The sequence below is a fragment of the Mugil cephalus genome, chromosome 16 (assembly GCF_022458985.1).
Source record: "Mugil cephalus isolate CIBA_MC_2020 chromosome 16, CIBA_Mcephalus_1.1, whole genome shotgun sequence".
Lineage (NCBI taxonomy): Eukaryota > Metazoa > Chordata > Actinopteri > Mugiliformes > Mugilidae > Mugil > Mugil cephalus.
This window is the reverse complement of record NC_061785.1, coordinates 14,903,581-15,047,759: the sequence shown is the minus strand read 5'-3', so window position 1 is coordinate 15,047,759 and position 144,179 is coordinate 14,903,581. Positions and strand designations below refer to the sequence as shown.

The window sequence follows — 144,179 nt, the reverse complement described above, 5'->3', positions numbered from 1 at the left end:
CCATGAATCTTTCAATGCTTTTAATCCTTATTAAATGAAATGCAAATATTTGATAGTGTAACGAGTTTGGACACACCTTCTCTTTGAACTGAATTAGAAGGTGTGTCCAAACGCTTGACTGGCGTATGACTGTGTACGGCAGAAAACAGCGAAATGTGTGAAACGTTGCCTTTTAAATGAACTAACAGAGGATAATGGCGAAAGTCGGAAAGAGCAAGGATCTTCACTGACTGGGGAGTGCATTGCATTGCACAACAGATATTCATATATGTCATTTCATCTCTGCTCCCTCGGATATGTGACGATATTTAGCATATGGTATCAAATACTGTGAAGTGTCAATATAAGTTAAAAAAAAAAAAAAAGCACAAGCTAAGCTGAAACCCGTTTGCAGTATATACAGCACGTGCCAGTTAGTCCAGGGAATGTGAAGTGTACTGCAACACACATGCTTAGTGATTAAGTTGGCTCATTGTGCATGTGTGCGTATGTGAGACTGATTAATGTAATGAGGATTAATTTCAGGCCCTCTCAGCGGACCACCCTGAGAGATACAAGACCTGGCACCACCTGGTTAGCTTTCACTCTCGCACATGCAGCAACACATTGTTCACGATGCCGGAATTTGCTTATAAACAAAAATGCAATTTAAAAAAAAAAAAAAAAAATTATTATTACTACGCCTTCTCTGCAGCGTGCCTGTATGTGTGTGTACTTGTTCCGTTCCCAAACACTCTATATTCATATTCCAGCTCAGCACAACTGACAACACAAACATCTGTCGTTACGTGCTAATACATGCACGAAAGCGCACATGCCATATCCCCTGTTGCATTTTCTCACTGTCAAGATATATATGTTTTTTTTAACATCTGTTCAGCCGCTCACACACACACACACACACGCACACACACACGCTGAGAAACCCCATCAAGCAGCATGAATCTATAGGGGCGGCGTGGAAAGAGAGAGGCTGCTGGGGAGAAATCCAAGAGAAGTGATTTCCATCCGGAAACGGTTCGCTGGTGCCCAACTGCTCTCTGATCCCCTGGCGGTAACAATATTCAGCTGACATTTCACTGGAGAAACCTAATCCGGCCGCCCCTTGCCAGCAATACCTTATTGCAGGGCTGGCATCCACAAACACACACACACACACACACACACTCACACACACATCTCAATGTAAACCACCCCCACATGCATGTACACAACTGGAAAAACACGACCAAGGGGCTGAGTCTCTTCCAAATCCTGCCCTCTGACCGCTAATATTTTCCTCCTCATATATGCCATGCATGTTCCTCAGGTCTTTTATTATGGACTTGAATGACACACGAGTGTACCATGTTGCAAATGTTGGGGAAACCATTCACTTGCATAAGTGCTGCGCACAGAAAGGTGGTACAAGCAAATGCAAAACGTTTCACGCAGATTATTTTATGAAAGGAATGTCAGTGCAACACCAAACGGATAATGAACTAAATCCATTAGACTTGCAGTCAGTGCAAGACAGAAATGATTGCACCATTGCTAAATAAACATTCTCACGCCGAAAGCTGTGGATAGCAATGCAAGGCACACCTATCAGCCACAACATTAGAACCACTGGCAGGAGAAGTAAATCGCTTTGACCATTCGTTGTTCTGCTGGGAAAACTGTGTGGTAGCTGCTTAGACGTGTACCACCCACCTAGACACCTAGATGTCTTGGAACATCTCATAAAACATGTAAAACAGCAGAAAGTGTTGACCTCTCCTCCAAATTCAGTAGATGTCAAAGTGAGCAAGTATCTGTGGGATGAACTGGAACAAGCCTGATCCAGAGAGGCGCCTCACCACAGACCCCCCACTAACAACATTCTGTTCCCAGACACCACGGGACACCCTCAGAAGGCTTTATGATGAGTCAGGAGGCACAGGGGGAGACTTACACAATATCGGTCATAATGTTATGCCTGATCACTGTACATACCCTGAATATTACAACAGCCCTATGACGTACCGTGACAGACTGGCGATCTGTCCAGGGTGTTCCCCGTCTCTCGCCCTACAACAGCTGGAATTCGCTCTGGCCTCCCACAACCTTCTGAGGATAAGTGATTATAAGTAATAATGGATAACGGATGTATTGATGGATTTTGCAACTCTATTTTTGTTTATTTTATTTCATTTTTCTTCATCATCATCAAAAAAAAAAAAGGTAGATTTCTAGTTCAGTACATTGAGAAAATCTCCTCAAGGAAAAAAACAAAACTAAAAGCGAATAAATGTGTATTTCCGTCCACCACTGTTATTGTTGGGCCCAACGGGATAAACAGTTGGCCGCGCTGATTTTCCAGTCTGCTGCCATTAAAATCATTGCGGAACAAGAGGGTGTGATGATATCGTCAGAACAGTGCCAGTCCTCAAATGGATGTAGCAAACATGATGGGACTTCTCACTTGTATTGGCTCGAGCAACGTTTGTCATCACAAATCACATGTATGTTCCAGTTTATTTACTAAGACTGCTTCGATTGCACTTCACAACTGCAGTTTGTGGATCTTTTTTTTTCCTGACATTTTGTCTTTTGGTTCTTTTATCTCATCAATTCGAGAGCAACTTTGAGCAGATTATCTGCTGCCTGCAGCTCTTCATCTAACAGCTCCATGTTGCTGCTCTCACATATTCCATTACTCCCTGAAAGAGTTGAATCAGTCAGAAACAATGGCTTTCATCTTGTTTTGAGGATGCATTTTTGGTGAACAACAATGGTACGTGCTCACTGACAAACACATCTCACGTGGCTACTTGAAAACAAACGTCCCCGGTGCCAGTAAAACTCTTTTAAATTGCACCACAAGAAAATGGTTTGTATTAACAGCAACTTCTTGAACCCATTTGCCATCATCTGATTATGATTTATCATTCAGCGTTCACATCCAGATCTTTGTTTGTAAGGATTACTTTTGCAGGAACTTAATTGCAGCAATTGTTGATGGCGCCACACAACCACTCTGTTACATTTCAATGCTCATCAGTTGGTCTGAACCTCAGTGTCCAATGTGTTACCTCATTTTGCAATGGATAGCGACTTAAAACCAGCATGTAACCTTCATTCCTCATTCCCTTTTTATACCTTCACGCAAGGGTGCATTCGCAGCTAACCTCCTCGGCATGGTTTAAGCTAATTGCATCGCCCATTTAGCTCAGCTCCTTCAGGCTGGCTCGAAAACTCTTGTTCGAGCTATTAGGCAGGATGGAGGTAATTTGTCCAGGCGGGCTTTGATGTGTTTGTAATGCAGACAGACCACAGAGCTGTGTGATAGTAGAGGTCCTTTACGCCATCCGACACCAGACTTGCAGAGGTAGCAGATCTAGCTCAAAAACCGTGACCGCCGCGAGTCACTTAAGGTGTTGCGTTGCCGGTGGCGACAGCCAGGTCGCCTGCATCGGGGCCTGACCGGCTCCACCGCTTGATCCAACGTGCACAGTCAACCGTCCCCCAGATAAATGAAGGTTACAGGGAAAAATAAAATAAAAATAAAACAGATTTTTAGTGCTGATATTTGGGGTGCCTGATGTGAGTCTGGCATTTTAGCATTTTCCGATGTTTTCCGGAGAGGGAAACACTGGTGAACATGTTCCAATGCTGATGAATATGTTCCAATGTGAGGAATTGGGAATATTTAACAAGTCGGGTTGTAAAGGCAACTGCCACCTTAATATGGATTTTTGGGGGGATTTTGTCAGGTTGTATGTAATTTACCACCTGGTCCTGTGATTGCTAAAGGACTCCCAGGCCTGGAGTTGGGTGTCACTTTCACATCCTACTGTTTACATTGGAGGGCGGACTCGGCCGTGTGGGCTCCGCTGCCACTGTTATAGAAGAAGCAGTAAAAGAATGGAAAATGTTTAACACAAGTGCACGGAAAAGCAGGGGTTTGCGCATGGTTAAATATAAGGGCGCTCGTGTACGTCGGCAATGCGCAGCTCACGTGTGCGCAACAGCGTGTGCGCACGGGCACGTGCGTGCACGTGTGTGTGCGTAGGCGTTCGGCATGCCTGCCAGTCTGGGGTTCTCCTGGCAGAGAAGGCTTCCCACTGCAGCATCAGAGGTGACGAGGTGCGAGGGCGTATGCACACGCACACACAGACACACACCGAGGGTTTTCCTCAATTCCATGCCAAAGCAGAGAGAGGAAAAGACCAGTGTGAGGTGCTGGGAAATAGGCAGCATTAAAATAGTGAGGCCTTTTTCCACTGGCACATTCCAACATGCAGCAAATACACAGAAGTGACAGGTGACTAGGCCTGGCTTGACTTTTGTCTACACACACACACACACACACACGTGATTCTCATACATGTACATAGAGTAGAAAAACAAACACAAGCATACATAGCAGCCCTGCAAAAAAGGTTGATCACATTCCACTAAATTAATCATTAACACAGTTAAGTCCGCTATTAACTAACTTTATTTTGGCTTGTGCTACCATGAACATGATTTATTAATTTGGTCAAGGGACCTCCTGGATCATGTTGTCTTTTTTTTTTTTTTTACGGCTTTCTCTCTGCGTCTATTTTACATTTCTGCACGGTTCCGGTAAGCAATAACTGGCCATCGCGCTGTTATTGCTCCCCAGTGCACGGCAAGCTCTCATAACTTGGCAGTTATGGGGGAATTAGTCACACGCACACACACACGCACAAACACAAATCTCCGCACATATACACTTACGGGCGCATTGCACTCGTAAAACACACAAACTTGTGCATACAGATACTCAAAGATACAGATTTGCTGACGTGCGTCACTGAGCAAACAGATTTGCTTTGGCTAAAACTATAGGAAAAACCAAAGAGTTTTTTGTTTTTTTTTTCACTGAAAACAGCTTAAGCTAAAAATGATGTTGATGAGAGTGAAGAGACTGAAGCAAAAGCATCTGCAGGGGATAATAACAATAACCTGGAAGATGCTAAAATGGTTTGCGATTTTCAGTTTGACATTTCAAATTTTCTCAAGACGTACATCTGAGCAAGTGTTGACTGAGCCTATGTGGAGAGCTGCTTGGATTGTCCACCAGGGACCAACTGTCATGTACAAAGCAATGAAATGTTATTTTTATGCTCAAGGACACTTGGACGTGTGGCACGTTCCAGGGATTGAACCACTAATCAAATGATCTTAATGCCATTTTCTCAAATGTGGTGATCCGAGGATACTTGATCCAAGCATGAATGACAAAACAAGCCCATCAACTATATGTAAATTTGGACGTGGCCTCTGTGGCGACAGGGATACGTTTCCTGAAGAGCTGTTTTGAAGCCCAGTGTGGTGGTTTTGCCTTTCGCCATCTTGGCAGTGCCTAACTTTACCTGACTCGCGGCTAATTCACAACTGGACCAAGAGGTGAAGGGTAACCACAGCTGGGACACAGCCCACAACTTGAGGTGACACCCACCTGTCACTCAAAGCAGCATCACTGAATTATGTCTTAGTAAGTTTAAACCAGCAAAACTAGCTATAGAGACCACACATTTTTAGAGAAAGCCTCAAGTAGCCATTTTTAGGAACAGCAGCTTGGCTACATTTTTCATCCCTGGAGTTTAGAGTTCAAACAAGCATTTATTTTCATTTTTTTCTAATCCCTTAATTGCAAAACAATCTGCAGATTAGTCAGATTTGTTGAAGTCCAGATACAACTGTTAAAAATGATCCTCTAGCCGTTGGGTGGAACGGGGGTCCTGTCATTGCTGAGCCCGTGCAGTCTTCAAAATGCATGCGTACATCCCTGGATGGTCGCTTGTGTTCAGTTCTTCCCATTACCTTACCAAGTTTGTGCCTTAGCAAAACACTATGACTCTTGTGACACGGTCCATTAAGGACTGACTCAAGCAGTGTTCACTCAAGTGACTTAATTTTTGCCTGCAGTTAACGTCTGTCCATAAATCCACCATATTCAACCCATACACGCGGTGAGAACATTTTGTCCTGATGTGGACAGTTGAGAGCTTTGAAAACACACACACACACACACACACACACACATAAAAATTTTTTAAAAAAAGGCAACAGAGCACTGGCGTCATGTCTTAAAGCTCCGTCCATCACCAAGACTGCACAAATGGGTTATCAGGCCGGGACACCATAAAGCCCGGGCACTCGCTCCGATGACTGTGTCAGCGTATACTTGAGCGTTTCTAATTCGCATCCTACCGTCCTGAGAGTGAGACAACAAGATGGGCGGACAAAGTGACGCACGATATACCAGCTTCAGCTTACCATGAAAGACACTGCAACCTGCCATCAGTTTCCATACATTACGGAGAGGTAGACGGTGCATGAGAAAGAAAAAAAAAAAAGACACACAAGGAAAAGGCGTGGAAAGGGACACGGAGAACCGTGAGAGCGAAAGCTTTATTGCACAGGCAGACAGGCAAGATGAGGAAAAATTCTGCAGATGGTAATGAAAGCAGAAGCAATGGCGTGGCCTTTGAATAATGGTGTTGTGGAGGTAAACCTAGAAGAATGCATCAGCCAGGCTCATTTGGCTTGTCTGTCTGTGAATGAAAAATGAATGCAAGTCATATTTATTGTGTAATTTAAAGTATAACTTAATGTAATATTTAACAGTTGTACAGCTCTACATTGGTCTAATGCAATCAATACTTAACGCCCCAACCCACTTCCTACAGTACATACAGTAAGCTTAATGCTCGACCAATTGTTAACCTGAACATAAATAGTGATGTGTCACCGCTGCATATGAGCCTCAGCTGTGCTCTCTTGACCCTCTTATCTCTGTTGTTATTGACCCAAGCCAGACATTTCCTCCATTTGAGACCTTGGCAGATCTAAAAACATGCCAATTAACTACCCCACGTGGCCGAGAAGAATGCAAACAGACAGAAGGCTCATGACCCAGCCAGTGATTCAGAGGTGGCAGGAATTTCCCACAAGTTTAAAGTTAACTGGAGTGACAGCGGGGGGTAGGAAGGAAGTGGCGGGCACGAAATGATAAGAAGACGTGATTTCTGAAAACAAAATATAACCATGGCTGTTAAGTAGTGCATATTGTGGAATGGGTTACAGATTACTTCAACTGAGAAGGGGGTTTTTAAATGATGTAACTAAATGAAAGTTACTAATCATTTTGTTATGTCTACGTTTTTGTTACCTGTGCTGGGGCTAGCTGTTTGCTTTCACAACCACAAGGGACCAGCTTGTAGCACCTGTGTTCACACCTGGCATTAAAATGCATCTCCGCATAAGTCCCCAGCCAACGCTTGCAATCCGATCTCAGTCTCATCATCACAACAAGTGTGACTGGCATGATGGAAGAACAGATGAGCAAAGATAGTCGCCACTACAGCTCCAAGAAACAAAGACTTTTACATTTAAACCTGATGGAAATCATTGCAATGAAAATTTCCCGCAGTTCCATCATTAGGACCAGCTGCGTCCACATTGGTTCTAGTTTGAAGTGGCTATCAGTAGGTATTTTATCTTGACTGATAGCCCATTTCAAACCATGCAACTTATTTCGTAGTCAACACACTTCGTTCAAACCCGCACTACAAAACGCTTTAGCTTTGCGTTCACCTAATACCCCAATATAAACATCATTGGCGGTGCGTGCAGGGCGAGCTGAGGGCCTGTGGGATCCTTCAGAAGCGAAGAGAATGATTGCTGCGTGATGCAAAGCGGTGAGGGCGATAGAGCGGTGAATATGAGTCACGCTGGTTTCCCACTCAGTCATTATTCTGTCATTGAAATTTCACTCGAAACCCGTGCGTGGTCCCGAAACAATCCAGACACTCTTTCACATACAAGTTAATACGCTACTAATTACGGTCTACGCCCACTGTACGGTCAGCTTAAGTCACAGACGGGCCCTGAACGCAGCGTCACGTCCAGGAGCAGGCATTGTAGTCCTGTTTTACACATGTATCCTGCATCTGTGGAATTTCAAAGTAGACTAATTTCTTGAGCCTGAAGCCTACTGCCTCATTACTGACTTAAACTTGCAGATGAAGAGCATTTCTTGCTGATGTTTAATTTTCTTTTGCCAAAGTATCGGGTTATTTTTTGTATTTCTGACAATGCTTGGCAGGACAGAAGGTCCTCCGAAACTGCACTTATATGATTACACACTAAAATCCCCACTTATGTGACAATAATAATATATTTATTTATAACAATAGCCTTCTATGCTTTTGAGGAAAATGCCACATCAGAGTCAATTTGTGTTTCTCCAGGAAAAGCTGTCAGCTCGCCGCCAGCGAAAAAGACCTCATGAAGTTGTTTTTACCTTACTGTACTCTCCTCCGACTGTAGACAAAATGCAAACAGCAAGACCTGTTGTTTGACTTGGGATTTATATGGTGTTTGATATTTTTTTGTAGTCCATAGGAAGCACATGTCAAGATCACTCAACACGATATTGAAAATCCAAACATCCTATATTCCGCAGTAGGAATTTTAGGAATTAAAATTTCCCCTGCACGCTTTAGCAGGAAGCTGCGGCCTCACCTCTGGGGGGTTGCAGAGAGGAGTTTGCGGCTTCAACTGTGACCTCTGCTGATAGCATGACAAGCTGTCAGTCTGTCATGAAATCATGCTGATGAGTGCCGAAGTGCTTTTTTTTTTCTTTTTTTTTTTGAGCGTACACAAGCACACACATTTCACAGCCCGCTGAAAATGATGAATGAAAGGCTGTATGGAAAACCGACCAAGACTGATAATAATTAAAGTAAAATCGATGGGAGGAACCCGTGCGAGCGAGAAGCAGAGAGAGTGACATCGGGGGGCATTTTCCCTTCAGATTGATTGACGAGACTTTTCTTGGAGGACTCTCAGAAAAAGCCTCGTTCTTTTTCCTGTGAGAACCTCTCGCTAACTCCCCGTTGTTTGCTTAAAGAAGTGATCCGCCAAAATGCTTCATTGCAGCAAGAACAGAATTACAGCTGACGTCAACGAGAACTGCATTTGAAGTGTGAGTTATTTGGGGTGTCGAAAGATTCAATTCTTCAAATGCAGTTTTGGGTTGTTGTTTTTTTGTTTTTTTTAAAAGAAGACATAAAACCAGCTGGAAATACAAACAGAAGGGGAGGCAGTTATTTCCGAGCAAATCCATTCATTACTTCAAGCTCTGTGACTTTTATTTCTCTCACTTAGCGCTAAGGCTAACTTCAACAATTCACGGTTTTGACGAGGTTCCGGATTTCCGGAGGGGGGAGGCACTGATGCCTAACAGCACAAAGAAGGTTCTGGGTTCACACCAGTTGGCTGAGGCCTTTCTGTACGGAGGTTACGTATTGATCCTGTACCTGCACGGCTTCTCTCCGGATGCTCTAGCTTACTCCCACAGTCCATAGACATGTTATGATGGGCTTCCACTGGGAATTGCCTGATAAGTCACGAGCTAAGTCTCTAAAATTTTTATTCCTCTTGCCGCCTACATTTTGCATGCAGAAGAGATCCTGTGCTTGGAACCCTGTAGCTGTTTGATCCAGCACCATATTACAGCACGGCCTTGGAATGCCCGTCATATCACCCAGTGATAAAAATGCCAGACGTCTCGCTGAAGAATCGGTCCAGCGCCATGGCAGACACGGTAAGGACATCAGCCATATGGTGGTAATATCACTGAGGGGGTGGTCATGATAAGATAATACACTAACAAAATCTGCTCTGTGTGTCCATGCAAGCTAAAAAATTGACACCACGAGGATTGCATTCGTCTTGATTTCATCTGGTATTATGTGTCTCAACTCTCTCAGCACCTACAATATGGATTTAAACATGGTGCCAATGAGTCCTAGATTAAGCATCTTGGGCATTTCCCTGATTCATCTATAAGGTATGTAGTTTTGGGTGAAATATCTCCATAACTATTTAGAACAAATATCCTGTTGACGTGCTAAGCCGACGGTGAATGTGGTAAATGTTCTACCAGCTGAATAACACCACATTAGCATGCAGCATTTAGTGCAAACCGTCACCGTTTAATCTCAAGATTCTCAAGGCCAGCTCATGGTCTCTCAGGACAGAGGTAGACTTTGAACCATGATGGAAGACACACGCACTTTTGCTCATATTAAGCAGAAGCATGAAGCATTGCAACTAGTTACAGAGTAGACCGTAGCACTCTGCGATTTTGTGCCAAGTGCCATTGAATAACATGCACAGTGGGCAAACATTGGAATGATTTCTTGCCAGGAGTTTAACGTCATTGTACTCTGTGTCCTTGTACTCTTTTAATGATGAAATACAGAGGTGTGTATAATCCTGATTCTCCCCACACAGCCTTTCCTCAAAACAAAATGTTTTCCTGGCGCATGGGCCATTAGCGTGCTTGCAGTGTGCATGGTCTGCAAAGGGCCTAATTTTGGGTGGGACGTCGATGTCTTTAGGTATCCAAGCAGTCCCCCACGGACTTTGATGATGGTGTTAATGTTCTGTTGACCCTTGTGGACATGCATTCTCTCTGATCTGCCCCTTACTGCATCCCTTAATCCACTAACACCTTCATCCACCCAGTCTTTTCTCATTCCCCTTTCTTCTCCATCTGCTTTGTCCCAATTAGCGTTCCCAGTTTTTTTGGCCATCTCAGCGGTAATAATCGCCGAGCCAAAAAGCACAAGTTTATGAGCTGTGACTGTCCTTCTCCATCTCCAAGCTTATTTAAACTGTGATCAATGAGTACATGCAAATGATGATGCAAGGGCCACTTAACAAACTCTTTATGTTGGAGAGCAGTGGTCGGAACATGGTGGAAACTGGTGTCCAGTTTTGACTTCCTTTGGGCTGCCAGGAAAAATCCTGAACAATTTGATGGCCTGCACTTTCTTCAGCTTCTGTTACAGCAGAAAGAAGCAGTGTTGTAAAGTTTGACGCCTGAAAGTGGGTCCAGTAACGTCAGAAAGATTTTTTTTTTTCACTCTAAATGTGACTTGACTGTGTGAGACGACAGAAATCAATATTTATTTCTCTGGAGACAATCACCCACCCCACGCAAAGTCCTCAGTGATGTCTTCAGAAAAACAAGTTTTTCCAAACTCAAAACAGTAATAAATCTTGGTCAAATACCAACTGACAGATGACTTTGAGAACTGACAACAACAGGCATGACATCACCCCCGGAAGCTCAGTGACGCAACAACATGCTTAGTGACAGATTGGCGTAAAGAGCCTAGAACTGAAATACCTTTCTGATGGCACCTGTCACACACCTGGAGGGGCAGAAGACTGACAAAAATGGAAATGAGGGGGGCGAGGAAAGGGCCGCGAGTGCGACGGAGGGAGGAAGGACTTAGGAGAAAACATGACGAGCTTTCAGAGGAACAGTGGTGACGGATCAGGCCTCCTGCTGACAGCTTAAATATCGGGCCTCCTCATGATTGTCAGGGGTGTGAGGTGATGGAGAAAACAAACACATTCAGGTAAATACTCAAAAGTAGAAGAATAAGCAAAGACTGTTTTTTTTATTTGACTGACAGATTTCTCATGCCATAACCACCTTATCAAAATAAATGGATTTTAAAGGTGTTGCTGGGTTCCAGCTACTGTATGATTATATCAGCGTAAGCCAAATTAGCTGTTTATGGTAACTCCTACTGAGACACTTTTTGTTGCGCTTACATGGAGGTCGTTTCCATTAAAAATCCTGCCAAGCTTTTCCATACTGTGGTCTCATTAGAAAAAAACAAAAAAAAACACTGTTGACTCATCTATGATGTGCACAAGCAATACAATAAAACAAACTGCAAGGTGAAACTAAATGGGAGACACTGATATTTTTAGAGTGCGGTGAACGTGTTTGCGGGGCACAGATTGTGTTCCCCTTTGGATCTCCAGATGCAGCTGAGTCAAGGGTAATAACGCTGATAAATGTGTGTGCATGTGTGTTGTGTGTGTGTTTCCATTTGCATCCAGATGCAGCTGAACGAACAGGAAATGTGGTGTTAACTGGAGTCTCACTGCAGCGGCGTACAGGTTAAATGGTGTCACGCTCAAAGGAAAGGGTTAAATGGAACCACATGGATACACACTCGCACACACATAAACAGACACAAACAGATGTACATACGGACGCACAGAAAAGCAAGAGAATGTACAGGTTGCCTCAGTTTTGTAACATACTGTGCACACACACGTGCGGCTTGTGCATGTGTTGAAATGCCGGTACACTCCCCACTAACGCACACACACACATACATACCGCGTTCCATCGTTAAATTCTGTCACTCTCTGTCTTTCGGCATTGTCTGTTTGACAGGCTGGCTCAGGAGAGTGTTGGTTTTGTGCGTGTGTGCGCAAGCAAGGGCGTGTGTGTGTTTTTGTGTGTTTGTGTGTGCGTATGTGTGCATACAGCAGCCCCGGCAGCCGAGAAACCTCTTCTGCTATATATTAGCGGTTTTGTCATCGCTGTGTGTTTGGCCCTGTTGCCACAGCGACAGACCCTGCAGGCAAGCTTCAGGGCTACTCTGTTAGCATTAGCGCTGTTTATGATGGCACTGAACAGAAGAGAGGGAGGGAACCAGAGGGGAAAAAAAGAGACGGCGAGTAAGATACCGAGAGATAGACAGGGAATGTCAGACATGGATTTCATTAGTCACTACTTATTTTGGCATCATTATGTTCATATGTGTTTTTTTTCCTCTTCAGTGTATATGCTGTACTTGAAACATCTAATGACAACTATTACACTTCTTGTTTGTGTCGTGCTTGATTCCGTCTTTGTTTTCTCTCAGAAGTGCAAAGCAGGAGCATGTTGTTGAAAAGATCATTCAAAGTTATGTTGTTTGCTGCAGTGGGGGTTTTTAATGGTGTAGTGGAGGACCAAGGGGTAGTGATCACACCGTGAGTCATCCCCTGAGGAGGGGTTGACTAAGAAACTCAGACGTCGGTGATCAATGTTCCAGCTTATATGCATGTAAATATATGTTAAAATTCCATTTGTGATATTTATGATGTCTTAGCTAGTGTTGTGTAATGAAGAATACATAAAATAAATTAGGGCTGCGATTAATTAATTAATACCACTTGATATTTCGATTAATCACATGTTTGCCATAATATCACTCGATATATCTATTAATAGCAATTTAAATCTGTAGTTTTGTATGTTATTGCAACCCCAAGTCCAGTCCACAATATTCTCTGAAGTAACCAAGTGTCTTGCACACTCAGTGATATCCTAAATGCTAAATGGTCTTGTTTTTTAAGTGCTTTACAGTCATAGTGCGATACACCAGTGGCAATCACTGGAAGCAACTGGGGAATTGGTTACTTGCTCAAGGACTTCTGCTTGTGGCATATTCCGGGGATTGAACAACCAACTGTGGACAACCAACTCAACCTACCAAGCCACAGCCGCCCCAGGAGTTTTGTCTGTATGAGGCATATTAGTGCCCTCAGCAGCGTAAAATGGTTTACCATAACTGCACTTTCGATTCCTCTTGCTTTCCATAGCGTTGTCCGCTTCTTTGATCAGTTCTTGATTTGCCCAAACTATGGGGTGGCCCGAGGTCATACCAATACAAGGCGCATTCATTAAACGTGCGTTACAACAATTGTGCAGTTAAAAGGAATTTGCGTTAACACTTTATTAACTTTGACAGCCCTCAAATAAATATGGGGGCCAAATCTTTTACACTACTAAAAAATCATTGTGTAATAAATATGTCTTAAAGGGCCGTTTTATCGATTTCACATGTGGAAAACAGTTGCGGTTGGAGAAAACAGAGATTTGTCAGTATTTGAGAGAATAATCCCTTATGCTCGGGTTTAGAAATGGAAAACACTGTGACTAAGTGGGAGAATCGAGTTTGAAAGATGAAGCTATTCACAATAACCTTTACAATTAAGGAACATTTTTTAGGAAACCATGCTTTTGACAATCATTTTGCAAACTTTACAGACAACTAATAGTTCAGTCTGATAAAGTCAGACCTATTACAGCTCTTCTTCTTTGCCCTCATCTGTTAGTTGCATCACTTGTCAACCCCACCATGCACAAACACACACAGATTCCACTGAGGAGTGTGCGTTCTTTGTCGACAGTGGTTTCCGCTTATTTAAAAACAGGCATTAAAAAAGTCAACATGAGGAGATTTAACTTGCTAAGTCATTCATCACAGTAAAAAAAAAAAAAAAAAAAGTAGCGGCCTTTAGCTTTTAGTTGAGTTCCATGTAATGCACTGGATGTTGCTGGGGTAACTGTCCGTACTGGTGCATTTAAGGACCAGCTGGCTACTGAAAAAACACTTACATATACAGTATGAGCTGTTGGTGAAAAGAAAAACAAACAACAACAGTATGGAGAGACAAATGTTATGAGAAGGATGGTGTCAGTTTGACAGCTATAATCTCATGCAACAGCGACGTAAACCCCAACAGCCAAGATAGCGTAGCAAAAAATAATGAATGGTTTTGCAGAGTACGTTCTTCACATGAGCATTTCCATATTCTGCTTTATTTAACTTAAACGCCGCAACATTTTAGATGGAAATAATCTGCATTTATAAGGCAGCTATATATATTGTAAATAGGCTGGCTTTGTTTGGGTTGTCACTGCATATGCAACAAGTTGCACGGTCATTGTAATGGATGGCAACAGGGCCAAGAGGAGGTTGCTAGGCAACATCTTGCTCAACAGCAAGAGGTTCTCAAGGCTCGACCAGGAGTTTCAGAATACTGACAACTATTTACCCAAGAGAAAGAGTTTTTCATTGATTGTTGTTGGTTGTTCTTCTGAAACCCCCAACATAGATTGTGTTACATTATTGTGTTAGATTATGTCACTCTTCATATTTCTTCATTTTCTGTCCACGTATTTCACACGAGCAACCTTCCCACTGATTTAACTTCATTAAATGCACTCTCCGACAATTGTAGTCAATCCCTGCTGGCCCTTCCTCTTTCCAAGATAATGCAGCTGCAGCCTCAACTTATCTTCACTGTACAAAACGTCTATCTTGGTTATGAGTCTGAGACAGATAATAAATTGTAAAATTATCATATTCCACAACACCTACTGAACATACGTCATTGGTGCCAGGTTAAGTTCTGTGGTAAACTAAAAGTTATGTTGTGTCTCTCAACCACTCAAAATACAGAGTTTTCAGTGACTTTAGTGTTCACAACTGGTTTATGCTACTGAGCTACTATCAACCTACATAGAGTTATAATAATAATTACACTAATAATCTTTATTTCTGTAGTATTACAATGTGCTTAACAAAGACTTAAAAAAACAAAATAATAAAACAGACCAAAAAATAAATAAAAGCAATTCAAATTTAATTAAAACCAGGAAAAAAGTTATGTTTTGAGTAGAGATTTAAGGGGGCTCACAGAGTCAGCTGACCCAATTTTCTCAGGCGAATCATTCCACAGGCGTGGGGCTGCCAATGCCCCTGTCCCCTTTTGTTTTCCGCCGGGCCCCTAGAACAGACAATAGACCACTGCCAGAGGTAATTATACTCAGTACAATTTGTAAAACAATTTTGAGTCTCAAATTCATCCCGTTGTAATGCATCAGAAATCATAAAAGAAACTAGCTTTTAAGAATCGTTTGTAGTGGAGCTATGTTTCCACAAGTTATCAACCTCGTGGACTGCAGTCATTTTATAACCACACCCATTCTTTTATACGCAGCTTGTGGTACATGTTTGGTTAGAAAAGCATTGCCACAGTTTCAGCTGCATTTTAACGATTTCCCAAAGGAAATACTGATCATGAAATATTTTTATGGGCATAATAATTGCAAAAAGCATATCACTGAACGATATGCAGCACAGTTTTCATACGCCTATGCATTTTTTTATGTTGTTATGTTTTCACAAGTTGTTGCTTCCTGTCTGTTGTGGGAGGCTTTCGTGATATGTAGTTCAGGATATGCTAACAGGTGAAATGTCCTTTGCTGGAGGTTTGCTGAGATAAATTAGACTCCTAGGAAGTTGGGAGTTGTGGGAAAAAGTCTTATCTGACAAGAACGGGAGATCGTGATGGGGGAGAAAAACCAGAACTCTAACCCACACATATAAAATGCAGGAACATACGTGGACATTACACATACAGGGAACTTAACACGTAAAACTTTCTATAGACACACATTGTGGGATCGCAGTTGCGCATATTCAAAACACTAACCACACTGTTTACCCACCTACGCTCAACTGTAGCTTGTTTCCACGACAACGCCAGCATCCATAAATCCCTGTATTGACTGAAACGATCATTAATCTTTTCAAGTTTCTCCCAATGGACCAGTAATGATACGTTAGTATTCCAAACTCCCAGCGCCACAACGTTGGTGGACTATCACCGACCAAATGAAAATATGAGGCAACACTAACGTATGTTGGAGACACGGAGAAAGGAGCTTGTGACCAGAGGGTTGCCAGTTTGAATCCCAGAAAGGCAGGGAAAGTCTGAGTGGGGGTGGAGGACGCATAAAGCCCTTTATTCTGTCAACGAGACTTAATGGGAGGGAGTGGAAATACATGGTGAGTCTGCACCAATGGCCACTAAATTGACCACTGGTGATGAGAGAAAGTATGCCCTAATTAATCCTATGAATATTACTGTTCTTGGTATCAGAGCAGCTGCTCTTAAGCTTGATCTCCACTTTCAAAATGAACTCAAACACAAAGATTAACTTTACGCAAATTAATGTGAATCATTCCTTTGTACTGACTTGGCACATATCTGTAACTGCAGTCACTGCAACATAGATCATGCTAGCTAGCTTAGTTCATTCAGCAGTTAGCAAAAATGTCAAAGGTTCTGGCCTCAGTGCACCTTTTAGAAGACAAGAAGTGGATATTTAGCGTTACGATGAAGTTCTGTTATGTTATAATTTGGAGTAAGGCAAATATTTGCATTGTTTGAATTCAAGAATGTATTCATGGTAGCAGAGGCACTAAATATGCATCGGAATAACTAGTCATTGAAGGCCCTGACGTCCAAACTGTTGGAGAAACTTGTGTTTAATTCTGGTGTTTAATTTAAGGCTCATCGACATGTATGTCCCTAATGAGGGCCACGAGCTGGAACACATCAGTTTAATAAAGTTGTCCAACATACTACATGTGCTGCTGGAGTCCCGAACGTCCGCCAGTTTCTTTTCCTTCTTCATGTACCTTGGTAGCAGGTAGTCTCTCTAATACAACTTTTTCTGCAAATGCATTGACGTCGCTGCCACACGGGGTCACGCCCACTGAGTGCCAAAAAAATAAATAATTATTCATGACCCTGGCCCGGGCCATAGTTTGGGAAATCAGAAAGTGATGAAAGCAGCAGCAATGCTGGGGAAAGCAATGAGATACTGATTAGAAGCAAATAATTCTACCTTCCGGATACTTCTCAGTAGTATGCTCTGTAGCATCAACACTGAAATAAATGTGTAGAAATTGACAACAAAATGATCAAATCATGTGTTTATTTTCATTTACTGACAGGCCTTGTTAAATTTTATTCTAAGAATTACCAGCAAGTACAAGGGTGAAAACATACTTGGAAATTATACTATTTTGAAACTCACTTTCTGAGGCTACAAGCCTTAAGCCCAATAGTATCTGAAACTTTGTACTGCTTAAGTACAGATACAGGTAGTAATTAGCAGTACCACACTGGACCAGCTGAAAACGTGATATCCCATGTAAACGAATCCGGTTTTATGGAGTTGCTCAGGAATCCCTCAAGTCATCTCTGGCGAACTTCCCTCTCAGTTCTTAATTTCACAGCCTCGAGCTTGCAGCTCAAAACAAACCACTCATGGCATATTCAGCATACCCGAGGCCTCATTCTCCATTCTCTTGCACCGCCTGATTGACCACAGTGGCGTGTTTGTTTTGCTTAAACGCTAGGCAAAGGCTAAGATAAACATACAGCATTGGGAAAGCTACATGTGATGGGTTATTAATGCGGCATTTTATGATGGACAAATATGTCTTGTTGCAGGGCGGGTGTGACAGAGGTTGGGATGGGTTGTGTAATAAGCACATTTTCATTTGACCATAGTGACTGTGGACTGATTGAGAGGAGAGGAGAGGAGAGGAGAGGAGAGGAGAGGAGAGGAGAGGAGAGGAGAGGAGAGGAAAAGGGCAGGCCCTCCATCTCAGTTCCAGGTCTTAGGGAGTAAATCAAACTGTTACATGTTTATCTAAGAGCTCAGGGTTTACACACAGGGTGACGGAGGTGCATTAGATTGCATTGGCCAATGTGGAGAATTCACCAAAGGCAGTTTCTTTTTATATGCTGCATCTCTGCAACTCCCCCTTCTTCTTTTTCCTTTTTGGCCTTTTTCAGGCACACAACAGTGTGCAATCATGAAATCCTCAACTCAAACTGTGTGTGATATTAGCTATTATCCTATGGGGGCCTGTAATCTCAGCGTCCATATGACTTCACAGGCTAGGAACTTGACTCATGCAGTCTTCACAGGGTCTATGTAAACAATGAGAGGATAAAAGAGTGCCTACGTGTTTGTGGACTCTTATGTGGCCATGTACCAGTATTTGGTGTGTGCACATGTGGCTTGTGTACATACGGCCTACCCGTGCAGTGGATAGGTCAATATGCCAGATTTCTTTTTATTTTTTAACTCTCTTTTATCGTATATCTGATATGAAAACCATGCATTTCTATCTCATTATTGTGGTGGATTTTCCGCTGCTACTTTTTTTTCCATTTTTTTTTTTTTTTTGAAACACTTTGTAGTGCGTTCAAGAAAATATCACAAAAATAAAACTCATTACCATTGTTATTATATGCAGACATGCAGTGCTTTCATCTGGCTGGTGTCTTGTAACAATAAGGGATACTGTATCGGCTCAGCTGCTGCTGTGCACAGTCACTGACAGATAAATAGCGGCCTAGTCTTAACTACTGTCCTTGACAACTATCTGTAGGAGGGGAGTCTAATAACTTGAACTGAATATGTGTGTGTGTGTGTTCTTGTTTTCGTTACGTTGTGGGGACCAAACACTGGCGGAATACTGATGCTGTGGGACGTCCTTCCTTGTGGGGCCATTTTTCTGCGATGCGTAACTTTTTCACGTTAAAACTTGTTTTAAGTTTTAAAGGTTACAGTCAGGTTATAGCTATGGCCGGGGCTAAGCGTTGACTAGGGTTAGGGTAAGGGGCTAGGGAATGCATTGTGTCTTTGAAAGTCTTTTCAAAGATAGAAAAATTAGTTTGTGTGTGTGTGTGTGAGAGAGACAGAGAGAGGGAGCAACAGGGAGGTCCAACATAAAAGGCTGGATATACTAGAGATGCACACTCTCAAACATCAAAGAATTCATGTAAATCTATACCTGCACACACACTTTTGACACTCGCACTCACCGCTTTGATAACTATGTGTCAAAGTCAAGACAATGGGAAGGAAGAGACGCGCTGGGTGAGGCGGTATCTCTTTCCACTCTGTCATCATTTTCTGCATTAGAACTAAATCCCACGGAAATTTTCTGGCCCGTCCGCCCTCGCCACCCCCCCCCCCTCCCTCCCTCTCCCTCTGACGTCAAACACCAAGGCAGCGGAACGTGCTGCCTGGACATGGCAGCCTCACAATACTTAATAACACATGTCAAGAGTCCCCTACCCATAACCAGTTGCGTAACACCGGTGGATCACATTATGTTTCTATTTTTGCACCGCTTTGGCTGCGGTCAGCCTATTACACAATAAAACCCACCCTTGTTTTCATTTCAAGTTTTACCTCTCGAAGACGCCATTTCCTGAACATTACCCCGGTTTGCACGTCTGGAGTCAGCTTTTTTTAGTATGAGAAGTGCACAAGTTAAATATAGTACTGGAAGCTGTCCACTGATTGGAAATTACATCAAATGCGTTGTACCAATACGCATGATTTAAACAAGCAAAAAAGAAAAGTAGTTTTTCAAGTTCCTTTCAAATCTGTTGTTCCTTTGTAAAGACATTAACCTCAATCTACTGTATTGTGCATGTATTAACCGTATCAATACTCCTTACATTTATAGATGCATTCACATTAGCTGAAACTTCACACCTGAAACTAAACGCTGTCCCTGTGCCTAGAGAAATTAGAGGCCTCCAATTACACAACGTTCAACTGACTAACCCAGAATTTCCTTCCAGAGTTAAACTGGCTCTGTGAGATTGAGTCTACATGGCGACAACTGCGTGAAATGGACAATGTAAATGTATTAAATGACTGATGTCCATCAGCCATTAGAACCATTAGCATTTATGCATGAATGCACGAGTGCTTGGCTGACCTTAAAAACATGATAAACTTTTTATTTTTGTCTAGACGGTGACCGCTCATGGTTAGTTACTTTGGATGTGAGATAAGATAAAATGTACCTTTATGGAGCCCTCACAGGATTTATGAAATTAGCCCAAGGCGTTGAGCTGGCCTCCAAATTCGATCAAGTATCCAGTGGCATGCACTGGAACAAGTCCACAGAGGCCCCTTCTTTCAATCCACAGGACCCAAAGGCCACGACTAACAGCATCTGCCATAACCAATAATAAAGAACCATGTCTGTGAAGGTTCTCAATCTTCCAAAAAAGAAAGAAAGAAAAAAAAAAGCTGTGGCCATTCATTTGTTTCTAGTAAAAAGTCCAATATTGGTTCCTTTTTGCTCCATATTGGTTTTCGGTGCGTCGTCTCCATTAGCTGATAAATGCTACACTTGGCTCACCACCCATTTCTTGATGAGTTGGATAATACTTAATCCAATCATTAAAGTTGTGCTCCATAAACTAAAAACTCCATAACATTAACACAATAAGTCTGAAAAAAAAAAACTAGGTCATAAGGTCATAGAAATATTTCAACAACTTTCAGCATCACATGTGTCTATTATTTGTAGAGAAACTATGTAACAATAAACTTCCTCATTCAGTTATCTCATTACACTGAGGAAGGGTGACTAGATAAAAGCTTGCCATATTTATGTTTGCTTTGCTGCGGAGATGAAAGGACTGATTGACCGGCATTTTTACACCGAATTTAATTTCAGTGCCTCTTCAACCTGCCACACACTGTAGACAGGAAGTGAGCACTTCAAAGAACTGCAAGGAGGAGCATTTCCCGAGTATTCCTCGATGCTCGCCGGGTGAGGGGTCTTTCCTTTTTATCCCAGGAATAGATGAGATAGTCGCTGTGTGCCAAAGGAAGCTTTGAGGGTCTTGCCAAGGCGCATGGAAATTCAGGAAGAGATGAGACTCGGGTCAGAGGAAAGAGAATGGAGCCTCCATGGTGGGATATGACCTGAACCTCCTCAATGAGTAATGTAGTTTCTTGCGAAACAAAAAAGTGCCCCTGCAGCAGATGGCTTCTTTTACAAAAAGCTAAGCTGCATTCAACACCGCATTATTGCTATTTTTACATTTTAAAGATTGTCTATCGGATGTTTGATTGTTTTTTTTTTTGTTAGTTTTTTTCATAATTTATGTCTTTATTCAAATTTAATTGCCTTGAAAAAATCTTTCCAAGTCATTTGGAACTGGTGGTTAACCAAGATAAACAGAACTGTTTCTTTTAGCCTAGCCAACAAAAATACAGTTGCAATAAAAGGTCACGCCGCATTGTTCAGCTTCAACTACGTGTGAATTTAAAACAAAACATACAACTATAGAAGACAGTACACTCACAAGTCCTAGGAATGATCGTCGGTTTTTAGGTCAGCAAAGGAAATGCTAAATCCATTAGCCTTGAGGTACACTGAGAAAAGTCGCCATAAACACAAAAGAATGAGTTAATTTGACAACTTTGTTCCTAACCGATATAAGGAGTGGTTAGTCATTGTTGATTAAAACTAAATCTTTGAAGTCAAAATTCATGGATGTGGAAGCTAGTTTCCCAGAGCTAAGACACCGGTGCAGTGATAGTTATGCACAAATCTCCTGCTGCTGGTTGGCTGGTATAGTGTTATGCGGATCACTCTGAGCCACTTCGTCCCCTCCCCACAGACATTGTTGTTCCCCCAATTTGGCGAGGGGTCTTGGAGTAGAGTTGAATTGCTGAGGGAATTATACATGCAGTGTGTGAATCGTACTGCTCCTCCCGTCAGGGTTTTAACGTGGATGTAACTCATGTATCTGAGATTCTGCATGAGCTACACTTCCCATGGTAGGATATTATTATGTCCATAATCCAGCTAAACTGCTAAAAAAAAAAAAAAAAACTCTAAAAGTTGCTCTAAGAAATAGCGAGTTAAAAAAAATAAAAATTTGTTCACTCATGCATGGCCTCACCGAAAACATGCTGCTAACAGTTCATTTAGCATACCTATAATGCTAGACTTTTTGCCAAAATGAAGCTGTGTGCAGCATGGAAGACCAGTTCCCACACGTTCCCTCTCTATCCCTTCACGGTTAATTTGGGCTGTTTCTGCCGCTCCATTCTCTTCGTCACTTCCACTTTCCCACGCTGTCAAAATCACTTAATTCTCAATTTCACGGCCACCACTCTTATCCAATGACCTGCTTGCCTGCGTTCCCCGAGCCAATCGGCCCCCAAAATCCCGGCTCTTTAAATTCACTGCAGTTCTGTCACTCCGCATTTCAGACGGTCTGTCATGCGGCCCCTCCTCCCTATCTCCACCTCATCCGGCTTTTCCAGCACGTCTCAGCTGAAGTCTCCATCAGTCTATCTGCTCCACCTCCACCACCACCACCACCACCGCCACCACCAGCAGCGTCTAGACTGCGGGCGGTCCCGTCCCTATCTACTTTCATCTGAGTCCAACCGCCACAACATTTTATCTCGCAAGTTCTTGCTACTTCAATAGATTTTTGCTCTTTACTTCCAAGTGATCTCTGCTTGGGAAACAAACAACAGACAAATCATAAAATTACACAGTCACGGTTTTTCTCCCATGGTGCCCGTGTCCTACTTTGACGGCTCTGAAATCACTTGAAGCTGACAAACCTACACGATCAGCTGAGTTCATGAAGACTATTTAATTCGGTTTTCCCTGCAAAGTTACACATTTCAAACAATACGCTGGCGCCTGTTGCTTTTGCAGCCGTGTTACTCAATATGGCGCATTGTGGAATACAAGTTGCTTTGGCATCTTCTCCGGTTTGCTTCTGGAAAGAAACATTATCATCTCAGTTTACAATACTGTCTCACTGGATATCACTTTGTCTGTCTCTCTGTCGCGCACACGCGCACACACACGCACGCACGCACGCACGCACACACTGCAAACTTGCAGGTCAAAGCTATTATATTTGTGCAGGTGGCGGAGCTGCATTGTGCACGTATGTAGGCGCTGCATACCTAGACACATATACTGTAAGCGAAGAGAGTGAGTCATGCCGTAGATTGGATAAGGTTGTGATTTGTACAGACAAGCTCAGATCATCCCCTCTAGTCACCTCGTGTTTATATAAGCTCTTCCTGTGCTGCCAGTTAATGGCAGGCTGTACACACACACATAAATTATGGTTGTTGAGCAATGAGTGCGTTGGCAGGCAGCTGCGCCTAAAATGCATTACAAGCAACTTCAGGGGTTCGTATTTAGAAATTAATTACTAGTTCCAATAAACTTAGGATGACTGTCTGCCATGTTCAGTCTCACCGTTTCTGTGGGGCGTACGTGTTCCCATGAACAAATACTTCAACCCTAGATAAGCATCGGTCGGAACTGTGGTTTGCCCTCGGTTTATTGTGTTACACCTGGCTGCGTAAGAATGAGGAACTGCCACCAATCATCTGTTTCTTACAGTCCATCTAAAAAAAAAATATACATATATTTTAAGCTTTCGTTGTTGTTGAACTGGTCTTTGTTCAGGTCGACTTATAGCTTTGCAATTATTTACAGATGATAAGTCAAATCCCATCACACGCCTCTGAGCAAACATAATTGCAAAAACAACACTGAGGAAGAGACATGAATCAGACTATTAGGAATGTTCCCAGCTTACTGGGGTCAATCATATTTGACAGTTGGAGACGTAGCCAGATGAACCTGTTCTGTGGCTGGGATGAATGCAAATAGGTTCGGGCCAGAGTCTTTGTGTGTCAATAAGTTTCCGGTGACCACCATCGCTTTTATCGAGTATTTTGTTTGTGCTTTATTTTCCTAATGCACAGCTGATAACTTGTGAGGCTTCTCTAACTTATAAGGACAAAACAGAAAAACAAGCAAACAAAACAGAAGCAAAACAATCAAAGTTTGCAGATCCCAAGGTTCCCACGTACACCATACTGTGGGTGGACAAACATTATTTTTGTGGACTTTCTGCTCGACGGCATTCTGAGAAAGCGGCATTTGGCATGTGCCCTAACCATTTGGCCCCACGGTCACCGTGGAGGTCTGTGAAATTTATTTTAGGCGGAACTTGATATCAATGAACTTCCCTTCCATTCATGCCCTTGCCAAACAAACTTGCGCAACGCAGATTAGGCTAATCAGCACCAGGTAAATCTCTGTGTAAACAACTGTTTTAAGTCCCTGTGGTGCTATCCTCACGCTGGTGACAAAGAGTTTTCCATCCGACGCCACTGAGTTGCCGGAGCTGAACGCTGGAGCAGCCGTGGCGACAGAGACGGAGCAGGTTGCACCAACTAGGAGTATGTAAGGTGGAGGAACGAGGGTCATGAATGCAGCCTAGGTTCTAAGAGTGGATTTGCGCACATGTAAAAAAACCCATGTTTGTCAGGCTCCAGACACACAGGATCAGAAATAGGATCACAATCTAAAAAGGAAAGAAAACAAAAAGGAAAAACAATGTTTATCTGTAGACACATGCCATACACTACTCACTGCCACAAAAACGCAGAATATTACGTCTAATTTCAAAAGGGGCAACATGTCTGACAGCAAAATTAAGAGAATCAAAAGGCAAAAATGTGGCGCACGTTAAGGCAGACCAATGTTTTGTGGCAGAAGAAGGTTATGTTTGAGTATTTATTTCAGTTCATTCATCAAGAGACTTGAGGCCTGCAACGTGCTGCGTAGCAAACGATAGTTAGCGACACAATGGTTTAAAAAAGAAAATGAAAGAGGATTTAAGTTACAAAACACTTCTAACACAATTCTTCCTCCTTCTCCTGACAACCAGGCTAGGCGAGAGCGGGGTTGTTTGATTTAGTGCTCAGGTTGGCAGGAGAGAGTTAACCCACAACTCAGGCGCAGGAACGTCTCTCTCTAAGCAGTCCAAACTCTGACTTATCGCACTCCAACGACTAACAATGCAGGAAACAAGCCCAAGCCGGATCCAGCTGCCTCTGTGGCATTAGCCACTTATGCCATGGACTCTAATCCCACTGTGTGTGTGTGTGTGTGGTGTGTGTGTATGTGAGTGTGTGTGTGTGTGCCATAGAAGGGATTTGAGAGTGGGGTTTTAGAAACCTAAATCTCTTATTGCTCTTATGACCAAGCTATGCTTTGTGCTATTTACTTGCCACACGCATTGACACAGGTCTCCCTCACACAAACGCACACAGCAACTTCTGCACACAATGTACATGCACTGCGCACTACTGCATGTTTGAGTTGGCTTCGGGACAGAAAGGCCTGAGCAACACGTTGCAGGGCTGTTGAAACAGCCCGACATTTCTGTCAGGGATCCTCTGAGAAGGATAGATGAGTGCGTTTCAAGTGTGGCGACATTAACCATTATTAATAACTGTTATTAAGAATATAAACTATTTCTTCCAGTCCTACTAATGGTGCACCTCACATTTTTGTGCGCCATAAAAAATAGAAAATATGGCACTTTTATTAGCGATCGGCTCTAATAAAACCATATAAATCACACCATGCGCATGAAATTCCAATTCATGTGTCCCCCGTACATCATTAGCTCTGATGCGCCATGCTAACACTTTCCAATAAACTGTAATATATTGGACAGATTTAAGTTGAACAAACCAACCTGCCAGTGCCCAAATACTTTTAACTTGCAATAAGTAATTATTTGGCCACATGTTGTCAGAAAAAAAGTGCTTCTAATACAGAACTAAGAATATATCACCTCAAAATGTTGATATGAAACAATATTCATTTGCAGTCACATTTCTTTCACTCTGTAAAAACTGGAGTTTTGGTTAATTAGTTTTAGGCACAGTTACATGCATATATCAAACAACATACGGATTGTTATTTGGTGGCTGTGTGGGTGTGTGCATGCACATGCTTTTTACAAATTCTGCAAATTTTCGTTGGTAATCCTTCCATCCAGCGCCATCCACACACTCTTCAGGTGTTTCAATCTTATGGTGGTCCAATCTGCACAGCATCGCACACTTACGTGAAAGTTTAGCAGGGCCTGACATAGGGACCTCCAGCCTGGTGCAGCCACACCCAGTTCTTATCAGAATGTGAGTCTGGTAATGCACCATTAGGATTTCATTAAAAATTAAAAAATTCATTAAAAAAATGACTTTGCATGCAGTTGGACAGTCCAATAATACAGATTATGTTACTGTCACATATAGGCGGTTTATCATGGTGACAGAGCTTATGCAGACCCCAACACCGTAACTGATGCGCACCACCCCAGAAATGTAACTAGGCGCCACGGTGACGTAGACCACAAGAGCTGCGATTGGTCCTCTTGGTAATAACGTGTTTCTGCTTTCGTATTTCCAGCTGGTTCTCCACCTCTGCAAGCGCTCAATAAAGAAGGGGGACACATCAAGGAGAGGTTAACTGAGGAGGTTTAGAAATATGACTCATCTTCGGCAAAATTTCGGCGAAAGTTTCAGTCGCCATGGTTGTGCGCCAGTTACGGCATCTACGTCACACCCTGTACCCTTAACTTGTTTATACATCAAGCACCTTCAAATGATTTGATTGACCCCACAGATCTTCCCAACGGAGCAACTCCAGACCAATGTTCTTCCACAAAAAAAAACTTGTGGACTGGCACATGGAATTGGTGGGGATGTTGTGTTGATCCCTACCAATTCCTGAGCAACTAACTTTTAGAGCAGGGGTCTTCAACGTATTTCAGGCCAAGGACCCCAAACTGACGAAGAGATTAAGTAGTGTCTGCTAAATATGTTCTATATTAAACTCGTCATAGCTATGTATAAATATACATTATTATTATAATTTTGCATTGAATATTAAACTTATCCCTTTACTAAAATATATTGGATTCAGGTTAATACATACTTAACTAAGTTTTAATTAGTGGGGGAAATTTTAAAAAAATAAAAAATACAAAAATTGTCTAATCAACCAAAGATTTTGCGACCCCCCTGTAGTACCTCAGCGAACCCCTATTGAAGATGTTTTAGAGGACATTTGGTAGCTAGTCGCTAACTGTTCATCTGCTGTAGTCATAAACTCTCAACCAAAACAGCAAACTTTAAAGTTTAAGGTAAAGAATGTAGTAAAAAAAATAAAAAATAAAAATACTCCAGCACTTAGGATAACTCCTACAACCGTTATACAAAAGCCTTTGATTTATTGTTAACGTCAAATAATAAAACACAGAGTGGGGCACCTTTAACTGCTCAAGTTTATGGGCCTTTATCATAGACACAGTAAAAGGCAAATCCCTGCCCAACTTCTCCTGTCATGTAACATGTTATAGGCCCTTCTGGATAAATTATTGGACATACTGAATAGATTAAATGCTTGTTATACAGCCTGCAAACCCGTAACAAAACCCTAGGCCAAACCCCCCAAAATGTTGCTTCTTTCTAACATCTTTCTAACAATCAGTGACATTTGTGTAAATATTCTCCTCCGATAAACTGTTGCTTTTATTTGCTTTTTCTCTACTCTACAATTAAAAGCATTTGTGCAATACATTGCTGTTTGATAATCTAAATCCAGTACTTACAAAACTTTTGTTAAGTTAAATATGTTAACCAGTAAATATAAATACGCTCTACCTCTGTAAAGGTCTCAGTGTTTGAGTAAAGGGAATAAAACAACGCAACACCGATGACAAAATATAAGAAATACAGACCTAGTTTCTTACGACCTTGGTATGTTTTCAATCCCAACACTTGTTACAGTTTCCATTGCCATGTCATCTAATGTTCTAGAGGATTTTGCCACGAGGGTAATCCCAGTCGGCGAAAAACCGAGGCAACTCAGAAGTCCAGAGATTTCTCATTTACACTAAACAAGCACAAAAATGGCATTACTAGAACTCTCTGTGCTTGCGGTTTGGCGCCGCGTACGCCATATTCCACCGAAGCGAACGTCTCGACGCAAAGCGTGTGACGGATATTGTTTTAAAAAGAAAAGAGTCAACATAAACACTTTAATGGTGACCAAATGGCAACACATCAGCGCAATGTCCCCTTGGGCGGGGGGGAGATCGGGGGGGGGGGCTTCGTGATCGTTGTCACAGCTTCGTCGGGCCCAAAGGCAAGATCGGCGGTGAGGATCGGCGGCGGGAGGAGGGGGCGCCGTTAACGAGGCGACGTGGGAGGAGACGAGCAGATGGGGGAAGGCAAAGACGGATCAGGTCCGGGTTTCACAGAGGGAGGTGGTTACTGTTAAGACGCCGGTCGTCCCCTGGGAACCCATGATGTCTTTGAAAGTGACATAAAACACAAGTTTGGCAACTAAAGGTCCACCTTCTAAACATCTACGTCATAGCAGTCTTGTGTAATGTCCCTCTGAATGTGTGTGTGTGTGTGTGTGTGTGTGAAATAAGCAAGCAGTTGAGTAGTGCAGCACTTTGTAATGTTTGTTATTGTAACACATTGTGCATTTCGCCTCTCCCCTTCTTCCATCTCTGTTCTCACTCCGTCTTGATGCTACATAATGAAATCCATCCATCCCAATTAGGAGGTGTCGCGGCCTGTTGTGGTCCTGGTGGGGGGGGGCCTTCGCAGAATGAGGATGTGTGTGTGTGTGTGTGTATGCGCGCGGGGGCGGGCGTTTGTCTTTTAAATTGGGGCTTTACAAATGACAAACAACTGTATTAATTGCGTGCACAAAATCCGTTCGCGTCGGGACAAAAAAGCCTTGCGCACATGCGTGTGCGCATCATGCATGTGCACATTTCTGCCCACGCATGCTAGCATTCTCACACACACACACCCAGATCAATCACCCCCACACATGTTGCAGGAGAGTGTTTTTGTTTTGAGAGGAAGAGGGGTTAATTACTTACATTCTTCAATCGGAAACATCTTTCCACCTACCCCCTCTCCTGCTCTAAAGCTTCTTTTTCACCCTGCACTCTAAAAACATAGGGTTGCACACGTGGAAAAGCGACGCCTGAGAACACTTTCTGTAAAATAAAAGCTGCTCGGGGGAGTTTCCCTGCCCAAAATGAACTAAAAATTCTAAATCAGGAGCTTCCAAAGATTAGAACGTTTCCATTTGGTCCGTGGACTCATCTTGTACCCAACCCAACTGTCCTTTGTGGAACAAGCCTAGAGAATTATTTTGTTACTATGCAAAGAGCCAAATAGCTCCCTGGCTCTTTTTTTTTTGACTTTTTAGAGTGCAGGCTAACAGTGGGGAGGAGAACAAGGGGCATGGAGAGGAGATGAGGGGGTTAACGTCCCAGAGAAGCTCAATGGGGACCAGCTGTAGGGTACTGGGCAAAGGCCAGGGAACGTTCCGGATGGATAGAAAGAGGACGATATACCCCCAGGAGAGGAGAGGAGAGCAGAGGAGAAAAGATTGGAGATTAGATTAAAATAGGACAGAAGGGGGGAAAAACACACGGAGACATACTCAATAAATACAAAAAAAAAAAAAAAGGACAGAGAAAAACATTAGCGGCAGGGGAAGTAAAAGTGGCAAGGAAAAAGCGGCTAATCCTAGATTTGTGGTTTCCAGTCTCACAGGTTTCTACGCTGCGAGATACAATCCACGGGCGTTCTGACAACCTGTTGTTCTGGTCCAAGCACACGTCTATCCTGGGCAATCGAAACATGCTGAATCTGTATTTTGTTTGAGTCGAAGTGAAACGTCGAAAAAGTGCCGTTCCACCAGAATAAGGGAAATACCCTCGGTTGCATTTTACAACTGCTAAAAGTGATGAGTTATTGCCGCGTTTGCCGTGCAGAAGCGGCGTTCGTGTTGCGGAGGAATCTAGCATGAGTGTGTCCGTGCGTTTCTCTGCCATGCTGGATGATGTAGTTCAACTTTCTTTTCTCTCCGTCGCCGCTTGACAAGCCTTTGTGCTCTCCATGCAGAACTAGTCGCTGGGCTGAAAGCAGCCTTACAGGAAGGAGTGAATGACAAACGCCGTCCCTTACTGTTAAGCCTTTGAGTAGAGCCACAGGAAGGCCACTGTTGCTTTAGGCTCTACTGGTCTGTGCGGTGACTTGCACACATTTTTCTTTGCACGTGGGTTAGCAACAAGTGCAAATTACCATTTAGAAAGTGCACACGCTGACTTCAAACTTTGATTGGAGCTGCTCTGACCTCCGCGGGTGCGGCCGATCGCCTTCGACCACCGCTTGTATCGGAAGGCGCAGATGAAGACGCTTGCTTCGTAAAATACCAGTAACCAGTTCGCCAAAAAGTTAGTATCTGCTAGCATCATTAACAGCACGTTGAGAACACAGGCCTGGCAAAACTTTTCATAAAAGTACTAAACCTGCATCGTTTACATCCCTGCGCACACAGTTGGCGGGATACACAATCCTAACAATGGCGTCGCACTCTACCAAACCACCAACAGGCTGTGGTAATCCACCGAAGACCAGCACTGTGCCAGCAAAGGTGCACATAAGCATGCATGCAAATTAAGTTCAAACCAAGGAACAATTCTGCCTCATGTTGTTTTAGCTATTTGTGACACACAGTGCGTTTTGGTGAGTAACCCTGATAGTTTTTTTTTTTTTTTTTTTTACAAGACTTCACAGGGCAGCTTCAACTTTAAACTTCCGGGAAGAAAAAGACTGCAGCTTTACCCTGAGCATTCCACAGAGGGCTGACAGCTTGCTAAAGAAGACAAAGATAGATTCTGTGTCAACAATAACTGAGCAAAGACGGCTCACCGTTCATTATATAAGAACAGCCGCAAAAACAGCAAACACCTAAGCCCGAGTTGAGCCTCCGAATTCTTCCCTCTAACCTGTGGCAACATGTCCCGCGCATAAGAAACATAAACACCTTTCAAGTTGATTTATCCAGGACAGATTTGTGCTCTGGGTGCTTAATTTGTGGTCTGTTTGGCAGTGGGTGGTGACGGAACGACAGTTCATCAACAGCCACACCTTCATCAACAGACGAACTTTCTCACAAAAAAAAAATCCAAACTAAATGAAAAGTAGATTTAAATGCAAATCCAAGTTTTCTGTTTAATAGAGGGTAATAACGTGAGTCACGAGTTTCCATCGGAGGCACGGTGACGTGGGAGAAGTACGGCTATAGTCTTCTTTACAGCACATTAAGCAGCCCTGTTAGTGAGTGGGTCGTTGCCAGCTCAGAGATAAGCCATCGGAGGGCTCGGGAGCCAGGAGTGTTGATGAAAACCAGTTTTCACAGTGGAGCTCTGCTGCCACCACATGTTTGGTAGGACTTACTGACGGCTTTTATTTAAACAGTTCCCCGTGGAACAGGCAGTCACCCGTGCGGGGTGATATTAAAAAACACCCAATAATAGAATTCAGATATTCGTTTTATGTATTAAATAGTAGATCAGCATTGACTGTAACCACACGCAGAGAAGTAACCAAACACAGTGCATGGGCATATACTTGGAATATCAAGACAGTATTAGTTATATAAGCCTACTATTTCCTGTTTCCGTAAGTAGATAAACTGAACAGCTGTTGGCCCTTATTTGAAATAATGACTTTCTGATATACACTGATCAGTAATAACATTATGACCGCCTTTTAAATATTGTGTAGGTCTCCCTTGTGTCTCCAAAACAGTTGTGATTCATCAGAGAATGGACACAGGTCTTCTGTTAGTGGGGGTGTTTGGGTCCTAAGGGTTGAGGGGAAGGGCCTCTGTAGATCATCCAACAGACACTTGATAAGTTTGGGATCTCGTAAATTTGCAGGCCAGGTCAAAACCTTGTTTTTTGCCTTTCCTGACTTGGTCTGGTTTGATTCTTTATAAAGGTTAAATTATTACTCAAATCGGTGTTTGTTTGTTTTTTTTGTGTCTTTTTTGGATATTAGTTCTATTTACTTACCCTCTGTCACAATTTCAACACTCTTCAACATATGTCAAGTTTTATTTTAAGTAAGAATTAGTATGATCAATGTATTATTTCTGTATTATCACAGACTGGCATATCTTACGTATTAACCAGGATATTCACAGTTCAAAACCGATGCAGCTTAATTCATGAATAAAACTCCGCAAAACGATTTTATGTACCCACATCAGTGTACGTTCATTCCATTATTTCCAAAGATGAACACGTTCAACTGTAGTGACAGTCCAGCAGAGGGTGCTGCAGAAGTAGAGAGTTTGCCTCCTACGGAACAAACGCAGCAAAGCTCGCAGAGACCTTCACGCACGAACACCCCGCTGTTATTTGATGAGATCACTTCTCTTGCATGCTCTTTTAGAAACAACTGTCTCTTGTGGCTCTTCTGCTGGCTCGATCTCCCAGTACAGCACAAACAAGAAATAGACAGGCAGGGTGTTGAAGCATGGGCCAACACGTAGGCCATTCCTTTTCTGGTGTATGTATACTAGTACCCAGCTGCAAATAGCGTTCAGAAATCTTTCCAAAGTTATCAGCCTCACTTTGTTTTTGTATTTGTGCTGCCCGATGAAGAGTTCTCATCAGAAGCAGGTTTCTACTTCTTACAATAGCACAAAAATGTATATTTCCTTTGATAGGAACTGAGGCCCATCTCTTACTACCGGCACTACAGAGTGAATACCAGGTTTATTTCATATTTCCAGCACAGTCAGCTTTGTCTTCTGCTGCGTCTGACATACGATTTGAAGAAGTGTTCCCATGCAACAGATTGTCCCGGGAGACTTTCCTTAAGTTTTTTTTTTTTTCCTGGCTGATTGAAGGCACTGAATCAGACCAAGCTTTGTGTCAATTTTATTTGCTTTATTGAGTGGGAAGTGCTCGTTCAAGGCACCTCAGCCATGAACACAGTGGGGATGCAACAGAAGCGGACATATTGTTGGACACCTGAGGCTTTCACTGGGGACATGCATCATCTCTCTGGAAGGTACAATGACTTGAGAAAATTTCCTGGAAAGCATATTCGACCTACCTTAATCCTACTGTATGCGTGCATGTTACATAAAAACCACAGCTTTCTCTTATTTTCTCCTACAGGATGTAACTATTGTGCAAAGCAATGATGGACATCAGAAGTTTCTGGAAACTCTGCCCTTCAACCCTGAAACTCAAAAAGGACCAGCGGTGACATCTAGTGTCTGCTTTCTGCATCACATCTGCTCTATAAGGATTTTTACAGGAGAACCCAAACGCCAACATACTATATTATCAGGGAATTTTTGGACAAAAATGTGAGATTGAGCCTGGAGCTGGTGCGCTGTGGCGAGCAGAGAAGAAGACAGAGGACGGATTTGACGCAGAAAGCAGTTTCAATACAGGCCGACAACAAGAACAGGAACTTGTTTAAGTGCTGAGCGGTTTTCCGCCACTGATGGCGAAACCTCCTGCTGAACGGTGTTGAAAGAACCACGGTTTAAGTACTAGGGCTGATGAGTTGATGAGGCACAGTTGTGGAGCAGGAAGAAAGCCACTCCCACGGACGCTAAATCACTGGGGGGAAGCCATGAGGGACGGCCAATGTGGAGTGTTTATCATGCTGTCGTCCTTTACACAGTATATCTCTGTTTTCTGAGGCAGCACATTGGGAAATATGCCAGTTCTTTGTCAGATAAGATGAGTCAAAATGTCTAAAGAGGTCTACAGGCTGTTTTACTTGGGTTGGTTTTTGGAATCAGTTTGGAAAATCGATGCCGAAGAGAAAGGATGAGAAATCAGTGTCTTTATTAAGGAAACGTTGCAAGCCACCTCCCTGAAAAGTAAAAATAACTCAGTGACATAGGGTTCAGATAAAAAGCCAGCACAATTATTGACATACCACTATAAATCATAAATTGGCGGGCTCAGCTGAGTGCAATGTTTAACCAGCTCAATATGCAACTAATGGACAACCCACACCATCTTCATCACTTTCGCAGCCTGTTGCTATTTCAGAGAGTAGTTACTTATATCACCAGCTGAGACGAGACCCGATTTGTGAGTGCGCGCCCACCAGAAACCTACTCGCACGCTGGGCATTGACGAAGGAAGGAGTGCACCGGCTACTGCCAAGACGCAACTACTGTATTTTTGAGAAAGAAACAGGAAGGGATGCAGTCACAATGGGATAAATAGGTTTAATGTCATTGAGAAACACTCTGAATTTCTCGTATTCATTTGTAATCAAATGCAATTTGGGCTTCCCCTGAGATCAGGCTGGAGCTGTGGTGGTAGAGTCAAACATGTCAAATTTGTGAAAAAGGCGAGGCTGGAGACGGAGCTCTAACCAACCAGGGGAAGCTTTTTAAGGTTTTTATTGTTTGATGATCGCCATTGACCAGCAGCCAAGAGCAGTTCCTCACTGGTACGTAGCGCCGTAAACATTTAAAAATTGAAGAAGTTCAGGTAGAGTTCAATTTTTCAACAAAGAACAGCATTGCAGCCAAAACCGCTGGCTAATCTATTAAGCTGAAAAACCTTATGCGTGTCAAAACAAGCACATGCTTTACCATTCATTTCTGCATTTGTTGACTATCCAGAGGGATACGGAATCTCTGTGCTCACATTGAGAAACAGTCCAGCGTTGTGTTTGTTTATTGGTTTAATAGTCATACGTGACTATACATGAAATTTCTTTTAATGTGTTTATTTTGCTTTTTCATTAGCCTCACATTATCTGTGCCAAAGAAATGGAAAACAGGGTGATTGCATGGTGAACTGAGCTAACGTTTTTCAATCAGGAGAGACTTTGTTCCGAGATTTGATTTGATGCACAATAGAAAATGCGAAACACTCCAGCAATTACACCCAATAGAGATGTCATAGATCATGAGGGGTATAAGAATGATAAAGCACAACACAGAAATGGCAGAACGGAAAATCCAACAATTATATCAAGAAAAGGGAGCAGGTGAGATGATCACGGCAGGCTGGAGCCTGACCCAAAAAAAAAAGAAAAAGAAAAAACACCAGCAACGTCTAACGTGAGGGGAAAATGGCATTCAGGGGATTACCAGAATGAATAAATGATGATTCTGTGCAAATCCCAAGAACAATCATTAATCATTAATTTCTTCAGTCCGACTGTTTATACAGTGAAATGATGAATGTTGCGATGTAAATTCACATTTTATTAACTGAAAATGTCGCGTATTCATCACATCAGCTGTGAACTATGAGAGCTGACGCACAGAAAGTTCATCTGTTCCCATCAGAGAGCAAAATTTCTACTAAGTTACGCGTGTTCTTAAATGTTTTGCCTAATCCAACAATTATAGTAAGTGATACCACACTCAAGAATAAAGGCTGTCTTATAGTACACCAGGACATGGACGCCATAACTTACGCAAGCAGCCTGTGCCGGTGCGAGCCAGTCTAAAGAAACGTACCAACATGAAACCTGAGGTCTGAAAGATTTAAAATGTAGCACATGAAGGAATGTGTTCTGTATTTCTCACAGCAGCTTATGAACGAGGGACCATGTGACCGATGGAGAGCATTTGGTTCACAAAGGGGAAGTTTGAAACCCTGAAAGAAACTATAAATGAAAATGTGAAATGAATCAGAGAGGAAGCAACAAGACGCATGTACAGAGCAGGTGGGACAAAAACGCAAGTATGGAACTTTCCAGGACGAATGGTAGCAGAATGGATGTAGACTTCTCTGGACGACACGCCAATTCATTACTTACAGTTTGTCCTCACTGAGTAAAGAAAAAACGAAAGCTGAAATTCTTTCTGTCAATGGATCAATTTTTCAGGCCACATGTTGGATGTTCCTTCAGACCATTTGGCTAAAATTGACCCTCGAAAGGGTCCAATCTAGCCTGTGGGATAATTTTGCAGCAAGAAGTGCATTTATTTTTCTTGAGAAGTTTCAGGTTGTTCACAAAATGGTTTGTAAAAGGATAGTTTATAAAATGCATGAACATTTATATTTTCATAATGTACCAGTTCTTCTATGCACTAAAACAAAGGGATATTTTTGAACTAAAAGGACACCAGTGCTTCAGACCATCAGTCATCAAATGGACGTGATCCATAGGTCTTCAACAGGGGGTCCGCGACCCCTAGGGCAGAGGTCCTCCACGTTTTTCAGGCCAAGGACCCCAAACTGATGAAGAGATTAAGTAAGGACCCCTTACCTACATAATAATAATGTATGTTTATAGTAGCACTAGGCCAAGTTTAATATAGAACACATATAGTAGGTTGGGGTTCCCTACTTAATCTCTCCATCAGTTTGGGGCCTGAAAAACGTTGGAGATCCCTGTCGTAATCTAAAGCAACCCAAATGAAAACGGGGGAACTGGTGAGACCTGCCACTTGCTTCCATCTAGCTGTGCTCAATATTCTTATGTTAACAGTGGATCAAATTGTTTCTTGTGGTGAAGAAGACAAAGCAAGTCATCAACAGCGACAACCCTAACTGACAGTTCAACATTGATTGGCAGCTCAACTTTGAGAACTAGTGCACAAGAAGAGACACGGAACAAATTAGACTTGAACATTGTTTTGGTTTTCAGCTTCGGTTTCCAGTACACAGTAAAAATACACAGTAGTAAACCTGCTCTACCTGCCTTGCACAAAATGGATGAACTCAACGATCCAGTGTGATAAAATTAGCATATAGCTTGATAACTAAGTGGAGTATATAGCTCCTCAAGAGCCCTACAAACATTGGCTTATGCACAATGTGAGCGAAACTACACATAAAAGGAGAGTGGATATTGAATATATTAGCGAATACTCTAGATTCATTGGGTTAACAGAATAAATGTATTTCATAACATGATCAATGGACTGTTCAAGTGCCATTTGTCCCCATCACATTGACACTTCCCACAGTCTTTTCTAAGTAATTCTCGCAGCTAATTCTTTCCAAAAACACCCTTAACAAAAGACAATAAAGTCTTGACCATAAAGTTGGCAGCATGTCGTTGGCACGGCTGTGAGGCTTCAAGTGTGATTCATGGAGCATAGCAACACTCAACATGATTAAATTACCATAAATAAGAAAAAAAAACTGATCCAAGCCAATGGAGGCTTTTTGTTTGCTGAGATGGATTATGTCTTTCAGTTCAAGCTGTTTTTCACACTCTGCGGGAATAAACAGCAGAAACGGGCTTGAGAAAAACAAAGAAAAACAGGACCGTTCTCACTTCAACAGCTGACTTGATGTAGGAGGAGGAAAGGCAAGACAATTGCACCGCACAAAGGCAAATCATCTCTGGCAAATATTTAACTTTGTCCTAAGTCGTAATTAAAAAGGAGCGGTGATGCGGGTGCTGCGTACACAGAGACTTCGCACATGTTAATTGCAGATGACACGGACCGTCATCACATCACAGCAACGGTAAGTATTAATTGTGCCTTTGTGTGGCAAAGTGTGCAGATCAGCTAGAAGACTCTGTCAGATGAAATGACGGCTATATAAATCCGAAGTCAAGAAGGTGTTGCTATGCCAGAGTCAGTGAGGTATTAAAGCTAGAGGGTGGCGCGTTTACATAACATTGAATATCATTTAGATCCAAGCCATTGTCAAGTTCACATATTGCTAGTTAAGGTAATCAACTGCAGCAAACTAACACGCGGCAACATAGAAGGACTCTGATGTTTCCTGACTTAACCTGTGTCAAAAAGTTGGCGTTTAGCCTTAAAATGACTACCAGCAGATGGCAGTAGTCTGAACCTGTTTCTAAAGTGGAAACCTGTAGATCTAGGACAAAGACGGAAGCTGGATAAAAGCAACACATTATATAGCTCGCCTCTCCTCAGTCATGCTAATCAATTGATATTCAGGTCACACGTACGAAAACGATCCGTTTCCTTGGCGTCGTGTCGAGTATTTCTCCGCAAATGTTGATCCATTGATTAACCGCATCTAGTTGTAAAAAGGCCGTGGTACATATCCCAGACCTATGTGTGGCACTGGTTCTGCTGGAGACCTCAGCCAAAAAAAGAGGAAGAAGAGGCGGAGCATGCGCGATTCGTGTGAACGTGGCCTCAGTGTTCATCCTCTGTGTCCTTTGGCTTTGCTAAACGAACAGTTGTATCGGACTCTCTCACGGATGGGTCCCATTGCGAATTAAACATACTGAAATGGCTAAAGAAACGCAAAGTTGTCCAACTACTGGCGGACGCACTACAAAAGCTAGGACAGGTAGACAAAACAGACGCTAACTGCTAACAGCTGCCCGTCGGCTTGGTGCAACATGGCCCTTATGCAAGTCAGCAATGGTTGATTGCCAGTGCTGAAGAATGGAGCACTGCCTGGAGCTAGAGAACAACAATAAAGGGGAAGGAATATTTAATTTCTAAATAGCAAAATGAAAATGTTCTCAGGACATTCCGGAATTAGTAGACGTTGCATTATATGTGCTCATCAGTGATGTTCATGTTCCTCCTGTCACTGCCGGAAGTTGGGGTACAATGCTCTCAACATGCAAGTGTGACAATAAGTAGATATGTATAATGTGGTTTGTTTTTTTCCAAGTCAAATTGATCTAACAAGATGTGCAGTGTGTGAAATCAGTCTGTCAGTTGTAATATCTATGCAGCATCAACACGACTGTTAATGAAAATGGGGACGACAGGCTGACACTACTTCTACACACAAGCACACACTTAATCATATTTTTAAACAACATACACTATTTTCTTGCAGATCAGTTTACCCTCATCCATTTCAATATCTATGTTGCTGATACAGTTTTATGCCAATTCTGGATTAAGCACAGATGTGTTCTGGCTCGGTATCACTCTCAGATTTGGTTAAGTTTTAAGGTGTTTTTGGTTCAATTAGCATCATCTGAGCTAGCCTGGAGCAGTTGATTTGAACCAGCATATTAAGGCACAGTTTTCTTCTTTCTTTTTTTCAACCTGTAATGAGGCATGTCCACTCAAGATAAACAGCACCATCAGCCCCAAAACCACACATTTTTCTCAAGTTTCTTCAAGCTAGGATTTTGGGCCCTGAGAAGCAAATTCCCAAACAATGTCAGAGATAGTGTGCAATGGAACCAGACTGCCAAGAGACCAAATTGGAACGGTTCATCATCGGTGTCAGAATGTGGAACTGTGACATATCGAGCACAAATGATTGCTTTGGGCTGGTTGTAGACCCCGAGGCTGGTTGAAATTTCCCTTGGATAATTGGCCATGGTCCCCACACCGAGCTCCTATGTCTCTACCGCAAGCACAGCGCATTACTATTTTGGTTGGTTGGTTTGGATCAATCAGGTTGCTCTCTCTTTAAGCATGTAGAAGGGACCTTTACCCACTGTGTCAAATTTTAAAACTTTTCATTTTTATAAGAGTAATGTCTAGTAGTGTGCCAAGGCACTTTAAAATGATGGCACCTACTTAGATATGTGATGGAAAGGAAGACAGTTACAAATGATGAAAAAGAAAATGGGACTTTATACTTGATTTCTTTGACAATTGTTTTTAGGCAAGATGTGGAGGTTTGCTGTGCCACATCACCACAGTAAGACTCGTAAGACTCTCAAAAATAGTGTTCGGCCATTTGACCAGTTGCATAGCAATAGCAGCATCGTGTTGAACGGCATCTCCTTGTACTTGTGAGGGAGTGACGTTAATTCAAATGGAGTATGTCTGCCCGTAAAGTCTGAATCTGGGCACAGATGTACTGTGGTCATATGAACCAGATCTGCAAAGCATTTCTTATGACAGACTCCCTGTGGGTCCCATCAAGCAAAGACCTCACGATCCCCTTGAGGACAAACGGCACCACCGACCCGAGCTTGGCATCCCCAGGACTTCTTCAGAGGTTTAGCGGAAATCTCAGCCTGGCATCCAAAGCACTTCGACCTCACTCCAGCATTTTTCAAAAGAAAAAAAAAAACAAAGCTAGCCCTGTGATAAGGTGGTGACCTGTCCAGTGTGTGCCCATGGAATATACCATGCAGAAGTGCAAAAAATTGCAGTTCATCAAGTGGCCACTTGAGGCCCCACAGACCCCCGTGGTAAAAAGAACAACTTTACAGCATTAATAAAATATGTTCACAGCCTGGTACAGAAAAACAATTTTGGTCTCAATAGTTTATATCACTATTCATGAAAACTGTACAGGGGTAAAATTAATTTGTTTATATTTTATTAAGGTTTGAGTGACAGGCCTCAAAGGTGTCAACGTCCGCGCTGCTTTAGCTAACATGATGGCCATGTCCATATTTAGAGTATCCAAGTGTGGGTGGAGTAAAGCTCATCCAACATGGTGACCGTGGGCTCCACCCACTTTGGTGTTTTTGAGGTTCAGAGACCAATGGATGACATCACAATGGGTTTGTCCATAGTATATACAGTCAATCTATAGGCCCTCCCCTCCTGGGGTTAATGGGGAAAAGATAATAAATGAATTTAAAACTATACTCACCATATATGTAGTAAAGCGTTGCCAACCAGCTCCAATATGTAATGTCCCTACAGCAAAATTAAGTGCTCTGTGTTTTTTAACTTTTGTATTTCACATGACCTCTGCCCAGATAGGAGTTTTGATTTTAATTGCATAAAAGATGCCCAGAGGCACCCACGGTGATTAGATAATTAGATCTGCTGCCACTTCTCGTTGCTCTGTATGCTACAGTAGTTTCTTCGTCATAAAAGCCAGTCATTATATTTAGCAGCGTTGCTTTTTCAGACCTTTAAAGAGCAGCGAGAGGCTTGCCCGGTAATCATCACACTATCATTTTTCTTTTATACCTATGCCTTATTCGCCGAGTATTTTGGCCACACTGTGTGTAAAGAAATAGTACAAATGGAGCTATTCACCCCGACTGTGGGTAGACCTCTCTCAGAGAGTGTGACTCATCATCCGACCTGCAGGCACTCGCTCTCTCCTGCTTCATCAGATTATTATCAGTAATGATAACCTGCTGTCACTCTCTTCCTCAGCCACTGTGTTTTGGAGGGTTTTCATTTAGGCAGATGGATCAGCTCCCTGTGGCTCTCTGCTTCTTTTTTGTTTTTTTGTTTTTTCAGATACGTAAAATCACAAATGTGCAAGTATTGGCAGGTGATTCAGGGAAAATCCACTGAAACATATTGTATGTTTAAACAATTTTCTTATCGTTCTTACTTTTCAAATGTTTCCCACCTGGTGGAAAAGCATAGTTTTTGGTCCCATAATGATCCCCTGTCCTTAAAGTGTATCCCATTCAGCATAAACCCTAATCCTAACCACTTCAGTTTTCTCTCTCTACTTTTACTTTTACCGATCTTTGGTATGATGACAGCCTTTTCTTTTCAAGCTCATGCTGCTCTCGGGAAAATCTTTTCAAAAAGACTAAAAATAAACCTTGAGAATCTTGAGATCCATTTTATACTGCAGCTGTTATGAAAATTAATGCCTCTTCACCTACAAAGGTTCAGATGTGCAGAGGGACATTTTGAGTGCAAACAGAGGATCCAAGATGAAGACAAAACATCCACTAATTGCGTCTGCATGACTACCCATGCCCTCTGTCTGCACTCTTACCACCCAGATTCCATTTTTTTTTTTTTTTTTTTTTGCTCTTACTAACAGTAAGTGGTACAGTTCTCTTTCCATCTCTCCTGACAGTATGCTTCATATTTATATCATATCCAGGAATAACTGTTGAGCTCATGAGATTAGTACTGTAAGTGCAGTTGCTGCTGAACATATCTCCTCATTCACAAAGTCGATGAATTCTGAAGTCTCTCGCTGCTGTCTCAGAATAACAAAGGGGAGATTATGTCAAATGTGTGGCATCACGAGTGGGCGTGCCCTTTCTTTGCAATGTGCTATTCTCAACTTGGCTGTGACATCATGGCCAGTGTGTAGTTGCCCACAGCTGGAAACTTGAAAGGCCAAAATGAGCAGACTCGGCCTCCATCCGTCTCTAGATTCGTCAAATAACAGAAAAGCCGAGCAACAGGGCACAAGTCACTTTCAAAAGCCGACAATAAGAAGCTACAAACTGACGTCTCACACTTGTCGCAGTGTGTCGGGGGTGACGCTCCACGAACCAAGTGCCGCAGTGACGTGCCGCGGTGACGCGTCAACCACTTGTTTGTGTTTGCCTCAGCAGCGGTTGAATTTTAAATGAATGACAGCATCAAATGTCAACAAGTGCTTGAGTGACACTTGTGCAGAGACTGTGCTACAACGTGCGCTTGCCGAGGTAAGAGAGTAAATACCAGCCTATCCACAGTTGTATTACGCTGCCTGTACCTCTCTTCAGTGAATATGCCACCCTTGTAATGGGTCCTCGTCCAGTGACTGCCGGGATTGAAGAGGTTGAGAACAATAAATAGTCAAAATATGAATCCAATCTCCACGGAACATCATCATCATCCATCTCTTATTCCTTACAGTAACCAGGTGGAAGAGGTGCCCAGGCTTCCTAAGACCTTAGCTTCGTCCTCTCAGTCAACCCAGTTCATCCACCCCCGTGACTCTCATCCCTCTATCTAGTTCCATCAGCTCTTCTCAACCAGTGAACGTCCATGCATCAAACAAATTTGCGAGTGAAATAACCATTAATAAAATAAATAGCACTTACATGTGACATTCTAGTATTTTGTACATATTTGTAAGGCTGCTAACTCTACTCATGAACTCAAGAAACGTCACCTTTAGACCAGACAAAGGCTTAATTCGCGTTTCGCACATAACTCCACATGTGATTTTAGTTTATTTACTGAATCCAAGAGGCAAATATTTCCTTCATGGCAGGAGTCTTCAACGTTTTTTCAGGCCAAGGACCCCAAACTGATGGAGAGATTAAGTAGGGACCCCTTACCTACTATATGCGTACTATATTAAACTCGGCCTAGTGCTGTTTCTAAATACATAATCATTATCGTGTTGCATTCAATATTAAGCTATTCAAATAATACACAGGTTCACATAATAGTGTCCTTATCTTCAACATGTGCAACAGTAAGATGGATGTGCAGCTGCCATAAACATAAACATAACAATAAAGAAAATAATGGAAAAACTGTGTCGGAAAATAAAAAATACATATAAAATGTCTAATCAACCAAAGATTTAGCAAACCCCACCTGCAGCACCCCCTTGTTGAAGACCTATGCTTTACACCTTGGTTGAAAAAAAAAAAACAAAGCAAAAAGAAAACAGAGTAATGAATTTACTCCGTGTTTGTCACACGGATGTGAAGTCGCTTTCAACCGAGACTATGCAGTTGTTATGTTTCCAGATTTCACTGCACCCAAAGTGACTACAGCGTTCTGCAGCTACTTTTCTGAAGCCCAGTCTTATTAGCAAAATGGTCTGCAGGCCCCTTAGAAAAGGTCACACGTTACTATCACTGTGCAGCTTTCTATTTGCAGAGGGATGAGTCAATAAAAACTGCTGTATCCAAGGATAATTTAATGACTGGACCACGCGCGAGGCCAGTCTCTGCCCCTGCGAAGGTTTTGTTTGTCGTAAGGAGTGGGGAGTGCAGTTCAGAGGTCTAATGAGAAGGCTAACCGGTATATTACCCAGGTGCTGTGGCTCTGACACGCCCCGGTATGGGCTGCATGCAATTTTTAAAACTGAGCTAACGGCTCAAAATAACAGCCAATTAGTCCACGGCACTTAAGACACCCACATATTCTCTTGGTTTAAACCGTGATCATTGGTCTGTTTAGAATTTAGAGTATTGCATGAGTCATAGGGAGTAGCTGGTGACAGGAGGGAAGCGGAGACTGATTTCACGGGCGCCGCGACTGTGTGAGTGTGTGTAATATTTGTGCTCTTTGTTTATTCCGTATCCACTCATTCTCTTTCCCCGAGTCCACAAGATTACAAATAAAAGAACGGTGAGTAAGGCTTTAATCAAAGGAGGGCAGCAAGACCAGTCCATAATTGCCTTCCGGCTTGGACTCTGAATACAGATGAAAATTATGTGCCCATTCTTACCCCACAGTGAAATTATATTCGATATTATCCCGAGAGAATTGACCTTTTAGACTGGCGCTAACTTGACAGGGGTCTCTGAAGGTCTTGTACATTCATACCTTTAAAATGCCATCATTGTATCAAAGCCCGTTTTTTTTTTTTTTTTTTTTTTTGCAATTCCTTTTGTGTTTTATCTCTAAATGTAGCTTGTATATTACTCCACTCCGTCATATAAAAACTGCTACAGGCTCGTTTCTGTGCAATGTCATCACGTCAGACTGGAGAGAAGAAAGCAAAACTCCTCACAGCAGCAGCATCCAAGCATAGATTACAAAGATCGATGGAAATTTTGTGTGATCTGGACCAGCACTGGGTTCTAGTCATTTCTCACCATTACTGAGACCCCTAAATTGGTGCACCCTAACCTAGCCAGACTTCAAGTATAAATCGGTGTCTCATGTCTGATACACCGTCTACAGCAGCTGCCAATGACCACCATCAGAGCGAAAGGAGGCCAGAGTGATTTTCCGCTAGACATGATTGTCGAGCTCTGAAATTGTGTATTACTGTTAAGTCACAAAGAATTCTAGACAATGTAAAACTGGCTTAACCACAACAGTGAACTACAGACAGATACTCCTACGACTGGTCGATTATTTAAGGGGGTCAAAACATCCTATGATAACCTATGTCATAGGTCTTCAACAGGGGGTCGGCAACCCCTAGAGGGTCCTCATAGTGGTAGCCAAGAAATGTATGTGTGGGGCTATGCAGGTTAGGGTTAGCTCCTGCCCGTTCATTTTTGCTGCTTATTTTCAACAAATTCAAGTTCTTCCTGGGGGAGGCATTCCCAGGCCTGATAAGATATACTAGAATTCCTTCAGCGAATTCTGGGTCTACCCAGGGGTCTCCTCCCAGCTTGCCGTGTCCGGTAAAACTGAAAAAGGGAGGTGGAACGTAAATCAACTGGTAAATCAAAAGCTTTGCCTTACAGCTCAGGGACACACACCAACCCAATGAACAGCACAAAACTGAAACTGAATAAATAATGTGAAAGAATGTAAGACAAAAGGATATAAAGGTGTTGGGGGAAAAAAAAGATTGTTTCTCAGATAAACTCAGGCAATTTAATTTGATCTGGTCAAAACCATATTATAGTGATCCATTTTTAGAACGCATCATTTCTTTGTTGTTTCAGGTTAGTTGTTGCTATAGCACTGGAGAGGAATATTCACCCTGTGATGCAAATAAGTGATGCAGATCCTTGACTGTGTGGGCTGTCTGTGCCTACGCATATATGTAATGTCATCATGGAGCACGGATGTTCCCCTAAGTCAATACGAACGAGTGAAGTTGAGAGTTCTTTGAGAGTTGTTTCTTTATCACTCCGCTTGTGCTGATAATGAATGCCTTCTTTGAATGAGGTTCGAGCATTCTGTTTTATCCCCGCAGAAGGTCACTTAAAATGAGATCAGTAAAAAGCGAGATTCAAGTGGAAAAACAAAGTAAGTCCACGAAAAAACCTCACAGTGTTTGTATTGGTTGATGTCAGATCCCCTGAACGCAACCAACAATGATTTGATTCTTAAAGCGGGTATTTCTTTGAAGGGTCAAAATCGGATATGAGGTTTTCTCTTTGTTGTAAACCTATAGGTGTCACACTGTTTCTTCAAAGTTTCTTCAAGTTCTGTAAGGAAGTTCTGCTCAAGTTTTGGTTTGTGATACCAGGAGCCAATCTTTATCCTGCACTGGATTATACAAACACTGAAACATGGTTTTCCAATGAAGTAGTACAACTTTTGTAACAATTTCCATATTTTCTTTGTTAGGGAGGAGGTATCCCAATCACCTACTGGTCCCTACTCGGCACTTCCTTTCAGTGGAGAAGAGAAACCACACCATCCAGCCATGTGAAGAACACTCTCCAGGATGTAGGCATACCTGTATTCAGTCTAACATAAGGAAAAGACTTCCCAAGATCAAGTACAATCTGAGTTTCCCATGTGCAGGAGCAGGATTGGAACATGATCCATAGCAAATATTATCTGTAGAACATGTCCACCCAGTGTGATGTCTGTGAACATGTATTGCTTCCAGTGTAACTGGTTCATTTATTGGTTTCATCATCAGCTTTGTCTTTCAGATGTTCCAGAAGATTCAAATGAACACATCTACCAGCTACTACTCACTACACTGGTAACTTAGAGACCATTTTCTATTTCATAACAATGAGTCCTGATTAATGAAGGTATTCCATCACTGACCATATTTTGCATTAACCTTCACATCTTGCATAAGAACAATAAAGCTACAGGCAGAGTTGTAAAAATCAAATTTCTGCATCCTCCTGAACTTAGACATTCATTAAAATAATTACGATATGGCATCTGGGAAATCAGGGATTATGAAACGCATGACAAGGGAGGCACAAAATCCAATTCTTCCAAGTTTGTGAACGACCAATTTGTAATTTCTAACCTCTAAGAGAAACATTTGTGGAAATGTTTTTTTTAATGAGAAGGGCAATGCGTTCTCCAAAATTTGAGAGGACATCATTTGTGTTTTGCGGGAGAGATCATGAGCTCTGGTAAATGAGGTTTTCAAGCAGTTGCTTTTTATCTTCTTACATGTCAGAAGGGGAAGTCTTGGTGTTGTTGCCACTTACATTCAGTATACTGTCACATCTATGAGGTCACCTGACTCTGAAGGAACGTATTCCACTCAAGCCGCTGGTGATACCATGGCTCTAAACTGCTTCACGTGTAGACGTGAATGTAGATTTAATCTATAGATTTTTTTCCTTAGTAACACACCACCCACAAACGCCCACACATGGTTGTCATTCAGTTTTTTCTTTCAGCTCTCTTGACAGAAACACCTTGGGATCTGAACATTCTCTCCATCAACAGCATCCCGGTTAACATTCATCTTCTTTGTATCAGGGTTATTCAATGTCAAGTTTTGCTTTAATTCATTCATCTACATTTAGATTTCTTCTCTTCTCTGGGCAGTGTTACAATCTTCCCGCTGTGCCAACTTCATCTATGTCTAATTATTTTATTTTTTTATTATTATTGTTGTGACTCTTTTTATGAGCCTCCCGGGGTTTCTTTACCTCCACCACGCAGGTTGAGTTTCCTGAATTTAATAATTTGTCTTTCACAAGTACAACATTCAGAGTTATTGATGTGCTTTGCGTAGGTGGAGAGAATCACAACCTTATAAATGGAAGGTGGAGAACTTGAAAGAACCATTGTTCCCCTGGGTATGCAGGTGGGTGACGAGAGGGGGCGGGTTCAGATAAAAGTTTAAAGAGGTAATCCGCAGCCACTTTATGTTTTGCCTTCTTTGGTGCCATTGTCTTTGCTGCATTTCACACGTATTAAACTGCGTGGGCTTTACTGTGATGCTCTCATTATTTTATACAAAAGTGAAGATTCAGTTGCAGCCTATTCTGTGGATTATTCTCCTAACAAGTCATTATAAAGTATCAGCTTGATTAAAAAAAAAAAAAAAACTAACAAACAAACATATAAATAACATATAACATATAAAAAATGTCTAATCAACTAAACTTTTTCCACCACCCCCTGCAGTACCTCTGGAGATCCCCTGGGGTCATGGACCCCCTGTTGAAGACCTAAGGCTTATTGCATTGAGATTCACTGTCAACAATGTCTGCACCAATTTTCTCAATTATGTTTCCGTGGAAGCACTAGCTGGATCAGAGTATGAGTATTTTCTTTAGACAAAACAAAACAAAAGTGTCATCAAAGTAGGCAGGAGGAGGCTGGGGTGGATGGTGGGTGTAGAAAGCTTCTCACTTTCATCCTTGGGGCTCTGTGGGTATGTTTAGGCAAAGGAATCACATTAAAGGTAAAGGTGATTTCCAAAGTCAATGTGGATATTATTCAAGCAGACCACAGTCTCTCCCTAGGCCTGAAGTTATACAGAATTTGGGACATGGCCACTACATGCTGTCATGTCGCTAACTATCTACCTTTTGGGACAGATATTGGGCAGAGTCAAGATATCTGCCAAGATAATGACGGTTATAGGTCGGAGACACCACACTAAGCTTGAATACACTTTTCAGCCAGCTATAGCTTAATGTTTATAAAGGTAAGGGACACAGTCCATGTTCAAGAATTTGGGTAAACTGACCCAGTCAGGGTAAAAAGAGCTTATTCCCATTTTCTGTAAGCATTATCAAGAAACTTCACCTTTAACCATGAGCCCCAGAGATGACAACATCCTGTTATTGCTGAAAAAGGTACAAGGGAAGAAGGAGAGAAGGGGAGTGTTCATGAGAACGTGGGTGGGTTTGGATCATGAGTGAGGCTGACAGGCCACAATTTGGCACCAGTCGCCGCCAGATGGGCTTGACAGCATGAACCTCAAGGCAATAGTCAACCTGCCAAGGCCTATCCCAGCACCACACCAATTTCCTGTCTTTTCAACAAACATCCTGGGAGTCTCTGAGCCCTGCCGAAAGTGTGGAAAAATAAAAAAAATATATTGTATTGTTTTGGTGGTGATTTTGTTGTTTGGAGTAGCAACAAGCCAAGGGAAACAGCAAATGAACAAGCACATGGACACACACTGGATGCACATATTGTGTGTAACATATACATTGTAACACCTGCATGCATCCACAGTTAATATGTTACCATCCTTTAATCCTCTTCTAATGCTAACAACTATTATAAATGGTAGCATCTTCCTATACCTTTTGGGGTTTGTAGACACTAGTCACTGATCATGTGACAATAACAACATGGACGCCTCTGAGAAGACAAGTGAGGAGTCTAGTGGATTGGTGCAGCAAACTGGCAGCGGTTCATCAAGGGTGTGGGAATACTTCACTAAAGATAAAACTTATAGACCCCTTCACAGTTTGTAAACAGTGTGTTTTGAGGGGCGGGGCTTAGCTGGAGGCAAAAGAGCTCGAACACTGTAGCTTGTAAACAGCGGTTAGCATATTTCAGTGGACTGTTTTTTGGAAAGAATGGATGAGGAAAATGCACATTTTAGAAAATATGCATATACACTCACTCCTTTGAGTGTTATTTTAAAAAGTTGATTCTGACAGATGGGACTACATTCAGTGACCCCTACACTCTCACTCACTGGATGGATGATTTGACCAAAGGAGGACACAGAGGGGACGAAGTCTGTTCTCTCTTTATCAAGTGAAACCTCTCCAACAAAGATATTACAAGAAGTAAGTGGAACCACTGTGGAGGGTAACGTAATAAAGGCAACTTCTGCTTGGACACCCCTGAAACATACAACTAACATTGCGTTAGCTCACGGTTAGCATAAGCATGTATCAATAATACTTAATTACTACTTAATTTAACTTTATTTCAGTCACAATTTAGTTTAACCCATAACGTTATACAGATTGAAAATGATTATGTATTAGATATTAATCTTAGCTGATATCAAAAGTGCGCTGCAAACAGAGAGTTGTTGATGGTTAAGCTTTCAACAAGTGTTTTTTCTTTTTCCGTTTGGGCCCCCAAAAAGATGTAAATTTTTTTGACAGTGACGTATTTTCCTCCCTCTGTTTTGTCCCTAGCTCATACTGTGACACACAGTGATGTAGGCCATGACATAGGCCATGAAGGGGTCTATACTACAGCGACATGCAAAATACTGTATATAGTAAGTCAGTTCTGAAATACAACAAAAGTACAACTGCAGTGCACACTCATATCAAAAGGCATCAAAGCTAACAGAAGAACGGTCGAAATCCTCTGGACACCAGTCAGTTAACAACTTCACCCAACACCCTGCGGCAACATAGAAAATGAGGCTACAAAGTTATTAGCCCTTTCACTGAAGAACATGGAGAAGGCTTCAGAGAAATATCCTCTCTTACAACACAGTGTGAAATGCTATTGAATTGGGGCCTGTTTTTATACAGGCTATACATATCTGCAGAGCACAGTATGTAGAGCGTGAGCTGTCTGTTCTCAACATATGTGTTAAGGTCAAGTATAGATTGAATATAAATCTTATGATTACATCTGCCCTTCACTCTCTACCTCAACGTGGACACATTAAAAATGAGTTTCACGCTTTATATATACACAATATTAAGCCATATTTGAAACGACAGGCATTCAGCTGTGATGGTGGATGCAAACGTACAGATTAATTAATACTGTCCTTCTCGCTAAAGAAGTTCAACAGAAAAAATGACCAGTAATAATACTGCTCACTCTTGCTGTCAGCCATGCAAGTCTCCAGCTCACACATACCCCCACGTTTAAACCACTTCCTGCACCAGTCTCTTTGTTCGCCCTGCTCCTGATAAACAATCACAATCAGATCCACTGACCCACGAGGAATCGCCGTTTACGCGTGTGGTGGGTGGTTTTTATGTGTATGTGTGTGGGTTTGTGTGCCTGTGCGTGCCTATAATGAGAACAAAGCTCCCCATTGTTGCACAGTGTGAACGGGTGACGGCAGCACGGCGGACAGTAGCGTGTAAGATCTTTCTAAAGCGCTCATCCTTTCGTCCCCCACCTCTGCCTCCCACCCTTTACTATTTTTTGCCCGCGTGTGTTGAAACGCTCTCACTATCCATTATTGGAAGGATCGTGATGCAAGGACAACCTGCAGCGCACAAGTAAGACCTGAGCTATGCCGAGGCAACAGTGCAATATCACCTTCAAGGCGGGCGCGTTTCAAAGGTGATTGTGTCTTCAGATTGAGGGGATTATCTGCAGCATGTAGAGGCTCCTCTGACACTGTTTATATATATACTGTATATATATGTGTGTGTGTGTATGTGTGTGTAGGTTGGTCCAGTGAGACAAACACACAACTCTATATTGTAGACGAAATGAAACTAGCTGCACTCTCAAGTTAAAAATCCACAGAGAGAGACGAGGACACAATTGCCAAAGAAAGAGAGAAATAAACAGGAAATAGAGTAAAAGCGAAGGCTCATTTTTACCCCATTTTTACCAATAGGCCCCCCCACTGGCCTCTAGATGGGCTATCGTGTCCCACATAAACTGAGGCTACAGCCCTCATCGCAGTGGTGTGGGTCTGAAACAGTTCAATCTCCGCTGTCACGACAAAAGTCACAAACGGCTTTTAAGAAAAGTTGCAAAAGAACAAAGACCAGGACTGCACTATAAATAGAGGTGGAAAAAAATAATAGGATCCCTGAAGGCTGAGGTTAACCCACAGATACAGGCAGGCTTGCATCTTATAAGCTACATCCATGCACAGGCACAGCTGATCTTACCTTCAGAGCACTAAGGCTTAGACAGTCAATGTATATGTATATGGAATGTGTATGGATACATGGTTGCATGTATTATACGGTACAGCCAGGTTCAGATGAGAGAGTCATGTAGCAACGATGAAACACGATTGGCACAATGCAAATATGCGTCAATTTATAGCTATAATAAGATAATAAATATTCTTTGTTGTCATGATGACCTTTTGGCTGACAGCACAAAGAGGGAAGGAGGGGAAACGACAGGGAGCGAAATGAGAGAGAATGTGAATCAGCTCATCAAGACCACATAGTTACAGATGTGCAAATGTGCCGAAAACTGCACGTCCTCAGATGGCTCTGGGTCTATCTCTGCATTAAAAATGCGTGATTTTTCCAGTAAAAATAAAAATGTTAACAGCCCTGGTAGAGAAAAACAGTTTGGGTCCCTAATGCTGATTTCCTCAGGAGGCGGGGGGGGGGTGCCGTCAGAGCCTCGCGTCTCTTTCAGTCAGGCACTTCCAAGATGGTGACGGCCAGATCCAGCACACTTCAGAACTGCTCTTCAGGAGCAGCCTGGAGGTCCGACAAACGTGCAAGATGGTGCGGGAGCCCTCCATTGGGAACTGATTATGCTCTGGAAAGGATCCAAACAAGCCAGTCAAATCGTTTGGCTCCAGATATGAATGGCTGTGGAACTATCCAGTTTTATATGCCTTCTTATTTTTTCTGTATCAGTTGAAACGTGCCCCCCGTACAAATCCAAATTACCAAGAATTTTACTATTAAGAAATTAAGTTTTCATTCATTTTCCAGTTGAAACCACTTGTGATTATCGGTAAAAGGAGCATTTAATTTGCTTGGAAATGAAAAAATACTTGTAATTCATTAAAATGATTGTGTTTAATGCAATATTACATAGAGAAACATTTATTTATTCATTTTTATCCAGTAAAATTACAGTATTTAGAAGGGGCGTTTGAACATTTTCTAGTCACTGCATGCGTGTTACCTTCTAATAAAGATCTGGTCGTAAAATTGCCCCTGATAATACGTCATTCTCAGCAGGAAATCAAGTAAAGAACAAATTATATTCAAAATTGGACAACGACACCTGCATAAACCCTACAATACGTTCCCCCTTGCAGCTTTTCTCGCAGCATCGCTGCAAGGTTATTGGAGCCGGACTGGTCCTGCTGGGCCTTCTCCGCTGCAAACGAATTAGCAAATCATAGCAGAGGAGGCACAGGTGCAAGTGATTGTGCAACATTTATGATTGCGCTGCGTTTCACCGCCACGCCGCTCTCGTGCTTGTCTTACAGAAGAGATGTACCGAGGCAATTTGTACCGCTGTTCGTTCCTGCTACGATAACTCAAAATGTCTGCTGTGAAAAGGGCTTTGCTGATTGGCAACAGATGTGAAGCTAAAAAGGTCTCCTTCTTACAAGCGCCTCTGGTTGATGTGAGGAGCAACAGTCCCCTCTTCTGTTCCCATTTCCTGAGGCTACCCAAAGTAAATAGCTCCCATTTAACAGATTGTGTGTTATTTCCCACCAAATTGTGCCATTATTGCCATTTTGGTTTTCTTGTTGGTAATCAAACGGTTGTTGCTCGCAGCCTACAATACAACTCGGTGACATCAATAAAGTGGCTAGTCTGGTGGAAATAACAGAGCTCACTGAATATGCTGCATAGTAGACATCTTCCACTTTGGATTCAGCTCTTAGTCGGGATGGTCTCAGCCTCCTCTTTTTTTTTTCTTTTTTTTTTTTCAGTGGACCTCAGTAGAGAGAAACTTGCAGAGCAGCTGCGTCTGAAAGATATGTGCCAAAATCACACGTGGGTTTAATTACACATGAGGGAATTTCATTGCCTTGAGAGAGGAATAAATGTATGGTTAATACCGATATTGACACCAACGCACGTGCGTGCACACACACACACACACACACACACACACACACGATAATAGAAAGTAAGCTCTAGCAACAGTGATACGAGCCGTCTCTAGGGAAGGTTGGCTCATGTGTCCCAATGTCATTGTCTGGAGAGCACAACGGCAGCCTGAACAGCAATCGGTGTACCGGAGAAGTGTGGCAAAGACAGCGACCGTGACAAGGAGGACCATTGTGCGTTTGTGCAGGGGTACAAAGACGACAGATAGGATGAGGTAGAAAGGGAGGACAGAATGTTAAGGGACGGGGGGGAGAGCCTTGTTTTGTGTGTCACGTAGACATTTTCACTCGAATCCTTGATTGCACATCCGAAAACCCCTTCACTTTGTCGATGCCTTGCTTCTCCGTGAATCTTGACAATGTGTCAAGGCTCACAGGACAACAGCGGGATCTGTTGCATCTCATTACCTCTGTGCTGAAGCAACAGGAAGGCTTTTCATTTCGAAAAGGTGATACGAGGATTCAGCCTAAAAGTAATACTCTTTATCACCCCAGTAAATGGAAATCTCGCACATGGAGATATTGGATTTTTTTTTTTTTTTTTCACACAAAGAATATTGCTTTGTGTGCATGTCCAAACAAAGCAGGGAGAGAAGCAAAGCAATGATGCCATTATAAAATAATAAAAACAGCAGCGCCTTTAGTAATGTTGCCATTCTGCGGACGGAGAACGCGGCACTACCTAAGCGCCGTCTCAGATTCCTCATCGCACTAAATAATGAATTAATATCAGTGAATGAGACCACTGAGCGGTTATCCTCCTCCTCCCTGCCATCACTCTGCCGATGGAGCCAATCGGACGGCGCATCCCGTCTACCTCTTCCCCTAGGCTCCTCCTCCTCCCCTCTGCGATTATATAGCCCGTGAACATCGACACTGGAACACACACGCATCGTGCTGCCGCTGCTGCTGCGAGCAGCTCAGGAGACGAGGCTGCACCGATAAGCGTCTCTCCATTGATGGGAAAAGCGAGGTGAGTGCTCTCTCTCTGTGTTGCAGAACCGCGGCCCTTCAGCTTTTTCACTTGGACGTTTCGTGCGTGAATGTTTCACCACGCAGCCCAGACAAAGTGTTTGAGCAGTAGTTGTGTTTTCCTGTCTCACTTTTCTCCCCCCGTCTCCTCCTGCCCGTTTCCGTCTCCTCTCTCCAGTTGGGGAGGCACATGCTGGCGGGCTCGATATTGACAGCAACAATAAAGTGTCAGCGTTAGAAGCAGCTTTTTGAGAAACCCCCTGTGGCGTCATAAGCGCCGGCAGCAATCATCAGGCGCTCGCTGAGAGGACCGCCGCCGCCGCCGCCAGGAACGACAGGCAGCCTTTCCTGCTTCGTTACCCTAAGGACGGCCGCTCTGAGATGGGCTGCTCGTCGGGCCGCCAGCCCCCAGCCCCGGTCTTCCACCCGGACCTGGACTGCGGCAACAGCAGCGAGACCAACACCTTGCCCCAGGACTGTGACAACCAGAACCAGGGTTTGAACGGCTGCGGGGAAGGAGGGGAAGGGGAAGGGAGCCTCGAAAGGTGCCAGGCCAAACCCCCCGAGACCCTCCCCACTCTGGAGAGGCTCGCCCAGGCCACGGGCGGGACAGAGAAGTCCTGGTACCGCTGCGTGTTCCCGTTTGGCGTGATATCCCTGGTGATCGGCATGGCGGGCACCGGGGTCACGTTCACCTTTGACACGCTCCTCCAGACCAAGGTGGTGTCGGTGGCTCTTTTGTGCGTCGGTGTGCTGATGCTGCTCGTGGCAGCCGTTTGCTGGAGGGCCCACAGACTGAGGAGGAGAAAAAAGAAGGAGGGTGGATTCTTCACGGCTGATCAGGGCACTTTGTGATGGAGTGCGGACTTCAAAGTCAGATCCTTTTTAGTCCGGAGACAGAGCTTGTCTCGAGCCGGACTTCATGAACGAGAAGGACAATTGACTAAAGGAGGCAGAGACTTTTTATCAGATTGCGCCAGAGCAGACTGATAAAAAGTTTCCCTGGCACAGTGATGCTGCCAGGATCCTACTTTTATCCTACTTTTAGATCTCTGACAGACACATATCCAGAAAATGACACTTAGGCAGAGGAACCATGCTTAGCAGACACACAGGGTAAAATGAGTGTGATACAACAACCACCTGCCTCTGCTTTTCTCTCCCTTATAGATTTGCCGGAAGATCCCCGGGGGCGCAGAGCTAAGAGCACATTATAGATCATTGCTCCAGGGCTGGCCACTTCGTGTTAGGACAATAGATGGGACCTAGCCACCTCAGGAATAGTTATTTAATACCTCCTAATTCTTACCCTGCAGTTTAACGGATGAACCCGAGAACAGTAGTTATCGAGTCGGACAGGAGAGTTACCTGTTAATTACTTTGCCTGTTAGGAACATCTGGATTAGTTTATGACTGAAATTACCAGAGCTTGAGCCGCGAGCAAAGCTGTCAAGACATTTGCGTGCCTGGCAGTTTAAGTGTGCGATTGGACCACGGAGTTTCAATCAGAAGTGCGTTGAAAGAGGAGCTCGTGCCAGCGATTGCTCTGACTTGGAGAGCTAATTTAAACATGATTTCCATAGCTCAGCCTCCGACGGCTCCAGAGCGCGGCTCATTAGGTGAAACAGTGAGGGGCTTTATCTGAAAAAGAAGCGTGGAAAAAAGTAGATAGCGGGATAGGATACTTCAGCTATGTTCCCCAGAGTTAAAACCCTTTGACACCTTTCCTTCCTGGCACCAAGTTTTTGCGTTGGGTAACTACAATCCAGCTGCGCCAGATCAGTAGGAACCGCCACTCTCTGCGGAGGATTAATCAATTCTGGACGTAATAGACTAGCTTTCTATTGAGATGAAATTGAGTTCCCAGGCTTTCTTCAGAGTCGGGTGCTTGCTTACCCACCCGACCTCTCTGATCCTCACCTCCTGCTGGACCAAATAGAGACGACGCAACATGAGGTTCAGCGAGGGAAAAAAATCAATCCACCCTCCCTTCTCCTGCTCTCCAAGGAATGGCTTACACTATTGTTTATATAGGAGCGATAGGAAGAAATGGACATTAAGTTAACTCTTCCCTGGGGCGCAGGTGTAACTAGATTAAACTTGTTAAAGCTCATTGATCGGGTTAGCGTCGTAGAGTGGTGGCTTTTGTGAAACCCTCGTCAAGGTGAAATGTATTTATTACTTCATCAGCCATGTACTAAAACTAGTACGCGTTCGTTTGAAATCAGAGCAAAATCCGTGGAGCCAAAATGTAGCAGTACGTTAACCAGAATAGCTAATAATTGTAAATGGTCCTTAGCAGCACGTGATGTGGTTTTAAGGAGGACCCAGGAGCATCTTGTCAGCTGTAGCGTCATTTATTGTAATTGACTGATGATGTTGTTGTTATTATTATTCCTGATAAAAAAATGTCAATGAAATGTTTACTGGGCATCACGTATGGTCCCACAATCTGCATACAGTTATGAACATCAGCTGTAGAAATGTGTGTGTGTGTGTGTGTGCGTGCGTGTTTGTGTGTGCACACCAAAGCCACACTTAATCTGTTTCCCACCGCATCCTCCTCCGTGTGGATTATCCGGTTTCTTTCGCGGGTTTTCCTCATAAAACCAGAGATAATCTGCGATAATCCCCTCTGAGTGGCGACGTGTTCATTTGTGTGCACGCATGTTCGTTCCGATACACTGAGTACTCTCTTAAACGACATATCATAAATGCTGTAGGTACTGTGTCTAAAACTGAGAGCGTAGCCACATTTCCGAATGTATCTCTAACTGTGAGTGTCTTACGAGCATCCTTGTACAGAGTGTAAAGACTATTTATGTATCCTCTATTTTGAGTAGACAGAGATTTAAACACGCAGCACGGTGTGTATCTATTTGAGGCGATTGTCTAAACCCCTGTCTGGTTGCGATGATTTAAAGTGGGTCGAGTGTAAATCGCAATAATTTCATTCCAAAACGAGGCCATCTGCAATTTCAATTAACAGTCACAGACGACATGATCGTTTTCATTAAACCGATGCGCATAATTAGTTACAATTAGAGTTATCTTTTTAAGGAGGAGCCCACGTTTGGTTTTCAACACAGCGGTTTTTGGAATGAAACTATTCACTCGCTTTAGTGGTAGTGGTCAATTTGCTTTGAGTTTATCAGTGTGGTCAAGCTTTTCTCTGAGTGCCTTTTACTTGCTACATTCATATTTCTACATGAGGTGCAGTTAATGTGAGCAGCGCAGGTCTATTGGTGCCAACAACAGACGAGCCTACAGGGAAGCCAGAAATGTTGCATTTTCATTTCAGTCCAGTTCGGTCTGTTCGAGTGCCGACTCTATGTCACACTTTGATACGTTCCTTTAGCGAAATCGACCCGGGAATACCAAATATATTTCTGAAGAAGTTTATTTTTTGTCTCTCTGAAATGTGTGTGAGGTTGTACATTTTTCTTGTTTATTGTTAAGCTTCTGCAGCACCGAATTAAATGAAAAAGTCGATTTTGGAAACAAGCTCTGTGATTGTCAGACTGGTCCTTTTCACCCTGCTGGGAAATTGCTGCGGAACTGCCACTTAGAGTCATTACGGATGTCTTTCACACAGAGGGGTTGGAGGGCTCTTAGTTGTCATTTCCACCTAACTGACCTTTGTACTCTTAGATCTGGATATAATGAAACAGTTTGTGCAGGTTAAAAAAGTCTCACTTTTGAGTCCATTCTCGAATATTTCACTGGAAAACCAGGGAGTCAATAGGGGATAATGAATATACCAAATTTCGTATTAATCTATAAACACTAATTTTTGTGATATAAATAATAAAAAAATGAGGACTGACTACAACTTACACCCAACAGACCTGCTCTAAATTGTCTGCCGATATATTGAAAAGGAAAAGTGTGCCCAGTTGTAGACTACTCCCTAAAGGAGACATAATTTATGCTGTCACTCAGTGCAAATGATTCAACTCTCACTTTTCCTGTCAGTGCACCGCACGAGCTCATGCACACCAGCACATGCACATCAGCATGTCCCACGTAGCTTCTCATCAGTATGCTCCCCCTATTAGTCACGTCATTCATGCAAAACCCTCAGCCGAGGAGCCCTCATTTGATTTCCGTCAGAGAATTCGTGCTCATCGCCGTCTCAGCACCTTTGTGAGCACATCTGTTTCCTATGAATATGCAAATGAGAATGAATGCGCCCACGCTTTCTCCACTTCCTCCTCCTCCTCCTCTTCCTCCTCCCCATCTTCTTCTCATCTACCCGTCTATAAGGGATTGTGTCATTGTGTCTCCCTCTCCCCTCTCCCGTCTCCCCCCCCCCAGGACGAAGCTAAAAATAGCCCGGGCTGATGTCGAAAGCAATGGAAACAGGGAGCGAGCGGGGTGGGCAGCTGGCTTAGAGATGAACGTGTGAGAATGAAAGTGGGGAAGCAGTGTAATTACTTTACCCAATTTTCACTAGAGCTAACACCCAATAGACGGACACAGACCATTTTTAGACCAAGTGAAGATGTCGATACAGAACCACATGAAACTCCACGTTCAAGAGAATGAATCATTATGACTAGATGTCAATTGATATTGACTTCCTGTGGTTATACTTTAATTAAACCTTCATCTTAATTTGAATTTGCCCTTGAACGAGATTTAATCAATATTTTTCTCTTCACATTCAAACCTGTTTGGTTCGGGTTCTTACCAACAATTCTTTCTTTTTTCCCTGGTAAGCACTCTACTACTCATAATCATCATGAGTAGTAATTGAGTTTTCCCTATAGCATTTATGCTATGCATGAATGTGATGACTTAAAAGGAAAATTCATAGCAATGCACTCAAAATACGTCCATTAATTATTCTGATAAAGGAAGCAGGAAGCCCTCACTCTCGGGATACACAGTGCATAGACACAGGAAAAAAATGTATTTGATGGATAATTTTGAATTTAGGCCAAGTCTCATCAACTAAGAAGGAGGGGATGACATATACTGTGACCAGCCACCAGGGGGTGCTCTACGTGCTTTGGCTCTTATAGTCTGTATATAAATATGGACAATGCATCCCCACTTCCTTGACTCACTCCCCTTTTTTGTTCAATCAATACTACGTTCTGCTCAACCTCCACCAGTAACAAAGAAATATTGGATTATACAGTGTACCTATTTTTGTATTTTCTCTCAAGGTCCTACAGGACTGCCTCATGGAGCAGTTGGCATGGCAACTTGTACTTATCGTGTATTTTGATGTTGTAGTTTGGCCTACGTCCCATCCGCTAACATGGAGGGGGTGGAGATTATGACCTATACTGCAGCCAGTTGCCAGTGCTAGTTCTACTTGCTTTGAGTTATCATGTCATCCACTTTTCTTACAGTTTATAGAAACAAGATAAGTAGCTAGCCTGACTTCATCCAAAGTGAAGAATATGCACACAAACTAAACTGTCATTAGATTGACAGAAGATTGATAGCTAACTGAGATAATTTTTGCAGACTGGCAAATATCATTCAGTTATTATATATTGTTATTTAGTAGTGATTTGCAAACTGTCCACAGACACCATCGTTAATTCCTGGTTCGATCAGCACCAGACATAAAAATTAACATTCCGATTAACAGGGAATGGGCACATGAATAAATTCACTAAATTAGCCAATTACAGTTGTAGTCCTTGTTATTTTAGCAAGTATGAATTAACAAACCAAAAATGAAGAACTTCTACAACTTCAGACAACTTCAGACCCACTATCATTACACTGGCAATGCAGGTATCCGGAAGAAAAAGTAGTAATGTGCAATAATTTCTCAAAATCTGGGAAACCATTGTCTGATTTTAGTGCGCGTGGGGATTTTGTCAATAACTATTATTATTCTGCCTTTAGTGCTAGCACTAGACAATGAGAAATGATACACTGCCATTACAGAAGATCTTCACAGTTTGTTCAGCAGCGTTTACTTAAATCATTCCTCTACTCACGCACGATTCCCACCTGTGCACCACCGGATTGAAGCTTCAGCAAATTAGCTCTAATCACCTTTAAATATCACTCTCCGTGCCTCCATGCTGATTGCGTCTCGCCGCCTCTCTTCCACTACTCTTTCGCGAGCTTCCCCGTTGTCATTTTCCCTTCTGTGGTTAAAGCCAATCTGGACAAATCATCTCATTAGCACGTGCTGTTAATTAGCCTGACGAAGATTTCTTCTGCTATGAGTCTTTGGCATGGCCAGCGTCAAAGGTTGGTGATGATCTCTCTTTCATTCTATCTACAAATCCCCTTCTTTCTTTTCAGCACTTTTTTCACTTTTTTTTAAAGAAAATTACATGAAAATAGCAGGTGTCATCATAAAAGGGTGAGCGCTGTCTCTTTTTTCAAGTCAAGCACTTGGAAAGGAAATGATGATTATACAAACACACGCCGAATAACACTACAGTACATGCACTACCAGCTCAACTCTAAAAGATGGGACTGCATGAAAGTCTCTACAATTATATGGCTGTGAACACCTGCTTGTCCTCAGATCAGGCTACTTTTATTTGTTGTAGATCTGTCCTTGAAGCAGGTACATAAAGCCAAAGGCAAACATAGGACTGCATGAGGTTGAACGTGCACACTCACAAGCCACATTTAACGGGAAATCAGGCAGCTCTAGGGGTGGCCAAGTACTTCAGAAGAAAGAAAATTTAAAAATGGAAAAATATTTAAAGAAGCCACCTGGTCAGTAAATCATCTCATGAATTTCCTTCTCATTAGTCGGGCATCATTGACAACTACTGTGGACTGCCATGCCAGACTTGAGCAGTGACAGGAAATCCAATTATTCAAATTGCCATGGCATCCTCTGCCCAGTTTCCAAACATGTCTGTTAGTCTTATTAACAACCGATATAGACGTATAATAGCTTCTCAGCGTATCCTAAACCCCTAGCTAGCTTTAAGGTTCCGTGCACTGGTCAATGTTGCCCTAGACAACTGATGGTTTCCACCACAAAGTACACACAAACCACAGCCAAAATATCTGATATAAAGATATAAAGGGAAATATTTTGTTTAGTACCACCCAGATTGCTTCTTTAGACCATCGTAAAAACCAATTCAGTCAAAACATCCAAACATCCAGAAGCAGCCAACCACCACAAACATCATGTCGTCCTCTGAGAGACAGATGGAGCACTAGGTTTCCAAAAACAAAGCTACAAACAAAAGGAGCACTTACCTACTTGACACCTAGTGCCCCCTGGGTAATTTCTGTGTCACAAAGAATAGACAGAAGTGGGTGCAGACTGCTAATGGGAACTCCCGGTACATAGATGCACACGACGGGACGACTCCTGGTTTCAAAATTAGCATTTAAAAAAGAATTTTGAAAAATCTGAACCAGACCGAACTTGCAAAATAAAACTCAAAAGCATCCAGTTGGGTGTGAAACCGTCTGATCTGGTAGCACTGCTGCTGGTCTGCAACTGGCAAAATGTAGTCATGAGGGAGGGACAAAAGTAACATTGGAGTGTCTGCAGATTCAAATTAAAATCTTACTCAGGATGAGTCATCAAGAACTTTTTATATAATTTTCCATGGAATAACAATGTATTCATCATGACACAGGATAAGATGTGAGGCAAAATACATTCAGAAGCCAAGTCCGACTGAAAAAAAATGTCCAGCAGGCTAGCAGTCTACTAGCAGTACTGGCTAGCCACCAAACAAGAAGACAGCAGCTAACTAGCCTAGCTAACAGCAGTAGCCAGTATCAGCAACGCTGATACGAGACAATTTGTATAAAAAACACACATTCATTCATTTTGATTTCCTCCTTTAATAAACACAGGAAGAAAAATATGGTTCCAGCCGACAATGTAATGACCACATGAGGTTATGTCAAAGCCCTCAGCTTTAATTATTTATTATTTGGCATGGCAGATGGACCGCATGAGTCATTTGCATAGAGCAGAGACCAGTATGGAGTGCAAAGCAGCATGGTAGCAGTCTGTTTGGTATTGGTATTTCAGTCTTCACGTCCTTTTTTTTTTTTTGTTTTTTTGTTTCACGAAAATGCAATGGTTATTTGACTTTATAGAAAAACAAAATACACTGAAATTGCATCTGTCAGTATATGAGGATTTGGCCACCGTGTCACATTGTATACAATGCTGGTAATGCAATGCGCAAATGGCCTGATTAAACAGTGGTGCATTCAGTACTGGTCAGTCTCTTTTATAATTTGTCTTTGTCAGGTTTATCACACCTGATTTTCTCCGGTTAGTCATGTAAAACTATCCATAAAATGAGTTGAGCTTATACTTCTGAAACCAAAAATACCTCCTCTCGTTTAGTACGTCTATGCCTGTCAGTGCAGAAATTAGTGGCCATCATTGTTCTCATTACAGTACATCCAGGCACAGATCCGGCTTTAACACGAGGTGCATGTAGAGTCAGTGCTTCTCCCGTACAGCCATTACACCTTGCGCTCTTCCCTTAACTTTTCATGTCTCAGTTACTATCAGCGCTGACAGAAAGTGACCACATACCGCTGCGGCTACCTTTGCTAGCTGTCAAAGTCACGAGGTCGGTGTCTCTACATGACTCAATTTTAACAGCGCGTAAAGAAAAAAGTCTGATCGTCTCACCCTGTTGGATCTCATAAATCTGGAAAAGCCACGGTGCTCCAGGTGTTACTTTATGATTAAATGTTGTAAATGACCTTTGCTTGTACCAGTTTCCTCCTCTATTATGCTTCCCACGGCGCTTTAATTATTCAAACTGCATAAAAAGAATAGAGTTGGAAGCGGAATTATTTATGACACCACCATAATATGCAACATGTGATGGCACAAGCGGAAAACTAAAGTTGGTGTGTTAATAGAATCATAAGACCAGGCTTCAGGAAGAGCTTTAAATAAATTTTTTTTTAAAAATTAAAAAAAAAAACAGTCATGTTTTGTGGCTCACGCTGAACAGCAATCACGAATGTGCTGCTGCAAAAAAGCATGTTTTAATGCCTCATCTTTTCATGCATGATCAAATAAGTGAAGTGTTGGAGTCTTTGTTTTTTATGATTCATTCATCACCCAGTATCCACTTGCTGCTTGGGTACAAAAGGAAGGATAATTAGCTGAATGCAAAGAAGGTTCTTGGTGCATGCTGTGGGAAACTCAAAAGGTTACAGGGTTTAAAGTGTAAAATCAGAACGCTATGTAACTCCCAAGGGATGATCGTGGTTGTCTCTGCTAGAGTTCAAATTACGTGTCTGACTGGAGCCCCTGCTAATTTGTTCCTGCTAGACTCAGACTGGTGTGTTTTCTTAGTTTTGGTTTCGGATGAGAGTCTGTTACAGCGCAAGTGATCTCCTTTCATTTTGCTAAAGAGTATAACTGATATTAAGCAAATGGATAAAGACTAGAAGAGTTTTGTGGACTCCTAATTAAATTCTTCCACCCAGCTTCCGGTAAATGCCATCCAAGCTGCGCGTAAGAGTAATAATAATAATGACATGCACCGGGTGTATGCGTGTGCACATATTGACTGGGAACACTTGACATTTGGTTTTGAGTGGTGGCCAGTGCTCGTCTCTGGCTTCATAACAGAGTGAGCCTCTTATATTTGGGCCCATCTATTCTAATCTAAAATGTCACCCTTTCATAGATGTTTCGGGTGGAAAGATGATTATGATGCAACAAATCGAGTCAGTAGTTATGTCACTGTGCAGACCCCATAAGTGACAGGTGTAAGCTGGCGGATGAAACGTTGTTCCACATGTTTTGGTTATGTCCTAGCTTGGAAGGATTTTGAAGGGGTATTTTTGAAGCCCCTCCATTGTATTAGAGTATTGACATCAGGGGACAATTTTATTTTCTGAGTCTTACCTGAAGGGTTACAGGGTTACCTGCTGGCAGGCATAAGATAGTCACTTTAACTACACTGTTTTAGGAATAACAAAAACTAATATTGTGGCTGATCCGTGTATATGATGAGCTTCGGGAGGCACAGAAACATAGAGGTCGCTAAAGAATAAAATAAGAAAGTGTTTGAGGAGGTGTCTAAAAAAAAGGTTCTGTTGCATTTCAGGCAGATGATGATGCGATGAAGGCAACTTTAAAATATGCAAATGTATTATCTGGCAAGTTCACATGGCCATTGTACAAGGGCAGGAGTGTCCTCTCTGTCACAAACAAACACACAAGCCAACATAAATGCCACAATCATGGCTGTGCATGCTGCTTCCAGCTGTCTAAATATATTCCACTCAGCCACAAAAATTAGCCTCCTGAGACCTGAGCTCTTGTTTGCTATGCATTTTTAATTTCTGTCTTGATTCGGGATTAGCTACTATAAAAACTAAGCAACGTCTTTGAACAGGAAGTAGTTTTTGGAAAATAATATGTCCTCATGTGTGGACACCGGGATTATTTCATATAATAATATTAATATAAATATTATATCAATATTATAATAAAGTCACCAATATATAATAAAATATAAAACTGCAAAAGCAGAATTGCAAACAATGACGTCCCAATGTCCTCATTCGAGTACTTGCTAATTAGCCAAGTTATAGCTCATTACTAGTGATAGAATTTGTGTGTCATGTTAAACTAGGAAAGTTAACAAGCATAAGCATAATTCAACTGCAAAATTAGAGGGGGTTTTGCACTTTGTCCACTTTTGTGATGTGGCTGCTATCATGTTTTTACACCAACTTGTATCTATAGCATCTATTTTATGAGGGTAAAAGGTTTAAATGAAGGAAAATTATCTGTCACAAACCCCGAACCTTAACGTCCCCATATGAGGACGCAGGGTCTCAGCAGGTTAGAAATATACACCAATTCATTAGGTGGTGAAAAGAAGAAAAAAGAAAAACCCTGGAACAACAGCCCACAACGTTTATAGAAAACAAAAAAAAAACAAACAAAAAACAAAAGACCAGTTTCCTGTCTTTTGTACCCTGTCAATTGCCTTTGTGTCCAATCAAGGAGGCTCTCTGGTCTTAATGCCTCCTTGACCCAGATGGCAAAATGAAAAGGGACGTTAACTGTGCTGCTCAGGGCTCTGGACACTTGACACACAATCCTCTGGTGCATCTTCTGTCCATTGAATATTGAGAGGTATAGTTTGCTGCCTGGTACAAGCCAGCAATGTTTCAGTGTCGCGACACACACCGCTTACAGCCTTATTTATTATAGTGTACCCACCCTGTGAACAAGCAATGTTTTCATCTGAATTTAATTAAACTGAGGGTCTCTTCCTCAGTCGCTGTAAAATGTGAGATCGCATCATGTTGCCGGCAGCTCCGCTCCTGACTGGCGTGTCCGTTGGCTGTGTGCGCCGTTAATCGTATCTATTACAAGAGGACAAGCCCGTGGTTAGAAAATTAAACCATTAAGACTTAAATTGGATACATATCTGCACCTGCTACGTATTTATCCACCCACCGCATTCTCCGGCTGCCCTTTGGCATTGGCCTGCTCTTTCATAGCAGAACAGGCGGTTGTTAAAAGAACATTCTACTTGTTGAAGGTGTATTTGAGAGACTGGAGAGGAGGAGGCAGTTAGCCTCTTCAGCACATTAGCCATCTTCATCCATTTATGTTTTGTACACCTCTCCCTCTCTCACTGCGACATGTCACAACGTCCTCCGTGATGAAAGGCGGCTATCATGTTGTTCTGTGGAGTTCTGTGCTCTCGTTTTCCTTTTGTGAAGTTCTTTTTTTTTTTTTACCCTTTTGTCGTTATGGTTGCAAAACTGCTGCCGCTTTTGCCGATTACTATAGGCACTCAAAAGTACCATGAAGGTATGTGGCCACAGGTAATACTATCTCTTTGATACATTTTTTCTTTTTCTGCTGTGTGAAGTGGTCTAACGTTTTTTTTTCTTTTTTTGAGAGCCCTCTCCAATGTTTTCAATCTTTCTTCTCCTTAATCTTCTGCTATCACATACCATGAACAAGCCAAGTGCACTTGCTCCCATCTCAGCCGAGCCCGCAGTGACTGACAGGACAACAAATGAGATCTCCTGTCTCCTTCTTTTTCTTTTATGGGCATGCGTGCATTTGATTTGTGTAGGGAAAGGCTAATAAAAGCCTGACCGCGCCCCAAGAGAATGTCTGACACACTAATCGATGAACATTCCAGCAGATTGCTTTGGATATTTCAATCACGCCCACACACTGTACATATACCCCCAAAATACACACTACCAAATAGGGGCCATTCAATTATATACGGAGACACACACACACACTGGACAGTTCAATTACAGGGCGGCTTTGGCTTGTCACTGCCTACAACTCATGCTATATCTCCTCTGGCTGCTGGTGCACACCAGCACAGGGCAGATGGCCGCACAGACGCATACAAGTTTAGGCACAGATGGAAACAGCGTTATGTATCATGACCCTTTGGCTTATAAGGGGCTAATTTTGTTCATGGCAGTGGTTATTTTTAGTGAGTTTCATTTTAATGCTTTGCTGCGCACTTTGTCCCGTGGGGTCAATGGATCTGTGGTTGTACAGAATGGAGAGGTTTTTACTGCCACTGGCGAATTGGTGAATGAGAAACACTGCAAGACGCTTCAAGATATGAAAGCAATCAGTACAGTCAGTCCAATCCATCTGTCTCTGCTAAATTAGGACACGGAGATATTTCAAGGAGATAGAGCTGAGCTTCCTTCACTGTGTGTTTCGTGCTCTGTTGGATCTAAATTTCTCAAAGTATGTGTGCGGTTTTTTGTTGTTCTTTTAAAAAACACATTCACACGGAAAGCTTGACACTCGTAAGTTAGTTTTCAGAGCAACTTACTGGAAAAACACAGTTTGCAAAGACGACAGCAACATGTGATCTAGTTATTAATGGCTGTGCATTTAAACATCCAGAAGAGCAACTCCTAAGATTGGATCTGTCGTGTTTCCAACCAGCTTGTGAATTCAATGTTAACCATAACTTTTTGCTTTATTTTGGTCTCCACCAATCCCATGTAGTCATTACCTGTAGTCTGAAACATACTGTCACATGTGTATTGTCTGCTTTGTTAGCAAATAATTATCTATTAAAAAATCTGCTTAAATACAGTTTTTGACCAGCTTGTGGACTCAGTTTTAACCTTATTTATTTATTGCTTTACTTTGGTCTCCACCAACCCCAGGTAGCCACTAACTGTAGTTTGCCACTTTGGACTTACTAAATACACAACACCTAAAAAAAAAAGTTGGCAGCACAAAATGAAAAGATAACACCATATTATTGAGTTATGCTAGCATGTTAGCACGTTTAAAACATCTGATGACCAGCTTGTTAATTCATTTTTGTCATTGCTTTATTTTGGCCTCCACCAACTCCCGGTGGTCACCGACTGTAGTCGGATTACCATTTTGAAAGAGCATTTGACTGGACACAGCCAAGTATATTGCGATGCTTTAAGCAAATGTGTGAAGGTGGTGAGAGTGAAGAAAAACTGTAAAGCTTCCAGCAGGAAAACTACAACAATGGGCCTCATGCCTCCAAAACATTTTCGCATTCGTATCCTTAATTTCTTTTACCTTTTTTCTTATGTTGCATTCGTACGAACGTCAGATTCAGCTAACAATTCCGAAAAGTGTGTAACTGAAACGTATGTAACCCAGTTAAAAATATAAATAAATAAATAATGGGTAAAGAAAAGCACTAATTTATTACCTTTTGTGTATCTCTTTTGTTTTATTATTTCCTGTGATAAATACAAATTTTTTGGTAAAAGTATGTTAAAGTGTTATTTAAATGTAAAAATATACATTAGTTCACGTTTTACTTACCTGTTGGAGAACCGATCCGTGATCAGAGTGAGAGTTCGGCTGGAACCGGAAGAGGGGTGACAGAGAAGCGCGAGGGAGAAGACGGAGAAAATGGCGGCGGCGGAAATATTACGGCAAAGCAAAAGACTTTGAGGAGTTAACACGCTGGTAGAGGAACGTACATCGAGACAAACGGACAATGAATCTCCGAGTGACTGTTCAGTCAACGCAGCACCGTGTTTGAGTCTAGAGGAAGAGCAGTCTAGAAAAGAGTGTTCGAGAGAAGCGCAGCTAAAAGCTAATGTAGCTCACGTTAGCTTACCTGACTGGCGAAGGTGAAGCCTGTTAGCCTGCTGTGTAAACGACCTGCGTGAGAGGATCTGCGGTGAGTGTCTTCCGCGGACGCTAGCGAGGGAACGGACGGGAGGAATTCTCTACGGCCCAGGCTGCAGCAACCCGCCGTACCGCGGAACGGTCAAGGACGAGGACGCCATTACTGCCGTGAGTTTGCCATTGTTTCTTTAGCGCTGTGGCGCGAAGCAGCCATTGTTGTTTTCGGGCTCCTACGAACGCAAGCACCGACCTGCATCACTCCACTGACACATTGGGTACCCATTATATTACATTACATCATATTTCATTTTATTTTTATTTAGCAAATGAAAGTTCCGGAAACTGGTTCTTTCAGTTTATTGATTGGTCTCGTGATTTAAAGGGACAAATAAGTTGAATATTACTTTTTTTCCCCTATTATTTAAATATACGTGTTTAATATCTACAAAGGTAAATTGTTAAAACTTAACTGTATCTATTTTTATGGTATTTTATAAATAGTATTGTTTATGTGTATGTAGACATTCTAGTGAGTATGTGGGTGCTTCAGAGGGAGGCAAAAAGAAAAAGTAATTTCATTAGTATTTCATTTATGTATAGTAGTGATTAAAAAAAAAAACCTAAAGACAATATTAAAAACACAGGTGGTTAAAAAGTAGCTTTAATGATAGAGTTCATACATAATTGTTCATTAAGGTATACTTATCTATTAGCACTAGTTACCCATAAAGAAAGTGATTTCTTGCACTAAACGAACCTGCGGACCGCACCTCAGTAAAATAGGCCTGACGTCTAGAGGGCGTTACACGTAGAAACACGATGAATGCCACCTGGGCGTACTTGAGTGCATGAGGATAGCATATTTGCATAATAAACACCCCAAGAATACCATTAAAAAAAAAAAGTGTTCTTTCAAAAAAAAAAAAGGCGTCTAAGAGTAAAATGAAGAACTCTAGTAACTCAGAGATTGAAGTCCTGCTGTCAGAAACACGGAAAAGAAAATCTGTAATTTTCTGCAGCATCATGAGTAGAATTACAGACCTGCTACAGGCAAGGAACGGGGAAAAAATTACAAGTTCTGTTAATGCTGTTTCATCTGTTGGTCACACTGTCAAGGAAAAAAAGATTTGATATGAAAATGACTTCAAAAAACGCTCCGCCACGACCTGAGTGTGAAGATATGGCCAATACACCCGACAGCATTGGTATGCTGTCAAATAGTTTCAGATGTTTTTTAATAAATGGACCTGCATCAGCTGGCAAAAAACAGGAAAGTAGAAATATTAAAACATCTCCTAACTATGTGTGGCACCATCACTGATGTAATTAAAAAAAACACATGCCAATAACATGTAGGCCTAGAACTACAATAAATAAACCCATCAACTCGTAACTCATTGAATTATTCTCAGTCACAGCATGATGACCTACCCTAAAGCCGCGCAAGTAGTTGTTGTCTGGACATGATGGCATTTAACTGGTGAGCCCCACATGCAGGGTCTTCTGGCATGTTTTCTGCTGGTGCTAGGTCAGGGAGAAGAAACGCCTTCCTTCACTGCAATACTGTGAAGAACACAGCGGGCTAAAATATTCTGACATGTGTTGTCAGGGGTATAGAGCAGCTTCGCACCAGCTGTGTCGAGGCACATCCACCTGGCCTTGAGGACACCAATTGTGAGTTCAATCGCAGCACGAGAGCGCTTGTGACGCTCGCTGTGGGGGTGCTCCTGTCTTGTTCGAGGATTTACCAGATACGTCGTAAGCCAAGGGGCGAACACATAACTTCGATCACCTGGAGAAGACGTGTTAAGAAAATGGCGACAACAATTAACAAGTCACTTACCAGTCACCATGTGCGCTTTGCGCAAGACGTGTGCCAACTGCACTGATTTGCTGCACTTAGGAGCACTTTCATTCGTAAGACCGTTTCTTGGAAGGGGCCTATGAGCTGAGGGGAAACTATAGAGGTACTTTGTTTCTACATCACTTTCACGTTTTACATTTGATCATGTGTTAAAATAAAACGAACGCCTGTGCATCTTTGAAATGTCATGTGTTTGTTTTGTTTGGCTGTAAGATTAAATGCATATTGCGAAGAGAGTGGAACAGAATTACACAATCCAAATGTCATCAGCGCAATGTTACTTGTTACTTTTTGGAATTAAAGTGTCAAAACATTGACATTTCTGTTATAAACCGAAGCGTTCGGAAAATTCTTCTCTTTTCGTTTAAAGCGTTATTTAATGTGCAAATTGCAAAGTTCATTTGAAGGCAGATGAGCTTTATTTAATCACTTCCAGCTGCAGCATCGAGCTGAAAATCATTACACGAGTAAGTGCCATGAGTAAAAAAAGAAAACGCACAAAAGTAAAGCAAAGAAGCTTTAGATGTGTTTTCCTTTCTACATTATATCCTAAGTTTAAGACATGATATCTGCTGGGAAGAATATTCTGTTCAGAGGATTTTTCAGGGACATAACACACATGTACTAGATGTTCTTTGTCAAAATGGAAAGCATTCTCCAAAAGTCAGTGGTGCCCATCTTCTAAGCACCATAATTACACTTAATAATTGATACTTTGTCCTGATAGCTGTCTGAAACGTGAACGATCACACATCACTCCGTTTCATGTGCCCCAGAACAAGATGCACTTTACTTGTCACGAACGCGCACATTGCTTTTTGTGCTCTTGTCTGGAAAAATTCATAGCTTATTATAGTGCAAGGTAATTATCGCAAAAGGGAAAAAAAAAAAAAGAATGATGGGGAGAGTGAAAAGCCGGCGCCATCTGCTGTTATTACAGATTTGTCTTCCCTTTCAGGAGAGAACGCAGTCATCTCATCTGTCACTGTTGGGTGGCGTTAGCCTGCTTTATAAGCCAATAAGCTCTATTTTTTTTTTCTTTTATACACAGTTTCTTGTTATATGTGATTTGTCTCTCTTGTTTGGAGTAAGATGCTTTATATCCCCTCTCTGAGCACGGCCTCTCCCGCACATCTCGTGATCCTTCCCTCTCGTGCATTTGTGAGAAAACAAAGTGAGGCCTAAAACTAAAGTCTCATTATGCAAAATGTGTGCAATTTCCATTAGGTGCACGGGGTTAAACCTTGACATGCGCTCATTCTGTGGCCACACATGGATTTAAAAATGAAAACTTATATTGCAAGGAGACTTGCGTTCAGAGCAAGTGTTTTCTGACAAGTAAATCTGAACCACTTTTCCACACACGTTCATCTTTGCCGGATTACAATTTAGTAACAGACCATCGCTGCGTTTCCATTACCCCTAGAAATGCGCCAAACCTAAATATTGCAACTTAAAGCTGGTAATGTAATCGAAAAACCTCTGAAATATTGCTAAAACACATTTATGCTCTCATGACGTGGTTTTCAGATGTATCGATATGAAAGTTTATCGCAGATGTGGAATGGAAACACTTTTCTCGCAATTCACTGTCACCGGCATCACCAGAGATGACGCAGGGGGTCATGTGACCAGTTAGTTTGAAGTCCATCTTCCTCATGTGATGAGAATTTAAGAGAATGAAACGAGACTTTATGCGTGTTACAGCTCATTTGCAAAACTCCTTTCAATGGAAATATGTACAAAGCGCGATTAGTACTTAGTTACTAAGCTTGTGAAGAAAATTGTTATCTTGCCGGTGTGTTCTCGCACTTAGAACTGGGAGAACAACACAACATCATTTTGTTCTTCCAGCCCTCATTCGGGAGTTCTTGCAGTTTGTTCTCAGCACATCAACCGGGCAGAACTTTTCTTCTCGTGTGGTGCCCAGCAACTTTTCTGCGATTGGTCGGAAATTGAAAGTGGGCGCGGTTAATGCGAAAAATCAGACATGCTAGTGGCCATTCTGTGAGCTCCCAGACGCTAATATACGCAATGTGACTAGCTGGCTCTGCATGCTGTGTGTGCACGCTGAGTGAACGGCGTGATCCAACGGTCACATATCCTTTGGATGGGCAGGAAAGCAAAGTAGTCATACGCGTAAGTCTATCCCATTGCGTTCTGAGTTTTTTTGATTGTAAAACCCAGAAACATTTTATCAGATTTTCCACGAAGTCCACAGTACGAACACGCCGCCTCAATGGTCCATTTGGTACCATTTTTTTCTATAATCAATGGTGTATAACCCAGTACAAACAGTAAAACTACATCATGATGTATGAAATTAACCTCACTGTGTTTATTTACTTCTTTAAATAAACTGCACAGAGGTTCAGTTTACCAAAGTGCTATCTGCAAACCTAAGAAACAAGTGGATTTGGGGATTTAACTCAACATCCGCCTATAGCCTTGGCTCTACCTTGTGATGACAGTGTTGGTGACATGACATATACTATCACCACTGGGAGAAATTAAGAAATAAAACCGAGTGCTTGTGTCAAACAAATATTCATACTATACAGATCATCTACCGCGTTTCCATTTGAAGAGTTATTCAAAAGCCTGAAGTGGGATGGTTCCCATGGATGCCAGCTGAAGATATTGTCTGTTTATGTTTCTCGCCCACTTGTTCCCCATTTAAATGCTTCTCAAAAACTCATCTCCTCCATCCGGCTGGGAGTCCTGGCCTCTCCGTTTTCGGTCCCTTCCTCTTCCCTCTCAACCCCATGTTTCGGATACACTCTTCTTTTCTGTGCCCTTCCTCTGACAACGAATTCCACCTCCCGCCCCGGAGATGACAGCTTACCGAAGAAGAGGCCAGCCGGGTCAGTGCCTTTTGTCTGGCAGTGGTATGACACACACACACACACACACACAGATCTTGGCATATGGCAAACCATGGTTTTGACAGTGTATGTGGCCTGTTAGGCTGGCCTCCAAAGTGCAGAAATAACACACCAGATGCATCCAGAACTTTTAGTTAAGAGTCACAATTTTATAAGCATGTAGTGGTTATGGAAAATAAATAAAGAACTCCCCATGTCACTTTTGGTGCCTCATGAAAGACAGCCATATGAATGCCCCCATCTTGTGCAATTCACAACATAGATGAAATCCATAGGAATCCAGAAGAGCAGTTCTGAAGCTCAGTGTGGTGGCGTCAGTCTTCTTTATGCAGTGGATACACGCTCAGTTCCACAAACAATCTATGGGAACACAAGCAGGCTACTAGTTAAGCTAACTAGCTTAAAATTTTAGAGTGGACACAAACTCGTTAGCACAAATGCTGAATGTTGAAAGTACACGGAGTACACGGATGTCTTAAATGAGTATTAGTACCAACCCAATGCTATGTGCGAGTGACAACATGCTATGTAATGGTTAAGTCAGTGGGGAAAAGGGATTCTTCTCTATATTTCTCTCATTGCACAAGAAGTGTTGAGAGCTCGACATTGTGTTTGGCTGTAGGAACTGTCAAATGAATGAATTTTGCAATGTCTGCTTCCACTTTTTGACAGTAATATTTTCTGTGTACCAGCCCGTTTGGGTTGCCAACAGCACTTGTGGGAAACGGCACGTCCGTATTTCCACTCAGAAAGAAGTAGAAGAAACAACCAAAATGTGATTTTACAAAACATGCTTTTAAATGTGAAGTTCTTGTTATTTGTTCATTAGAGTAGATGGCTTTGTTTTGCTGTGCTGACAGTCATCGCCCGTTTTTATGTAAAGAGGATCTGTAGCATCCTGCCCGATTTTCAAAATAACTCCCCAGTGCTACATGTCTGATGACAGCTCATTTGAAAAAAGAAAGGAACGAGGCATTTATTCCTATAAAAATGTCATATTTTACCACTTTAATTGCACTTTGGCTTTGCCCTAGCTTCCCTTGCACAACCTTAGCTTGTGTGTGGGTTGTGATGTGCATTCCTTCCTGGGAAAATGCCACGGGAGACGAGACAGAGCTGACATTGATCTTCTTTTTATTCCGATGAATATGTCATGACTCACTTATTTACGGGATGAACGGGGTGTGTTGGAGCGTGTGTGTGCCCACATCTCCATATCATGGATGTCGAACGTTCCTTTGAGCATTTAACCTGATTAGCTGCACAGTGGGGATCCAATTTGTATTAAGAAGCGCCTTTGCAATGACTTCAAGTGTCCTTCTTCTGCTATAATTGGCTTGTTCCCGTAGCTAGTATTGTTTTTCAAGGCATGTCTCGAGTTCTGAAGGCAAATAGAATCAATAATAATAGAAATTGGTGTGTGTGAGCTTAATGTCCAAAGGAAATGAAGACACCAGTCTGGATTTAATAATAGTTACACTGAGCTTCATGTCTTTCTTGATTTCCTTCACAAATAAAAAGAAATTGAGTGGCCGATGCAAAAATCACACTGAACAGAAAACCGTTGCTTATTAACGCAACAGTTTGTGTAGGCTCTGACTCGTGTGCACGTGTGCGGAGGAAGGTGCTGTGTGAGGTGCGTAAGATGAGATCTCTTTAAAAAAATAATTCTCCTTTTCTGTCTGTCATGAAGTACCCTCATCTTCTTTTGTACTTACACCGTATCATCCCATGCGGGGCAGCGGGAACAGTTACCCTCATGGTCCTGCAGTACGCTCAGTTTCCTCAGTGGTCCGCCCACAACTGCTGAAAGCAAAGTGTGAATTAACTTCAAGAGTCATTACCAGTCTGCTCTCATTCTGCCTTTCCAGCATATGTGTGAGCTGCATATGCAGTGTGAGCAAAATGTGCTGGAAAATGATGAGATACAGTCTTGGCAATGGAGGCTGTGCAGTTAAAAAGATTGTTTAATTAAAGACATTTAAAATGTTTAAAACTGTTTTATGTTATTTTAGATAAGGTCACATGAGAAAAGAAACCTTTCCAATTTGTTAAAGTAATAGAGGAAACACTTGAGCTCCTAACTAAAAATTTATCAAAAATGAATAATAAAAAATTTATCAGCAACTTTTCCCCAGAGTTGTTAAAGAGTGTGTTTGAAGTCTGGAGGTGGGTTTACAATTCATAGGCATAAAACTGGAATAATAAGGTACTGTGGTAATGGGATGCAATTAATTGTCAAAATAATGAAATATAAGATAAATACTATATGTTGCTATACACAGGTCAATATTACACACAAGTTCAATACATATAAGAGGTAACCTAAGGGGCTGGAAAATGAAGTCAAGCCAATGTGTATAAAAGTGTAAGCGCAAATTTTTCCATTTGTTGCAACTATATTAAGGCTTAATGTAATGGATAATTTAGAGCATGGTTTGCTGTCAGTTTGAGTGTTCAGGGTTCTGTCACAGGTAGCTAGCTGCCTGCCTGCCTGCCTACGCAGTGTTTACCCACCTCAGCTCCCCTCCAGCCCCGCCTCTTTTCCCATGGGCATCACAGACGTCATTTTCCAAGTGCCCGCTACCATATTTGTGCCCGATTAGTTTTCTACATTGACTGCAATGACGGCGAACACTGCACAACTTAATGAGACAGAAAGACAATACGCAGAAACGACATCAATTATCAGTTGTGATCCATATTTATTACCTTTAACTTTATATTGCCCCGTAAAATCCGCAAAGTGTCTGGCCCAACTTACTTTCCCATTATTTACGTGACTTGCTTTACCTGTGGACTTCTCTGCCGTAATTCTTATAACACAGATGTCTTCTGATAATTCCTATCAACCAATTGAATTGACATCTCTTTTGTTTTGATTTTGTTTGATTTGTGTCTACTTTCTGCCTCTTGTCACTTAAGAATTATGAAGGATGTGCTATAATTCAAAGTTAGGACAGATATTATAGCACAAAGTGGAGTTGTCACTGAACTACTCACCCATTTAAATGGATGAATTCATTAAATCAACCTTTAATGTGTTCATATGTAAAGGTGGAGTCCATTTAAACACTGCCAGGTCGTCGTTAATTACCTCCCCAGGATAAATAGTGTCAAAAATATGTTTTTATTATCCATTATAATTTACAAAGTAATTAAAGTTGTCTCTAATATGCAATGGAGTGAGATGGAAAGTAGCAGAGCCACAACAATGGTTCATGATTTGAAGAGTTTTCTTATCCACCACATGTGAATGCGCCACATGAAACATAGACGTAGGCATTATGTTAACTTGATTAGGTTCAGATATCAAGCTAATGCTAGCCAAACCAAGACTGAATGAGCTCATCTTAATACGGATGCTGACCTTTAACAACTACTTACAAAAGACTTAATCGGCACAATCCAAACGAAGCTAGGAACTGTATTCGTCAATGTGTCCTTCATGGGTCACCTAAGAACTGTAAAGCAGATAACCCTGCTAGCCTGGACGTGCTGAGAGAGCTTATTGTCGTTCTGTAAGTGGTCAAGCCCAAGGCGATTCCCATAGTGAAACACCTCAGTCTGTTATGTAATGTAACCCAAAGATTTCGCAATGTTCTCTCTGTTCTTGTATCTCATGAGAAGAAGAAGAAGACAAGAACATAAGAGTAAGAGCTGACTTATCAACTTGAAAAAGTCAGTGTCATTTTACTGGTGTTTATTTTAGGGCAATGTCGTGTCCACATGCTCATTTCCTGACATTAAGACTGCCAACCTTCTGTGGTTCACTCCTCACATAAGCATCTTCCAGCTTTCCTGTACATGCCTCCTCCACACCTACTCCCTCTGCTCTTTGTGATGCATTAAGCAGTTCTTGTAGTAACCGTTCATTGTTGCCTCATACCTCACACCATCTTCACATTGTTCACATTGTATGATCGCCGCAATAGTTTTTGAACGGGTTCATCCACATCAAAAGTAATGAGAGTGTGACACAGGATTGTCTCCATCTTTACAAGGATTATGTCAGGATGCCGTTGGTTCAATCTGCTGCGCTGCTTGCAATACTTGAACCACTCATTAAAATTAAAGACCACCCATTTCCACACTCTAACCGACCCTCAACCTCAGCCCTCAACCCTCAGTGGCTGGCAATATGTATAATCAAAATCCTTGTGGATGATGAAATGTGAATGAGGAGTGGCAACAATTTCTGACAAAAAAAAAAAAAAAAAATATATATATATATAAAAACTGGTGTGCTACTAGAGCTGGTGCCATCACTGTAGAAGACCGAGCCTGTATTTAGTCTGTTGAATTCTCTGTAACATCAAGAAAATGCCAAAGGAACTGCAGCCAAATGGTCCCTCTAGCATTGCAGGTGAAGGTGAAAGAGAAAGGGAGAGAGGCAGAGAGGAGCAGGTGGCCTTGTTAATCACACCTCCTGTCTGTAAGATGGATGTACATGCAGCCGGGCTTAGCCGCTCCTCAGACTGCCTCCCTCTTCTCCGCCATGTCCGCCTCTCTGCTGACGGAAGCTCCTCCCCCGCTCCAAGTGCCCCCATGTTTTAATCCGTGGGCTGTATGAGCCACATTCACACATCATTGACCCAGGCTTGCACATGCAGGGAGACACGTACACTCGGGCTTGTGTTACAGTAATTGCAAGGAGCTTTAAGAAACCTCAAATTGGCATAAAGTGAAGAGGAATTCCCTGAGTTTTGGGAAATATTTCCAAAATGTAATGTTTTGTACACTTTATCTAAATTAAACTTTATTTATGTGCACAAGTTTCATTTGGTTCTGTTCTGGGACACCCTGCTCTTCCACATGCTTGTGTGGAAAGCCAGAAAGAGCACACCTTCCTGCCCTTCACGAGCCATTATGAAAGACTACAGCAGGGTCCGCAGCAGCACAGAACAACCTGACAGAACCAGAGAAACAATTCAATTATACTTATATAGCTCCAATAATATGATTTTTCTCTAGATGCTTTACAAAAAAAATAACCTGAAACCTCCAGAGCAAGCCTGGAGGCAACGGTGGCAAGAAGAAAGAACAGGAGGAAACCTTGAGTAGCTCATTTGGAAAGACCCATCTGCCTAAGGCTGGCCGGGTAGAACTGAGAACAGAGAAGAAAACAGCAGGAGAAACTAGATCAGCATGGAACAAGCAAACACGTGAAGTCAAACAGTAATTATAATAGGATAGTATGGTACTGGATAGACACAGCACACCAGCAGAGGAAGCAGAGCAGGGTAGGGCGTATTTAAAAAGGGCGCGCTGAAAGCAATCGTCCAATAGGAGGCTGTGAGGAGGTCAGCTGAGTCATCACCTGATTGAGGCAGCTGCTGGCTGCTAATTTAGGCTTGATGACATGACCTGCCAGAACTGACACTATGCTCAGTTTTTTCCACTTCTTCGCCAGGTTTAAAGATACACAAGGCATTAAGTCATGAAGCAATAAGTAGGATGTTCAAATGTTTTTGTGACCACTTGGGTTGCAAAAGACCAGGCTGTAAACAAAACAGAGACACATGAATATGTTTAACTGTTGAATAAATTGTCTGGGCTACCCAGTACATTTATGTGCCTATATCCAGACTCCTGTAAAAGGTGTATCGTGTCCTTTAGCTGAAATGTTAACTGGGTTGTCGCTTGCGTCACTGCTGGGAATAAGGATGATGATGATGAGCTGTGAGACTGGAGCGAAACAGCCAAGTTGCATAAGACTGACAATACAATGATGCTAAAATGCAGAGTCTGGTGATCATTTTCTTACTGATAATGGGAAATTGTGAAATTTGTTTGAAGAAACATAATCTTAACTATAGTGGTGTCTAACCCATTTGTTGGGGTACAACAGTGCAATAATAGAGAGTGTGCAGTTTAAATATAATACTCATTAATATTTAAACGAAAAAATGCAGCATAATATTAGCATAATATTAGCATAATACTGTCTGTAAGATAAACATACTTGGCTGAGACGGGACCACGGGCCAAAGCAGACTCCTCCAGCACCTAGCTGTGATGTCCATTAAGAAAGAGGTGATCAAGTATCTGTAGGATGATCCGCAGAGGCTCCTCCCCTCAATCCATAGGACCCAGAGGCTCCTCCCCTCAATCCATAGGACCCAAAGGCCCCCAAGAACAATATTCTGTTGCCAGACACCCATCAGTGAAGACCCATGTCCACTGATGAGTCACAACTGTTTTGTAGGCACAAAGGCACCTACACAATATTAGGAAGCTGGTGTGATGTGATGTGTTTTATTTATTTAGTTATTTTGTTGTGCACTGTGTCACACGACACGGCTTCTCAGTAGTCCTCATTCGACTGTGGCAAGAAGTGACGGAAGAGAGAATTCACAAAATGAATAAAACCCACAATACATACTCTGGATATGTGAGAGAAGCCGAGACGGGAAAGACATTCCACAGCTTGCTGTGAGTGATGACTCACACTCCTATAGGGGATCCACTTATGGACAAACGGTCTGAATGTCCATAAGCAATTCTGCCAGATTTTACTTTGACGTACGTCACTTTTCAGGCTCCAGATGTGCCAAATGGAACATTATAATGAGGGCGCAAGAAGGGCTCGAGAAAATGCGCAGTGGGATCTTCTTCTTTGTCAGACCCCTGAAGCCCCGGCTGCAGGTGAGCGCCGACAGATGTCATTTTCTTTCTCTCTGCACCGCGTGCGTCCAGCGTGTCCTCTATGTTTGAGCTCTCAACAGCCACAGAAATGCGAGCGTGCGGAGTGTGTTTTTGTCACATTTTCCCTCCCTGTCATTCAAGCAGTTTTATCGGCGCCACATGTTGCCTTCTGAAGCAAACTTGGTGGAAAAGATTAACTCCGAGAGCAAGCCACAGCCAACTCTTTTCATGCAAGAGAAAGGCGTTTGTTGATAAAGTGAAAGCAATGGCGGCGCTTTTTCTGAAAAATCTATGAAACTGCAGCCTATATAGTCAAAGATGGCCTGTCTAAGACATCACAGAAATGTCATGTGTGCTTTGGGTCAGATAAAAGCTCCAATCACATGTGTTGGACCACAGGAATGTACATTATTGTAAAGAGCTTTTCAGTAAAAAACAACTCAGTTTAAAGCAAACATAGATTATTCATATCTATATAATAAATGCCTTAAAAGAAGTTGTTAAAAGACAAGATTTGAGCATGTTGTGTCTACAAACAAGACTCAGCTATGGATATGAATTTTTTTTTGCCCCATAAACGACCAGCAAATTTCGCCTAAAACGCTGAAGGACCTGCTATTAAAATATGTGAAATGTCTGAATCGGTCTCCCAACAGAAGCCCGCCGAGCATGTTATTGATTTAGTAATGCATCGACAGCTTGTCTCTTCCTGTCCTCACCCTCCTCCTCTCCATCAGCCTGCGTATGCTCTCATTTGTTTCATGGGATTTCGCTAATTATACCACCACAAGGATTCACGGATGATTCATTAATGGCTCGACCTGCCAGAATGTAATCATATCACATCATGTTATCCGTGATGTGTTGGGGTTTTTTTTTTTCTAGATACATTTCAGTAGAGTAAACACAAGCGCTTCCTACCGTGAAACGCTCGATTTCACGCTTTCGAGAAGTGTTATTTATTAGTTTTGCCAGGTGTGGCTGCAACGCTGTTACACCGGACGACACGGGTTGCTGCACCAACGCATTAAAATAGAAAAATACATCGATCCATTCTTCTTTTTTTCCTCACTTTTGAACACAGATGCAGTGGCTTCAATGTTTGTTAGCTACACTCTTTACAGTATATAGTTAGCTTAGTTTCACTCGTCCATCAGTGACGGTAGACTGCAACAGAAAGTCCAACTTCAGTGAAACTACAGCAAATGCCTAAGCTGCCTTCATTGACTAAGCTGCCGTAGCCACATTGTGATTCTTATCAGAGTATGAGGCTGGTAACATGTCAGCCTCATGTTTCAACTGGGGGGGTTTCAGCCAATACAGAGAAATCAATACTTTTGCACACATGATACTTGATAGTCCTGCAGTCCCCACATAAAGCCCACCAACATGATTGACGTTGGTCTGGCATCGAGGCTATGGAATTTGAAGGAAGATTTTTTTTTAATGGTTTGTCCACGATCCCTTGCAGGCAATGACTGCATGAAGTTTGGAACCCACGAGCACCACCAAATAATGAGCTACTGCAAATGAACCTCGGCTGGTTCGTCATTCATCGTAGAACAATCCCCCTCTTTACTCTCAAACACATGTTAGAGTACAAACAATTATCCACATGACTCTAACACGTAAGACAGTGGTTTGGTATCAGCTGCTTCATTCATGTGTCACCATCGTGCTGGGTCGTGCCCTGAGTCATCATCCGTTTCTGTTTGTATTAGCAGGTGATGAGCTCTCTCTCAACAGAATCTTCATTGCCATTTGGATTCTTCAAGAGGCCCTGGAAAGAGCAGAGCATTTACTGCCCCATTTAATCACCTAATCATTCGCCGTAATTGGTCAATCCCTCCACATGAGTGTCTCTGACTCAGCTGACATATGTCGCTAATTGGTCATTTCGTCTAATTAGCCACGTCTTTATAATTGTGTTTACAACTACAATGGCGTTGCTCAGGATTTATGCCCTTTTTCTTTGCGGCGGGCTGACTGTTTTCTACCGCAGCTCTGTTTGCTTGTTTTTCTTTCATCTCCGAGCGACCCATCCTTTCCCATCAAACTCCGTCGAACCTTCAGAGCACTGCTAAAGAATGTCACTGTATATTAAAAAACAGAAATGGCTTTCTGATGACTCATCCCAGTACTCCGGCAGTGTTTCCCCCTTCAAATCTCTCATCTTCACTTTGTGTTTTCATACATCATTGCCCAACACCTGGGGCTAATTTTTCATCCCAAGAATTCCCTCGTAACGATTCCATCCTTCTTTTGCCCTCTACTGTCTCATTGTCTTCTCCTCCTACTCATTACACCTCCCTTAATTGTTTAACCATCTCCCACCCAAGTCTTGTGGTGGCTCCCCTCATGATAAATGCTTTGGAAAAGGGTGGAATGAACGAGCACATCTTTCTTTTGAAGGCCAGTGTTGATGCGGAGATGCCGATTCCCATGGGATTATCACAGGAAATCTGTATCTGAAGACATATTGTAGTTCATATGCCGTATAATTTCTACAACACAAATTACGGACATGCCTGATTTGCGCAAGACGATCGCAGTTGATCGCAATTATTCCAAATTACTAGAGATCCAAAAGGTAATACTAGACTGTCATTGACGCCCTCAGCTTTGAAACCAGTCTTTGGGAAACCTTAGGGCATAAGTCTTCAAGCCCTCCATCAATTTGGGGAGTCCTTGACCTGAAAAACATTGAAGACCCCTGCCTTAGGGTGAAACCATGGAGAGTTTGTCCATTTCCTATATTGTCAATAGAATTGATGCTGATTGGTCTATATTCAAATTCACAAGGACGTGACAGCAAATGCAATATTTAACAAGGTTTGTAGATGGTGGTAGGTCTTTAGTTTCTCTGCTTCCAATATTTACATGTATGTAAAACTAAGCAAATACACCAATCACACAGAAGTTGTTTCCTGTTTCCGTCTTGTCAGATGTCTTCACTGGTTGCTGTCATTGATTGTTTGCCCTGCCTTCATGTGTCTGCATCATTATTCCATTCGTATTCAGTCTCCATGTTTCCTTCCTCCTTTGCCAGTTTGTCATCGTACCCCACGTCAGTGTTGTTCTAGACTATTCCCAGTGAGCATTGTGCTCTGCATCAGTATTGTAGTAGTCATTTCTTTTTCTCTCATTATTTTTGGACTTGGCCTGCTTTTGGAAGTAAAGACTTTCCATCCACCGCCTGAGTTCTGAGTCGTGCCTCCAGCTCCTCTAACCAGTTCCACATTACACACTGCACTGAGGTATCAGTAGCCAGCATGCTTGTATTAATATTGCATCCGGGGATAAAAATAACGAAATTATGTGCCACATCCCAAATAAGATCAAAGTCGAGAAAGATAAGATCATTTAAATCATCCCACGGGATACTGGTGTGCATGTAAATACAATCATTGGTTATAGTATTTCATAATGTAATAATGAGGACAGGGATTAAGTAGGACACAGTCCTAGTTCGCCTTGTGTCATTAACAAGCTGGAGAGAGAGAGAGAGTAATTTTAAATTCCTCTTCTATTCTTTCATTCACAGTGACAGAAAGCCGTGAAGGGTTGCGGTGCATATTTCTGAAGCGGTCATGCTGTTTGAAGGTGAAGCTGGATTGCTAGGTTGTGATTTATCAACACACTCCCTGTAAAAAAAAAAAAGGAAAGTTCATGATATAAGTCAGTGTGTAACCATCCTCCTTCAAGTGCTTAATGGCTACCAGCACCTTATATTTGATATAGTCAAGCGGCTTCTCCATTGATAGTACTCTTCATTTTTAACAACACAATTGACAAGGTGCATTATGAGATAGGGCATATACAGTATCTAAAGAAACTACGTGTATGACCAAATTAACATTTCATCTCGTTTTTTGATATGCTTCTGCATTCTGACCACTGGATGTGTAGGTGGGAGTGTAATCCAGTTTTCTTTTGTGCATATTTTTTAGCGAATAATTAGAAAATAACATCCTCAGGGTAAAAACAATGTCTCTAACCAGACTCCTGTCCTCTTTACCCCCATTATGTATGCTTGACCGGCTAGCTTGTCCACATCGCAGACAGCCAGACAGGCGTTTGGAAAGCAAGGGTGAAACAACATGCTTCAGCCAAAACTTTAAACTACCGTAAACAGGCTCTTTAACACAGCAGCAGGATGTAGGAGGTAACAGTTTGTCAGCTACTCTGTGACATTCAGCCCTCTCCTCTGTATAGTTTGAAGTTAATTGAAGTTAAGCGAGGCCATGCAGTGAGCCCATAGACATAAAACTCATCACACTATTAGTTTCTTTTAGATTCACTCATTCTCCGAGACACTCATTGTGGCCAATAAAAAGATAATTACTTCATGTCACACCAAATGAACCACTACATTTGTTACTGCATGCCGTTTTCTCTGAACACACAGACACACACCCTTGTTCTTCTATCTTAATGAGGACACTTATTGGCATGTCGCATTGCCTTGTCCCTTACACTGACCATCTCAACTAAGTGCCTAACCCTAACCAAAACCTAATTGTAACCTTTACAATAAAAAAGTGTTCAAACAAAGAAGTAAAGACCGGTCAAAATGTCCTCACTTCCCAAAAAAGACTTCACGTTGTTGGTTAAAAACGGTCCTCACTACGTAGGAAGTACACGAACAAACACACAAACACACACATGTGCACACGCACGCACAAACTCACGCGCGCACCCACACGCATATACGTGAACAAACTCACAAGCGACCATGCACACATAACAAACGCACGAACACGCGCACGTGAACACACACGCACGGACACATGCGCGTACGCAAACACGCGTTAACAAACGCACGCACACGCGAACACACACACGCTAACAAACGCACGCACACACAAACACGCGTACCCCCCCACACACACACAAGCAAACGCACACGTGCACACGTGAACAAACGGACGCGCACGCGAGCACACGCTCAAACGCACCCACACGCGTACAAACACACGCACACGCAAGACCTAAACAAGAGAACAGGAGTTTTTAATCAACAAGAAGGGAATGGGAGTCAGCAGACTGTCAGAGAAAACTATAAGATTAAAAACAATTACATTAATTAAATCATCACTGTCACTGTATCAATGTACTTTCCTGTACATCAACATTTGTACAAATAAATAAATAAAATAAAAAATGTTCAATTAAAACAGTGCCAGGAGCTGCAGCTTGGAAATTGAAGAAAGACAACACGGACACTGATTGAACAAGCCACTGTTGTGGTCTGTTAAAGTACAGGGCCCTATATACATTTTGTGAGTTTGTGATCTAGTGAATTTGGAGGTCAGGTCAACACCCTGTGCTGTTTTTCATGTTGTTCAAAAACAGCTATGGGGTGAGGGTGCCTGGTCTGGTTTAGGTGGATGGAACGTGTCTAATAAAGAACACTGCATTGTCATAAGATGATCAGTGTTATTCACTTCACCTGTCAGTGGTTTCAAAGTCTTACATAATCAGCGTATTCCCCGTCTGTGTATCAAAGATCTGACGCGACACACTTGGCTCCAGCTGCAAACACCTCTCCCTCACTTGGCACATGTGCCGACTCGCCATTATGTTCAGCTGATGACAGTTACGGACAAATCGGATGAAAATCTGCTGTAAGAGTGCTTGCCAGGTGCCTCATTATGTTAGCAATGGCCCTCATTCTCTCCTAAACGCATTCTCTCGCGGTGATAGGTGATGGAGTGGAGAGATGGGGTGATTTTTCTTCATCATCTTGTCATGATGTCCGGAAGAACCCCGCACAGGGTTTGCTCTAGGAGCTGCATGCCTTCTGTTGCGGCTTTCTCCCGGCTTTCGCCCTGGCTGCGCAGCATCAGTCATGTCCCTTTCAATGCCACAGGCCTCCCCCATGTTGTAAGAATGAGTGTGTGTCGATTTAAAGGCCCTCCCTCAGTATTCATTGGTATTCTCCTCATTAGTTTGTATGGGATTATTACCGCTCAGAAACCAGTGAGGCCATCAGAAAATCGATGTTCAGGTTAAACAACATTACACTGCACACGAACATGACACAAACATGATTACATGATTCTTGGCGATACTCCGATAATTGATAAAAAGGTTGAATAGTGCCAGCATTCAGAGTCTCACTTGTGGAAAACCCTGGTTGGTTTACAGTGTGCTCATCAAGGTGCTGTTATGAGAATAAACAGGAGCTCTGGCTGTCGTTATATTACAGGTAAGTATGTGGGAAATGAGTAGCGCGCATGCTATGTTCAGTTGGAGTGGACAACCGTATGCCGTGAACGCTGGCCACGTTGACGGGGCCTCGGCTGCAGATTAGAAACGTGCAGCTCGAGGCTAGAGAGTCTCGTTGTGAAATGCGGGGGAGAGAAAATGAGATGTACAGTATGTCACACAGTAGTAGACGCTTGACAGTAGCGCGTCTCCACTTGAGTATCTCCGGCTGCTGCTCCAGCTGACGAATGTCTGGCACCAGCGTGGGTAGGTTACTCTGTCCGGAGGCATAAACTGCATTCAAGAGAGGAGATGTGATCAGTGCACCTTTGGACAGTCCCCCAGCAGCCTAGGCCTTGCGTTTAAGAGATCCTCTGTATTTTGAAACCGTAGGAATCACTAGTAAACCTGTACTTTGAGAGTGAAGTGTTCTATCAGGGTATCACAAAAAGATGGTGCTTGGGCATTAAGGGTCTCACAAGCAAGGAGCAGGATTTCAACTCATATTCTGCATTATAGTGCCAAAGACGTTTAACATTGGCGAAGTATGACCTCTCTTTTGCCCATCAGTGGAAACAATTGTCCAAAGAAAGTTGATGAGTCTCTTTGTCGATGAAAAAAGTACATAATGTCCAGTGAATCAAACATCTGTATCACAATGCAAACCATTCAGAGTGTTCATGACCATTAGACTAACTTGCTCAAGGCTCTGTAAAGCTATTTTAATGTTACATTTGTCTACATTTAATACACTGTATTAATGTAATGTTACATTTCAGCTGCAAGGAGCCAACTCACACAGCTGCAAAGTATAGTTTTGAATTCAAGGTGGAAGTTCTACTTCAAGTGCTATGTGTTTTACCATCAGCGAGTGAAGTTCCCATTTCCGATTTGTTGGCAGGTTTCCATTTTAATCATACTGTAAACTGAGACGGTGCCAGCGCGGCTCAGTTCTGTGTCTACAACTCACAATAACTGCTTATAGTGGTCGACCCTGTTGAATTAATAAACTACAAAAAACACATGCATCACTAAACCAGAAGGTGTTTAGACAACAGAAGTTGTTTTTTATTTCTGTGACAGTGGCCATGGCATAAATAATATTTCTCTAAATGCCACCCAGCATTTAAAGGAACGGATTTCCGATTGCTTTTTCCATTTCGGATCCAGGTTGGATTTATGAAGTTCTGCAGGCACTGACTCCCTTATTAAACGCGCCATTCGCAATCTCTCTGAGATAGCCTCTTCTTCAGTGACATAACCCCATCCCCTGGCAGGGTATCTGCCACTTTACCGGACACGCGCTCTGTTTGCCGCCACCTGCAAAAGTAATTTGTTGGTGGTTGGTGATTGCTGTCCACTTTAACAAGTTTTATGCAAGAATCCTGAGAAGTGAGCTGGCAAGGCTGGCAGTGGGAGTAAAGGGACTGCCTTCTTTATATAGACCGCAAATCTACACACTGAGTCTGTTGTAAACTGTGAATACAGAGCGAGTTACCTGGCCTGGGGTGGCTATGGCTCAGTAGGTAGAGTGGGTTGTCCATGAAGGGTTAGCGGTTCGATCCCCTGAGTGTGCCATATGCCGAAGTGTCCTTGAGCAAGACACCGAACTCCCAGTGCAACTGGCACTGGTGTGTGAATGTGTGTGCGCTTGTGTGAGCGAAGGGGTGGATGTGTCTCTGACTGTAAAAGCGCTTTGAGTACCTTTGAGTAGGTAGAAAAGCGCTATATAAGAGCAAGACCATTTACCATAATTAGCCATTTGCAAACCAAAAGAGCAGGGTTGACCGCAAAGCTAACCTCTAACAACCCGATGAGCTCAATGAAAACAATATACAACTTTTCAGTTTTTAGTATTGAATGGAAAGTGGCAGCCATACAGTCACGCTATTACATAATTTAACATTTGCCCAATGTATTTAAATATCTCTACAACTGTGCAACAACACACAAAACCATATTATATCGCTAACTGCCATTTTATTGCTTACTTTAAACCTTCAGTGTCTGATATACTGTATATGTACAACATAGAATACGTCAGTCAGTGTCAATGTCAGTCTCTGACCCCTGAACTGACAGCGAGAGTAAGTAGGGACCCTCACATACATATGTGTTCTATATTAAACTCGTCCTAGTGTTTTATATAATATACATATACATAATTTTACATTCAGTATCAAACGTGCACCAGTAGGGTGGCTGTGCAACTGCCATAAACATATATATCTTTACCTTTAAACATAGCTAAATGTAGCAGGAACAGTGAATCACCAAAATATTTTGGTCTCAGCTGGCTGACTGGGAGCGAGCTGCGCTGTTAGCTTCTCTTCTGCAGCGTGAATAGGCTCTCGGCCAGTTGCGGGGAACCTGACAGAGCCAGGATGTAATATGTGACCTTGTGGTTCGATCAGCGGTGATAGGGGGCGGGGCCTGCTGTGTACAGGAGGCTTAGATTGACAGGTCTTGGCTCGTGTGACGCTCTGTGTGAAACTCAGATTTATCCCTTCACTAAAATATGTTGGATTGGTGTTAATGTGCAAATTTGGGGGGAATTTAATATATATGTGTGTGTGTGTGTATATATTAACGTTGGCAGACGGTCTGATGCCCAGTGTTTACCCCCTACCGCCTCGCCAGCTTGTTGTTGATCATCTATAAATAGTTTTCAATAATGCAGTGAGAGTGGAGCAAAGTTCTAGGCTGCAAGACCAAAACAATTATCTGAAAGGTGCTAAAATACTTTCCTACTTCTCAGACTTGTCTCCTGTAAAAATGAATAAATAAATAAAAATTTGTTTGGTTTTCTTTATGTTGAAAGAAAAGTAAAAAAGTAGAATATGGTTAGGGTTAGGGGCTAGGGTTAACCCTTAACTCTTAACCCTAACCCTAACCTGGTCTTTAAAACTGTTTAAAACTATTAAGAATGCAATAATCTATAGGTCATGGGGTGGGCAACATTTTTAATAAACCACCGATGATCTAACGCTACTGCATCCTGTCCTATTTAATAAGGCTGAATCCTTCCTTTCCCCATCCAAGGTCAAACTGTAATAACGACAATATTTCTCCAGCAATAGCATCAGCTCGTGCCAGAAGCGCAGGCCAGCCAGCACGGGAGGCGATGGTGATGGCGATGATGAGGCTCTCTCGCAGGTCCACCGTGACCTGCAGTCGCCTTCATAATAGCATCATCAGCCTGTTTTGTTGCGCTGAAGCTACATCTAATGGATTACTTCTATTATTCACACTATTACTCTCCATTACAAACGCACATTTTCTGGGAGCAGAAAGGTAGTCATGTCTGTTATTGCTTCATTTTTTTCTTTTATCATAATACATCTCAATTTCCATGACTTATACTCTCTCAGGTGTCTCCCACCATATTCTAATTTCTTCAAAGGCACTAACACGAAGTCCATTTATTGTCTACTTTCTGTTGCCAAAGGAAACCGATGCCCAAATGCAGCAGGATAAAATATGCAAAGTCTTTCATTCTCGCATCCATTCATCCGACCCTCGCTGATCTAGAAAGATACTGAAGCACTACTTAATATCACAGCGGCACAAAATAAACAGGTACCCATCTCTGAAGAGCTACGTAGAGAGTGCATTAAAATTCACATTCACATTGTCCCTTTCACGTGTGAGCTTCAGGTCAAGCTGCTTACTACTTACTGTCTGACGTTTCAGGAAGTGTGACCAAACTTTTCATTCATTAATTCATTTCCTGTAACCGCTCGTCACCTGGAGGGTCGGGGTCGAGGGGGGGGGGGGGGCCTGGAGCCTATCCCAGCTGTCGCCGGGCGAGAGGCAGGGGAGGCAGGTCGCCAGTCTATCGCAGGGCTAACACAGAGAGACAGGCAACCATTCTCCTCGTCGTCGAGGGAATTTGGTGATCAAATCACCGAGCGGTAATCGCGTGGGTGTGATGGTTGTGACGGAAAAAACAACACCGTTCACTTACAGTCCCTGTCCTTGAGATACAAGGCCACGTCCCAGAGAGTTAAGCTACGTCCAATGCGGTTAGCGGATTCGCATCCAGCAGAGAGCTGGGAGAATAACCTCCACTCGTTTATTTCTCAAACAAAGCTGAATTACTTTTATAACCCCCAGACTGAAACTTCCCGTGGGATCTGAATTTTAACAAAGAGACTATAATTGCAGAGCGAGTGTCGACAGGGTAAATGTCAGTCTTTCTTTTTTTCTTGGTTAGCATCATGTGATAATGTCTGTATGCCAAAGCCCTAGACCCCCTCCAGGGCTTCCACCGACGCTCTAAGACCTTGATAAACACAAAATCCATGACATCATTAACTACCCCCTAAACGGAGCGCCGTGCGCACAGATTAACTAACGCTGATGAAGGCGTCGATGAGTTTGAACACGCTCCCATATCGGCATTTCGAGGACTGGGCTCGTTTCGGGGCTGACAAAAGCTTGATCTAAATCTTTTTACCACTTTAACAGCACGTTATTTTTAGAAGCGCAGTTTGGTTTACACAAAGTGTGGAGGTCGGACTTAAGGCCAGCAAGAAAAGAAAAAAAAAACTGTTCTATCTTGGATTCTGTCTTGCGCACAAATCTGTCCTGTCGGCCCACATGAAATATAAAGCTAATTTTTCTGTTAGCCAGACTTTGCTCCACTGTGGTAGAAGGAGTCTAATGATAATGGATACTTTAACCTTTACCTCCCTTTGAGCAAGGTGTTCTCAAATAGCACTTGTTTCCATACAGAAACAGCATTAGGCTAACAGGCTTAATAAGAATGGGTAGGAGCAGTCAGATTAAAGTGCCAGGGAGCAAAAGGAGCCAGAGTAATGTGATTAAATGTAATTAAAAACCCAGTTGTCTCAAATAGGGGGACATCAATCAAGATAAGTGAATCACAAAGAAATCAAACGTTTGGGAGATCACTTTTTTTTTTTATTTTGTTGCACATGCAGTACTGTCTGTGAAGGCTCTCAGTCATTCAGGTCATCGTGTGACCAAAGAACAAGCTGAAACAAGGCCAACTGGACTCATAGGGTTACAGCCCCACTCCTATCGCGGGACTTTAGTCTCTGCCCAGTGATAGGTTTTTACAGCATCATTCATTGAGGAAATAAATAAAAGTATCAAAACGTTTTCATTTGATCACAGGTGAGTATCTGGTTGTTAACGGACCCCAGTCATGCAAGTTTCAGATGGTCCCACTTTAACTCTCACTCCCAACCAGACCTTTAACTAAAGAAGCTACTTGATGAGAGGCAAAGTCCAGTTACCCTTGTTTCTACTTTTTTTTTTTTTTTTTGATACATGCTGTAGTATTTGGCATTCAAAATATATAATTAAATAAATACCGGCACTTAAATATCTACATTTGTTTAGGCCTGAGAATCAGTCAGATACTTTTTACATCCATCATTTAGGATTGTCATAAGGAGCTTTGGTAATACAGCAAAAATAGATCCTTTCAGTCAGTGCGCAGCAGCTGCCACATGCTACAAAAGTGCAGAACAGATGCATATCTTGATCTTTTTAAGGAATGGTAAAGTTGCATTTGCTGACTACAGTACATATAAGAGATGGTTGGTACGGACAGATGGTACACAGCAGGTTTGCAAGGTTTGTGAACTACAGGCTGAATTTAAAAGTGCCATAGTGCCAACGTCTGATTTGTTTTCATATCAGACTGGATTGTATTTCAGCACTGAAAGTAGATTTACTCAGAGACAATAGCATCATCTACTGACCGTTTTGAGGAGTTGCCTTCTTAAAGCCAGAAAACACTGAGAAACCATAGTTTTTATGGTATATAAATATGTTACGTAATAGACATCATGCTGGATACAGTGGCAGGACATCTAACTAATGTAGTTAAATTACACATATAGGCCAGTTGGTGCATAAATAATCAAAAAAGAACACACTTCACACAGAGTCAGGATTCTCACATGGTTCCCTGAATAGGAAAATGTACATAGGCACAGTTCACTGAACTGGGACAGACAGAAGACAGAATCAGGTTACACAATAAACAAACACTGTTATCTAGCCCGAGCAGATGCATTCAATTAGAGTAGGTAATCCTTTAATACGCACAGTTCAAATGATTACCCACTCTGCTGCAAACACATAGTATTATTGTCAAAATCTTCTCACTGTTTGAGTCTGTACGAGTTGAGTTTGAGGTATATTATCACCGTGACTGCTTTCCTTGAATTCGGAACTGCGCATTAGGGCTCAGCACTATTACTTACAACAAAGAGGTGACATTTTAGAAGCTCTTTATCTGCCACCTCATCAGACTGTACCTTGTACTGTTCCGGTGTGAACCTCAGTTGGGAGCAGGTAGAATTACAGTCATGTCAACTGCTTTCCTTGACTTTCCCGTTCTGCTTTGTGTGAACATGCTCTGTGTAATTAAGGGAGTCATTCGAGCACGAAGTTAAAGAACAGATTTGTCTGAACGGGACATTCTAATACTTCCCAGGGTGTGAATTCTTCAGTGGCTAATGAGATCCAAATTAAGTTATCAGAGATCATCTCTCATAAATATGACACATAAAATTTACTATATCAAACACTGAATGTGCATAAATAAACTACCTGTTTTCCTTTCCAGTTATGCTGAAGGGCAAATTTCAGTCACCACTCTTTGATTCAGGGTCAGGGTCACACGTCAAGGTAGTAGATGAGGAGGCTTTACCCAGCTGGTAGTGATCCTTCAGAGGTTCCTCCACCTGCTCCTCTGGACTCATTTTCCGTTGATTTCTTTTGTCAAATTCTGCCGTAATCTGAGCTAGTGTCTTGCCCTTCGTTTCCGGTAAAGTGAAACCAAAAAACAAAGCAGATACCAAACACACAAACAGGAAAGGCAGGAAGCAGAAGTTTCCCAGGCTACCGACGAGGAAGGGGAACATCATTCCCACCAGGAACAGGCTGAGCCACATGAGTGAACCGGCGACCATGTATGCCGCTGGCCGAGCTGCCTGGTCAAATATCTCAGCTGGTAAGATCCCCGTCACTCCTGCAGGACCCAAGCCGAAGCTGAGGATGTAACAGAACAAGCATGCCATGCTGACGTATGCCATACCTGTCACCCCTTGGCTCTGGAGGTTAAGAGCTACAGTAAAGACAACTGTCCAACAGGTCATGAGACTGTACCCTCCAATAAGAAGGTATCTGCGGCCCGCACGTTCAATCAGGAGATTACTCAGAATGGAAGCAGTTAGCTCGGACGCCCCCGTGCCAATGGTGACGTACTGAATTTTCTCCGGTGGGATCCCTGCTTTGAGGAAAATGTAGGAAGCGTAGAAGTAGAAACTATCGTTGCCACAGAGCATCATGGCACTACTGGCAACCATGACCGTGCTGAGCTGGGATCGCAAGTCTCGGTCCTTAAACAGGGACCAAGGTGTTCTGGCAGTAGCTGCAGATCCAGAATTTAAGGCTGCAGACAGTTGCTGCTGCTCCTGAAGCATCTCCTCCATCTCCAAGACAGGAGCCTCCCCTCCACGAAGCCTTCCCAGAGCCTGGACACAAGCTTCCCTGTCACCCCTGTCAATTAGAAGGTATCTGGGGCTTTCGGGAAACCAGGGTAGGGTAACCAGCTGGATCAGCCCTGGCAGAGCATTACTAGCTAGTAGATAGGGCCAAAGAGGTGCCGCACCCAGCAGCTCAGTGAGTCCCACAACTTGACCCAAGAAGATCCCAAATGCTGTGAAGACGGCGGAGGAAAAAGCCACGGCACCTCTCAGGTGTTTGGGGGCACTCTCCCCAAAGTACATTGGCTGGATGTTCATACTGACGCCCGAGTTCATCCCCACCAAGAAGCGAGCCACTATGATCATCTCAAACGATTTCGCAACCCGGCATGTTAGCACAAACACGGCGCCAACAAACAGGAAAGAGTTGTTCAAAAGCAGGGACTTCTTCCTACCGAAGCGGACCGCCATAGGCCCTGCTAGCAGGGCCCCTAGCAGACCACCAAGCGGGAAGGCTGACACGATAATGGTCCATACCAGGGTCACCTGAGGGATATCCAAGCCTGTGCCCCAGCGCTCCACGTAGGTGTCATTGATGAAACCCTGGATGTAGCTGGTGGGAGCGTTGATGATTGAGATGTTGTAGCCGTACTGGAAAGTTCCTCCAATAGCAGCAAAACACACAGTCAGAGCAAGGGTCCTGGAACTACCTGAGGAGTTCTTGGTTCCTTCTGGCTCAGTATCTCCTGTAGCATCCATCTGGAAGACAGGTGTCCCTGACGTAAAGCAGAACTGTATGCCTTTTCCTGTAGCTCCTTACAGCATTTGGTTCACCACAGGCCTTTCTGATAACTAGTCACAGTGAAGTGTAAAAGATACCTTTCTTGTTTAATTAATTGTGGTATACAAAAATAATCTTACAACCGCAAGGTGACGTTCCCCTTGCACGGTAATATTAAAATGGAAAGGGAAACCAGCTACTTCTGAACCCGGCTTTAATGGTGTGTTATTATTTCCTGATTTGTGTCTGTTAGGCGGCGTCTTGTCTGGGGTTTGCAGCATTTGAGCCTTCCAGTCAAACTCAAAGGAAAGGTAATATCGTATGCATCACCGTGGCGAGGTTTACAACTATTAACAACGAGCTGCTGACCCCAAATACGAAATGCAGGTCATGATTGTGTTCTGTCAGGCAAAGTTGAGAGAATAGAATGCGTCTCTCCGTCGCACGTTTCCTTGCGAAGCGCGTACTGGATGTTCATTGGTTGTCGTCAAGGCGAAACGTCGCGTCATCTACCTGCGACTATTACGAGGGGGCGAAAGGCAAAGATGTGAGTAAACGCTGAGACGTCAGTCGGTATTTCTCGTACGCATAGGACTAATTAATGGAAACGCGTCGAAATGAAATCGCAGCAACTGCAGCATTTTGGTGTTAAACGTGCATGTAAACGTCATCACATATCATGATACACCACGAACAGTTACTCCAGCTAATGCTAAGATGCACAAGTGGGTGGCGAGCTAACGTGTGTGTTGTTAGCTGTCATTCAGAATGTAACACAATTTATCAACAGACTGTACCTCACTCCAATGAAAATGCATAAAATCTACAAATCTCCTTAGATGTAAAATTGAACAAGGAACATTTATTATTTATTCTGGCATTGTGAAATATTAAAATCTTTTTGGGCTTCATTTCATCTTTTTGACAAATCAGTTTTAGAATTAGACTTTGATAAATGCCTGGTTTCTATTTAGATAATAAAACATGCAGATTTCTTATAATTATTTCATATTGTACAAAAAAAAAAGTATACTAACACTATGGAAAGATGAATTACCTCCTTTGTTTAAGTTGTTTGTAGACCATTTTTCAAATTTCTTTCACAAAATATGGTCGGGAAAAGTTTTTTGTTGAATTGTCGGAGCCTTTACTTTCTCGACTTAAGGAACTTGGATAATGACAGTTGTTTGGTTAAGAGTTTAAGCTTTTTGTGGTTAAACTGTTTTCTTTGCTGAATGACAGACTGTTTGTGTTACTGCTTTGTTTTGTTTTGTTGGTTTGTTTTGGTCTGTAACTGGTGTGAGCAGTTGTGTGATTTTCCACTGTGCAGATTTATTTATTTATTTTTGCAGACCTTACATGTATCTGTGCATGTAAATCATAGATTGCACTGGATGCAGTTGGATGTTTCTGTGTGGAAGCCACACTCACTTTCCAGTTGATTAGAAGAACATGAAACGTGTTAGATCTTGTGCATTAAATCCTGGCTCCTACTCCGACAGGGCGCCTTCCCCAACTAAGAGGAAGGAGGACGACAAGAGTAAACAGCGCGGTAAGGAGAAGTCAGGAACCACAAAAGAGGGCGCCGACAAAGACCGGGGCCGGGAGAAGAACCGCACACGACGCAGTGCTTCTAGTGGGAGCAGCAGGTCAGAGTCTTACTACCTGTACTTTTAACCTGCTGTTGTTTCGGGTGCAGTTACATTTGGTCTAAATCGAAACCGCACAAGCTCGGTCACGAGGTCGGCCCCATCTTTGACTTTAATCGCCTGTTTAGGTCCAGCTCCAGCTCCAGCAGCAGCTCAGGTTCCAGCTCCGGCTCCTCCAGCGGCTCCAGCTCCTCCGCCTCCAGCCACTCGGGCTCCTCCAGTTCCCGCTCCTCGTCCTCCTCATCCTCGTCCTCCTCGCCGAGCCCCAGCCGCCAACGCCACAACAACAGACGACGCTCCCGCTCGAAGTATGGCACTGCTTACTGTGGTCCATTTGAAAATAAGAGATAAGTTAAATACTGAACATTAACTCTTCTGTGAGCACTGCTTAACTCTCCACCCCTCAGACTTACTCTGGACTATCTGTACCTATCTGTATTGGTAAGGGCTTCTGGATGTAAGCTTGTCTTTAAGAGCCACATTATTAAACAAAATCAAATGTCTTTGAAGGTCAAAATCGGCAAAGAAGGATGACAGGGATAGGCGACGTAGGAGCCCCACACCCAAACCTACCAAGGTGTACCTGGGCCGCCTCACCAGAAACGTCATCAAGGTAAATTATCTCCGTTTTAACAGCATGAATGCGAAATCTAAATTTAGTCTGATTATCAGATAAACCTCTCTGACTATTTGCAGGCAGTTATTCCCACGGCAGGTGTGTTAACAGTGTGTCTCTAACCGTTCTTTTTATCCATTATCTTTATGTATCATCTAGTATCGTGTACCATTGTTTACGTCAGGTTTATATGCAGCACGTAGGCTTTATCTAGATCTACGTATAAAGTTGATCCGCTTCCTTCTGCTGCTTTTTCTCCTTCCTTCTCTTCTGTCCCACGTGACACATGCACACACGCGCCATCATCGTTCTGAATGACACACTGAAACAGCATTCACAACACGATCACAGGAAATAACTTTAAATTACTTCACTATGGTCACAAATGCGCAATAATAGCTGCAGTGCATAGCATGCGTGGGCAGTGAACAGTGGGTGTGTAGTGTGCGTAAATTAGTTTTTTTCTAATTTTAATATATTTTATTTTCAAGCATTTTTTTCCCCGTATTCCTTTATTGAGCGACGGTGCACCTGAATGTTTCGCTGTGTGCTCTTGCAGTGGCAATGCACAATCTTGAATCTTGAATCAGCCCCTCAGTACGCAATTGTGTGAAGTACTGAGTAAAACACAGCTGACGATATCGATTCTATATGAGTCTTGGTAGCAAATAAAACAGATTAAGTTTGTTTTGATATGTTACTTATGTTGCCTGCAGTGACTCAATGTCTTATGAAATCCACTTAAGTTCACAGGAAGTGTGTAAATGAGGCCCTGTTCTCCGTCTTATGTGTGCAAAATTAAGAGAAGTTAGATACAATTTGTTTACTCGTAACACTAACACAGCTAAATCATTCTATGGAATTGTGTCAGGACCTTTAACTGTTGTGTCATATTACAGTTTCATTGATGGTTATTCCAGTTATCCTGAACATTTGCATTTCACTGCCTCAAATAGAGTTTCAGATGTGTCTTTTAGTCAAGTTTGAATACTGCACAGAAGAAAATCAGCCAGGAAGTGATTTAAATGTGGCTAAGAAAAGTACTGTGGAGATATATTGTAGTTCTGTCTCAGAAGAAATCAAGAGCCTTTCTATTAGAGGCTTGAATATATTCCACTTTAAGTAAAAGTAGCCAGAATAAGGTTCCCCTTTAGATACGGGGCTGTAGCGCGTCCAGACGTAGCGGTGAATTTGAACGCGTCCTCTGTTGTGTCTCTTTGAAGGAACACATCCAGGAGATCTTCTCCACCTACGGCAAGATCAAGATGATTGACATGCCAATGAACCGCATCCACCCTCACCTGTCCAAAGGCTACGCCTACGTGGAGTACGAGACCCCCGAGGAGGCGGAGAAGGCCCTGAAACACATGGACGGAGGTAGGAGGAATGTGAAGAACGCTGAGCATGAAAGATGACGTCATGAGTCGTGTTCTGACCAAGGATTAAGGAATGTCAACAGTTGAAATGTTTAATCACTCAGTCATTGGGGAGATGAGGGTTGTTCCAGAAGGAACCTCTTACTGTTGCATAAACTCCAACAGCATCAGAGCCCAAGTAATGGAAATCAGCCACAACATTAAAACCACAGGCGAAGTGAATAGCACTGATTGTCTGGTCGCGATGCAATGTTGAGAAACCTGTGGTCGTTGTGACAGACACCATCCACGTGAATGTTATTGCTGACTAAGCACTTCCTCAGCCTGCCACACTACAAAAACTGCTCTAAAAATCGATGCTCCTCATACTACTAAGATCCCAAACTGAGCGTGACACTTTTTCCACCGTTGTTTTTCAGGTCAGATCGACGGCCAAGAAATCACAGTCACAGCCGTGCTGACTCCCACAGTGCGTCCCCCACCTCGAAGACTGTCTCCACCCCGCAGGATGCCTCCCCCACCTCCGATGTGGCGGCGCACTCCACCCCGAATGAGGAGAAGGTCAGCATGTGATGCATACCAGTACTGAGTTACAGCCGGTTGCGATGTTTCCATTCAGTCATATAAATAAAATCTCTAAGATATCGTCTCATTAGTCATTAGTGTTATCTTTTTTTTTTCTTACCGAATCTTCCTTTCTTCCCAGGTCTCGGTCTCCAAGGAGACGCTCTCCGGTGCGACGCAGGTCTCGGTCGCCAGGCCGACGCCGCCACCGGTCGCGGTCCAGCTCCAACTCCTCCCGCTAGTGAACGTAACCCCCCCCCCCCCCTTTCTCTTTTCAATCTTCTCGTTAGTTTTGACCTTTTGTTCAGTGCGTTCAAGCAAACGGTGAAAAAAAAATACCAGTTTTAGTGTCGTTAGCCGTGAGTTAGTTACATGACGAGAGCTTGGACACCAAACAAAACTACTGCGTCCGTCAATTATTTTAGCCAGTGTCTGACGGCAACATACACGTCTGTTTATTACATCATAAGACACACAACATATGAACACAGCTCTTAAGGGAGTGTAAATGTAGTCTGTTATACTGTATGAAGGAACTGATTTAAAGTAGCTGCTTCTGTGGGCTAGAGTTCCTCGACTGTACGCCAGTAGGACAACGGTAGCCAAATAGTGGCCGTCAAATCCTCTCAACTAAATTATTTTGACTGGTTTTATTACATGTTTTTATCGTATTTTTTATTGTTGACTGTTACTAATTTATTGTCAGAAATGTACAGAGCTATAGAAGAACCAGTGTTATAGTTATTTTATTGGTGTTTATTTTTATGTGTTGTCATAAGCTTAGACACATCCAGTTTCTTAAGACGTGGATGTCTTAATACAAGACATCGTTGGAAATATTCCTTCTGGGCCACATGTTTTATTAGCTGCTTTAAAACTGCATTAATAGTTATATCTGGCCCCCAAATTCAATAATACATAATATAATTAATTCTTAATATATTTAATTCTTAAATTAATTGAAAGTAAAAATAAACACACCTAAGGCTTTTATTGGAAATTTCTGCTCCATAGCTGGGACTAAATGCCAACCCCTTACGTAGAAAGTGAAAATGAAAATGGTTTCTCGACAGAGATGTGACAAGTCCTACAGAAGGCAGAAATTGCCGGTTTGCGCAAACGGTAGTGCATCGATGTGTGTAGATACTTTGTTCAGAACTTGACGCCTTAAGAAAAGTTGCAGGCCATAAGTGAGATTGTCAGCGGTTTGGTGTACATGAACATGCTGAATTATTATGACTACAAAGTCCGACTCAGCTGCTCCGGCATAGATCTGCCTGGCTAATCATACGGCCTAATATGGTGATGGACAGAAGAGTAACAGTGACATCATCTGTTTACATCGAAATGGCTTTGAATTCAGTTTATTCAGTTGCGTGCAGTTATTTTTGTTCAGTTGAATCGCATGCCGTTTTGAAAGTTCCGGTGGTGTGTTACCAGACACCTGATAAGAGTTGAGTCAGGCTGTTTTGGACATTGACAGGAAGTGTAGGGAAACACCTTAACACTCTGATTAACACACTCATGACAAATGGTAGTTTTAGTGAGTGTTATCTAATGGAAAAATTTCTTAAGAAACACAACACCAAAGGGTTACATAAAGTAACTCATTGAAGTGTGTATTACAAACTTTGGTAGATAGTCATTCTACCTGCTGTTGAGGGTGCGATCTGCCACAAATAAAACACTGAATTAATTTGACTGATATGAACCATTTATTTTAAATGGCAGCACCGACTTCATATTTGTTGAAGTGTTCCTGGTTATATTGAAGTGTTTCTGTCACTTCTTTGCGTTTAAACAATCCACTTTGCTCAAAGGGAAGCCATTGAAGGTGCCTGGGGAGCAGTCTGTTGGTTGCATACTATTAGCAAAATGCTAGTGTCCATGTAACCATGTGATTTTCCTTTTTCTAATAAACTTAGTTTTGAAAGGAACAACACAAATACAAAAAATGGCAATAAATAATTGTGCATTTTCTTCTCTACATATACCATTGGTAAAACTAATGGTTGATAGATCAATATATTTAATCGCGATTAATCGTATGATATTCATTAACGATTAACCTAAATGCGTTTTCTTGAAAACCTGTTTCAATCAGGGATATTTTTCCAGTTTTGCTTCCTTTCTACAAATGTACAGTATGTCAAGTATTATTATTGCATCAGCTCGAAACTGTGACCGATGCTGCCCAGCATTCTCTTCAGAATAAGCAAACCTCCCATACAAAACATTTCTTTATCATCTGTTTCAGTTTGAACACTAACAGGACTATTACTGCCCATCACATGGTAAAATTAGTTACTTCGACCACACTTTAGATTCTGCCTGCTTTCCATGGTGCCACTGCTTCATGACTTCCCAAACTACGGCATGGGCTGATGTCATAATGACTCATCATTTAGTTTTTTGTATTTCCCCTCAGATGTGATGTGAAGTGCTTGTCTAACTCTGCTTGATTTGCATTTACCACTGTATTTACCACTGTATCTACTACTGTATTTACTACTGCAAAGCCTGCGGCCCATTCTACTGTTTACATCCGGGCCATTCGGCTACGGTCTTTTCTGTTAAAAAATGTGCTGCTCTCAAAGCCATGATCTACAGCTTGATTTTAGTGTCTGTGCTCTCATCACCGAACCAGTGATGACTTTAAATAGTTTGAAAATAATTAATATATTTAATGTGTTAATGAGTGAAATCTATCTGACACTGACTGTAAGTGCTGCCCGCTGCCATTTTGATAAAAAATAGACTTTATATGGTGCTACTGGTTAGTATTGATGTATGAATTTGTATTGTGCTTTACCTTCTTTGACTAGAGACATTTAGTGGCGTTGGACTAACTGACAGAAATACCAGTGAATAGCCCTCTGATGATGCTCATACTTCAGGGAAATCACAGGCTGGGATGTGACTGATGAATGATTGGACAGAATTAGCAGTAACTCAAAACTAATCAAATGACTCGCATGCACCTGTCAGAGTCAGAATATTACATAGTTTACATACAGTGTCACCGTCAGAGTTATTTCTGTTCTTTTGTCCGCTGTGGGATTTTTCGTACGATGCTGTGGTTTTTAGTTACGTTGCTTTGTTGGGCTGATGCAGCCGTCTGCGGTACTTGTGTGTGTCTTATTTTGTACCGCTGACAAATTGCACTGTCCATCTTGTGTAAATAAACCCATGACCGCCTGATTTCAACACTTCCCTCTCGTGTACCAATTTGAAGCTGAGCAACAAGTGCAATCACATCACTTTTCTCTAGAATCTGCTCTGAGGGGCGTGTCCTTCATCGCGGCGGCCGCACTTATAAGCAGCATTTTTCCTCTGAGAAGTCAGAGCTTTTCTGTTCTGTGACCGAAAAGCGAGACACCGCCTTGCACCAGATCTCTACCGCGTAGACGCGCCGTCAGTGTTGGACCAACGATGCCTTCCTCCAGTAGCTGTGGACTGGCCTTCATGTGCCTAGCTGGGCTGCTTTTCCTTCTTGCACAAGGTGAGTGCGGCTTTGAATGCAGGATTTTTAACAGTAACTGAAGACAGGCTGCGAAACTGTAACAAGTCACTTCATTGCTGTAGTACGTACAAATAAAATGCTCCAGTTCGCTGACATTTTTTCTCTTGTCTCTGTGACGTTGGTTCTAGGGCGACAGCCTTCGACGTCTAGAAGGTTCCGTGATCCTGTCGCTCCCAGCTGCTGTACTAAGGTCTCAAAGGCCCGAATTAAGGAAACTGTCACAGCCTGCTTCGTACAGATGCCAGAAATACTTCATAAATGCAAGATACACGCATACATGTAAGTACTCAGTATCACAAGCCTGCCTTTGCTTTTCTGTTCTACACATTATATATCAAGTCCAGTACACACACACACACTCACACACATATATATGTATTTCCATTAATTGCACAAAATACCATTTAATAAAAATAAGCAAAAGTGAGAAATTAACAACTTTACAACAACAACAGTCAGTTATCAAACTTATTTAAATGCCTGTGTATTATATGCGTGCCTTCTAATTTGTGAGTTTCGGCAAAATTTCGCTATGTTCTCATAATGACAATGAAGGTTAAATGGAAGTGAATGGGATCTGCAAAACTGTGTGAATACATGGCCACACCCTGAGGAGTTACACGGTGTTACAGTTTTGTGTTGCTTCAGAAATTGTTAGACCATTAGGTCACTAAGCCCACCATTTGCAATTACTGTTTGCGCACAGATGAGAAAAAGTGTGTTAATTCTTAAGATTTTAGATGCTTCTGTCTTTGTGTTTTGGCGCTAAGCTAATGGCTTAGGACAAAGTAGCTCAGCTTAGAAGCTATCTACTGTAGATGTTTTTCTTTAAGGATTATATTCATTCTTATCTGTCTTTTAATAGGTTCATCACTGACACCAAAAAAACATACTGTGTGAACCCAGAAGTCCCCTGGCTTGAAAGAAAACTCAAGGAGTTGGAGTCGGTGAGTCTGAAGTAATTTCACTTGAAGAATGTACATCGAAACTGGACAAAGAAATTATGCTGTTATGTGTTTCTTTTTTCTTGCCTTGTCAAAGGACAGTCTTTGATATTTTAGGAATCCCTGCGTTTCCATCAATTTAATTCTATTCTACATTTCTGTGACCCTGAAATGTTCCGTCCTAATATTAATCTTTTTCTCTCAACAGAAAGGAATACTTTGTCAACAACTGTTTTAGACCTTCAAAGATGAACAAGAAAATTAAGATGATGCATCCCAACTGTCCAAGTAGAAATAATCACACTGGCAATAATTTGTAGTTAATTTCCCCTCTGATTTGTGTACAACTTTTCAATTAAATATTAAGCATTTGCAGGAACCTTGTACCAGCTGAAAGTAATGTGTCATTTTGAGAAATGCTTCCTTGTTGCTATTGGTGCATTTGAAGTATATATATATATAGTATATATATAAGTATATGTTGATAAGCTGCTACTGGTAATCAGAAACATAAGAATATTCTGTAAATAGAGTTTTGGTGTAGGTTGAAGAGGAAAATGAAACACAATCGATCTGTAGTTTTGGATATAACACATTGGAATGTTGGAAACTTTGTCCTCTTTGGAAAACTTCGGTGGATCATGTAGCTACATGAATTATTTCCTGTATCTCAATAAATCTCAATAAATGTTTAACCCTTTAAGACCTGAATGTCCGTCTGCCCACAAAGAGAAGCTTACTGTATTTGAATTACCGTAATCCCCGATGGATAATATTCAAGTTGCGCTTTCTACAAAAAAATGCTGCCATTACGGTAACGATGACGCTGCAGGTTCAAGAGCAACGATCGCGGAGCCCCAGCAAGAGACACTTGTTTGGAGGAATTTGTTGGTAAAAACAAAGTTAGTTATACCCTTGAGATGTCACGAAGGTCTTCCAGGCAAAAGCACAACTAACCAGTGTTCAGTCACAATGAATACTGTCAATAGCGCAAACCACTGTGACTTACGGTAATTCAAAATCGGCCGCTTTGACGGATGCCAGCGATCCGTTCAGGCTTTTGAGGCTTAATAGATGGCAAGAAGCTGTTTCAATCTTACTTTTTTTGTTGTTGACGAACTAAAAGTGCCATGACGTAAATAACACATCACGGCTCAAAATAAAAGCAACACAGTCGTATTGCATGCACAGTTCATCTGTGCTCATGACTGACGTACCGTACCAAAGGGCCGCATGTGGCCCGCGGGCCGTAAAATGCCCAGGTCTGCATTAGGGTATGTGCTGTCTGAAAATATTCACTTAAAAAAATAGAGAATAAACGGGCTAACCATACGAATACATGTACAAGAAATAGAGACGGAAGAATATACATTACATACATAGGAATAATAATAAGGTGCAATAGTGTCTTAGAGTTATCTGTTACAGCATAGTTTGTCAACAGGGAGTCCGTGACCCCTAGGGGCTCCATGGAGATACTGCAGGGGGATCGCAAAATCTTTGGTTGACTGGACATTTTTATATATATGTAAATATTTTAAAATTTTCCCCCTCAAACACCCCACTGCCGCACATGTTTGAAATAAAAAGTGAATGTTTGAACGTGTGTATTATTTGAATAGCTTAATATTGAATGCAAAATGATGATGATAATAATAATGTATATTTATTAATAGCACTAGGTTGAATTTAATATAGAACACATATAGTAGGTGAGGGGTCCCTACTTAATCTCTCCATCAGTTGGGGGTCTTTGGCCTGAAAAACATTGAAGACCCCTGTGTTACAGCTAGGTGAGTTGTTGTACGGCTGGAAAAAGAAGTCCTGTAGCGTCCATCCCATTTGTTGTTCAGCCTTGTTCACACTATACCACTAATTCAGATGAAAAAGATAAAAAGGCTGAACGTTGGCGAAGGGCTCATTTAAGATTCACATTTAAGTTCTGAGAAAGCAATATGTTTCATTTCTTTAAATAATGATGAAACGTTTGGTTTCGATAATGGTTGCACATGCTGCTGATGTGCTTCTGCATTTGTGTTTTAAAATGTGAAATATTTCGGTTTTCCGACCACGACCACTACTTCCTATGTTCACATATACAGACTGGCAGAGTAAACATACTTTGCACAACCACTGAGTAACAACACACAGCTATGTTCCCCTTTTGCTGGAATGAGGTCGTGTTTGCGATTCCCCCCCAATTCTGGCCTCACTCACGCCAAACAATTTGGTTTTGCAAGCCAGTGTTCACAGCGCGGCTGCTCCTACTGCTCAGAGACACACACATTTGCTCTGAGGGATCGAAGATGTCTTTCTCCAACAATATACTTCTGCAGTTAGCCATGCTGCTTGTCCTCTTTTCACAAGGTGAGCGAATCATCCTTAATGCAGAACAAAAAGAATACCTGCGTATGTTGAAAATCTGTGGACAGGTGTTGTACAAATCAATCAATTTTTCCGTTTGTTGTTAAATGTCCTTTCTTGTCGGTGTGCCCACTGCATGATCTTTAAGATGAATAAAGAGCAGGTGCTGCAGCTGGAAACTAATTCCTTTTCAAGATAGTGGCTCATTATACAGGAGTATTTTCTGCTTGCAGAATGATCGATTTTTATTACTGTGTTGTGGCCTGTGTTGCAGTTTGTCCTCAGTGTTACACACCTACGCAAAGGAGTCTTGGATTTGTCCGCCCCAACTGCTGCACAAATCCCACAAACAACACTATGAAGGCCGTCCGTGAGTGCTTTGAACAGACGCCACAAGCTTTTCATCACTGCAGGGTTCACGCATTCATGTGAGTCAAAACCGTTGTCATTTGCTGTCTTCGATACGTGACGTCTGACCAGTAAATATGAAACGAGACTGGTGATTAGACTTCGCTTTGCATCCGTACTGTTCCTAGCTTAGCACTTCCCTAGCCTCGCATTTAAGAGATCAGTACTTCTTATACCAGGGGTCTTAAATGTTTTTCAGGCCAAGGACCCGAGAAACTATTCCTTATCCCTTTACTAAAATATGTTGGATTCATGTTAATGTGTATTTAAATAAATTTAAATTTGTGGGGGAAATGTAAAATAATATATAAAAAATGTCTTATCAACCAAAGATTTTGTGACCCATGTATTGAAGACCTATGTCTTACACACTTTTTCCCTTTTACATTTAACTCTCTTTTCGTAACCTCCAGCCTTAGGAACGGGAATAAAATGTGGTGCGTGGACCCGAGGGCCGAGTGGCTCCAAAGGAGACTCCAGAGGTTAGAGAGTGTAAGTCAGATTTAATTAACTCTGATATTCGGGTGTTTTTTTTCCCCCCCACCGACGAATTATAGCTACAAATGTCAAATAAATGGGCATACATCTTGTTTCTTTCCAACAGAGAGGAATATGTTGCCAAATCATCTGAGGAGTTTCCGACCGTCACGCAACAGATTAACATTCCCTTCTGTGTACATTACAACTACATTGTGCCACCTGTGAATTTTGTAACTAATTTTCTGTGTTTGTAAAGGCAGTCCTTGTAGACATCTTCTAAACTAATATGTATGGTTTTTGTTCAATTCTACACTAAATGTCTTCAAGTAAATAAAAAGACTGATAATCTGCTTCAGACATTCTAACATGCCTGGATCCTCAGCGCCTCCTGATCTGGTCCGTCTTCTATTTACTGTGTGGGATTTGGTGGCACATTAGTTACGCCGACAACTGCCGGAGCAGATGTTTCGCACTATCTAGTCTCTGTCCGTGCATCTGCAGCCTTTAGATCCAAGTACAAAACCGTTCTGCTCTCCTCTGCAACAAATAACTTCCTTTACAAACTCTATCCAAAAAGCAGCTTATTCGAGTTCGAGTCATTATTGTAAGAAATCCTTTAGCTCACTGATTTTGCTGTATTGTGTGCAAAACAGGATAATGCAGTCAGTCTGGATTCTGTTCAAAAATTCGTTACCAACTATTGTCTGAAAAATATTTGAGGCAAATCAAAACCAGATGTAGATAAAAGCCAGTGGAAGACTAACCTATCCTAAAAAAGATGCAACGTTTTGTTTTTTCATTTGAAGGAATCCACATGTACGCTGTGGAAACTTGTGTTTAGACTTTGTTCCAATGCTTTTAGAGGCGCCGCACTTCCACCCGAGGGAGGCACGGTCTGACAAAAAGACAAGTCCGCGTGAGCCGAGCGTGCGTGAATGCGAGGGGAAAGTCTGCATGTACCACTGGGGTTTATTCAGTAGCTCCATAAATGTACAAAGAAGATGGGAAAAAGAGAGAATGGAGTGAAATAACAGAAAGAACGTGGGTTTCTGGGAACATGAGGTCTGCAAGAGGCTGGGCTTGAGTTGTGTTAAGTCTTATAAATTATTATTAGAGAAAAATCATAATTTCTCTGTATTTCTTCACACTTTTAAGGCCAGTATTAAGAGCTGGATGGGTAATGTTTTTCACCACTTGCTAAAGCTGCACTCACGTTAATGCATGCGTTCAGCCAACCAGCGCACACTTGTTCCACTAAAGGCTCGTCTTGTGCTCCTTAAGTAGAACTAAAAAAGAAAGATCCTGAGAAAAAAAACTTGAAAGACAATTGTTCCTGCAGGCCCACAAAGAAGTGGAAACTTTCTTCAAAATAGTGAAATATCATGCATTAACTCATACGTGACTCACGTATTGCTCATACGCTGAACGTGTCAAATCTGATGTGGTGGATTTCCACAAGCAGTAATACAACAGATGAAATATAATGATTGCATTACACCTACTTTCATTAGACCTCTTTATGACCTTTCTGATCTCATCACGGTTTAAATTATCCACAAAAAATAACACCTAGAACTAAAAAAAAATATCTCACTGACCGGATCAAAGCTTTCACAGATTAGTTTTAATACAAAAAATATGTATGACATCGCAAAACACCAGCTTCATATATTAAAGGTTTTCGTTTTATATACATAATCAGTTTATATTCTGTAGCTTCAACCTAAGACCGTGAATCGAATGTCCTCTTCCAGACCTGGCTTCCACATTCTTGGGTATTTGCAGCTTGTGTCGAAATCTTTTTCGAAACAACTTGGTGGTATGTTCAAAGCCAAACCACGTGAGTTTCGAAACAGCAGATCAGGGTTTAGAGTCTTGGCCGGCTTGATTGGGAGGAGGATCCATCAGGTCCTTGAAACCCAGCTTCTCCATCGGCTCCTTGGCCATCAGCTGACTGGAAAGTACAAGAGAGCAAATACTGTCTGTTATATCAACGTTTTATAAGTGCGCACTGAGTCAGCATGGAGCGGTTTTAATCTGGAGCCTTACTTGTCCATCCGGCATTCCAGGTAGTCTTTGGACTGCAGGCGGCACTTGGAGTTGTCGAAGCCGTTTTCTCTGAGGCACTTCATGAACTTTTCTTTGAACGCTTTACACTCCCCTGAAACGACAGTTAGCCAGAGTCAGCCCGAATGTCCGACTGTGTGTCTGTCACACTGCAAACGCTGTCTAAGTTGTATTATCCTTCAGCAGGCGACATTCAAACACTGCCACTGACAATTAGAAAGGGTCCTTGATGAGTCCAAACATACAGTGGGTACAGAGATTTTTCAGACCACGTGAAATTTTTCACTCTTTGTCACTCTTTGCCAGTCTTTTGCCACCAAAATCGAAACTCGAAAAAAGTTAATTTTATTTCTCCTTAATGTACACTCAGCACCCCATCTTGACAGAAAAAAAAACAAATGTAGAAATTTTTGCAAATTTATTAAAAAAGAAAAACTGAAATATCACATGGTCATAAGTATTCAGACCCTTTGTTGTGACTCTCACATTTAACTCACATGCTGTCCATTTCTTCTGATCCTCCTTGAAATGGTTCTATCGCTTCATTGGAGTCCAGCTGTGTTTAATTAAACTGATTGGACTTGATTAGGAAAGGCACACACCTGTCTATATAAGACCTTACAGCTCACCGTGCACGTCAGAGCAAATGAGAATCATGAGGTTGAAGGAACTGCCCAAGAAGCTGAGCTAGAATTGTGGCAAGGCAGAGATCTGGCCATGGTTACAAAAGGATTTCTGCAGCACTCAAGGTTCCTAAGAGCACAGTGGCCTCCATAATGCTTAAATGGAAGAAGTTTGGGATGACTAGAACTCTTCCTAGACCTGCTCGTCCAGCCAGACTGAGCAATTGTGGGAGAAGAGCCTTGGTGAGAGAGGTAAAGAAGAACCCAAATATCACTGGGGCTGAGCTCCAGAGATGCAGTAGGGAGATGGGAGAAAGTTCCACAAAGTCAACTATCACTGCAGCCCTCCACCAGTCGGGGCTTTATGGCAGAGTGGCCCGACAGAAGCCTCTCCTCAGTGCGAGACAAATGAAAGCCTGCATAGAGTTGGCCAAAAAAAAAAAAAAAACTCTGGTCTGATGAGACCAAGATTGAACTTTATGGCGTTAATTCTAAGCGGTATGTGTGGAGAAAACCAGGCACTGCTCATCACCTGCCCAATACAATACAACAGTGAAACATGGTGGTGGCAGCATCATGCTATGGGGGCGTTTTTCAGCTGCAGGGACAATTACGACTGGTTGCAATTGAAGGAAGGATGAATGCGGCCAAGTACAGAGATATCCTGGAAGAAAACCTCTTCCAGAGTGCTCAGGACCTCAGACTTGGCCGAAGGTTCACCTTCCAACAAGACAATGACCCTAAGCATGTGAACGTTGGTGGACAGCCACTGTCAGGTCTTTGGAGAGACCAACTTGTTGCATCATTCCCAAGAAGACTCATGGCTGTACTAGCTCAAAAGGGTGCTTCTACTCAATACTGACCAAAGGGTCTGAATACTTATGACCATGTGATATTTCAGTTTTTCTTTTTAATAAATTTGCAAAATTCTTAAGATTTTATTTATTTTATTTTTTTAATCGTGGATAGATAAGGTACATTAGTAGCCGAAAAGTAAAAACGTTTGTTTGTCCACACTTCTGACTGAAAAAAGCGCGACCCCTAGTGATTAGATTAAGAACATGTGCAAATTTAAATAAAACAATTGCAGTCAGTATCTTAAATGGCATTTTCGCACTTCGCAAATTCAGACCGGACCCTCTGGCGGGCCAGGTTTGGACCGTGTGCCGTATGTTTGACTTCCCTGGTCGAAAGCGTCCTGGAGGCAGAGAACAAGCGCACAGTGTTATCTAACCGGACCAACACTGAGACTCGTGGCTTAACTCACCGAAATGATCCAGGGGGAACGAGCCTTTGTCGGGGGGCCGAGGTTTAAACGTCTTCGACCCGAAATTCATAGCAGTAGACATGTTTGCCTGCGTGTATTTAAAGTGTACTGTACACTACAATAACCGACTCACTGTGACCCAGTCGTCGCAGAAATGTGACGTTTTGTTTTGGGGCCCGTCTCATCCGACAGACATTAGTAGTCGCTCGGATTGCATCGATCGTCGAGTACTCTTTTAATCGATTCCTGATATTTTAACATTAGAAAATATAATACAATAAACTGTGGGCTTGTTCCCCGCGTGCTAAAATAAATAAAAAATACACCGTACGGTAGTGTGATCTTTAATTAGCTTACTGACACGATAAATAAAAATATGTTCCCCAATATGACTACAAAATAAAAGAAGCTTAAAAATTGCTTTAAAAACTTTACATAAAAATTACCATAGAATACACCCTAAAGATGTAGTAGGCAAAATATTGCAATTGTTTTGATATAATATGCTTTAAATCTTTTTCAGTTCGTTTATTATTAATCTATAGGCTTTTGTAAAGAAGCATTTCTTTACAAGGTGCATCCAGTGAGATTTACTTTCTTGAGATTAATATTCCTTAAGTAAGTATCTTAATTAATAAACATTCTACAAACTCAAAGTTTTTTTTTAAAAAAAAGCTGTTGACTTTTTTTTAAAGTTTTTAGAAATGTTACAATTAACAATGGTTACAATTGACCTTTCATATTAAGACTTAACACACACACAAATAAAATAGCTTTATTTAAAAAAAAAAGAAAAAAAAAAAGACTTGAAGATTGAACCAGTTAACCCATTTGAGCGTTACCTCAGAAGTCCTTTACATTTTCCTGCTTGGCACCTAAAGTGGGAATTACTGGACTAAAGCCATGCTGCATGCACGTTGGTGATTTTATAAATATCGATGTTGCTTTTATTAAAATAATAATAATAATTATAATGATGAAACATCAATAATGGATGAGAATATACCGCTTATTTCACCACTGGCCATTTGGGATATGCAATTCCACTCGGTCAGCCGCTGGATGTCTCACTTTTATCAAAATACTGGTACAGAAGACTGGTACAAGGGGAGGAGGTGGAGGAGGAGGTGGAGGCGATGGTAACATATAGGCTTGATTATTATGCAGTCAGCGAGACTTGGTAATAGAGCTATCAGAGAGAGACGGAGAAAGGAAAGAGAGTGAGGGAGGGAGAGACAGAAGGGCTTCTTTCAAGCACGGATCGTTGAATCTCTTCCTTGTCTCTCTCCCGTCTTCCTTCTCCGCCTCAGCTCAGATTGGAGGTGACAGGTGATCGGCTGGTCTGTCCGTCTGTCTTGCCCGCTCGTCCGTCGGACTTCCAGCGGCGGATGCTCTTGGACAGGCTTCTCCCAACCGCGGTGAGCCTGGACGGATAAACTCACCATGGCGCTGGAACCGGAGGGGGACGGCAAGCTGCGTCTGCAAGACGTGCTGGCGAGACCGGGAAACGAAGCGTGTGCGGACTGCGGCAATCCAGGTAAGACACCCCTCTCACTCACCACCATTTGAAAAAAAGAAAAAGAAAAAAAATACAGAAAGAAAGAAAAAAAAGCCGGTGCACGAAGCTGCACCTGCGCCAATGCATTTAAGCCTCTGCGCGCAAGTTGGGAAAGATGAGCGAACCGGCGCCCGAGATCCCAACAAGTCTGAATGAATTTGCCGCTGTATGTGATAACAAAAGGCCTGACTACCTGCAAACACTCTCGGGGCCTAATACAATGGACTCTGGACCTCCAATCTTGAGCCATAAAGTCATAAAACACTCACTGTGTGCGCGCGTCACAGTGTGTGTGTGTGTGTGTATGTGTGTACAAAGGCATGGCAACCATGCCCGCCACATTGTTGCTGTTCTTGACTGTGTGCATGTGTGTGGTCTGGTGGTATTATGTTCTACAGTGTCAGCATCCTCCAAACAGCTCACTTATTGCTGCTGCCTCTCTATGAGCGCGTGTAATTTATATTTTGCTACGCCTCCATATGGCCCAAGGAGCTCATTTCACCTGAGCAGTCATCCTGTATGAGGCAGCTAAATCCCCTTTTCCAGTCTCCCGCTTCCTTCCCTTACCTCTCCATCCTTTCATCTCTCCATCCTCTCTCTCTCTCTCTACCATTACCCCCCTCCGCCTCACCCCTCTCTGAAATGGCAGTAAACCAGTGAGTGGCCACCGATGGCTCCAGCACAGGCCCAACGCCCGGTGCCTGGAGCCGTGCCCGCGCCCAGGACGCCTGTTCCTTGGCCCCGGTCTCGGTTCCTCTGAGGACTGGCAGCAGCGGAGCAGTTTTTGGAGCTGGCGGTGCTCTTTCAGAATTAGATAGCTTTGTCTGAGCGGTGGACGTTTGCAGCGGGTTGTGTTTTTTGCTGTGTGTGTGAGTTGAATATCGGATCTTTAAAGTATATGAAATTTCTACGAGGCCCTTTGCTTCTTTCTTTCACCAACTTACATATCACAGCTTGGCATATAGCTGGTACATAAAAGCTTTTCCCGTAGACTGTCTCGATAGTTGATGGATGAGTTGGCAGACATGCACGGTGCCCAGCATAAGAACCCTAATGAGTTGGTACGAAATTCCACAATTCTCCGCACACTGAAATTAAGAGAAAACCTAAATCAATCAGATGGACCTATTCAAAGAATAAGTCTATGAACAACATGCAGCTAATATCATGAGGTACTTACACGTTCGTGAACACTGTGCAAACGTTTTAGGATCTGACCACTTTGAAAACACGCTACTAAGAAAAAGTTAGCAAATAAAACTGACGCGCCTCAGTTCGTCAGGCCTTCCACCCTCAATATGGAAACACAGGGAGGCATTGCAGGTTAGAGTGGGGGCTGCTGCTATTAAAGCTGTAGTTTGTTACCACTGTTGTTTCAAAACCACGAACAGTGTTTTCTGTTTAGTTGGTCGTCTTTGAAGCATTCAAGTTGTGTGCAAACAAGAATTTTTTTTTGAGCAAACAGCTACAGTCCTAAAACAATGCACCGCTGTCACTGTTGTTTCAAAACCATGAACGCCCTGTGTTGTGTGCTGCACAGCGACGTGATAAAGAAACTGGGCTGCTGCGCGCGTGATGGCGTGTGAACGTAACGAGCAGTGAGGTCTCTTACTCTCAGACAGCACGGGCTGTTAGGCTGTTTATATATATATATATTTATCTCCTACCCTAAAGTCTGGACCTGCGCAAAGCTCAGATGTTACAACTCAACTCAATATGTCATACTTAACAATGTTACAGTGTACACGTTTGTCTAACAGAGAGGGATTTCTGGAAGACATTTATATTGGTGTACTTGGTTGTAAACATGAAAATAATTGTGAGTAATTGTATCAGATGTGAAAAAGAGTACACTAATTAATGGTTGCAGAAAATTCCATGGTAACTATTACTGATCAAAGTCATCAGTATTGTCACTGTATGCTCTCCACCCAAGGCTGCAAACCACTGCTGTAAACTCTTAATCTTTGGCACAATGACTGATGCCAGTACAATGTTATTTGACCCGCGGGATATATTTTTTATGTTGTTTCTCTATACTGTTCTGCAACAATCTACTATGCCGTGGGGATACATTGGCTCTGAGTGTTTCCAGTTTGAAACCGTTACTCAGTTTTCCCTGGAAAGTACACAACTTCCACCTTTGCAGTCATTGCACAATCAAACGTAGTCTCCGTGAAGCGACGGTCTGACAGATGTTCAGTGTCGTACAACTGTGAATAGCGTGTCTGGGATGTAATACGACAGCTCCAGCGAATGTACAGGGAAAGCGGTGATGTGACTAGTGACTCAGCAGGTGTCTAGATTCCCTTTAGCAAGGCACTTCAGTGCTCAGCCGTAAGGCTTTGGCCGACGACGTCCACGTTTCCGTTCATAGTCGCTGGTCTCATTTCGTGAGATTTCGAGAGAATCCAGGCTGAGCTACTGCCAGAAGACCCATGTATCAAACAAACCATTACCCTGAAATGTGGAATACCCAGGCTCGTACTATTCATAATGATCAAGATATGAATTATTGATGTTCAGTGGCTCAGTCCCAAGACGGCTACGGAAGCTTATCTCTGCGACCTTTTTAGAAAAACTCCACGCTTTTAGTACAGCTCAAAAAAACGCCACAAATCATCTCAACACAGCTCTGACAACAACAGGCAACATGCCTTAAATAACATATTACGGACACTGGAGGCGCCTGGATGCACAGACGTGTTAAAAAGTACATTGTTGAATTTGTTGTCGTATTTGGGAAAGCAAACATTTGATCCCCCTTGAGAAAAGTGTGTACTTCTTTTTTTTTTGTGTGTTTGTCATTTTATATAAAGTCCAGTCCGTAATCCCTTTTAGCTCATCGTAGTGGCGAAGCAGCAGCATATACTGAAGCTAGCCGCCCAACGAGGGTCAATATCTGATGCAGCACCGTCACAAGCCTGTAGTCCACCATTAATGTTGTTGTTGTTATGAGACGTCATTGTGTTCATATTCAGGAATCCACACGAATAACAAAAAGGAACCGCACAGGTTCCGTATTTGTCTTTGGTACGATTTCAGGACAAATCCGGATCCATCATGCCGGTCGGTCTACATGTGCAAGACTTAATGCGGTTTTACCCAAAAATTGGATCAGTGTAAACGTGGCCCTAGGGTTAGGGTTATTTAAGCGTGTGTGTAAACTTTTCATGCCATGAGCTAAAAGATCACAATGGCTTCTGGAAAACAAAAAGAAATCATTCCACCGCACGGAAAACCATCTACAAGTGGTGTAGTCTACAAGACTTTCAGTATCTGAATGTAGTTCCTCTGGTCAGAGTTCTGCATTTGAATAGAAAGCACCTTCACACATTTCACACAGAAAAAAAACTTTGCTCTCTAAAAAGGAATTTTGTCAGATGTATCAAAGATAAAGTGGGTCGGCCACAGTAACAGAAGTAACAGAAGAAACGTTCAGCGCTGACCAAAGATCCTCAAACCGACACATAAACCATGGTGGTAGTAATGCTATTTACATGAAGTTACTTGTGCTAAATGAGGCAACTCGAGCATCCGAGGCCAGTATGTATGAAAGCACGCCTACATTTCTGGTGAATAAATGTTGGATTTTTGGTCAGGATCAAAAAACAAAATGAAAACAATGCTCAGTTTGTATTTACTTGATTGAAACACAAAGCAACATTGAATGTTGGTAGCATACTGTCAGGTATGTATATCACCAGACAGTATGCTGTCTGTGTTAAAGAAAAAAAAAAAAGTACATCTAATCAGAATACTTGTCAATTGCTCTCAGATTACTGAGCATTTCCAGATTTTCTTGTCATTTACACACTGGGGCTGCTGTCAGACAGTGTGATTGCAAAAGCTGATTTGGTTCAGTGGCTGTATGAAAATAACTGCTAAATATACCGTAAAACACAGTTTCCAGAAACTGAAACTAAGCTAAAATTAAATAAATAAAAGCGATAGACTGTTATGTTGGTGAGATTTTTCCCCTTCAAAAATAGGTTGGGTGATACTGTTAAGAAATGCTTATCACCCCTGATCACACGATGAAACATAAGAGGAACTCAGTTCTTCTAGTGGAATTTTGAAAGAAATTCTTGAGATGTTACGTTTACAAGAATTGGAGGGAGGGATGGGCAACATGAAGATGTAATGACTGCAGCTATGACACATGTAGATCCTCACTTCTGCTGCATAACACTGCAAAAAAATTGTTGAATTTAGTTGTTGTTTGTAATTCCAGGTTTTATAGGATTCAATTTTTGATTTGATCACAGTCTGTAAGCAGCACAGTTCTATTCCAGTGCTGGTAAAGTCATTATTTTAAAATCATTATATGTTATCCAGCAAAGTCAGTATACTGGTCAAAGTGCTATGCATTTGGAGGCACTGACATTTAAAATTGAGGAACAGAGAGATGTTGAAGGTGACATATTACTCCTTTTCTTCACCTCTATGCAGCTTATACCCCTCAAACACACCGCACTTCAGAGTTTTATGATGCGTGACATGTAAAATTTCTGTTTGGAAACCACTGGGTTCCGTTTGCATTGAGGCCTGAAACATAAAGGAAATTTACGCTGACGCAACGGGCGCACGTGCTGGTGATTTAGTTTAACTGTAACGATGTTAGCTAAAGCTGATGTGGTTTGCAACGCATGAAAGCCGAGGACCTCCAGCGTGGATGCTGCGTTGCATCACATTTAATCCCAGCGCTGTAGGTGAATCTGCAGGCTTAAAACACTGTCACTGTGACCTGCCTGTCCTCCCTTGCCCCCGTCTTATCTTAACCATCGCAGACGCAACATCCATTAACCAGACAGAAAGCCTTGGTCGGAAAACACACCAAGTGGCGACTGCGCTTGTGCCTTTTTTTTTATTTTTTTTTTTTTATGCTTAGTCATTCTTACTCTGCCCTTCCTTACCTTTTTTCCCTATCTTCTCTGAGCTGGCGTGGTCTGATGAGACTGCTGAGAGGCCGAGCTGGGAGCTTATACTGCAGGGTTTCTCTGTAGCTCAGCAGCGGTGCGGGTTCTGCCCTTTGCTAAGGACACACAAATTAGTTTTTTTTTTTTTTTTTTTTTCTTACTCCAGAGAGAAGCCTCAGCAGCCTGAGGTGTGGGGAAGGTGTTTATTGAACAGCAAAAACTGCAGGAACAGCCTCTGGCGGCACAGCCGTGGCTCTTCTGACTTTTTGTGTTTCGACTTTGTATGTTCGCTGCGGTTTCGGTTAGAGGAAACTTTTTTTTTTGCATCTGGTAATTTTTTTTGATAAAAGCTCTACCGCGTAGCTTGGGCGTAACCCGATGTGCACCATCCCAGAAATGTAACCACGCATCGTTGCGACACAATCAATGGCCATGATTAGCCCAAAAGTAAATTTCTGGTCCATGTGTCTTTTGCGGTTGAAAAATCTCAAAAATCCTCCCTTGTTCAGCCTCCTACACACCACTTCACTCAGCCGTCTTCTTCCCTGTGGTCTGTGTTGCAGTGGTTTCAGAGAAAGTAACTGTTGATCGGCTTTTATTAGCTTCCACTCATGTATGAGTAACACCAGTTAATTTTAAATACAAAAATAAGTAATTTAATCTGAAACTCAGCACAGTTCAACAGTCATTCATTTCTCAACACTGCGGATGTAGCGACGACAGGTTGCGGGAATATAAACTAAGCTCCAGCGAGATGTGAAAGCACTGGTAATGTGTTTGCTGGTCAAACTTAGGCTTTTATCTGAAGGGTTCTTATATTACATTGGTGTTCTGTTTGCATAGTTTACCTCGCCCACAGTATTTAGTTTTTTAATAATCTGAAACCAAACAGTAATTCTTTCATCTTAAGCATTCTCCATGTGTCATGATTCCAGAGACGCAAAGTCCAGTGAGGACTTATCCTCCACAATGTCACTCATAGGATGTGTGGTGTACCTGGCCATCGCCACCTTGGTAGCACCTGACTCTTTCTCAGTCGGGAATGGGGTGACAACTGGGCCTGTGAGGGAATCAACCTGTCACAAAGACTAGCCATACCCTTACATATCTTATCTTACGTAACATACGCGCAAGGCCTTGCGTTCGCGTCCGGTGTTTTTCTGACATCTATCAGGCAACTCGACTGCAGTAATTTGGGGTTCTAATAAATATAGAGGCGTAAGTCCTTGACACATAATAAGGGACAATTTAAAGTGGGCCCTAAAATGGATGGGAAGCCAGTGAAGGGAGGAGAACATTGGGGAAGTGTGGCTAAGCCTACCAGCTGCTCCCATTCCAAGCAGCTGGTAGCTTAAGGCACAAATTACAAGAAGAAGAATTCCAGTATCCGCCTCTGATGTGAATGGTCTAGCTGCTACCCATAGGGCAAAAAATAGACAAATGTAGTGAATTTGAATCACACGTTTGAGGAAGTTGGATTGACTCAGGATGTTGCTGCCATGGTTTCTGACAGTCAACTTGAAGTTCATAGAAATGTCAAAATTAGGTGACCTAAATAAAGAAGTGGTGAATTAGAAACTGTGTGGACACGGTATATTATCACCTACTATCAAGGAAGCTGAGGTTACAACCCAGACTTTAAAAGTTCCATGACTCAAACCAGCCTCCAGTACATAACATAACATGTAACACATGCAAGACTTGTTATGAGACGGAGATGCTCATGTCAAGAAAATCTGCTTTTTCAGGGAGCCAAACCAGAATCAAACTGGTCCACCCTTATCAAAGGTTCAACACATTACAAAGCTATCAGATCAACATATGTTTTATCTTTAATCCTGATGATTGAGATGTAAACTATAGATTATATGCAGCCCTGCTGGCTCTGCTGTCCCAGTGGATAGTCCCACTCAGATGAATAAAATTTATTCATAGCAAGGTTTCAGTCATTTGAAACATTTAATACATAAAGAGACTTCTGAGCTGGTGGATGGAGGTGTTACTGTAAGCAGAACGAGACGCGTCAACTTAAAACCAAATATGACTGAGCGCTGTCGCCTCATGGCAAGAAGGATCTGGGTTAGAACTTTAAAGCTGTTCCTCCGTGGCCTTTCTCCAGGTCCTTCAGCTGCCTACAGTATACAGACATGCATGTTAGGTCAACTGGTGATTCAAACTTGGCTGTATGTTTTCCACTTTGCCTCTGTGATGGACTGATGACGTGTCCAGGGTTTACCCTACGCTCCATCAGCTGGTAAAGGCTCCAGACCTCGATGCCCTTTAACAGGATAAGTGGTTGTAGATAATGGAAGGATGACTGTACCTGTGGCGAGGCAGCTGATGAGCCTCTGAACCTAATGATATTCACTAATGATGTTCAAATGATATCCATGTATAGAAATAGTTTAAGGGGTGGAATGAGTCTATTACGCTTCTGGTTAAGCAGATGAACAATAGACTGAAGCGTCAGTCCTCACTGCAGTGGTGTTGTTTTTCTTTGTCTGCCTCTGACTAACTATCTAATAAAGGTATGTAAAGCCAAAACAACAGTATAAGGATTTACACAATAATGACTGTCTAGACCTGTCTACCCGGTGGCAAGTGTGAAAAAAAACAAAACAAATCACTGCTTTTGTGGATACAGTTCAAATGATTCAACTGGAACCCTCGAGAATGACATATTTAATTTAGGTTTCGGGCATATGCAGCCAGATTAAGCTCCAGCTGAACACAAGTGAAGTCAAATCCAAGCTGCAGTCAATGACTCTGCTACTTCCTGAGGGGTTTCCTCGAGACAACAAGAGGGTCACAACCTCTGCGCCTGCGCCCAGACATACAAATGAACCGACGCAGACGCGGAAAAGCGTCTGCGAAACGCCCACAGGCACAGGGGCTGCCGTTGTATGAATACAAATGCCCCCTCATTCATTCATCTTACATCTGCCCTGCAGTAACGCCACAGGTTCAATCAAGAGCTCTGTTGTCTCCCCCAGCCCCGTCAAACTCTACGATTTCCCAAACAGTTCCGAAGAGACTGAGCCACGGTGCGGCATCGCTGCAGAGAGTGCGTCTCCAACAGCACGCGCACGACAAACAACCACACGTCTTTACTGTCTGTTGCTCACAGCGATTCCCTTGAGAAACATCTCCCTCCGACATGTAGAGGAGATATAACCCCGAGTGTGTGCGTGTCTCGGGAGCGTGTGGTTAGGCAGTCATGCGGCCACAGCAATCCCCATGAGTCCTGCCTGCCTCTCCGCGAGGCCTGACTCAGACAGCGATGACCTCACCGCTGAATGGCAGGGCTGTGTGTTATTGTGCCAGCGGGGTTGGCTGTGCGTGTGTGCGTGCCAGCAGGCAAACATATCAGACCTGTAAAGGAAGAGGTTCCCTCACATCAAAGCTCCCGTGCTTTAATCACAATCTATCCACAGCAGTGATTAAAGGATGAGTTGACATTTATGGAAGTGTTGCCAATTTGCTGCGGGTTAAAAGAGATGAATCGGAGGAAGATTATCACAGATGCCGGCGACGCTCTCAGGGGGATCTCGCGAGCCCGCTTCGTTTCCACGCTTCTTCCACACCCCCTCATCGCTTCCACCTCTTCCCGTGCTCGTCTCTGAGCGCCGCCTCTCCTCAGCCGCTCTCGAGCTGGACCCCCCATTTATGCTTTCTGCGGCCTCCAGAGGACGGGGAAATGCAGGAATGGTGTTCTTACCTTCCCTCTCCCTCGCTTTCCTTCGGCTCTCGTGTGACTCCCCCGAGCGTTGCTCACCGCGTGCGTGCGTGTTCACGTGGCCTCGGCGCACCACGCTGAGGGCCTCCTTGCGCGAGAAATGGCAGCTGCACAGTGAGCGCGATGGAGAGGGGATGGCTGTTGAGTGTTGCCTGGCGAGGACACTCTCGGTACTCTCGGCCGCATGTGGCCATGCATAAGATGGGCTTGTTAACAGATTGTCGCAAACATGCGTTTCATTAACCGACCTTGAAAGGTACATTGACACGACTTGTGAAATATGTAGAGGTGTCAGCTTTTGCACTGACAGATATGTCAAAGATCTGCTCGAGATATGTATATGTCTATATATATATATACTACCAGCGATCCTGACGTCCTCCGCCCTTGTTTTGCTGTAGAAAGTTGATCTGGAATCGCTCCGTTGGAAGTGGATTACGCTTACGAGGTTATGAGTTTTTTTTTTCCTTTGGCCCAATTTGAAATCCAACTGCCGTGTAAAAACTCAAACAGTCACCATAAAAGGATCCTTATCACTATCAGTGCTGGTTTTGATGAACCATAACTCTCAAAATATTTCCTCCTAGCAATGTAACCCTCATACATTTGCTTTCATAAACTACTAAAAGACAACGTCATTATAACTGAAAGTGGATGAAATGTGGTTTGAATTTGTAATTGAGGTAAATATTTCAATTGTAACAGTGAACAACAGTGTTAAACAGTTATCACTGCAGATCAACGGTTTTAATACTGATTTTAAGCCAAGAACGTCATGTGACGATGTATAAAATCCAACGTTATTGCTGTCTGATAGACCATTTGGCATATTTGTGTCATTTGTGTGGCCAAACACAATAAGTGTGATTAATAGATACTTTAAAATGCTGCCACCGTATTCTCAATTATAATGTAACTGAATGGCATCTTACTTTCTACTTAGTGTTGGCCAGTACCTTTATTGCATCGCGGACCGGTTAAATATTGACAGCTCTGTTGTGGACTAGGTAGCGTATATTGAGCCTCGACTTTGATCCAGATTGCTGTCAGAGATATGCCGAAAATACTCTTCGACCCTCTGCCATTTGCGAGGTCGTAAAGTTAATTTTCTTTCTGCACTGACCTGGAGAGACCGTTGACATTCACGGTCACGGATCCACCCCTTTCGCATATTTTGGAGCCGTCCGTGGTTTTGTTATCACGTTTGAAATCAGTTGGCGGCGCAGACATGTGGCACTAGCTCGGATGAGAATGGAATTTGGTTCAAACGTGCTCTTGCTGGGCCGCTTGCTCTGCCCATCGTAGTTCCAGTTTGGACAAAGACGCCTGCCAACTGGAGAAAGGCTATCATTCTCCCATGACAAACGGAGTTCATCAAACGAGCTGAAGATGAAGTTTCCACGTCTCGGGGAACTGACTTTTGTCTCTGAAAGAAATCTCTGTAGCAGCTCAAAACCCCACGCATCTGGAACACTGTCCATTTGTAGGCTTTAAGCAAATCTTATTAAAAAAAACAAAAGACATACAAGGCACTAACCCTTTCTTCCTCTTCCTATTTGGCTGAATTCTGGACTAGCAAACAAAGCAGTAAGATGTGGTTAAGTCCATGCTTTGCCGTTCTTTATAGACCCAAAACAAGCACAGAAAACTCCTGAAAACTATGAAGCGATGACATGGTGGCATAAATGTAGCAAGGGAAGACACGTGTTAACAACTGACGGGCATTTCAGAAGTTGGAAGAAAGACAATTTGTCAGCAAAACGTTTCAAAACATTTGTTGTTTATGATTTATTTAGCATCTCAATGCGGATGTTTAGTTGGCTAATGCCTAATGTCGTTACTGTTGCAGGAATTTGGTCAAAAACCAGATAGCAGAGACAATAACCCAAGGGTGAAAGAAGCAGTTACTCCTGTCAGAAGCATGAAAGCCTGTGCCGCCTTTCTTGGCAATGCTTCCACCGGTTGTGAGCACGAAAAAACAAAGAAACTGGGAAGGTGTCACATGAGGGGGAGGTGATCATCAAAGTCAGCGATCCAGAGAACTCAGTCTGGAAAAACGGGGCGGACCAGTCGACACTCCCATACATATGTATTATAAAAAATACCAGACTTTCTGTGGAGAAATCGTAACCAGTAATGATGATTCCAGCATTGAGCCAATCTGTAGCACTTGGTTCAAATATGCTCTTACCCACCCGGACACCTGACTCCCTGTTTCTCTCTTTTTCTGACACTTTGCTTCTCCCTTTGTCTTCGTCTCTCTCGCACACCACGTCTCTGTGCCGCCTAACGAATGTTTCATTTGACGGGATAGGAGTCTGTGTGCGATACAATGAGTCACTTGTACCTTTGCTGACCACCCACGGATGCTGCTGCTGTGCCAAAACGTGGAAAAAAACAAAAAAACCCGGACTCTTTTTGACAGTTTTTTTCTGATGTGGCTGTTGCTATATGTCTGGGACAAGTTCAGTGGTGAAAAGTGTGTGTATGTGTGTGTGTGCGCCAGGATGTGTGTGTTTTCAGTTTTTCTCATTGCTTCAAATGTGAATCCCATAAAGTCTCGCATGTGCATGTATTTGCGTGTGTGTGTGTGTTTAGGAGTATGATGAGCTAACCTGATAACTACCTCGAACGAGTTCTTATCAGATCTCAGGTGGTCTGTTTCCTGTCAGTGCGCCAAATAGGATTTTGCCTAAATCACGTTTTGCCAGCCTGCTCCTTCTTTATGAAGCGGGAGGGCGGGGGCACAGTCCACTGGAGTCCTGTAATATTTGCCTCATTTACTTTGCTTCTATCACCCCTTAACAGCCTTAACAGCCTTGGCATCAGCACTTTCAGTATTTATAGCCTGAATCTTGAGCTCCTCTTCTTTGTTGCCTTGAAACAAGTCTTCTTTTTCTTTTTCTTTTTTAAATCTCCCCTCCTTCGTCCTCCTGACTGTCTTCTCACTCCATCTCTCCACTTTCTTTCTCCATCTCCTTTTCCTTTCACTGTCTGTCCTGCAGAGCCTGACTGGGCGTCGCTGACCTTGGGCGTGTTCGTTTGCCAGGCCTGTTCGCTCCTTCATCGGAGCATCCCCCACATCAGCAGGGTCAAGTCCGTCCAGGACACATGGGATTCCAGCGAAGTGGAGGTAGGTAATAAACAGATATGTCAACATTAGGGGCATTGTTCCTCATCTGAGAACATATTTTTAACCTTAAGCATGCCGCAGTTTTTTTTTTTTTTTTCTCGCCCCTACGCCGAATGCTGTATCTAAAATGCGTTATGTACAGACAGAGATGGAAGACCGGAGCTGAGCGCGCTGCTCACGCCTCCACAGCGTCAGACGGGATGGGGTCATAGTGATAGTGACAATTGTGGATATGAGCGAGAGAATATTATACAGTGGGAGATGCTCCACTAGCAGGTGCAGCGCCAGAATCTGGACAGCAGCCTGCTTGAATTAGTGTCCAAAACGTACCACAAAGCAAAGATCATCCGCTGTGCGGGCCTGAAATTTAAGGATTTAAATAACATAACAGTGCAGTAAATATGACACTTCAGGTAACAGACGGTTGGCTTCACAAGGCACGGCTGAAAACAATCGCACGATCACCAGGGCATCACGTAGCCTTAAAACCTTAAACATAAGGGGCCAACGGTTTACTAAATAAAACAGGAAACTACCACCTAAGAGCAAATCATATTCAGAAACCACGACAGACTTTGTGAATCTGTGTTTACATGTTCTGGCATGAAGCCCAGCACAATTAAGCGTTCTTTGTCCCGGTTCTTCACATTAACTGTAAATGTGTGCGTACTGACAACCCCATAGGAACGGCTTATTTGGTTTGGGAGTGTGCTGAATATATATGCAGTACTGACAAGAAATGTTACATTTGAAGGCCACGGTAACTAAAGAGTCTAAAGCATCGCCATTGTTTCTATGGAAACACCCCAGTCTGGGGACATTTGCTTAACCAGATGACGGGAAATGAAGAAGGATGGGGAAATGTCTCGCTGAACAAAAAAAAAAAAAGAAGGATTTTCTAAACCCATAGCAGCCCAGCTTGCCCACACGTGCAGTAGGTGCAGGCCTGTTCGTTTCCCTCTGTTTGTATGTCTGTGATGGATTTTTTTTTAGGAAGCACAGAACAAAAGGTTACACGAAAAAGGTTAATCTGGTCTAATGCGGCCGGCATCGATCGGTTAATAATGCTTTGATTGGCCGCGGCGCGTGCGCCTACATATCTGTACTCTAATCAGCCCCGCAACATCGATCGGCAGCCTGACCCCGACCTCCCGCTGCACGGAGAAAATTTCACCGCACGGATCAATAAAGTTCGTTAGTGAAGTAATAGTTTGCGCTTTTCCCTTGCGTGTTAAAAGAGGCTGAGCTGTTGTGCGCCCTGCAGTCATTTCCCCTTCAGGGCTGGGTCAGCGCGATGTACTGTATGAGCGCATGTTTTGTTTCTGGCTCTACCAAGGAGACGCAAAGTTGGAAAACGCGGGCTGGGCTGAAACGCCACCAGGCCATGACTAAAAGGAACTTGGGGGAGGGAGGCGATGCAGATGTGAGTCACAGAGAAAGCAGGAGGTTGTAGGTGTGGGAGGACAATAATTGGGATGTAATGGGGATTTGCGAGCGGAGCAGTGAATATTTGGAGATAAGTCCGCAACCGACAAACACGCGTTGGCTGATTTAAATTAAATGCATGGATGTGACTGAAGGGCTTCGTGGTGTCTGGTTGTGTTAAGCGTCATTTGCCGCGGCTCGGGGATCATCGTGAGTTTCGGGACAATCAGGCCAGCCGCGTTTGTCTCGTAGGCACGTCATGAGTATTCACTTTATCAGCCGAACCTGATAAATACACGGATTTGTTTTTATTGGCCGAGAACTCTGTAAATTCCCCACTAAATTGCCTGGGGATCTTCCACGTATTATTCCATTAATAATCCCACAAATGCCTCACCCGGACATCACCTGGACAATGATATCTGATGCGGGAGTCTTTGCATTTACGACTGATATCCTCATTACCTCAAAACTTGATCAGATCTGAAAATACTGCTCTGTTGTCGGTCTAACATAACTGCTGCGTATTTTCGTTTGAGTGCTTGTCTTGAGTTGCAGGAAGAGGCAGAATTAGATAACCTCTCAACTTGATTTTATTAACAATAGGCCTTGTTTTTTAAAGCGTACATTTCTGTTTCTATTCTGCCTTCAAATGGAACTCGGAAGAAACATGAAAACAGTAACCTAATATGAGAAGGAGAACAGTGTAAAAGGGAGTTTATGGAAAGGAATACATTACAAAATGGCATTTATTATGCTGCTGTAATTGTAGTTGTCTGTCTGTTATCTATAATTGTTTATCTAGTAGAGGTCCACTGGTGGCTGGAGTCTAAACAGGTCACCAGGCCATCTTATGGTAAATGTAACAACATGAAATATATGGTCAATCCATTCTTTTTATTATTATTATTATTATTATTATTATTATTATTATTATTATTAATTGATGGGTATAAAACGATCAATCAACAAACAAACTGCTTACATCTTGCACTGAAAAGCAGTGTTGCCATGCTGTTCAGTTTCTACCAGAACTAGAGAGGCAGACATGGCCATGTGTACCAACAAACACGGTCTTCAGCTTAACATTCAACTGTGTTATCATACTTCATAGACCCTCAACAAATACTTCTAGCAAAGGTAGTTGAAAAGGTGCGTTGTAGCAACAGATACATTATTTGAGTCCGTTTTTCGAACAGAATGTCGTGCTCCGAAGATGCTTACACCTGAAACAGTGAAAAACAAACCCTGAGAAGTCTTGATTTCATTGAAAGGTTTTCAAAATAAAAAACAGCTGAATTATTTAATAAAGCCAGACCAACCTCCCTTGCTGCAAATCCTGCAAAGATTTGCTGGACCAGTCAAATGGTTTGGGTAGGCTTTATATAAGGATGGACATTTGAATTAGTTTACAACATTACAACAAAGTGGCTTCAATTAGTTTATCCCACTGTGGCATGAATTAAAAAATGATCCTAATTTATCTTAATGACACCCAAACGGCATGTTACCATGCTCATATTCTGATAGGAACTGACTGAGCCTGGCTATGCTAGGCTACATTAGGTTAATTATGCTATTAGATGAATTATATCCGGGTTTCCATTTACTACAGACATCCATAATGTCTAAATGTTTCATGTCTTTCTTTCAGCTGATGGCTGCGATGGGAAACAATGCAGCGAAGGCCAAATACGAGCAGAAGGTTCCTGCTTTCTACTACAGACCAACGCACACCGACTGCAAGTAAGCTCATTTAGTTGTCATTTTTAGTCATTTAATTGACTTCAAAAACCCACATTTTGGAGGCGCAGCCTTGTGTCATGTACGTAACACAGACCTAATACTATTTTTGTAGAAACGTTCATGTTTGTAGTCAGAAGAAGAAAAATGTTATGCCACTGAACTGGCTTTCTTGCTAGTTAGCTAACTGATAACAGTGTGCTAAAGCTAACAGAGTACAGAATAGTGTTTAATAAATATTATCAAAATGTTAACTTTACATCTACTGTGTTGTTTTTGCTTGGTTGTCAAATATGTTGCCAGTGTGTCTCCCACCATGATGACACCAACATTGCTTAAATGTCAGCGGGTGTGTCACAGTGCAATATGACCTTTCTTTTACCAAATATCAAGTGTGACTTATATTTTGACTGACATTTCCTCCTATAGAAGTAACAAGAGGTTAAGGAGGGTTGTGTCATTTTTGGTGGTTGCTCTAGCTATGGGGGGCTAGCTGGTTGCTCAGTCCATTCAGGAATACCATTTTTTTTTTTTTTTCATGACGGTTTTGAGGTACTTCAAACAGAACTCGTGAGCATGTGTGTACAGTGCGGCAAGTTGAGTATACGAAATGTTTGGTGTTCGAGTGGGAACACGGTGGGGAGACAGCTGCTTAAAAACTGCTAGCAGCTAGAAAACACAGAGGCTAGCAACAGCTAGTAAGCTAACGACTGGGTAACTGTCTGGGGAAATGCTGAAGTATAAGAAAAAGACCAGCTGTAATTTACTCATGCATTTTATGAAACTATGCGGCTAAATTGTTGTTGGTAACACCCGTGTTTTCCATACTACAACTATTCAAAATGTCCGCCATGAAGAAGGTAAGACCAAATTTTCTAATAAGAACAGAATCTGAATAGAAGGAGAAGAATAGAATCTCTATTGTCATTGTTTACATAAAACGCTGCACACACCCACATCCAGTAACTTCACTTTTTTTTATGTGTGTAGCTTGTTTAATTACTTCACAGTTTATTGATCCTTCATTATTGCATTTATTTACTTGATGATTTATATCATAAACTTTTGTTAATGTTTAACACAACAGTTGCTTAACTGTACAACTAATGACACGTTCACAGTACGATATATTATATATTTATTGGACTCGTGGACTCGCCATGTGCAATAATGTCCCACTGTGCAATACCCCATATTCAATGATATTATAGAACAACAACTTAGAACACATGTTCATGTATATTTATACACACACACACACATATATATATTATAATTGCCTACTTCTTCTTACATCTTTGTTCTGAACACTGGTGCACTTTGTGTAAGAGCTGCTGTAATGAAAAGTAATTTCCCCTTGGGATAAATAAAGTAATTCTGATTCTGATTGACAAAAGCTACAAATCGATCACGAGTTGAGCGTCATGTTGCCGCTTCATAACGCCAACCTTCGGCATTGAAGAGTTATTGTGACATGTTGCATGTTTTTTCAGTATCAATCGATCAGGCATCAAAATTAAGGAGACTGTCTGTCCTTTAGTCCCCATTCTGTGTTATAAAAGACATACATCACTCCAGCTAGAACAACAGCATAATACGCCCCAACTCCAAGTGTAAGCTCCTTTCTCTATATGCTTTGAATTTTGCTTTACTAACTGAGATGGATTCTCAAGAAGGAGACAGATTTTCACAATAGCTATCAAATAACATATGTCAATAGACTCATCAGGGCCCTCCCAATAATTTGCATGAATATAATTATGAATATCTCTCTGGAGAAAGAGAGGCAACTTTACAAAGCATTTCAAAAGCCAGTAATCACTTTGTCTCAATGACTGACTTTACTCCAGGTTAATGCACCGCCGCATCTCTTTTGTTTGCATCTGCTTTCCCGTGAGATCACGTGAGATGGTGCACGACTCTCTGATTGCCCCCCCTGGTGCAGTAACCTTAATACCATCCTGTACTACGCGATGCACCGTTACTTTTCCAATCTTGTAGTGCGTGTATGTTTTAAATCAGATAGAAGATGGTCTGTGAAGTTGTGATGCAAAACTCTGTTGTCTGTGGTTGACCTACCTTTTGATGCTGGACAGGAAGTGGGCGCCAGGTTTACAACCAGTGAGAGTAAACAAAAGCTATTTTTAAGCTGTTCTCAAAGAACTAATGTATATATTAGAAAACAGTGCTGACTTGTCACCCAAATAAGACTTCAAGTCTTATTTGGGTGACAAGTCAAGCTACATGCTCAGAACTGCTAAACTAATGCAAAGTAATGGACGATCGCACTGTGAACTGAAACAAACTGTTTCACACCCCTGACTGTGCGCATCACTTCCACTTCCTCTTTGTGTTTATAAAAGCCTATAAATAGTGTTCATCCACTATTAAAAGTTAAACTGCTTTAAATCCATTAAATCCATAAGAGTTTTTGTGTTTTTTTTATTTTTTTTTGTTTTTTTTGACACCGCCGATTTTTCTGTGAACACACTTTTTATTTTTCAAACCGTGCCCACACAAGCCTTTGGATCTGCCCTCAAAAAACACTTTAAATTTCCTTCGTCATTTTGGGTTTGTCGCCCTATCTGTATCTGTGCCTGCCAACCGTAGAACGATGAAAATAGACGGAAACAGAAGTGAGAAAAGGCCAGCGAAGCTCAGATGAAAGAGAGCTGTCTTCCTCTGTGCCTGTGCCACGGTGTACGGTTGTGTTTGCACACACTCTGCTCCCCGGAGAACCTCGGGATTCAGTGGTCCAGTGTCACTAGAGGGTGTCACTCAAAGACATTTTCTGCTAAGACATTTATGCCTCTTGTTGCAGATAGAAGGGCTGATTTATTTCTGCTCAACACGGGGGGAGGATCGTGTAGGAAAAAGAGAGGATGGAAGCTGTCTGGAGCCTGAAGGGGAGACTGAAACGTTGAGAGGGAAACAGGATGAGAGAGATAGTTGGCATGGTGATGAGCTGACTGTTTTCACTTGTGTCTTCTCGCACTGTAGGAAAAAGATGGTCTAAAATTGAGATTTCCTCCTTGCGTGGCGGAAGGCTGTGATCACGTTTCAGTCCAATACACATCTGTGTGTGTTGTAGAGCATAAACTCAATATTCCATTATTTAATAAGGGTTGAGTAACAACCCTAAAAGAGCCTCGGAGATGAAATTTCAACTGTACTGCTCATTCATCGTTGGACTGATAATAGTGATGATAAAGTATTTTACAGATAGCGTAAAGGTTAAGCCGCATTCTGCATTCTCATAGTGCTCACAGCCCTTTGACAAAGGGTCATTCCTTCAATCATGTCTGAACAAATTGTAGGAAAAAAAAGTGAAATATCACTGAATTGCAGCAGAGGCACAAACACCTAGCCAGCTCGACTTCCCCCAACCACAACATATTTGTAAAGGAAAATTGGTCTGGGGTCACTCAGTTGGGAACTGATTATGAAATGCAGATTGTTTGGTGGGCCCTGCATGCGGTGATAGCCATCTGAGTTGAATTTGTTTGCGACCAAATGGTCATAATTGGATTATTCATTTTTAATTTTTTTTTTAAGCAGTTGAAACTCATCCCTTATAAAATTCAAATAATGCTTTACCCAGAATAACAAAGACTAGACACAGACCTGAAATTATATCGTCCCAATAAGGTTACCAGCAAGAATTAGTCCCTTGAATAACTAACTGTATATTAAGAAGGGCAATACATTTTTTGTGATTGTATGTATATTTAGCTTTAGAGATGATGATACATATACACTACTGGTCAAAGGTTTTAGAACACCCTAATTTTCCCAGTTATTTGTGGCAATTCAAGTCATGCAAACCCAATGAATAGCTTGAAATGGTACAAAGGTAAGTACAGAACAGCCAGAAGTAAAAAAAATAAAAAATAAAAAAAAACAAAAAGAAAAAAGGTTTGGTTACCCAAAACTAAAAAATAATGTACATTTCAGAATTATACAAAAAGGCCTTTTTCAGGGAACATGAAGTGGGTTAACAATTTAAAGCTGTTCTGCAGCAATGAAGGTTGAATCAGCCTTGAAAGCTGGTGCTACTAATTTCCACAGGTGTTCCAACTTTTCATGATTACTTACAACCCCCTCTGTCTGCATAAAAGCAGTGTTGGAACACACTGTGGTACCAGACCTTCATGAGCATCAGGTGAACAGTATTGTACTGCAGAAAGTAGTGTGTTGCTACAAAAATGGCGAGAAAAAGGCAATTAACAATGGAAGAGAGACAGACCATCATAACACTTAAATGTAGGTCTTTCCTACAAGGAAATTGCAAAGAAAGTCAAGGTGTCAGTGAGTACAGGTTTCTTCACCATCAAAAGGCTCTCAGAAACTGGGGGAAACTCTGATGGCAAGCGATCTGGCACAAAGCCACAACTGAATCAGAGTTTCTGAGAGTTAACAGCTTGCGTGATCGGCAGCTCACAGGACAACAGCTTCAAGCACAGCTTAATAGTAGTGGTAGTAGTTGTAGTAGTAGTAGTAATAGTAGTCGTAGTAAGCAAGTCTCAGTTTCAACCGTGAAGAGAAGACTTCAAGCTGCAGGTTTGACAGGACAAGTTGCAGCAAGAAAGCCATTGCTAAGTTGTCAGAATAAGACGAAGAGGCTCTCCTGGGCCACGAAACACCGCCATTAGACAACTGAAGACTGGAAGACGGTATTATGGACTGATGAATCAAAATTTCAAATGTTCGGTTCATCACGCTGGACCTTTGTACGCCGTCGAGTAGGCAAGAGGATGGTTCCACAGTGTGTGACATCAACTGTCAAACATGGAGAAGGAAGTGTGATGGTCTGGGGCTGTTTTGCTGGATCCAGGGTCGGTGGCTTGTACAGAGTGAGCGGCACCCTGAACCACAACGGCTACAACTGCCGCATCCCGCAGCGCCAAGCAATACCCTCTGGTATGCGCCTGGTTGGCGATGAACTGGACAGAAGAGTGAAAGCCAAGCAACCTACAAGTGCCACACATTTATGGGAACTTCTGCAACAGACTTGGGAAGAACTTTCAGAAGAATATTTGATTTCTATTGTAGAAAGAATGCCACGAGTGTGTTCAGCTGTTATATCTGCCAAAGGTGGCTACTTTGATGATTCAAAAGTTTAGAATTCATTTTGGTCTATAAATTGATTCCATGATTTCTTTTTCAACTCAAATTGCTTATTTGTTCTATGCTTTCATTTCAGAGTGCAGTGACACAATAAACTGAATAATTTTCAGTAAAAATAAAATAAATGGAAAAAGTGTGGTGTTCTAAAACTTTTGACCGGTAGTGTATATTTATCTTTGGAGGTGATTGTATATATATTTAGCTTTAGAGATGATGATATTTATGTGTATGTGTGTGTGTGTGTGTGTGTGTGTGTATGTATTATATAATATATATATATATATATATATATATATATATAATATTTAGCTTCAGAGGTGATTGTATATATATATTTAGCTTTTGTGATGATGATATATTTTGTTGGGATAAATAATCCTACTTTCTAAGATGTAACCATATTTGGGGGTGATTTCATAGATTTTTCTCAGCCTGCAACAAACTGTTGTTGTCATTATCAATCATTTATATTTATGTTTTTTTATGAACAATCAATCATGAGTTTATTAATTTTTTAGAAAATAGTAAAACATGTCCAGGGGACCCATTCAGACATTGGCTTGGTTGGTTGGTTTATCAGACATCCATATGTCCAACTAACATTACAAACGTATTCACTTCATACTTTTATATAAAGCAGAATAAATGAAGACGCATTCTCATTTCAGAGGCCGGAACCAGTACTTTCATGTTTTGGAGTTGTTATTCTATTATCTTGAGTGTGATATCTCTGTAATATACAGTTTGGTCATGTGGTTGTGACCAAACAAGGTATAATTTTTTCCATACAATTCAAGACATCATGTGCTAATTATGACACAAAGTTAACACAAATATCTAATATACCAAAACAGTCAAGTGATGGCCGTCTTCTTCATTGTGTCATCATATTGACACATTATTATTATTATAATTATTATTATTTCTATTTTTTGAGTGGACAGATTTGGTTCCCTTGCCTATACAGATGGAACTCTCATAACTTTAAATACAATTTTGTTCCTTTTTTTTTTGTTGTCATATAATGATTTACAAGTTTAAATCATGCAGTGTTTCAAGTTTGCACGGCATATCATCATGTTAGAGCAATGTCAGCATTATGAGAGATAAGAATATCACTCATTGTTCTCAAGCACTTCCTGTTCATTTACAGATCTTCTTTTATAGATGCGAAACTAGACTATTACTGTACATCTGTAAAGCAAAAGGTACTAGTCTCACTGACCAAAGAAAAAAAAAAAGGTTCTATGCGTGTGTAGGTTGGGGCAGTTGATAATTGTGCACTTCACGTAACAACTGATGTGTACTTTGCTTACTTTCCTCATGTTTTTCAGGCTACTGAGAGAGCAGTGGATCAGAGCCAAGTACGAAAGGAACGAGTTTGAGTTTATCGAGAAGCAGGAGCCTTACTCTGCAGGTATGTTCACACTGATCAGGACATGTTTGAGTTTGAAGGAAAACCCTCATCGGTTTATACGTTCCTCATTGGGCGAACACCGCCTGAGATGATCTGTTTGAATTTGTCCCTCTCTACAGTCTTGTGATATCTCTTAATGCTGTCTCAATATAATATATCTATACACTTGAACAAACTTCGCACTCAAGCAAGATGGCTGCCTGAGACGTGATACTTGAAAGCAAAACGATTCAAGCCTCAAGTCTTTTTACGGGATAACATCCAAAAACGAAATCTGACAGCATCCAGCCAGGCCTTTCATGAATATTTAATAATAGCTTGTGCACTGAAAGGCTTTCCGCTTTCCCATCACATTGTGACATTTAAAGAAATTGCATACTTTCCTGAGAGTTAGATGAGAAAATTGATACCACTCATGTTTATCGCCCTTTATGAGCAAAGAAACTGTCCACCTGCACGGTACAGCATTTCTGCGTGGCTACTGTTCAGTTTTTTGACAACCTCTCATCTGATTTACTTCACACTTGGTGAGGTTGTGCGGATGAACAGTTGTCATATTTTGGCTGAAAGTTGTTTTCTGTTACTCTTCCCCAGCCGTCACACCGGGTAAACAGGATAGCTAGGTAACAAAAGTGCATCGTTCCTAAGGTCATTGGGACCCCAAAGCAATAAATCTGTCATGGTTCTTAGTCATCCAGGTCATGGTATATCCAAAAAACAAAACTAAAACAAAGGCACTACACTTGTGGGACACTCTAATCCTTCCTCTTCTTCCACTACAGGTGAGTATCTGGTCATTAACAGACCCTAGTCACGAGAGTTTCTGGTGGGAACCTCAGACGAATGTTCTTAATGGCCACCCAAGCTACCCACTAGTCATTTACTACTGGCACTTGTGAAACAACTTCAAGAAAATCCAACAAGTCCAGCTACTGTTGTTTTTGCTTTGATTCTGGAGCTCCAAAGCAATGTCAAGTGTGGCGCCAGCATTGCCAGGCACCTAAGTCGTACTAATTACATGTCAAATTTGAATAATAAAAAGCAGCGACCTCAATTGCCCCATTCCAAATGACACCAACACACATGCTAATACATTTTTAAGCTGCACTAATACATGTACAGTACATTGAGGTACTGCTAAGAGACAGTTAGCTTAGCATAAAAGCTGGAAATAGGGAGGCAGCCAGCAAATATAACAAAGTTCACCCAACAACGCCTCTTAAAGGCTTCCTGGAAACCCTGTGATGATGAGAATATCCCAGCTGCTTCTCCTGCTTCCTGTTTTTAAGCTAAGTCATAGTTTAAAGTGGTGGATTCCTATTCAGCAGACAAATACAGTGTGATTGGTGTCAATCTTCTCACCCAACTCTGCAATAAAATGTACAGTTACTGCTTTAACTCTGTTTGACCTAATCTGGAGTCATTCTGACTCAACTCTGATACCAAGCATAAATCTACAGCAACTGTTGCCACGATGTTCAGTTATAAATTGTCTGACTTCCTTCCTGTCATGTACACAGTTTTGTAACAGTGGATGAGTTACCCATTGTAGAAGTATAAATACAGACACCTCCACAGATCCATTCATCGCAAACGCACTCGTTTTGGCATGAAAAAAAAAAGAAATAGCCGGCCTGTCTTCACGCCACGCTCACGTCGTTTACCCTTCGCTAAGCAGAACCTTGAGAACTCCTTGGATGATCATTCCCCAGGAGATGCAAGTAGCACGAATTCAATTACCGGGAAACATCTATTGACGACTATCAAGCGCTCACTTATACCATTCTTCTTGGAAGTGCTTGGTTTGTTTACAGAATGCACACTCAGGCTGTAACAGTGTAGCTGCCAGTGCCATTAAAACAGTGACTTTGTTTTGAGTGTGTATTTGTGTGTGTGTAGTAGAGAGTAATTTCTATGCGTGTGTGTGTGTTGGGCTCACGCACGAATGTGTGTACTAGTATACATTTCACATCTGGTTGAATATGGTGCTCTCTGATAGGCTTGCAGTGATCTCATCCGTTTATTGTTACACACACACACACAGTCACACACACTCACGCACACATGCACACACACAAGTTTGTATGGCTATCTTTGTGAGGACAGAGTCATTGAAATAATCCATTCCCTAGCCCCTTATCCTAACTATCCCAACTAAGTGCCTAACCCCAACCCTAACCATATTGTATCCTTTACTCTAAAACCTAGTCATAACCCTCACACAGCCTTGTAAAGAAGTGAGGGCCGGCCAAATTGTCCTCACTTTGCAAAATGTCCTCACTCCGATTGGTGTAAAACTGAAAGTGGTCCCCAGTAAGACAGCTGTGCAAGAGCACACAAAAATGAGCGTAGTAACATGAGTCATTCTGTCGTCTCTAATTGTGCATCCATCCACTCTTCATCGCTGCTTGTTAGGTGCATGGCGTGCATATGGCCATCTCTTTGTATTTGTGTGTGTGTGTGTGTGTGTGTGTGTGTGTGTGTGTGTGTGTGTGTGTGTGTGTGTGTGTGTGTGTGTAACCCTGCCTCCACGGCAGCAAACATTGATCCGATACGCAAAAGATAGGAGGAGGAAGAAGAAGAGTGTCAAGGAAGGATACAAGGGTGGGGACAAGGAGGGCTATTGATCGATGAGGTAATGCCTGTGTAGGTGAATGTTTGATGTCAGAGAGTCACGGACACAAAGAGAGAGAGAGAGAGACGCATAGGGATGGAGTCGAATGAGTTCAGAGAATGAAAAGATTGAAGAGAGGGGATCGATGCGAATGAAGAGGATGGCAAAGAGAGCAGTCGAGCAGAAAGAGTGTGTGCGAACATGAAAATGGGAAGGTTTAAATTCATGATGCCGGGAAGTTTCTTGACTTACTTGTTTTGTAACCACAGTCATCGACACCACAGACTGTTCAGCAGGTCGGTCGATACGAGATTGTTGCCTCAGTTCTAAGAGAACTTAACCAAAGCTGCACTGCTTCATATGCTCACAACAGCTCAGTGATTTAGCATTTGCTCACTTGTTCTGTTATCTGTGGCCCTCGAATTTACTGTTTTAGTTCGATCTGAACCCATGCTCTGTGTAGCACCAAAAAGATGAAATTAGCAGCTGGCCTACGAGCATTTTTTGTCTAGCATTTGGCTGCTGAAGAGACAGATATTGCCCTCTAGCATTTATCCGTAACGTCACTATATGAGCACGTGCAGCTTGTTTTGCTGCCATCAAGTGAACTTAAAAAATATTACTATAAGTCAAAGGGTTGGTTCCAAATGACTAAATTTAATGCAATTTCCCAACTTTCAGGTTTCCACCTCCGCTCAGTATAATGCAGGTACACGTAATTCAGTTTTAATCTTAAATTAATGAACGTATAATGATAACGTGAATTTACAGAAACGTGATCCACACTGGCTGAACCAACTAGTGACCTTGCAGGGAACTGTTTGAGATTCTAGGAAAAACACTCAGTATGTTCACATGCACAAAAAAAGTTATTGCCTTAATCCGACTTTAACTTGACAACTTAAGTGCATGTAAACACGTTACTCTGACTGAAATCGAAGTTCTACTGGATAAGCATGTGCGCATGCTCCACAACCGATGCGCTGGCATATGACCCCAGAGCAAAAACATCCTAGAAACCCGGTCTCAGAAGATGAGCCGGTTGAAGAACCACCTGAGGCATGACGCACATCTTACCTGCACCATAAATAGCGCTCACATTACATATGAGATTAAAAAAGTTGTACTATTATCCATCTTGTTGTTGTTTGAAATGCCGGCCTGCTCCATGAATGACGTATCAGGTCAGCCGGAAAGGGGGCCGTATTAACATGGTATTAACCCGCTGACAAGACGCATATCGCCACCTAGTGTGGCGGAGGAGGACATGTTCCCGTCAGCTATTCGATTTTCTCCATTGCATGTTACTTTTAGTGCTTTGAGCAAACTTCCTTGCGTCTCCTTTCATTGTATTAGAATGGACATTGTGGAAATGGCACCATTAAATGTTAAGCAAAGACAACTACCTGCATGCTTAGATGCGTCCTCAGGTGAAATGAAACTGTAAATTTACCTCCGTGCAGGAATGGCAGTTGGTTTGACAATTAGCGCTCATTATAAAACCTCCGGTAACACTCATGGCGGGGATATAAATGAGTCACTTGTTTGGAGCGCTCCCCGGTTATGCTTAGACGTCTTCCTCACGTTCAAGCCACAGAAATAGATTCAGATTAAACAGAAAACACTTCACAGCTTGACAGAAATAGAAGATAAAAGACAGAGGAGGAGGCTGTGTGGGTAGAGAAGTTTACCGAAATAGGCCAGACAAGACGAAGAAGAAATTACAGGCTATAAATAGAGCAGCATGTCATTAACATGGAAAAGGATGCTCGATGTACAGGGACAATAAGATCTTTTCGTGTGGTGACTCATGCTGCATTTCCTGCTACATTCTCCCATCTTGATTGCGCCTTCTTCCTCGCTTCTTTCTCGCTCTTACAGCGTTTCCCTTTTCTTCCTTTCAAATAATCTCTGATTTCAACTTATCTGAAGTATCGTCTTCCTCCATCCAGTTACATCGTCTCACTATTGCTGTTGTAAATGCCTCCTCTGTTTCATCTCTTGCCTCCAGCCTCCCAACCACATGCTTTGTCTTTTTTAATATCTGCCCAGGGTACCGAGAGGGGTTTCTATGGAAACGAGGACGAGACAACGGTCAGTTCCTCAGCCGAAAGTTTGTCCTGTCAGAGAGGGAGGGAGCGCTGAAATACTTCAACAAGCAAGACGTAAGCAAGATGACGCAGTCGATTTTAGTGGGTGTTTACAGGAGCAGCGATGTTTGGCTTCAGTAAACGGCCAAAAATACCTGGGATGGGGAGAACTTTGCGACTTCTTTCTCTGTCTCCTTCCAGGCCAGGGATCCCAAGGCAACAATGAAAATCGAAACCCTCAACGCCACCTTCCAGCCGGCAAAGATTGGCAACCCCTGCGGCCTGCAGATTACCTACCTGAAAGACAACAGCACAAGGAACATCTTCGTTTACCACAGTGATGCTAAGGTACACTTACAGTATCTGTACACATGCACACTTTTTGTAGCTCTTAAAAAAAATGCAAAGTGCAAATTACTCAACACTAGTGGAGCGTTGGTGGTATAATATGGTTTCTGCTTAAATGCACTCCATTATTAATTACCCATTGGATTTTTCCAGGACAGCTCATTTATACATTAAGGAGCTTCTGCAGAAAGAGCTCAGTGAGTCGTTTTGTGACTCCAGGACAGTAAAGGCAAAGTGCTGACTTTTAGATCGAATTCGATTATGTTTCGATTCTAAGAACTGTCTGCTTGAAAGCTGTGATAGCCACAGCTCTGACACCCTCAAAACTGAAAGTCAGTGTATACGAAGTCTAATTTCGAAGCCAGTGTGCCAAAGAACAATGTCTGAACATGAGAAAACATGTTCTACTTATACATTCTTTTACTGTTACTGCCAAACACCAACACTTTATTTTTTTATAACCACCCTTCTGATGGGCCTGATTACTCACCATCCAAAGGGCTTCGAGCGGGGCTACCACTGCTGACATGCATCTGGTTACACAAACAAATCCAGTGTGAAACTGAGTGAGAACAGGAAGAATTAAGGAAAAGAGATTGCTCAAAGGTGTGCATGGTCTACTTTAACAGCAAGTTACGATATCCATAACACGACTTTTATTTGTTTCTACGAACTGGAAATAAAATACTCAGAGATGTATCCACTTGTTTTGGCTATGTGGACGGCCCACTAGCAGTTCAATCCATGCTATTGTCTAATAGAGTCTAGAGGTAGACATTGCAGATATTGGCTAACATCTGTCAGTTTTCAGTTTTTCTGTAGGGTTTTTTTTTCCCACTGTACACGCACATTTTTTTCTCACATTTCTGAAGAATCACAAAGTAGACTTACCCAACAGGTTTTCAGAGTTTTTTTTTTTTTTTTTTTTTTTTGGTAACATAGGACGTCCAGGACTTGACAAAGGTTCAGTTGTCTGTTATTCTTTGTTTAATCCTTGAATCTGAAACAAAGCGGCAGTGAAGGTGTGCGTGTTTCGTCTGCGGAACCTCCGGCAAGCCTTTAGGAGATTATCTGTAAAACGTTTTATTTTATAGGTCCCATAGTTTCCATGTTATTTTATGTCCTTTGGTAGCAACGACGCGGAAAATAGAGCCAGTGAGAAACTGAGGCCGGCGCTCCTCTGATTTATTACAGTTTGCACAATTTCCAAAGAATTTCCTCAGAATAAGTCCTTAAATGTCTCTGAATGGAAACCGAATGAAAATTAAGAGCCATCTGAGGATTGGAAAAGCCATCCTTCGTTCCTGTTGAATTGTCTTTTATGAGTATTTATTGAGTTTTGGGCTTGGCTAATAATGATTTCGCATGGTGAGTTGAATTGCTGCAGCAAATAGACAATCAATGGTACACCAGCAGCCACTAGCAGCTAGTTTAGAAACATTTGAAAAATCCACACACAACTGAATTAAAAGATCTTGCTGCACTTAAAGGAGAATTAAGGATGCTTAAAAACTAAAAGCAAGCACTCATTCACCATTTGAACCTTCTTCATTCTGAGTTTAAATTGATTTTCTTTTTCTTTTCTTTTTTTTTTTTTACTGCCGAGCCCATGATGCCGCCTCATCCCTGGGATTTATGTCTAAAATAGAATCAGCGAGAGACTTAATCAAAAATGAGAAGATTAAAGAGAAGAAAGCCACAGATATTAATAGCCGTTCAGTGGACTGAAAGGAAAGGGAGCCAGAGACTGAGTTAGAGGGAGCACTGCCCCCTCTGCTGGTTGAGTAGTGTCACTTGAAGGCTGGGACAGGAAGGGGTTCACTCTGTGCAGCTTTCTCTCTCTTTCTGTGGCGGAGTTATTGACAGGTCTGTGTTTGAAAGATACCTTCGCTAGGATCCGGACAAAAGAAAACCATAAACTGTATTTATTCACAATTCAAAATATGTCTCGGAGGACATGTCGCTGTCACTGACAGCATTTGTTTTCCACAGGAGATGGTCGACTGGTTCAATGCTATCAGGGCGGCCAGGTTCCACTACCTGCAGGTGGCCTTCCCCGGAGCGAGCGACGACGAGGTGAGGACAGGGTTAATTATTTGCATATATGTCTGTTATTCTGCTCCGAGTGTCTGTCTGTAGTGCTTTAAGGCCATTTGGAGGCCAGCAACTGTTTTATAATCCTAACAACAAGTGTGATGTTAAATATTTTATGCACGCTTTCATTTTGACATGGTGCTCTCTCACTCTCTCTCTCGTTTTTTCTTTTTTCTGGCTCCAGCTGGTACCAAAGCTGACCCGAAACTTTATGAAGGAAGGATTCATGGAGAAAACAGGTCCAAAGGTTTGTGCTGTAGGGACAAAATTAAAATCAATAGTGTCAATCAGCCTTTACAGACCTGCACGATGCATCGTCCGTTGGCAACACATTGTAAACTATGCACAGATGTGAGCATTTCAAGTGTTCATTTAATTTTCAATGCTTGTTTAGGAAAAAAACGAAAAACAGAAAAACAAAAAACATGCTACATTTTAGCTCCAAAATCCCGAAGACCTCACTGTATCAAGTAAATGTATATCCTGCCAGCCACAGAACGTACAGGATTCAAATTAACTTGGTGCTTCTTCAGCCGCGTCCCTTCGGCCTCCCATGATGCACTGCTCAGAGTCTAATTAATAATCTATATTTACCCTAATGAATCTCTATATATGCAAATTACCAGACATATTTTACATTCCAGTCCTGCTCCACAGCTGGTGTGTCCGCTAGCATAGCAGTAGCACTGTGCTCTGACAACTGGCTACGTTTACCTAGTCAGTCTAGCCTGAGGGCCAACCACGACCTCTTGGTAGTTTAGGAAACATGGGCAACAAGCCATTCATCCATATGTGCAACTGAAATAAAGCTGCAGTCAGTGTCGGCTGGTGGTGAAATTTGGTGGGTGGCATAACAAATTCATAACACTGATTAAATAGTTAACACAGCATCACCTACAACACATAAAGTTACACCAATTACAGGTATACTATAGTTTTTTAGTGCTCTACCTCAGTGGTTCTCAAATGGTCTGGCTTCAGGACCCCTTCAAGACCCTTTAATGACCCCTTAATGACAAGCTGTGACCCAAATCAATTTGACCGGGACTGGAACGCTTATGTCCCCTGTTGTAAGTGGCGTCACTAACCACTGTATGTTTTCTGCGTGTTTTCTAATTTTGCCTGAGAAAAATGTTTCAAATCAGCAAATTCTTGTTGGGTCCATGATGGATTTCCTCCTCAAAGCAGGCACGGAAAACAGAAAAGGGAATTCTTGGCTACACTTGCCGTTAGCCAGTCCTTTCTTTCACGCCAAACAAAGTTTTTGTCGTTTGTCCCTTGGAATTATTTGAACGTCGTAGTATCTTAACCTCCAACTTTTCCTGTAAAGACATTGTCCCTGGCTACAGGTGTTACTGTAGATCATGTGTCGCCGTATGTTTTGTAATTCCACTGTCTGTCTTGCTTTGCCGCAGCACACAGAGGGCTTCAAGAAGAGGTGGTTTACTATGGACGACAGGCGACTCATGTATTTCAAAGACCCTCTGGTAAGAAGAACTTTTGTTGCGGCTGGTTCCTCAGCCTCTCACTTTGTTCCCTCACGTTGACTTATGCGCGTCTCTCCGTCTCCCAGGACGCTTACGCCCGAGGGGAGGTGTTCATCGGCAGCAAGGAGAACAGCTACACGGTCCTGGCCGGCCTGCCCCCGTCCACGCAGGGCTACCACTGGAACCACGGCATCACCATCGTCACGCCCGACAGGAAGTTCCTCTTCGCCTGCGAGACCGAGGCCGAACAGCGGGACTGGATAGCTGCTTTCCAGAGGGTCATCAATCGACCGATGAGGCCTCAGGAGTACGCAGGTGATGAATCAGAACGTCTGGGACGTCTGTTTATTGTTTTATTCAGAAAAAAACAAAAAAGCTTTCCAAATTTTCTCTTTTTCTTCTGCAGTATCTCTTAAAGCATACTTAAAAGTCTAAATATTAATGTGAATTTATTATATATTACTTTATGTATGTTATGATTATTATTTTAGAGATAAGACAATGAAAGGATGAGTTAATTGAAAAAACAATCAACAGATTAATAACTGAAAAATACATGATCATTTTTACATAATCATTTTCTGAGTATGTGTAAGTATGTTCTAAATGTAAATTTCCCTTTTTTAGTGGCATTATTTTCTTTTGAAACCTCAAAAATAATTTTCAATTTCAAACATATACAGAATATGTAAATATATAAGCAATGTTGTTAACAAATATGCAATTAAAAACCATTTATGAGTAGAAAATCCATTAAGGGCTTCACCTTTTAGGTAAATTACTACAAAGTCAGTCTAGTCCTGTTGAGTAAACCCAAGCCAACCAAACACAATCAGACAAATACAATTTGTCTACAGAGACTGATTTTTTCTGCTGCTAACACACTGAAAGGAAGCCTCTGGAAAAAGGCTGGTTCCGATATAAAACCACAGAGCACCCTGGGGACCCATTGGGAAAAGGCAAATATGTGTTGAATTAAAAAAAGGAAAGAAAAGAAAAAAAGACCTTGAATATTTAAGTCAAACACATCCTGGCTCCCAGCGTCTTCAATACAAAAGAATTAGAATCTGTGCAAAGATGGAAACCACATTTCACTTCACCCTGCCCCCTTGTGTGTGTTTGTCTCTGCAGTGGAGGCCCATTTCAAACACAAGCCTTGAAGCCGCGGGAAGCCAAAACCGAAGTGGACCGGCCCAGTCTCGTTCAGATGTAGAGGGAGACTGTGGAGGGAGGTGGTGGCATGGATGTAGGTAGGGGGAGGGTCATGAGGGGGGTTTGTGGATGGGCTGAGATAGAAAAAAAATATATATGATGAAGAAAAGATAATAACAGAGGGACTCCAGTCTAACTATGTGTAGAAAACCTAAAACTCTAATGGGATTTGAAGCCCCGTGTGGGACGAGCCGAGGCTGAAGGGGTAGATGATGTCATCACTAGTGCGCCTACCAACCTCATGCTGTACATTATCATCCGATACACTCCTCCTTTCCTTAACCATGCGGACCCTCCCTCTGCAGCAATTTCCCCTCCCCAGGATTTCGTCTTGTGAATGGTTCATTCTTCCTGTAATCTCTTGTAATTATGTAATCTAGGGCCATGTCACTGCTGAACGAAGACAATGCATTGTTAATTTATTGAATGTACAGTTTTGATGACAGTGGCTTACCGTGTGCGTGTGTGGATTTGTGACGTTTTCATTGAGGACACTGGGAGGTTGAACCTCTGGCGCTGAGACCCTGCTAAACCTGAATCTACAAAGTGCAGTTAACAACAAATATGCATAAAAACACACACACAAACTCTCAGTGAACACCACCGCTGTTAACGTAGCCTGACCGGCATCCAGGCAGGGTTCTTTTACAACCTCAATCTGACAACTGTTCTCTTTATTTATTTGTACTGGTGAACACACCGAGTCATTGTAGACAGCCATTGCTGCTTTCGAGGATTGTATCGTGACGGGATTGTAATTTATTTAACACTTCTGCAGCTCATTGATTTACTTCTTGTGTTGAAGACACGTCGTTGGGTTGAACCTTAAATCACAAGTGGTAGTTTGTTTCATTATAAATCATCAATACAGATGAACCTGAAACCAAGTGGCAGTGTTGACTCGTCTCTGTCTTCTTTCTAACCCCACACATTCTCAGATTCTGATTAAAATAAGATTCTGTGCACGACTGGGTCACAAAAAGTAAGATGTTTTCGGGATGTTTGATGACACAGGTTGTCTTGAAACATACTGTCATGGTGTTGTGTTCAATATATGTTCTCCTCAGGCAACAAGCCTCCTGGAATAACCTGGTGTTTTTGTGCATACTATTATTTAAAGTGCGTTCGTGCCCCGTTTGTCCAGCAGATGGAGCTCTTTTACACATAAATTCTCCTAAGAGTCACAGAAGAAGATGCCAATTTGTAGAAGAGATCAAAATCATTCCACACTGATTACTTTTAGTTACAGGGATACTT

The 144,179-nt window shown here is 42.3% G+C and overlaps 4 protein-coding genes across 5 annotated transcripts; 2 read left to right on the top strand and 2 right to left on the bottom strand.

Moving 5' to 3' along the window:
• Nucleotides 1-90,799: 90,799 nt before the first annotated feature.
• On the bottom strand, nucleotides 90,800-94,287 carry LOC125022845 (solute carrier family 2, facilitated glucose transporter member 11-like). Its single transcript, XM_047609784.1, has one exon. The coding sequence runs from the start codon at nucleotides 94,114-94,116 to the stop codon at nucleotides 92,515-92,517; it is 1,602 nt and encodes a 533-aa protein (XP_047465740.1). The 5' UTR covers nucleotides 94,117-94,287; the 3' UTR covers nucleotides 90,800-92,514.
• A 292-nt stretch (nucleotides 94,288-94,579) lies between these two features.
• LOC125022846 (RNA-binding protein with serine-rich domain 1-like) lies at nucleotides 94,580-101,552 on the top strand. 2 transcript variants are annotated; one of them, XM_047609785.1, is made up of 7 exons: nucleotides 94,580-94,685; nucleotides 95,641-95,787; nucleotides 95,916-96,095; nucleotides 96,298-96,400; nucleotides 97,627-97,780; nucleotides 98,199-98,340; nucleotides 98,486-101,552. In XM_047609785.1, the coding sequence occupies exons 1-7, from the start codon at nucleotides 94,609-94,611 to the stop codon at nucleotides 98,583-98,585; spliced, it is 903 nt and encodes a 300-aa protein (XP_047465741.1). In that variant the 5' UTR covers nucleotides 94,580-94,608; the 3' UTR covers nucleotides 98,586-101,552. The 2 variants fall into 2 exon arrangements, with proteins under 2 accessions (XP_047465741.1, XP_047465742.1); XM_047609786.1 differs by lacking the exon at nucleotides 94,580-94,685 and adding an exon at nucleotides 94,695-94,863.
• A 6,114-nt stretch (nucleotides 101,553-107,666) lies between these two features.
• On the bottom strand, nucleotides 107,667-110,205 carry LOC125022513 (cytochrome c oxidase assembly protein COX19). Its single transcript, XM_047609218.1, has 3 exons — nucleotides 110,020-110,205; nucleotides 108,112-108,223; nucleotides 107,667-108,016 (listed from the first exon to the last, which is right to left on the bottom strand). The coding sequence occupies exons 1-3, from the start codon at nucleotides 110,099-110,101 to the stop codon at nucleotides 107,923-107,925; spliced, it is 288 nt and encodes a 95-aa protein (XP_047465174.1). The 5' UTR covers nucleotides 110,102-110,205; the 3' UTR covers nucleotides 107,667-107,922.
• A 912-nt stretch (nucleotides 110,206-111,117) lies between these two features.
• LOC125022906 (arf-GAP with dual PH domain-containing protein 1) lies at nucleotides 111,118-143,809 on the top strand. Its single transcript, XM_047609899.1, has 11 exons — nucleotides 111,118-111,556; nucleotides 123,238-123,365; nucleotides 126,445-126,536; nucleotides 132,995-133,077; nucleotides 137,744-137,856; nucleotides 137,983-138,129; nucleotides 140,122-140,205; nucleotides 140,408-140,470; nucleotides 141,639-141,710; nucleotides 141,797-142,025; nucleotides 142,842-143,809. The coding sequence occupies exons 1-11, from the start codon at nucleotides 111,463-111,465 to the stop codon at nucleotides 142,868-142,870; spliced, it is 1,134 nt and encodes a 377-aa protein (XP_047465855.1). The 5' UTR covers nucleotides 111,118-111,462; the 3' UTR covers nucleotides 142,871-143,809.
• Nucleotides 143,810-144,179: the final 370 nt, after the last annotated feature.

What these genes read in the sequence shown, in the direction of transcription:
- LOC125022846 (XM_047609785.1), top strand. Translation starts at nt 94,609, where the DNA reads ATGTTCATTGGTTGTCGTCAAGGCGAAACGTCGCGTCATCTACCTGCG. An exon ending in GCTTCTAGTGGGAGCAGCAG is followed by an intron (nt 95,788 to 95,915) that starts GTCAGAGTCTTA and finishes TCGCCTGTTTAG; the next exon opens with GTCCAGCTCCAGCTCCAGCA. An exon ending in CCTGAAACACATGGACGGAG is followed by an intron (nt 97,781 to 98,198) that starts GTAGGAGGAATG and finishes GTTGTTTTTCAG; the next exon opens with GTCAGATCGACGGCCAAGAA.
- LOC125022513 (XM_047609218.1), bottom strand. Translation starts at nt 110,101, where the DNA reads ATGTCTACTGCTATGAATTTCGGGTCGAAGACGTTTAAACCTCGGCCC. An exon ending in GTTCCCCCTGGATCATTTCG is followed by an intron (nt 108,224 to 110,019) that starts GTGAGTTAAGCC and finishes CTGTCGTTTCAG; the next exon opens with GGGAGTGTAAAGCGTTCAAA. An exon ending in CTGGAATGCCGGATGGACAA is followed by an intron (nt 108,017 to 108,111) that starts GTAAGGCTCCAG and finishes TGTACTTTCCAG; the next exon opens with TCAGCTGATGGCCAAGGAGC.
- LOC125022845 (XM_047609784.1), bottom strand. Translation starts at nt 94,116, where the DNA reads ATGGATGCTACAGGAGATACTGAGCCAGAAGGAACCAAGAACTCCTCA.
- LOC125022906 (XM_047609899.1), top strand. Translation starts at nt 111,463, where the DNA reads ATGGCGCTGGAACCGGAGGGGGACGGCAAGCTGCGTCTGCAAGACGTG. An exon ending in TGCGGACTGCGGCAATCCAG is followed by an intron (nt 111,557 to 123,237) that starts GTAAGACACCCC and finishes TCTGTCCTGCAG; the next exon opens with AGCCTGACTGGGCGTCGCTG. An exon ending in GGGATTCCAGCGAAGTGGAG is followed by an intron (nt 123,366 to 126,444) that starts GTAGGTAATAAA and finishes TCTTTCTTTCAG; the next exon opens with CTGATGGCTGCGATGGGAAA.